Here is a 112,848-nt window from a genome sequence, read left to right as displayed (position 1 = left end):
CCTAACTCGGTGAAAACTGGGATTCAAAAAGTCGAGTTTAAGTCGAGTTTATGCACCCAGATTTCACCCAGTTGGTGACTGGAATTCAAAAGTGGAGTTAAAGTCGAGTTTAAGTGGAGTTTTGAAGTGGAGTTTAGAACAACTAGTTGACATCTAGTTGTAACATCCACTTCTGTTTTCTGGGTTACAATTCTAACTTCAGCAATTCTTCCGTGGATTTTGAAAAATTGGAATTTTATAAGACAATCTTTTTTATTTTGACATAATTTTAAAACTTTCTCTGCAAGAAAAAACTTTGTATTTCATTTTCAAAATGTTAAACTAAAATTATTTTTAAATACATTTATAACAGTGCAATGTCATTTTTAAATACATTTATAACAGTGCAATGTCATTTTTAAATACATTTATAACAGTGCAATGTCATTTATAACAGTGCAATGTCATTTTCTGTGTAACTAATAAAGCACTATTTATATGAGTGCTAGCTGTATTCCCTTGATTCAGATTCACGCTAAATAGATATAAACCACATAATAATATTACTATCCATTCAATCATATATACCCGGCCTACGTGCTTCTATATAATCCCTAATCCTACAACTGAATCAACTGTACTAACTGTGTGTCCAGAAAACATCAGATTAAAGTAAAAACTGCCATTTTCACACCTTAAACATTTACGGATATATTAAAAAAGTCCATGTAAATATTATTTTTAATTCTTAATCAAATATTTAAGCAATGTTCGTTTTATATATTTGTATTTAATATCTTCTGAAATTCACAAATCAAAATAAAGTAGACCACATTTTAAAATAAAGTAGACCACATTTTAAAATGCCCAGAAGACGTAAATTTTGTTTAATCATGCCTAATCATCAACTTCTGAAAATCAAAAGTGATTTTCCAGTTCTATATTTCTACACACCCTCCCATCCTTTCAATGAAAAGTGAAATAACCAAAACGTGAAACAGAAGCGGAGACACGTGACAATGATACTGGTCTGCCACTGGTGGGAGTTTTCCAAGGAGCACGGAATTTCACTGACACGGTTCGCCCTACTATATGATAAAACATACTTTGCAGACGGGCACTCCATTTGTATAAGAAATATTCAGAATATGTTATTGTATACGCAGTAATTATACATCAAAAAAAAATATTTCTTATTCAAATGAAGTACGGTCTGCAAAGCATGTATAATCATATGGTAGGGTGTCAGATTGGTTGCGTATTTGCTGAATATGATCTGTTTAAAACTTATGGTATGATTTCGTCAAAGTTTGTTAATAATTTCTTGAGGCAGGAACATCAGACAGAACATCAGCCTATATCCCCTTTAATTTTTCCTTTACAGTCCCTTTAAACGTTGTAACAAAAAGCAACTACAAGGAAAACTACATCAATTTGATGAAATTTTCATTTGAAACAAAACCTACGTATTTTGTTTTACTGAATAAAAGTTAAGATTATTATAGCTTTATGCATCATATCTATTGTTATGATAAATTGTTTAATCTGAGGGAAAAGTAAATATAAAAATATTGATTTGATAAACTGCCTTGAACACAAACACTGTGTCAGTGTAATACATCTATATAGAAAATCAACTTTATATAGAATAATAATGTACATCATATACATAAAAATAATAATATATATAATATACATTATACAGATAGATAATATTCCTACAGATTCTTTGAGACATTAGATTCAGGGTTCACTAAAACGATTCTTGATCTTTATTGACTTTGACAAAGGAATTGGGTCTTTGGAACAAAATCAAGTATTTAAACCTCAATATCTTTAAAACTCGATGTTGTGATCCTTTGATATTTCAAACTCAGATTATTTGATCTAACAGAATTCATAGTTTGAAATATCTAAGGTCTGCAACATTTGGTTCCAAAGATATAGTGATTAGAAAATCAGAGTTTGTGGCAAAGACTCAATTCCTTTAAAAATTAGTTCTAAGTCGTAGTTTCTCATTCTTTCTGGCTAACCCTGCACACGTTTGGAATTTTAAGTTAATTCTTTTTAACATTTAGATATTTATATTTTCTGTTCCTTTAGAGTTTTGCCTCAAAAAGTCTGTATTTGTACTGTACTGCATGCCCTGGCTAGGTGGAAATCGGTCCGGTACATGAAATCAAATCAAATCAAATCAAATATATATATTTGTCCCAAGCCAAAAACATAGAAAATATCATATTTTAAAACATATTTATAAACTTGAGACGGGGAGGCATTGATAGCCAGGGGCTGTTTAACACGCAGCCTCCCACTGGAGAGTCAGTTTTTGCAATGATGCTGACTTGAAGAAGAGGTGCTGCTGGATGTCATGCTGCTCATGGGATGGAGGGAGCTGGAGCCACTGGAGAGGATACAGTTCATAAACGTACAGGAATCCGTCAAGGAGAGGTTGGGTACCTTCATTCTCAGGGTGGAACACGTAATAATAAATGAGAGTTAAAGGGAGGAGCAAGAATCACAAAATAGTTTTTCACATTGAAAATCTTTAAGATTATCGAGAAGTTTGGCTTTTAACGATTGTTTAAAAATGGATTTTTGAGCTATTTCTTTAAATTCAGACATAGAAAATTCCATGCAGTGGGAAATGAGTAAAAAGGAAATCGTCTAAGAAATTCTGCTCTTACTCCCAGCACATAAAAGTCATTTAAATTTCTCATAAAATAAAGGTTTCCATAAAGTGTAGCATTTATTACGAATAATTCATCAAAAGAACTGGAATGTACCGTGACAGATAGCTTTGTCCATAGTTGGTTTTGCATCTTTATTATTTTTAGCTTTTGTTATAATAAAGGATTTAAAAATTAAAAATTTGATTTTTTTTATAAAATCAGCAAATTTTTTTTTATTGTTTACAATGTTTTCAAAGAGAAAATGTTAATAATTGAAATGTTAGATGGGCGCGAAGCACCCTGCATAAGTCTAGTTTTCAATACTTAAATATGTATGATTAACATGAAATAAAAGCAATTCAATTTATTTCATCAAACATGACATTTAAATAAACAAAAAAAATTAAGTTTTTTTGTTTTTGATAGGCGAAATTGTGGATCCCATCTGTTGATGTCAAATATATCATAAATCACCAAGTATAAGATTAAAAATATGATTCTTATTTTTTTCAAATCTCTTTAGATCTTTTCTAGAATTGCAAAGTAGGAATAAGGTCTGAAAAGTTTTGAAATTTGTATTTTTCTATGCATCGATAAAACAAAAGTTCTTACCAAAATGTGTATATATAACTAGCTTTAAAGTTCTAATGTCACACGGGCAGCCGTAGGATAACCGCCAAAAAAGTCCTTGGAAATAAAGATTCCGGAAAAAAGTCCTAAAATTTCACACTAAAAAGTCGCCTGTGGAAAAAAAGTCCTTTCATGAAAAAGTCTCCGGAAAAAAAGTCCTACCAATTCGAGACTTTATTTTATAGGACTTTTTTCTGGCTCCAGTATGATTTTATATAAAAAAGTCCTCGGAAAAAAGTCCTTTAACAAGTGAAAATGCATGATCGATTTACAATGGAAAAAAAGTCTTGGTTGTAAACATCCCATCAATAATCGTAGGTTTTTAGTTGTTCACTATTCGCTCTAACTTGATATATTAACTTGTTTTTCGTTGGACTGTAGTCTGTAATATCTCATCAGATCTGTAGTCCTTTCCCTTGAACTTCTGTGGGGGCACTGGGTTTGTTTACATTCCTCCCACAGAGTACAGTACACAATTTGCGTATGTCTGAGTTGGGCGTTCCTGTATATAGTTCTTTTGTTAGAACCAAGGTCAGAAGAAATGTTGTTGTTGTTTTTGGCTGGATCTTATGCTCTCTATTAATATAAGTAGGGAGTATTAATTCCAGAAGTAGGCTAAATACAAACAACATTGGGAGAAACAGGACAGGAGGGCTTGCAGGGGGGGAGTTATGTTTCATAGAATTTTTTTTTTCCATAGACATGTCATTTTTTAGAATTTTTACTTTTAAGGCACAATATTTGTTTTACAAGTGTAATCAGTGAAACAAATTATTTATCATCTTTGCAACCTGATGGTATAACCTTTGAAATTTCAAACTATGATTATTTATTATTTAATATAATAGGATTCATAGATTGAAATATATAAGGTCTTCAAAATTAATTTTGAAGACCTTATTTATATGCTATAGCCGGTAAAAACTCCACTTCTGGAAAGCAAAAGTCGAGTTTTACTCTTTTTGTTTGCTGGGTTGGGTTGTTCAGATATAGGGATTAGAAAATCTAAATTGTTCAGATATAGGGATTAGAAAATCTAATTTGTTCAGATATAGGGATTAGAAAATCTAAATTGTGGCAAACACTTCTTTTTTCACTGTCAAAAATTTCTTTGAGTTTTTATAGTTTCCTCTCTATGAAATATTGTATCTATGAAAGATCTTTTTTGTTATTTTTTTATCTACAGTGAAACCCTTAATAACGAATACATCGAAAGAATTCATCAAATGTCGTATTCTTCACTATCTGATAATAGGATGTTGCAGATATTTAGTTTTTTAATTAAATGATTATATAGAACTCTTTAAAACTGTTCCCGCATATTCATTGCTATTTATTTATTTTCGCAAATACTGAAATTTACGTAATATAGTATAAAACTCATTGAAAAATTGTCAAGACGACATTTGATAAATTCTTCCGATGTATTCGTTATTAAGGGTTTCACTGTATGAAATTGAAGCATGGAATGTCCGTCTTAAAAATTATCAAACGTCCCACACCATTTTTGTTTTACAATTTATGTATTTAAAAATACATATCTATTTATAGTTTGAACCCATTTAAGTATATTTTATATTGAATTCTACACAAAGGGCTGACATTCTCTTTGAACCTAGGCATATATTTGCATCAAGGAACTATACACATGAAAGCCCAAAGAATTATAGTCTACGTTTTTTTGGTACTGCAGTGTACTCTAGGCGGTAATGTAAACACAAGACGGATGTCACAGTCTGACATGGGATCCATTTTCACATTAAAAAATTAAAAAATATTACGGTCATAGGACAATAATATGTGAATTATCAAAATTATCAAAATTAAATGCTTTTATCCTCCTGGTATACTAGAAGAATATACTGATGCATCTGTTCTTGTTACAAACGCCGCCCAGAGAGAACTAGTTTCAATATGTTCGCAGAGAATACGCAACAACAATTAACTTTCCTTGCATTATTTAAAGCTCTGATAACATGTGATATCTCAGCCAAATCAAACACTAGTTAATATATCAAGTAAGTGCGAATACAAATTGATCATTTCCTTGTTTCCGAGGATAAACTTCCTTTCAAAATTTGAAACCTTTCCTTCTGTTGTTTGTATCCTTCCTCCCAAGGTTTAAAAACTTCCTCTCAACGTTTCAAAACCTTCCTCCCACTGTTTAAATCCCTCCTCACACCGTTTAAATCCTTTCTTTCACCGTTCAAATTATTCCTTTTATCGTTTAAATCTTCCTCTCGAAGTCAAGATCCTTCTTCTTAATATTTAAATCTTTTCTCCTTAGTTTTTAAGCTATCATGTTTAATGGACACTTTGAATATTTCTCAAATCCTTGAATTTGTGAAGAAATATAAGTTTACCTTTTTTGTACCTTTAAAATATCAAAATTTTTGTCCTGGTTTCAATTTATCAAATATCAGCAAAATTGCTTAAATTTCCAATATTTCCGTCACCTTAAAGATCTGCACAAAAGATGGACAATATTTTGCATATTATAATGTTATTCACAAAATTTAAATATCTATATCTCATGCAGCTTAGTTTCTGTAATGCAGCAAGATGTGACTTTCGAACACAATTTAACCAACTAAAAATGAATTTTTTAGTTTTTCTTTGTTTTTATTCTTTTTTTTGTCGGATGCGTTTTATATCATGAGTTTATAATTTAGAACAAAACGCGATTAAATTCAAATGTGAAAACCTGAATTAACGTAGATATATTATTAAAATAACAAATGTATTAGTGTAATAAAAAACATTATTTGGCATCACATCAATGTGCGTTTTACTTTATTTGATGATGTTTATGTTACTCCATGTAATTTTGTCAATAACTATGTTAAGAAAAATATAATTATGGTAAACTAACATCTATAGAACCCTTAATAATAAAGTAGGAAACTTAAACAAATATATATATACAGGGTTACCCACAATAGATGAAATTTTAAGAGACGACTGTAAAGAATTTGTTTAGATTTTTTTAAAGAAGTGTTTCTCTGCAACTGTTATCTGTTTCTTTTCTGTAAAATGATTAAGTTTGCCAAAAAATACATTGCAACACATTCCACGGGCAGCCGAAGTACATTTGAAGTTCCGAACCGGGTCAACCTTTCCGGTCCCAGTTTCTACTGTATCGCCCGGACATTGGTTTAATATAGCAGACACTCAATAGGACTAGGTTTGGACTTTAGGTTCAATTTACTTTTACTAAATGGTCAGAGGTGCGTGATTATATATAGGCATATGTTAACGTTTTCAATTTTTTGAAAAACAATTGCATCGTTATGAAATTGAGAACAAAAAAAGAGAACTGAAACGATTGTTTTCGAAACAATCATTTTGAAAAAGATCGTTCTTATAAAGCTCGCCGTTTCTATAACAATCGTCAACGACGTCCCTTCGTTAACTACTACCCTTCGTTAACGATCGTTAGCAAAGAGAGAAGGTGAGAGGAAAATGCTCTGAAGGGCAACGGTACTTATCATTGAGCAGTTTTAACGAAAATATCAAGAAATTTTAGCTCCCCCACAATTTTTTACCTTCATGTAAGACGACATTCGAGAAAGTTGCATGTAATTTTTTTTAACAATCGTTTTCAAAAACAATTAACAACCCTATCTATAGATCGTCATATCCCAAGGAGTTTAGGTTGTCATTGAAGTCCCTTCATACCGGATAATTCTATTAATTGGAAGAAAAAAATATTACATTGGATAAGATTGGGTGGTGGCTAATTGTTTAAATTTACCGTTTAAAAAATTTGTAGTTTTCCAGCGGTGAGAAAAAAACTAAGGCTGATGAGGGGTAAAAAAAACTACTGACGAAGAATGAGAAGCACTGGCAACCGCACAAGCTGTAGACCATGGCTGGCATAGGAAACATCCAAATCTGAAGTCTGATGGGGAGTGGAATGCTAGTAAATTTAAAATGTGTCTTAAGAAAATCTATTAATATGATAAGAATAGAATGTATCGCGATATTCTTATTTAGTTATCATTTATAATCGATTCAATATTAGGCTTTTAAAAGCTTGAATTTGATTAATTTTCACTTTAGATTTTAAACTGGGGAGGGGGTGTAGCTAATAAAAAGATTTTCCATGATTTTGAAAAACTTTCCACTTCCACTTTTATAAAAAGAAAATCTTTGTCCGGCGTTGGAAAAAAAACATTATGATACACAGTATAGTGTAAAAGATACCACAGATTTGTATGTTTTTTTATAAGTTTGCCCCCACCCTCATTAAGCTTTCTTGTATTTGTATTCACAAGCTTAATTCTAATTGTTTAAATTTCCAAAAGGTTGGAAGGAGTTTGTTCAGTTGGTATTGTTAGTACAGTTGAAATTGGAAAAGTTACTCACAGCTCTTCTTAATGATTTTTCAAACCGTTTGCTTTTTTCATGTAAAAGTAAAGAACAAAACGATTTGTTTCGTCTGAAAAAAAAATACTTTTTAAATCTGGTGTGTTATTACAACAATGTTATTAAAACTTTAATGAAGATCAAAATTAATGTTATTGTTAGGTTTTTGGTTTGTTTTTTAATATTCCAATATTGTGAGTATAATCAAGTGCAAAGGGTTAGGTAAAAGGCTGGTGGCTTCTGGAAGTGTATGNTATCAAAGGAGTAATAAAGGAGATGTGATTGAATAGATGGGAGCCCATTGCAGTATAATATTATTAGGGTGTAGATGTTTCTACAGCACAAATTGGAGCTAGGGAGAGATGTACTTTATACATACTTTGCTTGTCTGGGTGGGTGTTTGTCTGTTTGTATCCAAAAAACGTCAAAACAGCTAAACTGATTGGGCCAAAATTGTGTGTGGGACTTCACATGTCCCACGGGAAGGTATAGTTTAAAGATGATCGAAATTTCAAAAGTTTGCCAGAAAATGCTTTATAAAATCCTTTATTTATTTTTGTTTTACAATGAGAAAATGTTCACAATTCAAATAGAAGATGGGCGCAAAGCGTTCTAAAAACCTTCTATACTTATAGCTCACATAATTCAGATGGCTTGATTTAATAATTTTGTTATGTTTCATTAAATGTAGATTTCTTGTACTTTTTAAATGTTAACGGTTTAAAATGTGTTCTTCTCTGAAAATGTCTTATTTTGACAAAACTTTGAATACAATTCTCCTAAATATTTTGACCTGCAGGAAAAGAAAAATAAATTGGAAAAATATAACAATGAAGAACTTCCCTTGAATTCTAATACATACTTTTGAATGGAAAAAGTAGATTTTTTTAGTTTCTTTTTGAACATTAAACATTATTTTTTTTTGTAGATGAAATTAATTCTAAAACTCCGTTATCTGTAGATTTTCTTTGGTGTGTTGAGGAGGTCGAAACTTTTGCTTTAGAAAGTGTTAATCTACAACGCATAGCGCGAATTGGAAACTTTTAAATTAAACCTATACATAACTCAAAAAGTATTGGTCTGAGGCTGTTGAAATTTTCTGACTTTTCTTACATACCCAAAGCCCTCCCTTTAGGCCTAAAACCGGGCTTTAATACTAACTGTCTGAGTCCTCAGGTACACTGCCTGAATGACTGCTTTTGCCTGTAACAAACTAAATCTTTGTTTTGACCCACTTTCACTTGTCAGATTTTGATAAAATTTAGCTTTTTGGAAAGCCTATGACATAAGGAAACGGATTGCACAAGTTTTGCGAGAAAAAAAATTGCAAATTTTTTGCAAACAACCTGTCAAAGGAAATTTGCACATTTTTAGTTTTTCTTGATTAAAAATCAGGTTATTTAAAATTTTGCAAAAATTTTGGCATATTTAAAATGGCATGGTCAAGGGCTTTTCAAAAATGTATAATTTGTCATTTTTTGGACAAATTTTTTTTTGCAAACATTTTTACTATAAAACTGGATTTTGCGATAAAAAATTCAATTTTCGCAAATTTGCAAATTTTTTTGCAGATTCTAAAAGTAGAGCACAAGAGCTTTCTAATGATGTATCATTTGTCATATTTGGACATAAAACATGGGATTTAGAGGGGGGGGTCAAATTGACCCCCCCCCCAGCGTATCCTGGTTTTCAAGTACCCCAGCAGGGATAGGGTTAAAGTCTAATTCAAGCTTTTTAAGGATCTTGTTGAGGACATGAGGCAATTTTTCGAATTTTAAATTTGGTCGGTATCCTAATCATTGTTAGAAATAACCAAAAGAAATTAATCAACCACTTCATACTAGAAAAGAAACGGATTAGCAGATCAAATAATTCCGACCTAAGAATGTAAAGAAGAATATCAGGATTACGAAGCGGATTTACAGCACAAAAGTTCCAACATTAGAATATGAAAAAGAATATCAGGATTACGAAGCGGATTTACAGCACAAAAGTTCCAACATTAGAATATGAAGAAGAATATCAGGATTAAGAAACGGATTAACAGTGCAAAAGTTTCAACATCAGAATATGAAGAAGAATATCAGGATTAAGAAACGGATTAACAGTACAAAAGTTTCAACATCAAAATTTAAAGAAGAATATCAGGATTAAGAATATCGTCTAGAGAGATTGAACTTGTATCGATCTTTTTAACCAAATTCATGCTACATGAAACTAACCTGTATCAGACGAATCTTTTAAGTTATGGTAAACATTCTAGTTTTTATTTAACTATATAGGCTTTCAGGGCGCTTTGGGTCCATTTTTAAAGTATCAATTTTAGTATTTTTAGTCACAGAATTTTTTGGTTGAAAACAAACAAAAAACAAAAATTTAAGTTTCTATCAAAGTAAATGTAGATTGAAAACATAATTTTAATTTTTGTATTATTCTTAACAATTCTTACTGGAAAAAAGAAGATATTATTTCAACTTTACATTATGAATCTATTAATCTGTGAGCATCTTCTTTTTTAGCAACGTAATAGCAATATAAAACAATTAAAAAAAGGAGATATTATTTCAACTTTACATTATGAATCTATTAATCTGTGAACATCTTCTTTTTTAGCAACGTAATAGCAATATAAAATAATTAAAAAAAGTTTTACTGATTTAAAGATATTTTTCCGTGGATGTTCTCTTTCGAAAATCCGAAATTTGTTTAAACAATTTTTATTGATTCTGAGCAGCCATAAACCTTTTTTATGGATCATGTCAGGTCATACACACAATTTGGGCCCAATCAGTTCAGTCGTTTTATGTTTATTGGAGCAAAGTTATCAAAACTTTGAACTATGCTTTTCAAAGGTAATTCACATGAAACCGGGAGTCGGAGAAATATACAAATTTTATTTTAACAAAAGAATCAAGCATTTGCCACAAACCCCTATTTTCTAATAGCTATAACTTTTCAACCTTACATCGTAGACCTTTGATATTTCAAGCTATAAATTTTGTTAGATCAAATAATCTAAGTTTGTAATATTGAAGTTTAACACCACATCAGGTGGCATTGATGTAGGTAGGGAATAGAAAATTGGAGTTTGTGGCAAAGACTTAATTTCTTTAGAAAACCACATCGCAATGTGTATACTCATTTTTCTATCAAAAAGAATAATCTGTTCTAATAACATAAGTCAAAGTTTCTCAATTACACTCTAGGTTTATTTTGAGAACTATATTGAATTAATTTAACTCATTGAATAAAGATTCTGAAAATGTTAAAAATACATTTTATGAATTTGAAAATGCCAATCTGTAGAATGAATATTTTCAAATGAACTTAATCGTTTAATTTTCTTATGCAATCGTCTTTGCAATTGCATTGGTTTCAATTTGATCCTCTACAGAGTACAATGAATATTTTTAAGAAATCGAGACTCTTCCTTCGCTATTTTTTACTAAGCATTTGTAACGTTTAATCCCGATTATTTAACTAAATGTGGTTCTATGTATTGTTTTCTTTGGTTAAAACTATTGCATAGATTTAAAAGAAGTGCTTAACAGTGTCGGAGTCATAAATTATATTAAATAAACAGTATTTTTTGGTGCCTTTCAAAATTCCAAGCCTTCAAATCTTCTAAAACGAAAGGAAATTATTGTCTGTCACTATTTGATCATTTGACTATTTGACACTATTGTCCGTTCGTCAGTGGAATTATCATAAATCTTTAAAAAATAATAAACCCAAGCAAACTGAATATCAAAACCATCGTATTTATTTGTAGTGTTGTGAGTCCCCCCCCCCTTGTAACTTTCTATCTATATCAATAAAGATAAAAATATCTTATCCACGGGATTTGTACGAACGATTTATTTTATTTATATAAAAATAAAATTCTAAGAAGGCAAAAGAAAAGTAGACTCGAATTTTTTGTTATCCAAAGAATACTGACTGAAGAATGTTAATACAAAAAAATGAGTTTTCAATGTCGTCTTTTATATTTATTTACATTTTTTTAGCAAATATGTCGGAAGTAGATTCTATTTTATATAACGTAAGAGGTGCGAGCATTTTCCCGAGAAATGTTTAATATGTTTATCATATTATTGCTTGGCAGGAATTCTTTATACTCAGAAATATATTAAGATGTATCTTTGTATTCTGCAACTTTTCCTTTCCCACTATCGATCCTATTCCCTTCTATAAATACCCCCCTCCCCCCCCCCCCCCCTACCTTCTTCATCAATTTATATTGTACTCTACTCTTCCATAAACCAGATACCTTCCATACACTGTACTCCTAAATATTCAAAATTTCAGCAATGTTTTCATCAATTCCATTTTTATCCATTCCTATTCAATATTTTACGCCTATTGCGAAAAAACCTTTTAATGCACGATTTGCGTCAAAATATATCGCCTACTTGTAGTATTTGCGTTAAACTGCACAATTTGCGGCGATATGCTTAGTATGTTTCCACAAAACTTTAAGATTAACAGGAAAACAACATCTAAGCAATCATGCTTATTTATAATAGTGTTGTTGATTAAACAAATAGTTTAACAGCAGCTTCAAAAGTAAACTGTTTAGGTGAAGTGGGTCTGTATTAAACTGTTTTGTTTCATATTTATTGTACTATTCAAATCTATCAGTCGTCGTCATATCTCACAGATATATGGGTCTGCACTGTAAGGGTTCGTGCACAAGTGTTAAATTAGATTTCGTTCTAAAATCCCTTTCCCTGAGTCTAGAGTCCTAGAATCTCAAGTCCTCTTTAGACTCTCCTCGATTTATCATTTATTTCTGATAAAAGAAATATTTCTTATCTTCTATAGATCTGAACCTGTAATAATACCAATCTATTTAAACAAATAAAGAATATTGTTCAGACAAAAAAGGAAATTTTCTGTAAAAACAGGTTTGTTTAGGGATAACTAGGATGTAGGAATGTGGAAACTTGTATTGGAAGTAGCTTTTGTCATGAATTTTACTCTTTCTCTTTCCTTATAAAAGTCAACAACATTTTGTAATCAAAATAAGAACTTTGTCGTTATTCTTCAATTTTGAGGCAATCACAAGTTTCGTGAGTTATGATTAAGTGAGTATACCACAACACTTGGTTCAGTAAGGTTGGAGTCGATGCCACCAGGTTAACTAGACATACATCATATCACGACAATCTGATATCAAAAAGATCAAGATCAGATGTCAGCCAAAACTTTTTCTCAAATCGTGTTGTTCCTAAATGGAATAAACTTCCAGTAGAAGTTAAAGAGGCAAGAACTTTAAATATATTTCGGACCCTGCTTGACTCTATTGACATTGGGAGACGTTAAACTATGCAAGGAGTATTTGAGTATGTAGACCACTGTGGAGCCGAAGCAGGAAGACTGATCAATACTCTGTGATGATCCTAAAGACATGCTCGTCTATGTTTATACCGGAGCTCTGAGGATAAACTTCCAAGTAACCAAGTAAGTATACATACAAACAGATATTATATACTTTATAAAGATATATGCACACATTACACATCATACATATATTTACCAAATGCACATAGTACATATATCTCTACCTAAAAAAGTTCTTATTTTTTATACAGCGTTTTTATTTTCACTTTTTTACAATTGTTTTTTACAATTTGTTCAAAATGTTATATGAGAATTAGTTTGTAAAATCAAAAATGTACACGGTTAGGTTGCTAAAATAAAGGGATTAACAAATTTGAGATTTTGACACACAAAATGTACGATAAATGGGGGTTTCAGATTAACCCATTATGGGCGAAAATGTTGATATTGATATATTTTTAACTTTTACTTTATTATCAGAAAACTGTCAATTTTGTTCAAATGTACAAATTTTTGTTTTGAAAAAAAAGAAATTTACTGGTGTTATTGTACATCAGTTCCGAAAATGATATTTGCTGGTGTTATTGTACATCAGTTCCGAAAATGATATCTACTGGTGTTATTGTACATCAGTTCCGAAAATGATATTTGCTGGTGTTATTGTACATCAGTTCCGAAAATGATATTTGCTGGTGTTATTGTACATCAGTTCCGAAAATGATATTTGCTGGTGTTATTGTACATCAGTTCCGAAAATGATATTTACTGGTGTTATTGTACATCAGTTCCGAAAAATCTAGCATTTTCTGCAAGAAAAAATTTCTATTATCCTTATTAAATTTTTCAAAATGATTCATTCTTCTTAAATTTTATGATTTGTCCCACAAATCGTAATTTAGACCCATTGACGCGGTCTAATTTGATGTGGGACACCCTGTATATAGTAAAACAAGACATTCATCTATATATATATTTGGTGCCTATAGCCGGCCGAATGGGCTGTTTTTTTCAAAAATGTTTTTAACATTTTTTTCTTTTTTTTCACGGGCAACGCCGGGCCTTTCAGCTAATTTGTAAATAAAAATGAAGAAAAAAAGTGTCCCATATATACAGGGTCAAATGTTTATGATGTTCAAAATTTTAACTAATTCTGAGGAAAATTAATGCTGTCGTCCATAATTTGAAATTAAATTTGAAATGAAAACTTAATAAAAGAAACGGGACACGAAACTCAATGTCGGATTAATGTAAAATCTTAAATTGTGTTCATGTAATAAATCTAGGTCCCGGGATTACTCTACTCTTAGTCTAATTCTAGTCTCACTGACTCTATCTCTAGCCAAAACTCGAGGCTCTAAATCTCTAGCCAAAACTCAAGGCTCTATACACGTCCGTATAAATCAACGGTTCATATATTACTAATTTATTAATACAGGTGAATAGAACTGACCGGAATGGCCAGTCAGGGTTAACATGAACATAGATAAAATAGATAACGAAACATAGATAGTAAAGATTGTATTGCTCCTGGTAGCACATTATATTACATTCATATCCCATCAAACTAATGTAAATTGTATGTAAGATTTAAATCTTAAATTTGACAATCATTTCTTCTCTTATTGATGAGCTGTCAAAAGAAGCAAAACATGTTTTAAATTTCTAACACATTAATTCCGGGGTTTTCTGGTTATGACAACCAGAAAACCCCGGAATTAATTGACAGGTAACCAGACGACTTTACATTTTTATCTCTGATAATTATAACGCACAATGAAGGCAGACCACATTTTAGAATTGGCATGACTTAGGCTATTTGTTATAATCGTTTCATTAATCGTATTTGTAAAATTATTGTGTAAAGTCGTCTAATTAATTATAAATTAATGCCGGGTCAATTTAAACCGGTTTTTGGCAGATTTAAGCCGCGGCTCAAATTCATTGATTTCGGACAATGATAGATTTTTCTTGTAATCGGTATTAACAATATTTCTTATGTTGTTCATATAGATTATAGATTTATTAATCTAGTTTCTACAGCTGAATTCTCCTCTTTGCTTAGTATTCTAGAAGAAAATCCACTCAACATCTAAAGAAATCCAATTGTTTCGCTAAATTCGATGTATTCAATGTAAAGTAGGGCCTCCTGTCTTCAAACATTTGCAAACAAATTTATTTTAAATGTATCAAAGAAAGAAAGAACTGAAATTTAAATTAGCATAATGTTTACTGCAGAGATTCAAAGCTAATTTATAACAACAAAAACAACAACAAAATTTATGTACGTTTTTAGCCAATGAACTAAGAAGCTAATTTTTTTCTAATAAATGATATGATTTACCTCAAACTTAATGGAGACGACTAAAAATTGTTTTATCCGTGCCGGTACAACATGTACTGTATATGCATTCAGTCTTACAGTCCAGTCTGGACCACCCAGTGTAGAGTCAATCTAGCACGTGTTATGCAACACATTTTAAGATTTCAAAAAGGTTTTAACAAAACTTTTGCCCGTCACATTTTTAAACTAAACAATTAGGAATATTAACCCTCGCGATCATGCATCTAGGACACCCAAGGAGTATAAAATAGAAGGGTACAACTGAAGCGGCCTGCCCTACCATATGATTATACATGCTTTGCAGACGGTATTCCATTTGTATAAGAAATATTCAGAATAGGTTATTGTATACGCGGTAATTGTACATTAGACAAATATTTCTTATTAATGGAGTACCGTCTGCAAAGCATATATTATCCTATGGTAGGGCGGGCCGCGTCAACTGTATCTCTCTTCTATTTCATACTCCTTGAGAACACCATGTGCATGATTGTTCTGCAGATATACATATCCAGAGTCGGTGAACAAAACCTCAGTAAGTCTCATTGAAAATTTCGTTGCCAATACTTAAACTTCTAGAATGTCCGTTCTGGATTTTTTTCAAAAAAAATTTCCAATTTTTAAAAGATGTTTTTGCTTTTTACTTTTTTAAAACTATAGATAAAAACAAGCTCTATGCCGCTTTAGAACAAGGTTGCACTGGGATGGGACCAGATTTAATGAATAAAAAAAATATTAGAATGTGTGCTGTGGCCTGTAAAAAGTCCCTTTTGCAACACTGAGCATATTTGCAAACAGGTTTGCAAATTAAATAAACCACTTGCAAAATTATCCATCTTTTCTTTGACAAGGTTTGTGTTTGAAAGCAATTTGATCGGAAATAACATTTGTGCATTATAATGCAGTTATTTTGCAGAGGTTGCAGGTTTAAAAATATTTTTATGGTGCATTGACGTAAATCATGCTAATAGATGCTTAATGGTGCATAATGCTCATTTAAAAAAAAAAAGACAAATATATATTTTAGTTTTTACTCAGATTATAGAGGAATAATAACTACCCTTTACCGGGATTCAATGATAAACCTTTGGGGGTTTAAATTTCCATTGATTCTAATTTGTCTGAGAATAAATAATACATTTGCAAAATTCTTGAAAGTCCATGAATTTACTTCTTTTAAACGAGTATTGTTGAATTGTGCACATAAACCTGATTATTTAAGCAAATATAATTCCTACTTGAAGATTAACCAAAAACAGGTTTTCTATACTTTAATTGATATTCGCTGAAAATACTTGAGATACAATCTGAAAATGATAAAAAGGAGATGATGAACTAACTATAACAGTGGTGACCAAAATACTGTGGAATGATTGTCATCTTTATATTTTCTTTGAATTACGAAACGTTTTTAGGACTTTGAAATGTGTAACTAATTTATGATTTAAACATTGCACTAAGCATGTATTGACATATATATCAAATATAGCAATTTCAAATTAAAACCCTCGTTGACACTTCAGTTATTTAACAGCAAAAAATACAAAAAAAAATGTTAATCGAAATATGATAGATTATACGTTTTTGAAAAGCCATGGAAAAAGTTGAATGTGCAAAATCTATTTAAATTTTTACAACCTCAGTGTCTATTTAAAAAAAATATGCAAGTTCCTTTTAAACGCGTCTGTGCCAAAATCTATGGAAACACATACAAAGAACTATTTTACAAAGAACTGTAAAATCTATGCAAACACATACAAAGAACTATTTTACAAAGAACTGTAAAATCTATGCAAACACATACAAAGAACTATTTTACAAAGAACTGTAAAATACTGAAATCCAAATCAAATTATATCTTAGGTTTACGCCCAAAGGCATGGGGTATATTTCGAGTATTTTGAAATGGTAGGCGATTATATTAATACAATGAAGACGACTTGTTATTTCTATTTTGATTTAAATCGAGCTGATTAACAGCATGGTATACATACAAACATAGAAGTGAAGAGAATCTATCAATAAAAAAAGCTTCTCTTTGATTACTTGTAAACTTGTAATTCTTAATAATTAACAATTAAATAAAAAGTCGTCTTCATTGTATTGATATAATGACCTACCACCGTTGGATAACAATAAAGTTGGTATTTGTAGAATTCTGCGAACAGTACCTTTAAGATTGATTAAAAACCGCAAGTTTTTCCTATCAAACTATTTTTATAAATGATCTGATGGTTCATCGTACCATCTCATAAAAGAATAGAATCAGCAAAACCTGATTTTTAAAATCTGATTATGGAAACTTTGCGAATAGACAGAGAGATTAATATCCAGTCCTGAAATATGTACAATTAAAAACAGAATTAATGTCGTCTTTCATATATGGACATAAGTTTAAAGCTTTTAAATAACTCTCGAATTTCTATTAATAGATTGACTGATGGCATGTTGGATCCACAACGGTACCCTTTAAAGCTGTGTCTTATCAAGAATGAATAAAATATTTTTGCTTTTCTCTCTGGTCATTTTTAATTGTAAATTCTTTGCAGAACGGAATTTTCAGAAACAAACCCTGTTAATATTAGAAAAACAACGATGTCTTCCACATTATTGATCTGATAAATATTTAGGGTACTATGTGAAGACGACTTTCCCATCGCGGTATTCTAATGGATAAAGTGCGAATTAAATAATGTTAAATTAAGAAATATGTAAATCCATACAATCCTGTAGGGGGCCCCTGGCTATCATGGCCTCCCCGTCCCAAGTTTCATAAAAATGTTTTTAAAAAATTTTATTTTCTAATGTAATGTATGCTTGGGAGAAATATATATATACTTGATTTGGTTTGATTTGATATCATCATCTATATATACTTGATTTGGTTTGATTTGATATCATCATCAAATATATATATACTTGATTTGGTTTGATTTGATATCATCATCAAATATATATATTTGATTTGGTTTGATTTGATATCATCATCAAATATATATATACTTGATTTGGTTTGATTTGATATCATCATCAAATATATATATACTTGATTTGGTTTAATTTGATATCATCATCAAATATATATATACTTGATTTGGTTTAATTTGATATCATCATCAAATATATATATACTTGATTTGGTTTGATTTGATATCATCATCAAATATATATACTTGATTTGGTTTGATTTGATATCATCATCAAATATATATATACTTGGTTAAAGTATATATATAAATGAAAATTAAAGTATATATATAAATGAAGGTTAAAGTATATATATAAATGAAGGTTAAAGTATATATAAATGAAGGGAAGGGAAGGTATCCTGGTATAAAATGAATTGCTAAGGTTTAAGAACAAGGCTGATTGGCTGGATCTGTTTGCTAAGTAAAACCTCTGGGTTGGCAAGGAGAACTCTGTATAAACTAGGAGAATTGGAGAAGGATGTAAGAACCTGAACATATATTCAATCTAAGATGATCTCTTCTCAAACAGTTCTAAAGAAAATAGTTAATATTGGTAGAACATACATCATCTTTCATCATCGGATTGTAGGAATCTAAATGTTTGAAGTAGGGAGTAAACAGGGCCAAAAAAGAGTGTTCAGAAATATAAATAATTACTTTTTCAAGGATCGTTGTCGTTGTACTTGCTAATTCATCCTATATTTGATTAACTATAAGATATTAATAAGGTTTAACTGTATTTGGTATATTTCAATTTGAAATACCAAATATTTGAACCAAATATGAAATATTTTGGTTATATTATCTATATATAAAATTTGCTTGAATCAGTTAATTAAAAAACAAAATTTGTCGTTTAAATAAATATTTAATAAATATAACTTCTCTTTAAAGGGAGTGTTCGCGAAAAATGAAAGGGGGTATAGGCTTATGGCGAAAAATAAGCGCTTTTAATTGCTACTATTCTTCCTCCTATCTGTTGCGTCTAAAAGGAGAAAATTTTTAAAAACGACCTATACCAAAGAACGTAGTGTCCACACAAATTCAGAAAAGTGCAACATTCTACTCAGATCGTAAAAAAAATCAATTTAATTCCAAACAAATCATTCAGATATAACAAACAGTAGTCATCTATCATTTTTCGACGCATTCATATAAAGTTCATAATATTTTTTATTTTTCATAATCTGAGAGTTACTTTTGAAAACATTTATTCCTGTTTCGAGGATTTTTGATAATGAAGACGACATTTCCATATTTTTCGGGAATGTTCGAAAATCCAGCGCCAGCGAAATATTATTTTAAAAACAAAATCAAAAATATTTTAAAATATTAACTATATACGATAGCGTCGAAAAATAACCGATGACTTTTGTTTGTAATATCTGAGTGATTTGTTAGGAATTAAATTGATTTGTTTACGATCCGAGTTGAATTTTGCAACTTTCCGAATTCGCATGGACGCTGCGTTCTTCGGTGTGAGTCGTTTTTAACAATTTTTTCCTTATAGACGTAACAGATAGAAGTAAGATTAGTTGCGATCATAAACGCTTTTTTAACGCATTAAGCTTATACCCCCTTTCATTTTTCGCGAGCACTCCCTTTAAGGTATGGTTTAAACTCTTAAAAACACACACAGTATTCTTTGTCCAGTATTTTCTCATTTTTTAAAGTATAAGCCCCAGGACTTACCACATCAAATTCTAAACTCATTGATCAAGATTTTCTTTTTCTTCATTTTCCAGGAAAGAAAAGCTTCAGGGGTGTTTCCCCCTGAATCCAACCCAGGTTCTTATCTATTAACTGATGATATGTGAGTCCTGAGTATTCCAGGAAATGAATATAATTTAAAGAAGAAAAAACACTCTAGAAGACCGGAACTAATTTCTACAAAGGCTAAAATGAGGGAAAAAATCCCAATTTCTCTTTTACCAACTTTGAAATGAAGCTTTCTTTTTTATGAGTGAATAAAAATGAATATCTACCTTTGAAATTTTAGATGATTGTAAACTTTGAAAATATCCATACAATACAACTACAAGGGGGAGGGGATTTTCATAGTTAAAGTGACTTTGAACTTAATTTCAATTGATAACTTTTTTTTGTGTCTGATACCTAAATCTTTTACTTTTATTGAAAAAAATATTTTACTTCTTTTCATACAGGATGTCCCAAAAATACTGTATATTTCATACAGGATGTCCCAAAAATACTGTATATTTCATACAGGATGTCCCAAAAAAACATGGAATTAAAGTCGACCCACTTAAAACCTTAAAACCAGGCTAAGCCCATTTTCGTGGTTCTCCCGAGTCTCCCAATCAAAATTTGAGGCAAATCGGTACTGGGGTTTATGAGTTCTGATCGCAAATCCAAACAAACAAACAAACAAACAAAGATTATTACTGTAGCTTGGTTCTGTTTGTTTGTTTGTAACCAAACACGGCTGAACTGATCGGACCCAAGTTTTGTATTGGACCCCAGGGAAGGTTTATGAAACACCAAAATCCTGGAAAATAGTTGGACTTTTTTATTTGAAAATACGCCAATTCGAAAAGAAAAATCCGCCAAAATAATTTGAAAGTGATTTAAAATGGCCGACTTTCCAAGCAACAGTAAATCACTAAAAGTATTTACAAAAAAGGGGACACGAAGCTCCCTAAAAGCCAAATATAGATATAAAAATCTTGAAAAATTCCTTAACCGTATTCCTCCTGTAATTTAAATTATAGTATAACAAAAAAAGTATTTTTTGCGTAATACTTCCAGTTTTGCGCAACTTGCGGAAAAAAATTGCGCAAAACTCACTACGTTTCATGCGCAAAATTTGCATAAAAATTCGCAAAAAATATTTCCGGTTTTGCGCAAATTGGGCAAAACTCAATGCATTTCATCCGTAAAAATTGCACAAAATTTCGAAAAAAAAAGTTTTCCGTGAATATTGCGCAAATTTTGGGAAAACTGTAACTTAAAGTTTGAAGATTGGACCAATAATTGAGAACAGTAAATCTAGCATCTATTAAACCTCCGCATTCAAAAGTTTCTGTTTTCTTGTTTCTCATTAAAATTTTCTGACTCCAAACATATTGTCAAACCAAACCCAACCCAACCAAAACCTGGTTGCGATGTCAATTCATAATTTACATATCAATGGTAAAACGAGGGAAGGAAGGCAGTTCATATCAATTATGCGCCTGACTCCGAGCCTCTTTTTTAGAATTTTTTATGATAATTCGTCTAATTCTTAAATTTTCAGATCACCGTATGATTTTTTTTAAGGTGAAATAAGAACTATATATGCAATATACAAAAATAATATGGATGTACATTTGAAATCATAAAATTATAAGCTGCGGGTTTCGTTCAATGAAAACAATGTTTTAGGTTGATACCAGTCTCTCGGACAAGCATTGTTGAAGTGGCTCGGATGAGAAAATTGGGTAACTGCTGCTCGCTCTCTCTCCTCCTCACACAGGACCGTTACTGTTTGCTGGGCACTGGACAGGCATATAGAAAGACACCTATGTATGAAAATATGCATAATATACATAATGTGTATTTTCTGGCAGCACAACTATACATTTACTAGAATATCATTGGCTTGATATATTGTTCACTATAGTAATGGGAAATCCAGTCTATGTTCGAAATGTATTTAAAAATAAAAAAAATTTATTAAATTGGATTATGGATTCACTTATGATTACGTATGTATATCAATGTTGACAAAGTAATGGTGAGCGAGGTTTATGAACAATTGACGTTTCTACATAGTGTTATTTTAGATACAAATAGTAAACATGAACAAAAGGTAAACTGAATATAATTTTTAATCCCTTTACATATTTTCAGCTGGTATATAAACTTTTGATGTTTAAACTATGTTATCAGAAATAATTTATAATTCAAAATGTAATAAATAAAAGGATTCATGATCCTTTTTTTTCTAAAACAAAACCATTAAAAGTAGGCCTATTAGAGATTCTTGGTTATTATCAGTATTTTGTAGATTTCTACTGAATTATAGCTACGTAGCTAAACTATCATTACATAAAAACTCAAAAAAGCGAATAAAGGATTTTTAGTTGCATTTTAAATTATTTGTACTTGCATTTTGAACGATTTAAAACCTTTATCTGTGAAGTAAAAAAAAAACTTCATAACTTTTGTCACTTTTGCAGAGAAGCTACAATTTGAAATAGTGAGATTTAAAATGATAAACATTGATATCTAATTCATACTTGGTCAGATAAATAATTGAATGGTATAATTGTGAATAGAAGACCGAATTTAAAGAATTTGAGCCGCGGCTTAAATTTGAGACGCTGCTCAAATATGGTTAAAAATCTTGTCAAATTGTTTCAATTGAAACCAGTTTTTGGCGGATTTGAGACGCGGCTCAAATTCATTAAATTCAGACTCAGGCATTATAATATTTGCATAGAGGTTCACTTGAAATTGCGCTGACAATCCCTTTAAAAGTTATTTGTCGATGATTTTTGTTTTATTTGACAACTATTAATCTTATAAATTCTGTTGCAGCCATGGATAAATTTCTTGAAATTTTATCATGATTCTCAGCATTTCAGTTGAGTTCAATAAAACAACTTCAAACAAAGGATTTGATAAGCAAAGTTGGCGAATGATGAGTTTTCAGAACAAAATATGAATTTCAAAATTAGAGATTTGCTAAAAGAAAACCAATTTATATAAATGATTTTGTAAAAACAAGTGTGATCTCTTAATAGCATATTTTTGAAACTTCATCTCCTTCTTCTTCATAGTTCTCGTCTGAAACTATAATTTTCCGAAATTTTCATTTATATTTCGAAAACTTTTTCGCAAAATTTCGCGAAAATGAATTTTGGCGAAAAAAAAGCGAAACAATGCGCAATTTTGATATATCAAACTTTAAAAATTGATCCAGCAGAATTCTTTAGTTTAAAATATCAATGTTCTACGAAAAGAAAGTTTTAAAAATAGCGTGTAATCTCTTCTATTTATCAAAATTTTAAACAATGTCAAAACACTTTTTTATACTCACCCTGCAGTTTTTTCGGCATGCCAAGTTTAGTTGAATATATTGTCATATAAATCTTGGATTTTCACTTTTAATCAAATCCATGATTTGAATTATCACAATTTAAAACAGTTCCAGCAGACAACATTGATATAAAGTCTTAGTCATGAATATTCAGAAAAGAAAGGAAAACTTTTTTGTTTTACAAAAATAAAATCTGGTTGATTTATTATTGATTGTAACTTTGTCATTTTAATTCAAATTATTGCTCGTTAGTTAAAGAGTTTTTTATTAATGCATAATGACAATATCTGCAAGGAAACAATCTGCAGAAACATCCTTTATCATTGATTGACAACTATAGAATAATAACAATTTACCACAAAAATTCCCCCCAGGCCCCAGGTAAATGCGTGACAAACACTTTTTTTAAATTGGTTAAAAATTGATTGAAAAATTAAAGCTTTTTAAAAAAAATATTTTAGATAAAAAAGAAGACAAAAATAAGACCAAAAAAAAATTCCGTAAATTGATAACTAAAAAATGTTAATCTGGCTTTTTTGAATAAGATACCCCTGACTTATGTTAATATTTATGGTTTAATTTTAATTAACTCTAATTTTAAATACATTGCAGCCTTGTGTTGTAAGTATTAGATATTTTATACTATGAATTCTGTGATATCATATAATATAAGCTTGAATATCAAAGCTCAGGGGGGAAAAAAAGGATTTTTTGATCTTTTGGCACAGACTCATTTCCCTTGTTAGCTCTTCCTCTAGAGTTTGATTCCCTTTTGATTGTAAAATAGAAACTAGAGGAATGGTTGTAAAATTAAACTAGTAATTTCTCGGAAAATTAACTTATGTTTTTTGAAAGGATCTGGATGGTTTTATAATACATATTCTTGTGTGCTTGTATATTACTTACTAGAGTTCAATAAGTACATTACAGCACGTGATAATTTAACATGATTTCTTCAGAGCAATGAATTCGGTCCTTTTTTTACTGAACGATCGTTCAATGAGAAAACGATCGATTTTATTGAACGATCGTTAAATGAGAAAACGAACGATTTCACTGAACAATAGTTCAGTGAGAAAACGAACGATTTTACTGAACGATCGTTCAATAAGAAAACGGACGATTTTATTGCGATCATTCAATGAGAAAACGAACGGTTTTATTGAACGATCGTTAAATAAGAAGACGTTTTTTATTGAATGATTGTTCAATGAGAAAACGAACGATTTTAGTGAACGATCGCTCAATGATTAAACGAACGATTTTACTGAACGATCGTTCTGTAAGAAAACGAACGATTTTACTGAACGATCGTTCAGAAAGAAAACTAACGATTTTTACTGAAAGATCGTTCAATGAGAAGAAAAATGAGAAATCAAGCTAAACTGCCTTTTTAAATCAGGAGTCCTTACGATCGAGGCATCCCCTAACTTTCTTGTTAATTTTCTCAGTCTTCAAGCATACCATACCTAAATGGCATATTACTGAAAACTCGGGCAATTAAATGTTCCATGCTCCTTCAAGGAAGTTTTTAAACCCAGAGTTTAATATTTCTTTATTTTTTTCCAATCATTTGGCAAGCCCAGAGTACTGGAAAGCAGACTACTAAAATGTTGACAAAAAATTGCGTAAATTTTACATTTTCAATATTTTCATTCCAAATAATTTTGCACGTACGTGTAAATATCGATTTCGTGGCATTGTTAAGATTAAATGTATAATTGTCCTATTGTGTTAAGATTAAATGTATAATTGTCCTATTGTGTTTAGATTAAATATATAATTGTCCTATTGTGTTTATATTAAATGTATAATTGTCCTATTGTGTTAAAATTAAATGTATAATTGTCCTATTGTGTTAAAATTAAATGTATAATTGTCCTATTGTGTTAAAATTAAATGTATAATTGTCCTATTGTGTTTAGATTAAATGTATAATTGTCCTATTGTGTTTATATTAAATGTATAATTTTCCTATTGTGTTTAGATTAAATGTATAATTGTCCTATTGTGTTTATATTAAATGTATAATTGTCCTATTGTGTTAAAATTAAATGTATAATTGTCCTATTGTGTTTAGATTTGATCTTACACTTCACATGATTTCCTCAATAATGTTTTTCTTTATAGCTGAAGTTTGAGAAATATTATTTGGATTTTTCCATATTTACATTTTCTAGAGTAAAGAAATTGAGTATTTGGTACAAAAAAAAATTTGTTCATCCAAATATGTTTTTAAACCTGATGGTCCAAACCTCTGCGACATTTGGCTTCAAAGATACAGGGATTAAAAAATCAGAGTTTGTGCCAAAAACTCTATTCCTTCTAGTGGATTTAGAATTACCGTTTGATGATAATATTTTCAGATAGCTTAAAGCTAAAGCATTTCATGATTTACAATTTTTTAAATCTCTAAAGAAGTGTGTGGGGGGGGAGGTGCAAAACCTCCTTTCTACAATGCACATATCTGTAATATATAAATCTATGAAGCTATAATATCGTTTTCCTCTACATTCATCATCCGTGCAAAAGGAAACAGATAAAGAAAACTGTTTTAACAAAAAAAAATACAGAAAATTTTTTTTTTTAACTTTTAAATGGTTGAATTCAATGATCTCTGATTGTTTACGATTGTTATGTTAAAAAAACTTTTTTGCCCTCATCCCATTTATTACCGGGAAGTTTTCTAACATTACATCCCTCCCAAATGGAAACTAATGGATTTTTAAGTTGTATAAGATATTTTTACCTCAAATATATATTTTATCTTTTTACTTGCGGAATTTTGGTAAAAAAGGCCGGAAAGACGGGATTTGTTAGGGGTTACTAATACATCTTGAGGAAAGGTCGAGATAAGATTTTCAAACATCAATTTACTGTCCGTGACGTCACGGTATTTAAATGACAATGTTATTATGTAATATGTAATTTAGATTTTTATCATTGATCAGTAATGTGTAATATATCGTCGTTTTTCCAGCTTAATCCTTGTTTATTTATTTCGTCTCACTCCTGGATGCCAAGTCCATTAGCGCCGGATCCAATCAAGGTTCAGTCATGTGTTTGGTGTTTATTCTGAACCAATGGAAATAGTATGGCGGTAACATCATCTTTCTATTAATCTCATTATCCAATCAGAGTTATGAATCATTTAATCGGCGCTATCAGTAAATGTAAATAGTTACTTCTACTGCAACTATGGTGGTCTATTATGTAGTAGCATAAATCCAAAATCCAAAATAGTTAATTTTCAACGAGAAAAATATGAGAAAGATGAGCCTCTACATTTAATCCCACAAAGCTCATTATGATTTATATTGTGAATCAGACATGCCAAGAAAATGTAGGGTCTCTTGATATTCCGTCATGTACAGTCCCTTTAAATTGATAGTCTTGGCATGGTTTTACTTATTCAATAGAATTTGATTATGTTAAGTACGCATTTAGCATTTCTTAGATTTAAAAAGAGCAAATATTTTTTAATGTCTGAAAGGGCAACCACTTTATTTCTATTAGTGCATTTGTGTTTACAGTTATGTAGCTGTATTTTTTATTTATAAGAGCGCAGTTGCAATTTAAATTTCAAAATGCCATAGTCTATAAATTCGACGAAGGACCTAAAATACCGAAATTTTGTCAACTTTTCTATTAGAAATTGCCCCTGGTTTTTATCAATGTGATATTTTACGAAGAACCAAAACAAAATTCTGAGTTTTCAAAATATTTATTTCAGTAAGATCAAGATTTCAAACCTTTGTGAAGATATGATTTGTAGTTAGAAATTCCAAACTTTTTTTAAATATTTACAGAAACAAGTTTTTACAGGACTGTTCACTCGTTTGGATGAATCCGATCTTTGTACTTTGAATGTATAATAAATCTATAGATACTACTCACATGCCAAGACAACAGGGTCGAAAGAAAAAAATTGTTGATGAAAAAGAAATTTCTCTTATTTTTTAAAATCCAATATTTTTTACAGTAAAAAAAACTTTTCTGGTTTACTATTTTGAATAAAATTGAATGTTAAAATTGTTACTAGGACAGAGGTGCAAAATGGTCTGATAGAAGAATGATAAATTAAAATTTTTTTACTCGTCTTAATTTCTCAAATGCAGTAAAAATAGAGTAAACTTTTTTAGAAATGTGAGATGCCGTCTGTCCACTTAGGGAGGGAACCCTAGCCCCCATGAGCCTCTGCTATATGCAGCATAAGAGCCTCACTGATTTTCAGGGCAGTACGAGCCTCCGCAATACAGAAATGAAAATGTGCAATAAATCGAAATAAGCCTGTGTAAAATTCAAATAAAAGATTTCTTACAAATTTTTCAACATGGTGGTAAAAAAGTTTTTTTAAGAATCAGAAGTTATAAATTTATACCTTATTATGATTAAAGTGAAAAACTTTAAACACTTTTCATGTGATGAGAAAAATATTTAAAGAAGAAATTTGAATCTTATTGTTTCATCTTTTATAAACATTAATTTAAGCAATAATCTAGAAAATTTTAATCATTTATTTAAAGCAATACAACATGCGCAAGATTGTTTTTAACTTTTAGTATAAATCTTATAGACCACTTTATGAGTCCATACAAATTTTTAGTTATGAATAAATCACCCTAATCTTTAGAAAAATTATCATGCCACTATTTTAAGAAAATTGTAAAAAGTACTTCATTACACATAAAAACCAAGATTTTAAAAACTGCGCTGACTGGCGGAGGCTCGTTTCTGTATGTAAATTTTACTTTTGAAATCATGAAAATATTTGTTAACAAATAAAAACCTTCGGTAAATATCCATCTTTTATTCAATTACTTTATTCAAATACAAACAACCAATGCAATCGTTGGATTTCTCCTTGCCGTCCTTTGACGATCTACATCAGTTTGTGCAAATAATGTTACATATATTTCTTGCTTGTCTGTCTAGATGTTTGAATCCAAATAACGTCAAAGTGGATCTACTCATCCGGCCTTAAAAATCTGCAGGAAAGATTTATGCATATTCAGAGCTGAAAAATTTCGTGATTCAAAATATTCGGCTTGAGCCTTCATTCCTTAAACCAGACTTTAAAACCAAATCTTCGACCCAACTCTGACGACAGCTTGTGTCACGAGATTGACAGCTGCAAGATCTTCGGCTCGACTTAACACCGACCTTGGTTGGTTTTAGTGGAGAATAAGGGTTAATGTTGTGTCTTTTTCTCATATAAACCATGAAAATTCACCGAAAAGAATATTAAAATGGTTTTGTGAACTCAACTCTGTGGAAAATAAGATGCAGCTTGAACAGCTTAGACCCGAGCCGTATTTTCCTGAATTTTTTAAATCGCGGGCTCTGGGTAATTGTGTTTATTAACACAAACTATGGTTTTTTAACTCTATATCTTAGCAACCCAATGCTATATACCTTTTACATTTCAAACATTGAATTCAGTTAAATCAAATAATCTACGTTTGAAGTATCAAAAGTATACATCATCATCCGGCTTTAAAGATATAATCTGGTATTCATGGAATTACTCCCAAGAGGATTCCTCCCATGGGACTCCTCCCAACAGGATTCCTCCCAAACAGGATTCCTCCCACATGGGATTCCTCCCACACAGAATTCCTCCCACATGGGATTCCTCCCACACAGGATTCCTCCCACATGAAATTCCTCCCACACAGGATTCTTCCCACAGTTGTAAACTGAGGATCCACATCTGATAAGATCCCTGTATTTGATTATATTATTATAGTGATCATGTATGATTTAATACTTTGTCTGTCTGAACCAGCATGCACTACGAGGAGGTCAAGTATTTAGCACGCCGTTTTTATTTTTTTTAGGAAAGAATATTTTAGAAGTGGAAGTATTTTTAAAAGATAGGAAATATTTATTCAAAAGAAAATTAGTAAACTAATCTACAAAACTTTTTAATAAATATACTATATACTATATTTTTTCTCATTTTTTATATTTTTTTATTTATTTTTTATTTATTCATCTTTTATATGATAGGACTTTATACTTTCGCCTGGCAAGAGGATTGATTAAAGCTAGATTGTCAGCTGCTCCAATAAAGTATTAAAATATGCACACTTATCTACTCTGTATTCAGTGGGAGGAATTCTGTGTGGGAGGAATTCAATGGGAGGAATTCCGTGTGGGAGGAATCCTGTGGGAGGAATCCTATGTGGGAGGAATCCTGTGGGAGGAATCCCATGTTGGAGGAATCCTGTGGGGGAGGAATCCCGTTTGGGAGGAATCCAATTGGGGAGGAATCCCGTGGGAGGAATCCAGTGTGGGAGGAATCCTGGTGGGAGGAATCCCGTGGGAGGAATTCTGCATGGGAGGAATCCCGATGGAACCATATAATCTAGACAATAAAAGGAATTTTTAATAATTTCTAAAATATTTGATCTCGAGATTAGCAATTAAGAACTACAATTAATGCTATAAATCAATAAATATCATATATATATAACTTTTATATAAACTATGATGTGTATATATCTATTTATTGAGGAAAGGTAATATAAGAAGAGTTATGTATGAAAAAGAAGTTAATAAACTCCAAACTTTAGTCAGACAGAAAAATAAAAATTCCGCGAGGGCTTAATTTCAGACAAAATGACTAGAAAAAATATTATTTTTTACTGAAAGCGCGTTCTTCTGTTGTAGGGCGCTTGGTTTATTTTCATTCGTTCAGTTTATACACATCTTTTAGACCATAAACATTTAACAAACTTTAGGTAAGAATCTGAACTTAAAAAAAACACTTCTTTTTTAAATTTTCATAACAACTGTACCTGAACAAAAATATTGAGATAATCTTATTTTTTAACCTAAGAATTGGTGGTTTACTTAAATTGTTTAAAGGGTAACTTTGTGAATCTGATGTGCCACTCCACAAATTGCGGGTCACTTTTGAAAACGTGTAACTGTACTGCAGTTTGATCTCTTTTTCTATTAAAATCTTATAGTTTGTGGTTAATATTTTGCTGCAAACATGATAACTCCATTAGTTTATTATAGAAATATATCTTCACATTATTATCTCAAAATCAGGTTTATAACAGTTTGGTTTCCTTTTCAGTAATTCTGAAAAAAACTAATAATCTTTTACCACAACTTATATCAAAAATAACAATTAATCACTATATCTTCTAATCAATCACAACAACTTACAATCAATTAAAAGAATTCAAAATCAATCACAAAAACTCATAACCAACCATAACGTAACAACTAACATTGAATCAAAACAAACTATAATGAATCAAATCAAATTATATTTAATCACATAATAACTAATAATTAATATCAACAGCTTAACATCCATCACAACAACTTATAATCAATCACAAAAACTAATAATCAATCAATCAAAAACGTATAACCAATCATAATGTAAAAACTAGTAATGAAAATCAATCACAACAAATTAAAATCAATCACAAGAGCTTATAGTCGATCACAACAACTCATAATAAATCATAATAACCGAAATCAATCATAACAAAATTTTCCAAAATTTTAATAGTTTATATTAAAAATTCTGTTTTTATTTCTTTGAGTATTCCTGTATTCCTGTATTCCTGTATCCCTGTATCCCTGTATCCCTGTATCACTGTATCCCTGTATCCCTGTATCCCTGTATTCCTGTATCCCTGTATCCCTGTATTCATTTTCCCAAAAATAAATATTTAAATTTCAAAAACGATAATTTTCAAAAACGATCGTTTCTCAGATTTGCTCTTATTGTTAAAGAAACGAAACGAACGTTTTTCAAAAAAGTCAAAATCATGATTAATTATAACATCCCAAAATAAATATCAATCAAAAATACTTCTAATAAAGTACACGACAACTCATAAGCACTCAATTTATTGACTCCAGATATTGTACAACAAATATGTCTAAAAATTATTTTTTCGAACTTAAATTGTTTACTTTTTAAATTTTATTTGTTGAATTTTCTCAAGTTGTACAGATTTAACAATAACATATGAAAAGTATAAACAGCAATCTTATCTTGTATTAGGTGATAAAAACATAGCCAGTGTACCCGATATATTCCGAGTATCTGTATTCATATCTGACTATTTTTAATGACATATATATTGTACACTGTGAAGCCTATTTCATAAAAAGAGTGGGCATAGGTATCAAATTAAAGTCTATCCCTCTATCCAGTACTATCCCTGTATCCTGTACTATTCCTGTATCCAGTACTATCCCTGTATCATGTACTATACCTGTCTCCAATACTATCCCTGTATCCTGTACTATACCTGTATCCAATACTATTCCTTTATCCAGTACTATTCATCTGTATCCAATACTATCCCTGTATCCCTGTACCCCTGTATCCCTGTATCTAGTAATATCCTTGTATCCTTGTATCACTATTATCCCTGTATCCTTGTATCCCTGTATCCCTGTATCCCAGTATCCCTGTATTCCTGTATCACTGTATCCCTGTATCCCTGTATCCCCGTATCCCTGTATCCCTGTATCCCTGTATTCCTGTATTCTTGTATCCCTGTATCCCTGTATCCCTGTATCCCTGTATCTATGGTACCTGGTACCGAATGTTCTATAATTGTTCCGGGATTCCCTTTAACCGGTTAGATTAGAATTTTTTCTGGGGAATCCCCTTAATATTGCATACTTTTCCTTTAATTCTTATGTTTTCTAGGCATCTTATACACAAGCACAGCAACAACAACAACTTAACCCTCCCCCCCCACCCGGTTTATACAGTGGTGGTTGGGGCTTCCTTAGACTCTTTAAGGGGACCCCCCCCCCCTCCCCCTGAAAGAAATCCTAATTTACTTTCCTATTTTGAAGCTGAATAATACCGCAAAAGGTGTTTTTTTCATGTTTTTGTTAATCCCAAACATTTAACACATTTTGAGGGGGCGCAACGTCTTCTGGAAGAGGGACAATTATTACATCCCCCCCCCCTTTCTTCCATTTTAAGTCCTTTATACGCCCTCCTTTCTATTCAAAGTTTTCTCTGTTTAGAAATTTATAGATTAGATATTTAAATTTGATATAAAATCCCGCTAGTTTCTCAATAAGTTGATTTTGTATACGCACAGCAGTATATTCTGGTCACTTCTGGTTCAAAACATGCTTGGTAGATTCAAAACTACTTTCTTTAGATCAAATCATTTTATTGCATTAGTATGCTTTATCTTTAGTTTTCATTAAGCAATATCAATATATTTAAAGCAGTAATCTCTGTTTGGGTGTTTGGCTTACTTGTTTGAATATTTAAGTTTGTAGAGACTCAAATATTCTAAAAATTTATTTATTTAATTCAGAATGCCGTGGAAGAAACCGAAGAAGTCTAAACCAAGGGGTCTGGGCACCCGTGCAACAAATAGGTAATAGATATAAATTGCGTAAAGATAACCGCGGATTGCGTCTGAAAATGCGTATAGGTCAGATTCATTCAGGTTTATATTTGCAGTCCACTCTTGTAATTCACATTAAATACGATAAAACAGGTCCAAGAAGGAAGGGATTAAAGGGTTGAATGAATATTATTTCGTAAACTAAAGAAAAAAAGGTTGCACACAACTAGAGTAGGAATTGGACTTAAAGTAGATTGAGAAACAAACATGGATGACATGAGGAAAAATATGAAATGCGTTTAAAGGAAATGTTCGCGAAAAACAAATGCGTCGAAAAAAAATTGATGATTTTGGCTGCAATGCCTAAATGATCTAATTATATTTAAATTTTTTACGAGCCGAGTCGAATATTGCAATTTTCTGAATTTGTATGGACGCTAAGTTCTTCGGTATGAGTCGATTTAAACAATTTTCTCCTTAAACACGCAGTGGCGCAACATATAGAAGTAAGATAAGTAGCAATCACCATCGAATATTTTTCGACGAAAGCCTATACCCGGTTTCATTTTTCGCGAACACTCCCTTTAAAGACAAAAGAATTAAATATGTAAGGAGGATCAGAAAAGAAAACTAAAAAGAGAATCAGAATTGAAATTAAGAAAAAAGGTAAGATCTTAAAAAAGGAAGGAAGTAAGGTTAAGATTGTTGGAAAGAAGGATTTTCTGTTAAAATCGTCGGAAAAACAGAAAAAGATTGTTTTGTCGTCTATAAGAAAAATAACAGGATCGTTTAAAAGATCCTTGGAAAGGAAGTAAAGAGTGGAAAGATCGTTAGAATGAATGGAAAAAATGTTGTTTACTGATATATTCTTTGAGAAGAAAGATAAGATTGGTATGATTCTTAGAAAGATAGGAAAATGTAGGATCTTTGGATAGACGGGAAAGAATGGTAGGATCATTAGAAAAGAAAAGATTGGTAGGATCGTTTGAAAGAAAGGGAAGAAGTGTAGGATCGTTGGAAAGAAAGGAAAGAAGTGTAGGGTCGTTGGAAAGAAAGGAAAGAGTGGGAGGATCGTTGGAAAGAAAGGAAAGAGTGGGAGGATTGTTGGAAAGAAAGGAAAGAGTGGGAGGATCGTTGGTATCCCTTCATTTATTATTGAATCACAGTGATTCAAAAGTTGCAAGCTAGAGCTCTCAAGCTAAAATAGTTTAGAATTTTGCCAAAACCCTCTTTAAAAGTAAAGCTAAAAACAAGTGTTTTACATTCTTAAAATGTACTTATCTAAGGCTACAAAAAAAGTTTAATTTAGTTAAAGACGTAAAAGCGAGGTGAAGGCGGTGCGACACTTTAAAGTAAACCCAGTTCTAAAAATGAATGCAACATTTCATAGCAGTCTGAATCTACGTAAAATGTTTGTCCCTGAAACTCCAGGGGTTGAAGATAAAAGATTGTCCAGACTGATAGGAAAGGGCAAAGAGTATACACAAAACCCTATTGCTATAGTACTCCTAGCACACCCTCGGAGGATTTTGGCAGGTCACAGCACTCAATATTTTTGTATCGTCATTTTATTTTTATTGTCGGATGACAGTGTGAAATATGTTGAACGAACTAATCATATATTCACGTTATTCAAGCGTATTTTGTCCGGGTCACTAAAAAATACCATGCATGTAAAAAAATTTCCCCCAAAAAAGAAAAATTGTTTACAGACATAACTATTCTTTTTAAATAATTATTAAGAAGGACAAAAGTATTTTGAATTTCTTATTAGTAAACAAATTCTCAAATTATGTCAAATCAAAGCTATATGAGCTAGGAGATCTCAATTTCCTACCAGTAATGTGAAATGTGTTTGCTCTGTGGATTTTGTCAGAATAATATTTTGGGGATTTTAATTCGTCTTAAACTGATAAAAAAAAATTTAAACCATCGGGCGAAAAAATAAAGAAAACCAATAATTTTGTTTAGTGCCTTAGACCAATTCTGGAACAGTGACGTCACCCCTCCTTGTTCTAAAAATAAAAGGTATTGACAAAATGATGTAAACCTTTTCAGTTCAAAACGGACAAAAAAGTTCTAAAAAAATACTGACCAATTGATATTTAATGCCTTTTTTTAAATTACGCGCGCTAAAGGATCATTTAAGACGATCATTTTTTCATCAAAGACGATGATCAATTTCTTTTTTTTTAAATTGTCGACTTAAAAAACTTTTTCGCCCATTTTAGATATTTTAGATAGTGTAAGAAACTTGTCAAAAGCTCTAATTTTCAAAGGTAAAGAATGGGCGCAGCTTAAAACTTACACAAAACCTGACAACTTATTTAGTAATAGCCACAAAGAGATATTCAGGCGCATTGCTTTCTGGTTCGTTTTTTATACGTTTAAGGGTTTTCTCAAGATCATCAACTTTTTTACTCTTTCAAATAGTGAACAAGTAACTAAATCGTGTTTTAATTGTTTCAATAAATCCTGTTGGTGAAAAGTAAAAGAAGATTACAGGGAATACAATTTGAAAGTACGAAAAACGAAAAACATTGAAATTAAAAAAAAAAGGTAATCCAGAGCTGGGAACATTGGCAACCCCTAACTTGTATATCGAATGTGGACACTTAAAATTTTCTGCTAATACCACTCTTTTTTTAAATATACCTGCCAGATTCCGACCATTAAAAGTTCATTAAATGGCGCGGACAATTTTCGATTTCCCGGCTTCTGATTGGCTATTCGGGATTCTGCAGACGCCACTTTATTGGTTGAATTTTATACAGATTTATGAATACACACTGAAGATCAAATTAATCTTAAGATAAATAAATAGAGAAGATCGAGCATTGATCCCAATATCCAAAATTTTGAGGTGTTTAGCTTTACAAATGCATCGGTATCCATCCAGGCTGTATTAATGGCTGTCCCTGTAAAACCATCTATTACATTGAATAGAATAAGAACTAGATACAAACTACAGATTAAGATCAATGATAAGATGAAATACCAGACAGAATCAGAACTGCGTACTTCAAAATAACAAAACCCCAAGATCAGATTACGCTGTTAGATTTAGAAGTAGGGGATAGGCGTCTTGTAAGTAATACCAAACTTGCCGAAACTACATACATTTTGTTTTAAAATCTAGAACAGAAGAAAATTTGAATAATTTTTTACCTTTTCTCGTTTCTAATAATCTCAGGTTCAAAATATTTAGATCTTATGCAAACAAAATTTGTATAGAAATGTATTAAACTAAGAAAGGAAATTACGAATTAAGTCATTCATCTATACGAAGTTCGTAAATGAAACTAATCAAATTAATGACTTCCAAAATGGTGAATTTGACTCTGATTCATATTTTACTTTGTACCTCATTAAACAATTAAATAAAAATGTAAGATTTTTTATATTTTTTTAAATCGATTTTGATGGTTATCATATCGTTAGAACTGACGAGGGTCAACCCAGACCGAAATATATTTCCAATAAATGTGGAACTAACATCTACTTTTTTACTTTACAAAGGTTTGGTTCATCACCCTAACCGAATTTTAAATTTAAGATGAACAGATTTTCGTCTTTTAACATTATATTCTTTTTTAAGGGCAACATTTTTTAATCTAGACCTCCATAAACCTCTCCTAAGGCCATGTTCCCCCCCCTAAAAAAAAAACGGGGCCCGATTTGTAATGCAAAAAATACAAGAAAAACTTAGATTAATAAGCATCTGCGTCATAAGATAACTTATTTATTTAAATTTGTTTGCGACCCAGCTAGTGAAAGTTACATTTTATCGTCTTTATTTACTTAACATGCGAGTCATGGAGCGTAGTATACATTTATACAAAATCTCTCCTTCAATGATTCAACAATTTTCTATTCACATATTTAACCTGGTTCAATGATGTTTTCGGGAGTATGTCAGGTTTATGAAATTGTAAACTAGGTGAGGACTTTTTTCTATTATCAGTTCTATGAATGATGAATTCAATATGTAAACAGACCCGTAAAAGTATAACGAAATTCTTTATTGTGATAAATGAGAAAGTTTTAATTTGAAGAAAACAAGAAATTCGGAAAAAACATATTTTCTCTCTCAAAACACGTATGAGTTTATTAGTGTATATCTGGTTAGACTTTAACACTAACAGAAATGTAAATGAAACATAAATATTACATTTTCCCCTCTGGAGAACATAGGATTTGTAACAAACCCACAAACTCTAATATTTTAAATTACTACATATTCGCATTCCAATGTTGGAGACCTTAGATATTTCAAACTATGAATTCTGTTAAATTAAATAATCTAAGTTTAAAATATCAAAGGTTTAACCTGTCATGTTGTAAAATATATGGGGATTAGAAAAATTTCATGTGTGACAAAAACTCAATTTCTTTGAGCTTGTGACAAAGGCCCAACTTCATTGTTTCAAAATTAAAATTAAAACAATATAATAACTGTCGCAAAATTTATATTGAAACAAGAACTGTTGCAAAATTAATATTAAAGCAATAATTGTTGCAAAATTAATATCGAAACAAATAATTGTTAAAAACTTAATTTTGAACCAATTAGTTGGTGCAACTTGCAAAGTGATATTGCAAAAATGATATTGCAACATTTAATATATTTTAAAAATTTGCAACATAAATATATTTTGTTTAGTGACAGTTTTGGATTAGAAGAGAATGATGAGACGTATAATAACGAGGGATACAATGTGGACGAGACACCAACTCTAACCATCGACCAGACAACGGTAAAATATAAATAAATTAAAGGGAGTGTCTGGCTAGAATGTCGGGCTGGTAGTGGTGCAGCACGCCTTCCGGGCTGGTAGTGTCGCAGCACGCCTTCCGGGCTGGTAGTGTTGCAGCTAGGGTTTCCATTCGCAAAACTTTTGCGCAATTTTTGCGGAAAGAAACGCAAAATTTTTCTTTCTTTGCGCATCAGTTTTGCGCGAAAAAACAACAATTTGCGCAATCATTCGCAAAAGTCATTTCGCGCAAAATTGCCCTATTCCGCTTTTGCGAAACTCAAGTTTTGCTGCAGCACGCCTTCCGGGCTGGTAGTGTTGTAGCACGCCTTCCGGGCTGGTAGTGGTGCAGCAAGCCTTCCGGGCTGGTAGTGGTGCAGCACGCCTTCCGGGCTGGTAGTGGTGCAGCAAGCCTTCCGGGCTGGTAGTGCTGTTATTCTACTTTCTGGGATGCTTCTAGGTCTCAAATGATTTCTTAAATATTTGTCTGCAATAATGCATTCTTATCTCAACCAACATGTATTGGCAGACACTCCCTTTAAAACATTTTTGAAACAAAATCTAATGCCACGATTTTGGAAGTAATTGTTCACAGTGATCCACTCAAAGATCAAAGAGAGTTTTGCCAATTAACTCCTATAAGCTTAAGCTGAAAACATGTGTTTTATATTTCTAAAACATAAGTGCTATATTGTCAACCTGTTACCTGATAACATAAAACTTCTTTATTTCTAAATTGGATTATGTGATCCATCAGAATTCATGTAGTTTGAAATATCAAAGGTCAACGACATTGGGTTGGAAAGATAAAGGGTTTAGAGTTTAGACAAATCAAAGTTTGTGGCAAATCTCAATTCCTTTCCATTTTATTTTGAAAGGGAGTATTGAACAGCTATATTTATTTCATCATAATTCTTTACTTCTCATATTTGGTTGGTATATTTGTTTTCAAATAGTTTAAAAATTCCTTTGACGAGATTTTGATATTAATACATTTTAAATTAAAGAACTGATTATTCGCCACAAACTCTTTTTGTCTGTGAAACCTGATTGTATAAACCTTTGATATTCTAAATGTATTTTAAACTATTTGTTCGAGCAGATTTCAAAGTTTAAAATATTAAAGGAGTTGTTAAGGAAAATTGAAAGGGGTATAGGATGAAACCTGAGAATCTCAGGTTTTCAACGATACATATAAGACATCTATCTTATGTTCCTGTCTCAAGAAACTGATATAAAACTGTGTCAAAATTATACCAAAGAGGACTCATGTCAGATTTTGTAAAAAAGTAAAAGGTCTAAACAGATCATATTCAGCAAATAAACCAATCTGAAAACGATTATATCTCACAGTCGCCTGAGAATCTCAGGTTTGCTCATATTATAATTTTCTTATTTTGCAATTCTCAGGTTTTGTCCTTTATCCCCTTTCATTTTTCTTTTACAGTCCCTTTAAGCATTGCAAGAAATTAGATTTGTGGCACGTGTTCAGTAAAGTTTAAAGATTGAACTGTTTTTAAATGTGACTCAATTTGTTATTATCTTCTGTCTAAACTCAAAAACTGTATTATTGTTCTTTAGCATGTTTGAATGTCGACAATGGAAGTGTATTTGTAAACAAAGGAATTGAGTTTTTGCCACAAATCCCAATTTTATAATACCTAAATCTCAACAACCAGATGATGCATACCTTTCATATTTCAAACTTACATTGTTTGATCCACCAGATTTCATAGTTTGAAATATCTACGGTCTGCGGCATTTGGTTTTAAAGAAATTAGGATATAAAAATCCGAAATGTAAATAAAATTATTTAAATTTTTCTTATGTTCTATTGTTGTTTTTCTTCGTTATTCATTTCTGTTTATTCACGCTCGGACCAAAACCAGAATAATATTAAACAAAAATCATAAAAAAAACTTGACTAAAATATTATATTTATAAATTGCGTCCTTATTATTTTCAACTTGTATCAAGTAGTCATAAGTCCCCCCACCCCCTAGCTTTCTCAAGCCCCTCCTCTTTATTTGCAAAGTCATACTGTCAAACCCGAATGAAATCAACTTGATAAACTGTTCCAAACACAAAACCATTTTTTTAATATTCAATTTGAAGGGAATTTACTCAAAAAAATCAATTCAATACCCAAAAACGAAATTCCACGTTAGAATTTCGAGCAAATGCGGGATTTCCTTGCATTCTTCCATCTCCGCTATAAAGGAATAATGTTTTTCACAATTTTCTTTTAACTCGAACAAGTTACCAGCAGATGAAAACAGATGAAACCATTTTTTAAAATTGTTGTTATTTTACCCTGTAAAATAGTTGTTTTTAGAGAGGGATTTGCCAATTGTTCACGTCATGGCTTTGCTTTAACAAATTTTAAAAAGGAAGCAATTACCATACTTAACAATACATTAAATTAAACACAAACAACGCCCTTTTGTAATCTACATTTTTAAATCGTCAACTTTTCATAAAAATTCAGAAAAAAATTTATTTTGCATTCTGAGGCAGACATCTTGAAAATCTAGTGACGACACTAATGGTCTTTGATCGTATCTAATAAGACTCCNCAATTGTTCTCGAATTCTCTGGTACTATTAGTCTCTTGTTTTCTAATTCTCTGGTACTATTAGCCTCTTGTTCTCTAATTCTCTGGTAATATTAGTCTCGTGTTCTCTAATTCTCTGGTACTATTCGTATCTTGTTTTCTAATCTTCTGGTACTATTAGCCTCTTGTTCTCTTATTATCTGGTTCTGTAGCTTTCTTATTTGGAGGATTTTCTAGATACTTGGTTTACTTTTCTAATTCTCCATTTTTCTAGTTTTAAAGTTCTCTAGTTCTATAGTTCTCTGGTTATCTAGTTCTCTAGTTCTCTAGTTCTATAGTTCTCTAGTTCTTTAGTTAGCTAGTCCTCTAGTTTTCTAGTTCTCTATTTCTCTATTTCTCTAGTTCACTATATAATTCTCTAGTTCTCTGGTTATTTTGTTCTCTAGTTCTCTAGTTCTCTAGTTCTCTAGCTCACTAGTTCTCTAGTTCACTAGTTCTCTAGTTCATTATATATTTCTCCAGTTATCTAGTTCTCTAGTTCTATAGTTCTCTGGTTATCTAGTTCACTAGTTCTCTAGTTCACTGTATAGTTCTCCAGTTCTCTAATTAACTAGTTCTCTAGTTCTCTGGTTCTCTAGTTCGCTATATAGTTCTCCAGTTCTCTAGTTCTATAGTTCTATAGTTCTCTGGTTATCTAGTTCACTAGTTCTCCAGTTTTCTAGTTCACTATTTGGTTCTCTAGTTCACTAGTTCTCTAGTTTACTATATAGTTCTGTAGTCAATAGTTATCTATAGTACTCTAGTTCTCTAGTTCTCTAGTCACTATTTCACTATATAGTTCTCTAGCTCTCTAGTCACTAGTTATCTATAGTACTCTAGTTCTCTAGTTCTCTAGTCACTATTTCACTATATAGTTCTCTAGTTCTCTAGTTTCTAGTTCACTATATAGTTCTCTACTTCTCTAGTTATCTTGACTTTTATGTTTATGTGTGTTTCTACTGTTTAACCGGTTGATATAAATCAAAAATAAAATTGAATCTTGTCATTATTGTATTACGTTCTCCTTGTTCCTATTCTAAATAGTTAGTTAGTTAGTTAGTTAAATTTTTTAAAAGTCATTCAAATTTCCCTTTTTAAATCCATGAAAAAATGGAAATTCTGGAAAATTTGTTTGGTCATTTATTGATACTTTAAGAAGAGAAAATGCCAAAGATAGACCAAAAATAAAGAGTTAAGGGTGACGATAGATGCAAAGCATCCTGAGCTGGGAACTTTTGAATGGTGGAAATCGGGATTAATGTTTGTATAATTCTTTTTCTTAATCTCGAGATTAGATTAAGCTTGTTCACCTCTTAATATTAATTTCCAGTGTCTGAATGTAATAAACTTAAGTCGCGTCTCAAAACCCCCAAAAACCAGTTTCAATTGAGCTTAGATACAATTTTAAGTGGAACCAACCATATTTGAGCCGCGGCTCAAATTCTTAAAATTCGGCCTCAGATTAATAAACCGATCGGGATTAAGGATATCCCATTCTAAAGTTTTCAGCTCTGGAAACCTAGTTTCTCTAAAGTTCTCTAGTTCTCTAGTTCTCTAATTCTCTAGTTCTCAAGTTCTCTAGTTCTCTAGTTCTCTAAAGTTCTCTAGTTCTCTAGTTCTCTAGTTCTCTAGTTCTCTAGTTCTCTAGTTCTCTAGTTCTCTAGTTCTCTAGTTCTCAATTTATCTATCTGTCTATCTCTGTATCCAATATAACCCAGTTTGAGAAATAAAATTGATTTGGAAAACAAATATAATTCTGCTGATTTGATCTCAACCTTCAAACCTTTAACAATTTTAACTCCTTTAGGCTCAAGATATGATTCGTTTAACTATCTGAACCTCCATGCTTGTCCTTCAAGTTTTTTTTCTAATATTTTATTTATTTATTTATTTATTTATTCATAAAAAAATACCATTCAAAGGAAAAAACCAAATTGTTTGATAAACAATATTTTTAGTTTGTTGTCAATAACTTATTCGCTCCAAAACGTTCTTTACACCCTAGTATGTCGAGTCGATCCATTAGCATCTGATCCATCAAGGTTCAGCCATGTGTTTGTTGTCTATTCTGAACCAATAGCAATTGTATGGCGGTAACATTTATCTTTCTATCTATCGAATTATCCAATTAGAGATAAATCCTTATATCGGCGTTAGAACAGCAAAGGGAAATATTTATTTCTACTGAAATTATAGGTTTACTTCATGGGTCCTTTTAATCTATAAATCACACCACTATCAACTTAGAAACAAAGATTTATAGCTATTCTTCATTATCTCAATAATCTTAAAAATAAAGTTTATAAAGTACAGTTTTTTTTCTTTTTCAGTTTGCAATATAATCTGTCATTTAATATTTCTGGTTTTTATAAGTTTGTCTCTTGTTTGTATGTTCAATCATAACTTAGAAACCAATGGACCGATTTGCCGCAAATTTGATTAGGGAACTCGGTTAAACCACAGCTGAATATTCTTAGCTTAGGAACCTGACTTTATTTTGAGTTAATACAGAAATAGAAATTTGTGTCTTACTTGATAGAAATTTCATTTCTGAATTATGGGGGCTCAGATTCAAACCGCCGCCCTTTTTTCCAGATTTTTATTAAACTGCAATGCATAAGATAATACAAATTTAAGCATACATACAAATACAAAGGAAATATAGTTTTTGCCACAAACCCTAATTTTCAAATCATTACAGTCCTTTGATAATTCAAACTATAATTTCTGTTAGATCAAATTATCTAAGCTTGAAATAACAAAGCTTTTTATATTCAGGTTTCAAAGATATAAAGGAATAAGAAAATTTAGGTTTGTGGCAAAACTAAGTTCCTTTATATAGTATATATTTATATTGTCTGTACTGTATCAAAGCAACCCTGGTTATATAATATATATTATATATATAAATATTGTCTGTATCAAAGCAACCCTGGTTATATAATATATTATATATATAAATATTGTCTGTATCAAAGCAACCCTGGTTATATTATATATTATATATATAAATATTGTCTGTATCAAACCACCCCTGGGTATATAATATATATTATATATATAAATATTGTCTGTATCAAAGCAACCCTGGTTATATAATGCTCATCTATTAATTTTACAACAAGGATTAAGAACTTGGCCAAAACAATGAAAAGTTAATGTTAAATATATTTCAGCTTCTTCCCCTCTTACATTCTCACAACATTATTTCCTTACATATAGAATATTCTCACAACATTATTTCCTAACATATAGAATATTCTCATAACATTATTTCCTTACAGATAGAAAATTCTCACAACATTATTTCCTTACAGATAGAATATTCTCACAACATTATTTCCTTACATATAGAATATTCTCACAACATTATTTCCTAACATATAGAATATTCTCACAACATTATTTCCTTACATATAGAATATTCTCACAACATTATTTCCTAACATATAGAATATTCTCACAACATTATTTCCTTACATATAGAATATTCTCACAACATTATTTCCTAACATATAGAATATTCTCACAACATTATTTCCTTACATATAGAATATTCTCACNATTGGTCAATTATGAAACCAGCCTATTTCATAATTTGGTTTTCTTTTAACATTAATTTTAGATTTTCTATAAAATGATATTCCAGGGCCTAAAAGGTTATATAGCATGATTATGTGAAGTACACCTGCAGTATGGAAACAGTACAACAAAATGGCCGTTTTACACTTTTTTCTAGTAAATTCCCCTCTAATATATATTCTATTCTCTATGGTTTTGAACGTCGTATTTGCGCTCAAACACAGGATTTACAGATCTTTAAAAAGTTTTATATGTGTCAAATGAATCCGAAAGAAATTCCACAACACTGCATACTCAGTTCAACTACCTTACATAGCGGTCACTCCTTTTAACACAAATTTAAAAAAAGAGGTAGAAGATTAAATATAATTGGTTCCTCCAACTCAGTTACATGCCTTATTTATAAGGGAACCCTTGAATCCATTATCAGAGTATGAATGATGTAGAAAGTGAAAATAAGACAATAAATTAGATATTCATGATTCACGGGCAGTCGTAGTACATTTGAATTTCCGAGCCGGGTCAACCTTTCCGTTCCAAGTTTGTACTGTATCGCCTGGACAGTGGGTAACTAATGCAGAAACTCAATAGGACTAGCCGTTGCAACAAGGTTGACGCGGTCAGACTTTAGGTCGAATTTACTTTTATTAAAGAGTCAGAGGTGCGTGGATTTTGTTTAGTTAAATTGTTATTTTTTTCATTTGTGATTCCTCTTCAAACGTGTCTTGCACATTACTTGCTCATACAAAATATAGGAGAAATTTACAGAATTAATTACTTTAAGACTAGAAGTCAGAAATGCATCGTTATATTCCAAAATTTTTGATCAGATTAAGGTGTCAAGGGTATCGTTGTAAATCGGGCATTGCTTGGAATGGAGGGAAAATTAAGATAATAAGGTTTGTTTAATATTAATTATATTTTCCCTGTGAATACTGCATCACTTAGTTTAGAGAACTATTATGGTTTAATATATTGTTTAGAAACAGGTGTTAGTAATAGTAAACCTTAAACAAATAGAATATCTACAGGGGGACCCTCAAAAAGGGTTCTATTATACAGTAAAACTGTAACAAATAATATATCTACAGAGGGAAACCACAAAAAATCAATCATAACGCATTAAGGATTACTTCTTTGGTCTAAAAAGATATGTTAAGTGTTTTGTTACATTCAAATACATTTTTATTGTTTCACCCTGTTCAATGTTTTCTGGGATAATAAGATTTAAGCCAGCTTAGCCGCGGTTATGGTTTAGTTACAACTGTGTTTATAAACTGTTTAAACAGGAGTTTGGGCAGTTAGAATAATCTTTTAAAATTTGCATAAAAGCAAAATGACAAGCCGAGACAAGCCATGCGATAAGCCGAGACAAGCCATGAGACAAGCCATGAGACAAGCCATGAGACAAGCCATGAGACAAGCCATGAGACAAGCCATGAGACAAGCCATGAGACAAGCCGAGGCAAGTTACTGTAGGTGTCCATTCACAATTCCACAATAATGGCGGAAAATTTGATCTGTAGCTAGCTAACTAATCTGGCGCGGATTAAAAATCGATATTGTTGCATGTCACAACAAAAATTCGTTTTAATAGTAAAAAAAAATATTTTCCGATGTTTCTGATGTTTTGGATATTAGAAGAATATTCCTTTGCACATCATTACGCTAAAACTTACTGGTTGTACAGCTATAATTGTACATGATCACTCTTGTATGCATATCCATTAGCGCCTGTTCCAATCAGGGTTCAGTCATGTGTTTGTTGTCTATTCTGAACCAATAGAAATAGTATGGCGGTAACATCTATCTTTCTATCTATCTCATTATCCATTATATTGTATATTGTACATTGTATATTGTATATTTTATATTGTACATTGTATATTGTATATTTTATATTGTACACTGTATATTGTATATTGTATATTGTATATTGTATATTGTATATTGTATATTGTATATTGTATATTGTACATTGTATATTGTATATTGTATATTGTATATTGTAAATTGTACATTGTATATTGTATAAGCTATAATTGTACATTGATGTCTCAAAGGTTACTTTTTAAAATTAATATATAATAATACTAATTATTATTCAAGGCAATTTTGAACAAAAATTGTGTAATTTTTTTTTGAATTGAGAATAGACCTGTTTTGACCATTTTTTGGAAGTTTGATAATAACTAAAAATATAAGGTTTTATTGATCAAATAGATTGATATTACTTCATAAGATTTCTAAATTGAAATATTCTGTTTTTGAATTTTCTACTACATTGATAATATACTTTGACCTTGTTCTTTTTTTTGAAAAGATATCTTCATCACTTCCCAAAGTATTAAACTAATTTTTTTCCTTTTTTGAGTTTTGGAAAAGTTTTTAGAACATTATCAGGCCAGGTAATCTCCTCAGCGTTTTTATGTCTAAAATTTGGAAAAAAGTTGGATAAAATATTAGCTATATGAAACGAATTTGACAGCCTGCCGAAGCACCAGAATAAACCACCCCCCCCCCCTTCCCTTTAAATTCAAACAATACAAACGCTGAAGAAATATTCAGAAAATATTACATTTAAAACCTTCGTGCAGAAATGTGTGTACAAAAGAAAAAAACTCGAAGATATTTTGCCTTCCTTTCCCTACGGAAGCACATCAAAAACTGATTTGTAATAACAAAGATGAACAAATTTTGTAGGCTGAAATGTATCTATAGAATTTCAAACTAAGAACATTATTATTATTTATTTTTAATATTGTGCTGTAAAAATTAGGAGCACATTTTATTTTTAAAATAAAACTTTCATAATAAAGTTGTAAAGTATAAAAGCCCATTTCATTTTATTAAAATAGACCCTAAGATTATGTTCTGAATATCAGAATGTATATTTTCCAAATTATCCCGTTTTATCCAATACTGAATATTTAAAAAGATCTATTTTAGGGGGGTTTTCATAGAATCTTAAAACCTTTAGAGTTACCGTGGTACGACCTGGCACCATTATTCAAAGATACCGGTTTTATAATTTATTAAGCTCTCAGGATTTCCAGTTTTTAAACAGGGTTACTCAGAAAAAATTATTTCCTTGCTGCATGAAGAATGAGATTCAATTTTTAATATAGTTTGTTTTACTAAAGGTAGTCAAAACTGGTGAGTAATTGAAAAAAATTTGAAAATTCCAAATGATATATTTTTACTAAAATCTCATGGTTTTTTTCTATGGTGAGGCCTTTTTGTAAATTTTTCTAAATACAAAGTAACTCATTTTTTCTGTGTGAAAAAACATCCTATTATAAAATACAATTACACCTTTAACAGTACAATGAACACAGTCTCATGGGGTGTGACAGATACACGTTTCAATTGAAATTTGTATTTTGTAACATTTTTGTAAAAAACACTTTCCACAAGAAATTTGTACTTTGTATAGATATATTGTTAACTGTTGTTATTAGTACTTTAAATCTTTTTTTATTTATGTCTTGAAAAATATGTATTCTCTTTAAAGATAAAGATCTCATCGAAAATGAACTAAGGAGGGTAAATTTAAAAAACATTATTTCATAACAACATTACTATAGTTTCAGTGGACGTAAATATTTCATAACAACATTACTATAGTTTCAGTGGACGTAAATATTTCCATTTACTGGTAGCGCCGATCTAAGGATTTATCTCTAATTGGATGATGAGATAGATAGAAAGATAAATGTTACCGCCACACTATTTTTATTGGTTAAGAATAGACACCAATCACATGGCTGAACCCTGATTGGATAATGAGATAGATAGAAAGATAGTTGTTACCGCCATACTATTTCTATTGGTTCAGAATAGACAGCAAACACATGACTGAACCCTGATTGGATCAGGCGCTAATGGACTCGGTATAAAAAAGTGACATTAAATACTTGCTAGTCTTCTTATTCCACATTTTTATGATTTTCCCTGTATTTCCATTTTCTTGTTGTGCGTCGTTTTTTCATTGATTTTCTATGAGACGGTATAGTTTGCTAAAGTTTCTAATTGAATTTTCTGCCCGTCCTGTCTTTGAAAGCATACTCAGGAAAGTTGGCTCAATAACTGAGTTATGAGTTGAAAACAGGTTTATTAGATCTTAAACAAAGATCAGACTTTTTTGGAAGTTCATAATGCTCAGCATGGTTACAATATTGGGATTGGAAAAATACAGGCTTTGAAAATAAGCTTAGAAGTTAAAACGGGTATATTGAAATATATGATCTTAAAGGGGGGAGGGGGGGGGGTATTAATCAATTACGCTACGGCACGTTAAGCCTCTCCAAAAATATATAAACGCATATATGTTTAGAGAAACATCTATAATAGGAAAATTCCATAAAAAAATATCTATAACATAAATTGTAGAGATCTAAAGTTGTTACACTCTTTAAGATTGTGTTTTAAGATTGTGTCTTATTCAAATATTTCTTAAAACAAAAAGCCTAGAGCATAACAAAACTTTATTTGTGTTCAAAAATTTGTAAAATATTTTTCTGACTTAGGATAACAAATTTGCGAACTTCCATAACAGAATATAATTGTAAATCGTTGGACCCATCTCATCTGTCGTAAAACCATAGTAAAGTCTAAAAATATCAAAAGTTTCTGTAGAGCGAATCTAGCTTTTGCCCATCGCTAACAATAATATGACATTGTGTCTATAGTGTGTTGTGAGCATGTCTAGATTTTTAAGATTTGACAAAATAAATTGATCCTCTCATAGGAATATTTTAAAGTATACGTACTTTACAGTCTAGTCAAGAAACACTAGATAGTGAAGTCTAAGTACTTTTAAATATGATTTTATCAAATGTTAGGTGTTAACACCAGTAAAGTATCATATTTTTACACTTTTTTATCGCATTCAAAGGAAAATTTTCAGATTGAAAATGATTCATCGGAAGAAAAATCACCAAAAGACTCTAGGCCAATGATGGTTTTGGTTTTTAAGATAAATACAGTGAAACCCTTTATAACGAGTACATCGGAAGACTTTATCAAATGTCGTCTTGACAATTTTTCAATGAGTTTTATACTTTATTACGTAAATTTTAGTATTTGCGAAAATAAATAAATAGCCATGAATATGCAGGAACAGTTTTAAAGAGTTCCATATAATCATTTAATTAAAAAACTAAATATCTGCAACATTCCATTATCAGAAAGTGAAGAATACGACATTTGATGAATTCTTTCGATGTATTCGTAATTAAGGGTTTCACTGTATGTAATTTCCATTTGGCTCCTACACGGCGCACCCTCCAGAAGGTCAAATTTATACTGCTGATTGTGACCTCTTAGCTCTTTTGTTTTTTTCTTTCTCAAGTTTAAGTTAGGAAATGTATTTTGGTTACATCAAAAAAAAATAAAACTTTGTTGCTCCTCTGAACAATTCTTCAAAAAATTTAATTCAAATAAATTATTAAAGTTAAAAATATAAAATTTCAAAATACTTAAATTTGAAGAGACTGTAATATTGTATAGATCCTGAGATACTTAAAATATGAATGTTTTTCTTCTAAATTATAATTATAATAAACCTGTAACCAAGTTTATGATACATGCAGTGCATTAATTATTAAGTAAAATTGGCTGGTTTACACCGCAAAATTGTTCTGCCGAAGCTCAATTGATCTAGTAATCTTACGCTTTGGTCTAAAGTCGTCTTCCTTTTCCGGAGTTTTCTGGTTATCACCGTGTATAGGGTAAAATTATGCTTTTTTGAAAGAGAAATAAATCTTGAATATATTCGTAAATTGCAAGTAAGATTAAATTATTTTTAAAGAACTATAGACAGCTACTAAAATGTTAAAAAAATTATAAAATTATCTCAAGTAGAGTTTTTTTTACAGTTTACATCTTTTAAACTGGAGTGTACTTTTTTTAATTTGAGCGTACTTTCTTTCATACTCTTTTAGCTGTTCATAATACGCGATATCATAGATTAATAACAATTACAGATAAAACACTAGATGTCGTCTTTTCAAGACATAGAGGGGTTTTTCGTTCACAATAAACCTGAAGCAGAGTTACGCGGATATTAAAACTCTGTCTTCTTATTCAACGGAGCATGCGCTTAACTCCTTTGGGCTTTTACCTCAGGGTTATTGTGAACGAAAAACCCCTAAATCTTGAAAAGACGATTTCGTGTGTTCTATCTGTATTGTTATTAGTCTATGTTTACTTTGAACTAAATGTTATTACTGCAGAAATGTTTTGACACGTGCAAAATTTTATTTAGGAATAACAACAGAAATACTTCACAAACCTTGAATATTTGAGAAAAAAAGGATGAATAAAGGAAACCGGATCTTGGGAATGTGCCAGTTTATTTCCACTGAATTTCTTTTATATAATGAGTATATTTTTTCTGGACATGCGAACTAATTGGTGTTAATTAAATTGAGTCTTCGTCACAAACTCTGAATTTGAAATCCATATACTGTACAACACGGAGTCGTATAGACCTTCGATATTTATATAAACTATGAATTCTGTTGAACTAAATAATATGATTCTGTAATACAGTCATAATCAGAAAGACTCGGAATTAATCTTTAATCGACTTTACAATCTAATTTTACAAATATGATTAATGAAACGATATAAACCTATTGTCCTGCTAATTCCAAACTGTGGTCTGCCTTTATTGTGCATTCAAAATTACGAGATATATATATGCAAAATCGTCTGATTAACTGTCAATTCTGGGATTTTTTTGGTTATGACAGTATGAAAGGTTTACAATATATCGGGTGAAAAAAATATATAAGGTTTCAACAATTTGAGTTTACGACAAACCTCAATTCCTTTAATCAGTTTGTTAACATTTTTAATATTAGAAATGTATAATCTTTTGAAATCTACATATCCTGGGCAACAGAAAAGAGAAATACATGGATCAACGCCTGCAGTTCAAAGAATGCTAGGACGCGATAATTGATAATTTCATAGCATGTATATAGATCAGAGATAAGATATAAGAGAGCAAAGAGATCTATTAAAGACTATTTATAGAATATGAGATATTTTTCGCTCAGGTTCCATTGTGTACAACTAGAGTACGTCCGTATTTATGAATATTTAACAATCCTTTGAATGCAAAATACTAAATCTTCAAATTTTAGCTTTAATGTTAAAAGTTAGAGCACATCTTTAAAATTTTTGAAACCTAACCCCTTGAATGGGTATTATATGCAACAAGCGACCGTTAGATGGCAGTCAAAGAAATTTCGTGGACATGTAGCAAGTCGTGCCGGTACAATTACAGCCTTGATTAACGTAGCCCGTGAGAGTTTATGAGCAGTCTGTGTATATCTAGTCTGTGGTTAGATATTTGAGCTTGATTAATGTAATCATCGTCGTATACGAAAGTCGTCTTTTCTGTGCGAAAAATTAAGGATTTAACTTGCGCTGATTGACAGCTTAGATAAATAAAAGTTCTATCCATTACAGCACATTTGGGAAGAAGTAAAAATATTAGATTGAAAGATAATTTAATCAAAAACTGAATTTTAATTTAAGTTGAAAAGATTAAGGACAACAAATATGTTGTTTTCAATTTCAGAGGTACATATTATTTGGAAGATATTTTTTCCATATTTTGAATGTTTTTTTAGTTTTTTAAGTTAACGATATCAAGCTTACTTCGGGGATATTGCAGTTAAAAGAGGAACGGAATTGGGGAAACATCTATTTTACTTTTGCTTTTAAAACTTTTAAGAATTTAAAAAGTATTTTCAGACATTTTTTATAGTATTAGATGGGGTAATAGCTGAATTATTCTTTAAAAATAATAAAATCTTGACTTCAATCAATCTTACTTTCTTCCTAACAAATATTTTTGAAAGTCTAATTTTTAATGATATATCCCCCCCCCGTCCGCAACAAAAACTAAATTTTATTCTTAAATTCTTTTTTTTTTCACATTTTAACCACAGTTCTTCTTTATACGTTGACAACTTAGTATATTATAAAACAAGAGTCATTTTAAACCTGAATGCGAATATAAACTTTAACAAAAAGTTTGTTTGAGCTGAAGGAAATGTTTGCGAAAAATGAACCGGGTTGTCTACTAAACCAAAAAAAAAACAAGTATTAATTGATTTTTTTTCCATAATTTTTTACTTACTTTACTTTCCATCCTCAATGTGTTTTTTTTGCTTTATAGCTTCAAAAGGCTAATTGATTGGCATTCAGGCTAATTTCAAGCAGTTTCACCAGATGGATAGGAAAGATTTATCTTCGCAGAAACATTAGATAGAAATAAAAATAAAGTCAATCTGTTCATTTTTCGTAAACACATTCTTTATGGTTTCTTTTAAACTTGACTTAAGAAAATAAGAAAATCTATGAGGAGCTATAGGGTTACCCACAAAGGATGAGACGATTTCGGATTAAATTCTTACACTTCCTTATTTCTTGTCAAATCAATAAAAACCCCTCAAGAAACCCGTTTTAAAGGCATAGACAATCAACTTCAGCCATGAACCCATCGTACCAAATGTTTTAATGGCCTTGAAATCTCATCCATTTTGGCTAACCATGTAAAATAATGCTTTTTAAGGTCTAAATAAGTTAAACTTTTTTCCAAATTAATTTTTCAGTTTTACGTTTTTTTTTTTTTTTTTTTTAGATATGTCATATATGATATTTTCTTTGACAGTTTATTATAGAGAAGTTTTAATATAATCTGCGCAGACGTATTAACCGACTGTTATATTCTCTCTCTATTCTCTTCCAAAAGGCTTTCTAATTTTCTGCTCACTATAACGAGAAATATTCTTTTAGTTCTTCATACCAAGAATTTACACTGTCTGTTTGTTCATATTTACAATTACATGAAACTTTTTCTTTTCCAGATCATAAACTACGCCATTAAAAGTCTATTTTTAAGGCAGAAAACTTATTTTATTTTATCTGAATATCGTCATTTTTCCGGGTCGTTTTTGCTGTCTCATTTTTTTTTGAGTAACCCTGTATCATTATAGATTTCCTTGGTTTCCTCAAACCTAAAATTTTGTAAATTTTCAGAATACAAGCAACTAAAATAAATACCAACAGTTAATTGAGAACATCTGATTTTCCTGGAATGACAAAACAAGAGAAAGGTTGTTGATTCAAAGCTGTTTATTCACTTAAAAAAGATAAGACATTATATGTTCAACGTAGCTGATTTAATAATTTTAATTGTTATCAAATGAATATTAAAAACCGATATATTTGACAAATCAAATTAACGATAAATTTTCAACTTTTTCCTTTCTTCCCTTTCTGAAGATAAACAATTGTTAATTAATGAACTTGAATCTGAATTTGACACCTATCCTCGCCACCTAACACCTATTGCATCAATAACAACGTGAAAAATACAAGTTAACAATAGTGTTTAAACCATTTAGTCACATTTTAACGTTCAATATATAAATCGTTAGTTTTTAATTGTTTTACAATGGGACTTTAAAAAGAATTACATGTCTCTAGCAAGAAATAATTTAAGTAAAGTTTTTTTTTCAAAAATGAATTTTGCCCATCAGAAATAGTTTGTTTTGAAAGCATTATGTAAAATAAAAGTTGCAATCTTCAGCAGTGAATGAAAGAAGTGCACTTTTGAAACAAAAAATGGGAAGAAATGCTCAGAAATCTGGTAAAATACATTTTTTGTTAAATTTTTGCTTTTATTAAAATTTTCAATTTATTTATCCTTTAAAGAAAATGGAAACACCAACCAAAAACGCTTGTTTTATTTTTAAATGTGTAATTTTCCAACATATAAAAGTATTACAAATTGAAAATATAAATATTCCAGAAAAATTTGTTGTGTTTGTTTTGTAAAATAATTAAAACACACAAAAATTTGCACTTTACACGTTCTAATATTTGGCGAAGATAAAAAGCGTTGTAAGACAAATTGTCCTATCAGTTATTTGACATTTAAGTCTCAGATGAGTTTAAGAAATACCTGCGAAGGTCTTTATATTAGAATTGTTATCTGCATGAAAATATATAAAACAAAGTATATCAAGAATTATCTCTCAGTCTCAACCTTTTAATATGACAACTCATATGAAGAATAATACAACTTTAGGTAAACCTTATAACCTAGAGAATTTAGTAAAAAGTAAAAAAACGAATGATTTATCTTTTGTATAAAATGTGAAACATGTATAGCTTTGATATTTTGTTTAAAGTGATATGAATGATTTGATTTTGTTGAGAGATCGTGTCCGAATTTAAAGAATTTGAGCGGCGGTTTAAATTTAAGCCTCGGCTTAAATATGGTTGGTTCCACTTAAAATTGTATCAAATGTTTCTAGATTTAAGCCTGCGCTTAATTTAAACCGGGTTTTGCCAGATTAAATTTCATTTCGGAAAATTTTAAAAGCAAATTTATGAACTGTTCTGTACTACGAAATGCATAACTTTTGATTAAATCAATGTTTTGTTTATATTTATTTTAAAGATATTAGTTTACCGTCTGAATAAACAAGGTTTTTTCTGAATAACATGACGCAACTTATAATTTATCAATTTTTAGATATTTTCCATGCAGGAAAATTCCAAAGTTTAAAATAAGCGTAATTTCACGGGACTCTCAAGTGCAGCCGTAGTACATTTGAATTTCCGAGCCGGGTCAACCTTTCCGGTCCCAGTTTGTACTGTATCGCCCGGACATTGGGTAACTAAAGCAGAAACTCAATAGGACTAGCCGGTGCAACAATGTTGACACGGTCAGACTTTAGGTTGAATTCACTTTTACTGAAGGTGCGTCCTCAACAAGAAAACAAGAAAATATGTCAACGCCTGATTGACAGCACTACCTATATACCTTTATCTGATCACTTATGTGGAAGATATCATCGTTTTTTTCTGATAATTTAATCTCAATACGTTTTCCAGCAGTAGAAATGCGCAAGTCACTTTTGTAGAGAAATCCCAATTTTCAAAATACACGCAGAAAATAGAAATTGTCATGCTCAACAGAAAAAATGGCTTAACCCTAGCCCGATTAGACTATTTTTGTATATAATTGAATAGGAGGTGGGGGAAGGGATGTTAACACCCCCCCCCTCAGGGGGATTGTACCCCGTCCCCCCCCCTCTATCGTGTCAGGTTTAAGTTAAAAAGAGAAGCGTATATGGTAATGATAACTCAAAAAATAATATGTATTAACAGCAAAATCTGTTTGCAAACGAAAAATAAAAGATTTCATTTAATCATTAGTCTAGAACCATTCCTTAGCCTCGATGTAAACCGGGCTACATATTCTTTTACATTAAATCTAAATTTAAAAATTTATTTTTTTAAACAAAGCAAAATATCATTACACAAAATATTTTTACTAGATAATATCCATCCCTGTTCATGCAGAGAGAATAATAACACAAATCAGCTGATAGAAGTATATATACACAGTTTCCCCGGTGCCTCGAATACGTATACACATTGTAAATTGTACATATTTAGTGAAATTTACTTTACTGCTGTACAATTATAAATGTACAGTATATAAATAACTTATGATTTAACAATTATTTTTAATTTAAGAGCAAAACAGCTAAAAAGCTAGTAGCGCCCGATCGATAGTAGAGAAAGGTAGTATAGAAAAGAGGATATATATATACATATTGTAAATACAACATGATAGTAGAGAGAAGAAGATAGAGGTAGAGAGAGAGAGAGAAACACTATTTTATGGGAGTTTTCACTAAAATCCACTTTTTCAGTAATACTCTACGGAAGCATCCATACGTCCATACTCCATGGTTTTATCGCATATGGAGCCATACCTTTTGAAAAAACGTATTTCATCATTAACAAATGTTAAACATGTTTAAGGGCAAACGTATACGTGTATAAACGCTTCAAATGCTGCTCTTAATTTTTAAGTTTTTTTGTATGTTTCAAACTGTGACTTAAAACTTTTATCCCTTGCATATGGAATTGAGTCTCTCACAAACTACAATATTCTAATTTCTAATTTTCTAATATCAAAGGTTCACACTGAATCGTGTTGCAAAGGTATCTTTAAGTACGCAAAATTTACGAACCTGCAATGTACAAATGTTTGCAAAAAATTGAAATTTGATTTTTACAGATGAGAAGAGAGGAGGAGAGGAGGGGTCCTTCGCCCCTAGAAAGGACTCATTCGAAGACGGTCAAAATAAAGGTAATTTAACCCTTGACGATATATAGTATTTTTATTTTTTAAATGAAATTAAAAATAAAAGTAACTACACTTTTCGATAAGAAAGGTCGATTAAAAAAAATATTTAAATCTTGCAATTGCAGAATATTCTATTTTTGAAAATATGACAAATTATATTTTGAAAATTTCTTTAATGCTTGATTTTAAAAAATAAAAAGACTTTATATTAAGAATTTATTCATTGCATATTGTGTAAAAAGTGCCAGATTTCTTTGCGAAGTTTTTGATTATTTTATCAAAAAACGTGGCTTTTGTAAAAGCAATTAATGTTATAAAAAATACAATATAAGAAAATGGGTCTAAAATCCAATATTAGAAAATGGGTCTAAAAAGAAAATAAAAATGAGCCTTTTCAACCCAATGTTGTACACCATAGATATTTCCGATTATGAACCCTGTTAGATCAAATAACATTATTTAGAAATATGAAAGTTTTACACCATCAGATTGCAAAGATATAAGTATAAAAAATTAGAGTTTGTGGCAAATACTCAATTATTTCAATGAAGGTATCTGAGGTTTAGTTTGTGAAATAAGGAGCAGAAGTTTTTTCATGAAATATAGCTATTGCTATTGGATTTTATTTAACATATGTATTGTAAAACTATTTCAGTATCCATTTCATCAAAGAATATAACTTGATTAAAGTTTACAATAAATATAGTCGTTATTCAAGCTTAATTACATGGTTCTGCAATTTCCTTGACTGTAATCATGTTGTGTGTCAGTACCAAAACAGTGTGTGTAAAGATTACCGTACTGGTCTGCAAAGCAGTGCGACTGGCTTTCTCATGCCAGACCAGCGCCATGTCCTTTCCTTTTGTTCCTATTCCCTGATCTCGCATTCCCGTAAAGATAAACAAGTTCAAGAACTGTGCGTATTTGATCTCACATTTCAAAAGAATGTGACGCAATTAAAAAGCATATTTTCATATGATGTAAAAGCTTAAAATTTCTCTTTACTTTTGACGTAAAATAGAAAATGCTTCATGGCGTAACTTTTTGTCCCCTTTCAAGTTTTAGGTGCGCATGTGCATTTTACACATTTATAGAATTTTTAAAATTAACAAATTCTGGCTTTATTGAACTAAGCAGAGATGGTTTTGAAATGTACTTAAAGAAACAATTTTGAAAGGAAAAAACATATTTTCAGGAAGATTTGGCTCCTGCAGTATGGATACTTGTGGAAACAAGACTCTGAAATATCTTAAGAAGAGATTACCTTTCCTGTCCTGGATCACTCAATATAAGGCCCTCGATGTGAGTAGATAGATAGATAGATAGATAGATAGATAGATAGATAGATAGATAGATAGATATATAGATAGATAGATAGATAGATAGATAGATATATAGATAAATAGATAAATAGAAAGAAAGATAGATAAGTTGGTTGACAGAAAGATAGATATATAGATATATAAATAGATAAATCTGATAGATAGGTAAATAGTTAAGGAGAGAAAATATGGTGTAAAAACTTTTAAAAATGTACATAACGCATCGAAACAGGTTTAGAACTAGTTGTCTTATGTGCAAACAACATTTAGTAAACAATTAATGATAAAACTCGGCCCTCCTGTATGCTTAGAATTGCAAAATCTAGGTTAAAATCTTTGTTGCTGTTTACAATTAAGCTAGTTTTGATCTAGCTAACGGGCAGCCGTAGAACATTTGAATTTCCAAGCCGGGTCAACCTTTCTAGTCCCAGTTTGTACTGTATCGCCCGGACATTGGGTAAATAAAGCAGACACTCAATAGGACTAACCGGTGCAGACGTGGTCAGACATTATGTTGAATTTACTTTAATAAAGGGTCAGGGGTGCGTGAGCTGTCAAAATAGATAGATAGTTAGAATAATTTTTTTTAAATTTTAAATTTCTAATACAATGCATTTTTTTAGTTAATTTCTGATTGCATTGCTGGGATTACAGTTGGATTAACAGTTATACCACAGGTCAATAATATAATGATAATAATAATAATAATAATGATACTAATAATTATGATGATAATAATTCTAATAATAACACTACTACTACTAATAATAATAATCAAATGACCCATCAGTACCAACAAAGGTGTTTTTAATTGGTATAGCATAGGGGCTCAATTACCAAGTTGTCATTATTGTGTTTTGATCATTATATTTTCAGGGTATAGCCTATGCTGCAGTGGCTGGGTTGGAAGCCCAGTATGGATTATACTCGGCCTTCATGGGATGTTTTGTTTATTGTATCTTTGGAACATCCAAGGACATTACCATCGGACCTACCGCCATTATGGCACTTATGACTGCGGTACGAAATATCTATTATATCGTTGGGTATTATTAAGTGCGAACATTTTTTTGCCGGGATTTTTATTTTTTCTAGTTTGTTTAAGATAAAAATGAAAGTATTGTCACACCGAACGTAGTGAGGTGTAAAGATACTTTTATTTTGATCGAAAACAAACTAGAATAATTAAAAATCACAGTAAAAACTTTTTTGCACGCATGATACCCATTGCAATAACATATATAGTTTTATTCAGTTTTACACAAATTATTTATAATTATGTCGATAAAGTTACTTAATCACCCTGTTGTAGGGTGACGAAGTAACTTTATCACCCTACAATGAGACAAATTAAGCATAAAATTTGAAATTTTAATAGCAGGGTGAAAATTAAATTAAGTATTTTAACTTCAAAACACGTATTATAAAGGTTTTTGAGCCATTTAAAAATAATAATCAACAGTGCATGGAACGCGCATAAAACTTTGCAATGTGAAGCCGACTGTTAGACTCAAGTTATTATGTTTAATGACTATGAAACCAATTGTGCAGTGTAAACAGACCAATTTCAAATAATATGCGCTTATTTTCAAGCTACGGGCTAAAGCAATTTTAAAACAACGTGAAATGACAGAAAGTTTGACAAATAATGAGCGCATAAGCTCAAATACAATTTTTTCATGAAACCTTTTCTTATTCAGACGCATGCGCAGTACGGACCCGATTATGCTGTTCTACTCGCTTTTCTTTCTGGAATAATTATTCTTGCTTGTGGGCTTCTGCAGTTAGGTAACCGGAGGCAGAATTTAAAGATTTTGAGCCGCCGCTTAAATTTAAGTTGCGGCATAAATATGATTGGTTCCACTTAAAATCGTATTCAATGTTTCAATATTTCAGCCGGCGCTCAATTGAAACCGGTTTTTACAGGAGGATTTAAGACGCGGATCAAATTTATTAAATTCGAACTCTGATACTTCTATGGTAGTTAAGCACTGTTTAACGAGTGTTTTCATAATTAGACAAACCGTTTGATGGAGTACTTGCGGACCCACTTATTCGTTATATAGTTTGATTGAGTACTTGCGGACCCGCTTATTCGTTATATTATAGTTTGGTGCGGACCCACTTATTCGTTATATAGATTGGTAAAAACAATCTTTTTACAACAAACTAACCTGAGCTGAATTTTTAGAATGGTGGATATCGAGATTAATGCTTGATCTCTTCTTTTTCTTAATCTCCGGATTAAATAATGCTTGTTCTCCTCTTTTTATTAATCTCCAGATTAATTAACCGATCGGGATTAAGGATATCCCATTCTAAAGTTTTCAGCTCTGATAGGGTAGGTCAAATTGGCCCATGATAGGCCGAGTACTGTAAAAAGTCTGGCCGCGTCATCAAAGTTGAAACCTAGCTGGTGTACAAGGGGTCGGTCCTGTTCTAATTCAAATGTACCCTGGTCCTCCGCGTTTTGCTAAAGGAATTGAGTCTTTGCCACAAACTCTGATTTTCAAATCCCAATATCTTTTTGACCCAATGTAGATCCTAGATATTTCAAACTATAAATTCTCTTACATTAAATTATCAAAGTTTGAAATACCAAAGGCTTATGCCAATATTTTGCAAAGATATGGGATTAGAAAATTCGAGTTTGTGGTAAAGACTCAATTCCTTTTATTCTGAAGTCGAGCCTCTAGAAAGCCAAAACCCTGCAATGACTGAAATCATTAAAACTGTATCACCATAGTTTCAGTAGAAGTAACTATTAATCCATTTACTGATAACGCCGATATTAAAGGATTCATATATCTAATTGGATAATGAGATACTTCTAATGGTTCAGAATAGACAACAAACACCTGACTGAACCCTGATTGGATCAGGCGCTAATGGACTCGGCATATATTGCCCTCTCCACTAAACCCCACTATATTTCTTCGGTCAGAGTAATGCAAATCACTGCAGTCTACAACGACAGCTTAGTTAAGCGTGATATAGTTGTAAACTCCGTTTTATGTTTTTGTATGTCCGATTATAACTCATGGGAACTATTTGACCGATTTGCCACCACTTTTAAAGGGAAAAAATGGGAAAAATTACAACCAAGAGCGGGTACATGGCGGGAGTACCTTGAATACCCTGGGCAACACTGGGTTCACAACCTAGTCTTTAATAAGTTTTTAAAAAAATGTTTAGGTTTTTTGATTGATTTTATCTCTGTACCTGTGATAGCTGGGTTCACCAGCGCAGCTGCTATAACTATCGCTACCGGGCAGGTCAAAGCCTTGCTCGGAATTAAAATAGGTAATTGTTTATTAAGGGGCTGTCAGCGATGTTTGAAATGATTCTTTAATCAAAAGCGTCATCAAGACTCCCAATCGGGCTTAGAGGGGAGCTAGGGAGCATTTCTTCAGAAACCCTGATCCGCAGATTGTCCACTGTGAAAATAAATAGCAAATTGTCATTTAAACTGCAAGTTAGCCATAAAATCTTAAATCTTGAAAATAATATTGAAGAGCTAGTGAGAAGAAGAAAAATGTTTTGATTTTCTAAAAATGTTTTGATTTTCTAAAAATGTAACCGAATAAAGGAATTAAGTCTTTGTCACAGACTCGAATTTTTTGTTACACCTATATCTTTGCAGCTTGATGGTAAAACCATTGATATTTCAAACTTTTATACTATTGTTGTAACTGTACTACATGTTGTAACTGTACTACATGTTGTAACTGTACTGCATGTTGTAACTGTACTACATGTTGTAACTGTACTGCATGTTGTAACTGTACTACATGTTGTAACTGTACTACATGTTGTAACTGTACTGCATGTTTACATTTTTTTACTTTTTAGATAGTCACCACAAATCCCACACTCACCTGGGTATAGTGGATCCTTGGATCGATGTGTTTACGAATATAGAAACAACCAGGAAACTTTGAAATTGAAAATATAAAACTATTAAAACTTAGAGAGACCCATTGAACCCTTTCTTTCTATAGTTGTTTAACAATATGCAAGGTGTCCCTCGAAACATGACAGTTTGTGAATAGTTTAAAATGTCTTCTTCCATAATATTTCAAGTTGTTTATGGCATCCATATTATAGTAAAATTGATATCTAAGTAAAATATATTAGAGTAAAGTTTTTTTTTAAACTAAATAAACTGCAAAAAGTCTTCAATATCTAATACAGTATGGAAGAAGACATTCAAAACTATTCACCAACTGTCATGTTTCGTGGGACACACTGTACATCCAAAACTAACCATGGTAAGATGCAAACGGTTTCTTCAATGTGAATTCAATTAAGTTTTGGTCTATATTCTACAATTTCTGAATTTACGGAGTTTTTTCAAATAATTATGTTTAGTAGGTCCAATTGTTGTCAATTCACAGCCTAATTGGAAAAGGGCCGAACTGTTAAATTCGCGTTATATTATTCGAATTTATTTGAATTTTGAAATTTTATTTGGAAAAATTATAAATTTTGTGGTTTCTCAGATACCAGGACGCGATTCTTGGAATAGTGTGCGCCATTGTTCTTCTCTCTCTCAGGGTAAGTTGAGCAATTCTTTGAATCTTAAAGTCGTTGTCGTATATATCAATACAAAGAAAACGGACATCTTGGATCAGAACCTCTGATATTAAATATTAGTATTTAGTCTTTGAACCGGACATCATGGTTTAAAACCTCTGATATTAAATATTATTATTTAGTCTTTGAACCGGACATCTTGGTTTAAAACCTCTGATATTAAATATTAGTATTTAGTCTTTGAACCGGATATCATGGTTTAAAACCTCTGATATTAAATATTATTATTTAGTCTTTGAACCGGATATCTTGGTTTAAAACCTCTGATTTTAAATATTATTATTTAGTCTTTGAACCGGACATCTTGGTTTAAAACCTCTGATATTAAATATTATTATTTATTCTTTGAACCGGACATCATGGTTTAAAACCTCTGATATTAAATATTATTATTTAGTCTTTGAACCGGACATCTTGGTTTAAAACCTCTGATATTAAATATTATTATTTAGTATTTGAACCGGACATCTTGGTTTAAAACCTCTGATAATCCCAACCCAGGCCTGCAAACTCTCTTCAACAAATTACCAATAAATGTTCAGGTAAACACACCGTTCCATCCTGGAAAAGAGACTGTTCCTGGGTTTACAGATTGCACAATTAGAACTTTAACGGTTCTAGCTGTAGGCCCGACTCATTAACCCTTTCAGTTTTTCCTTCAAAACTTACATCAGTTAAAAAAGAAATGCTTTTGGGTTTAGGTTCAATAAGCAATATCTTTCCTTTCCCCTGATTAATTTTCAAACCACTTGGAAAAATGATAAAGCGCTATCTTAATCTTAATCTCTTTGTTTATTTCTAGCATATTGTCAGCAAGGGGGTCTGGTTCCTCTGTACTGCCAGGTAAAATTGGATTTATTATTATTATTATTATTATTACTTTTATTATTATTATTATTATTATTATTTTTATTATTATTATTATTATTATTATTATTATTATTATTATTATTATTATTATTATTATTATTATTATTATTATTATTATTATTATTATTATTATTATTATTATTATTATTATTATTATTATTATTATTATTATTATTATTATTATTATTATTATTATTATTATTATTATTATTATTATTATTATTATTATTATTATTATTATTATTATTATTATTATTATTATTATTATTATTATTATTATTATTATTATTATTATTATTATTATTATTATTATTATTATTATTATTATTATTATTATTATTATTATTATTATTATTATTATTATTATTATTATTATTATTATTATTATTATTATTATTATTATTNAATGAAACCTGTATCTGGACAATTACCGGAAATATATTCCTTATATTCAGGAAGTAGAAGTAAATAAAATTTGTATCTTGACAATTACCGGAAATATATTCCATATATTCAGGAAGTAGAAGTAAATGAAACCTGTATCTGGACTATTACCGGAAATATACAGAGCGGACTTCCCCCCTTTACTCCTCCTCCATTCAGCACTGTAGAAAGTAAGTTGTATCCTCTCACTGAGAAGGGACTATATGTTTGTTTTTTGTGACTCCCCATTAAAAATGTAAAAAGACGAAAGATTTAAAACCTTTGACTGATGTCGTAAATATCCAAAACATAGGAATTTTTACTTTTGATTGTTTTTTAAAACCGACCTTATAATATTTATAAAATTATCTCTTTTATTATATTAAATCAGATGAAGATGTTAAAATATTTAATGAAACTCTTGATATTACGTAAAATGTCGATTTTAAGCTTTGTTAAAACAAACAAATGTTACACAATTTAGTATTTAAAAAACTTAAATTTTCTCTATTTTCAGATAATTCTACAATCCCTTTTATGGAAATGACAAAAACTCTTGGCTCTGCAATCATTGTAATTCCTCTTATTGCAATCCTGGAGAGTGTGGCAATTGCCAAAGCTTTTGGTAAACATTTTATATCAACTATTTATAATTCCTTTTCATATTCATTTCTCTTATATGTCTGTGTCTGTCTGTTTGTTTGCAACCGATAAACGTCAAAACGGCTCAACCAGCCAGGTCCCAGTTTTTTAGTGGAAATATTCATGGCTCAATGGAAGGTCAATGGATGCTCAGAGTTGCAAAATTTTGCCTGAAAAAATAACTTTTTTCCATCAATGGAAAGAAAAAAAAATCAGCGAAATTTGTGTTCTTTCAAGAGTACGATGAAAAATGGCGACTGAGAAGCAACAGTTAAAGGCTAAAACTATATATTTACATTATAAAATACATATAAATATTTGATAGGACAATATGAAGTTCTTAATCTTAATATTTGTCAAAACATGGAAACTAAATATTTGCTTAACCTTTTAAAACAATATTCATCTGGTCGTAAAATAAAAAAATTTATTTTTGTGAAATATTAAAAATAAACCCCCCCCCCCCCCAGCAGAAAAACCTTGTATCTCTGTTACTTTTGATGCACTTTATTGTAAACAAATTGACTTTTGATGTTTTGAATTATAAAAATGGAAATTGTTTCATAGATAACGTTACAACTTTTTATCTTATTTGTGTCAAAGTAATTCATTCGTAATTAATAATTCATCGAAATTTTGTATTCAACTTTTTTTCACTAAAATTTATTATGCAATTTTCGTACAACCGAATGTTTACAATTATAGAACAGAACGTTTTTTAATGGCAAAGCATTTCATTTCAACTTTCAATTCTTAAAATGGGGTTTTATTTCTCACTCATTTTCCACTTAAGAGATTTTTCAGGTTTCTATTATATAATTATATTCTAGCTGGTGGTAAACCTGTAGATGCTAGCCAGGAGATGGTCTACGTTTCTATAATATAATTGTATTCTAGCTGGTGGTAAACCTGTAGATGCTAGCCAGGAGATGGTCTAGGTTTCTATAATATAATTGTATTCAAGCTGGTGGTAAACCTGTAGATGCTAGCCAGGAGAAGGTCTAGGTTTCTATAATATAATTATATTCTAGCTGGCGGTAAACCTGTAGATGCTAGCCAGGAGATGGTTGCCCTTGGATTTTGTAATATCTTTGGATCTTTTGTCCGATCTATGCCCACCACAGGATCTTTCAGGTAAACATTTAGGGCGCTTCTTAACCATGGTTTACTAGTGTTTGCTGTTATGGGTTTGTAACAGCACTAAGTTGGGATTTTATTGAAGGAGGAAGAAGAAGTGCTGGTGCAACTAGTTGATCCTAGATTAAATATTTCTCTTTTTTTCTATTAATATTCCAATTGGCTTGCAATGGGGGGGGGGGGAGAGCTGCAACTAGGATGGGCTAGGAGGCCGAGCGCTGCAGCTATGGGGTCGATCATTGCGGCTACCGACAGACTTGGGAAATTGCACCTTTGGGAAAGTGCCTAAAATCTTCCTATTATTATTATTATATAATTTTTTACATTTACTTAACTTTTATGTTAATCTGTTAATAAATAGCATGTTTTATATCTGATCCTTGTTTAGTCGAACTGCTGTAAACGCTGCTAGCGGAGTGAAAAGTCCCTTATCTGGGTTGTTTACTGGAGGCCTTGTCATCCTTTGCCTTGGAGTTCTCATCCCATACTGTGCTTTCATCCCGAAGGTACATTTTCATCCTTAAGATACTGTTTTATTCCTTTATTACTTTTTCATCCTCATAAGGTACTTTTTCATCCTCGTGAAACGTTTTCATCCTCAAGATACTTTTTCATCCTCATGATACTTTTTTCACTTAAAAGATACTTTATCATTTATAAGATACTTTATCATTTATAAGATACTTTATCATTTATAAGATACTTTATCATCATTAAGAAACATTTTCATACTGTCCTTTCATCCCTTTATGTAATTTTTCATTTCTAAAGTACTTTTTCATCCCTAAGGTACTTTTTTCATCCGATATTGTTCTTTTATCCAATTTAAAGATACGTGTTCATCCACATGGAACTTTTTTATCCTTTTCTGTGCTTTCTTCCTAAGGTTTAATTTTATTCCATATGCTAAAACTTTATTCCATATACTGCAATTTCATTTTTAATTCTAATGATTTTTTCCTGTGATTTTTTTTTCAGTTTTTAGTTTTTAAACGGATGCATTGACTCATCATAGAAGTAGATATTCCATGTTTTTTATTCTAAAATTTAGGCCACCCTTGCTGCTGTTATCATTACTGCTGTCATTTTCAGTGTGGAATATCATCTTGTAATGCCGATGTGGAGAAGTAAAAGTAAGTATTTTTCAACCCAATACGGTGTACAGTGTACAGATTTTGCAACTCAATACGGTGTACAGTGTACAGATTTTGCAACCCAATACGGTGTACAGTGTACAGATTTTGCAACCCTATACGGTGTACAGTGTACAGATTGCTACAATATAACTTGTATAACTTGGAGTTAATGTATATAGAGTTAAGATTAAACATGTTCAGATAGATTCGATTACAATAACATAACTTGTATATGGCCGGAGTTACATTTGAGCATGTACAGAGAGTTATCTATGAGTAAACATGAATAGAGAGTTATGATTAAACATGTACAGAGAGTTGCGATTAAATATGTACAAAGATTTACAATTGAACATGTACAGATCGAGTTATGATTAAATATGTACAAAGATTTACGATTGAACATGTACAGAGAGTTGCGATTAAATATGTACAAAGATTTACGATTGAACATGTACAGATCGAGTTACGATTAAACATGTACAAAAGTTGCGATTAAATATGTACAAAGATTTACGATTGAACATGTACAGGTCGAGTTACGATTAAACACGTACAGAGATTTAAGATTAATCTAACTTAGCGAGGAGTTTGCAAATAAACATGTCATAGTAAAGTTACAGGAAACATGTACAGGTGTTGCAAAAGATGTAAAAGATAGTCACAATGTAACTTAAATATTTAGATAAAGAGAGGTAAAATAAAACAATGTGGATTGTGCATTATCCAAAAAGAAAATACCAGTTTGTTTTAAAATTGATAAACTTTGTCTACTCAAGACAATATAATTTTTTATCTTTTTTTAGAAATTGATCTTCTACCTGCTTTCGTCTGCTTCTTTGTGTGTGTACTCTATGAACTTGAGTTTGGAATCCTTGCTGGCGTAGTTGTACAGGTACAAGTCAGGCATGCCGCGTCCAAGGATGTATGCAAGGAAAGTTATTTCAGAAGTGGACACATCTTTTGTACTGCAGTGTACTGTCTCTGGGCGCTAATGTAAACAAAAGACGGATGTCGAAGCCTGACATGGAATCCATCTTTCACGTAAAAAATCAATGAAATATTCTGGTCTTCTGGTATTATGTGAATTATCAAAATTATCAAAATTTAATGCTTTAACCTCCTCAGATACTAAACGAACACTGATGCATCTATTCTTGTTTACAAATTCCGCCCAAAGAGAACTGGTTTCAATATGTACGCAGACGCGTATACGCGACAGCAATTAACTTTACATGCATTACAATCTTGGCCGCGCCAATCTAAATTTTATTGTTCTGACCCGGCAGTATCTCCATTCTGTACTCCAGTTTTCAAGCTTTATGATCGCAAACCGCAATATCAGAAAAATTTCAAATTAATTAATAGATGCTTTACCTTTGATTGTTTAGATACTTTTCCTTTAATTATTTAGATGCTTTACCTTTAATTGTTTAGTTACTTGATCTTTAATTTATAGATGCTATTACCTTTAATTGTTTAGATGCTATTACCTTTAATGGTTTAGTTGCTATAACCTTTAATGGTTTAGTTGCTATAACCTTTAATGGTTTAGTTGCTATAACCTTTAATTGTTTTAGTTGCTATAACCTATAATGGTTTATTTGATATTACCTTTAATAGTTTAGTTGCTATAACCTTTAATCGCTTAGATGCTTTTACCTTAATGGTTTAGTTTCTATTACCTTTAATTATTTAGATGTTTTTAACCTTTAATGGTTTAGTTGCTATTACCTATAATTGTTTAGATGCTTTGACGTTTAATGGCTTAGTTGCTATTACCTTTAATCGCTTAGATGCTTTTACCTTAATGGTTTAGTTGCTTTAACCTTTAATTGTTTAGATGATATTACCTTTAATGGTTAGTTGCTATTACCTTTAATGGTTTAGTTGCTATTACCTTTAATGGTTTAATTGCTATTACCTTTAATGGTTTAGTTGCTATTACCTTTAATGGTTTAGTTGCTTTAACCTTTCATTGTTTAGATGCTATTACCTTTAATGGTTAGTTGCTATTACCTTTAATGGTTTAGTTGCTATTACCTTTAATGGTTTAGTTTTATTGTTTAGATGCTGTTACCTTTTATTGTTTAGATGCTATTACCTTTCATGGTTTAGATGCTATTACCTTTAATGGTTTAGATGCTATTACATTTAATGGTTTAGTTGCTATTACCTTTTATTGTTTAGTTGCTATAACCTTTAATTGTTTAGATGCTCTTCCTAATTTACGCTGCTGCAAGACCAAAGATTGCTGTCAACATGAGAAAGGTAAAAAACGACTTAAGAAAAACTTAAACTAAAATAATTTAAACTGTCTAAATCAATATCATAAAGAATGTTAAAATATTTTCCTGATCAGGGGGTTATATATTTAGATCAAGGGGTTATATATTTAGATCAACGGATTATATATTTAGATCAATGGATTACATTTAGATCAAGGGATTATATATTTATATCAAGGAATTATATTTAGATCAAGGGATTTTATATTTAGATCAAGGAATTATATATTTAGATCAAGGGATTATATTTAAATCAATGGATTGTATATTCATAGATCAAGGGATTATATTTAGATCAAGGGATTATATATTGATATCAAGGGATCATATTTAGAACAAGGGATTTTATATTTAGATCAAGGAATTATATATTTAGATCAAGGGATTACATTTAGAGCAAGGGATTGTATATTTAGATCGAGGGAATATATATTTAGATCAAGAGATAATATATTTAAAGATCACGGGAACATGTATTTAGAGCAAGGAATTAGGACTATATGTTTAGATCAAGGGATAGTATTTAGATGAAGGGATTGTAAATTCATAGATCAAGGGAATATGTATTTAGATCAAGGGATTATACAAATAGACAAGGGATTATATAATGGATTATTTATAAGTGAAGGGATTGTATATTTAGATTGGGGGAGTGGATCAGGAATATTTGTATATATGTCTTGATCAAGTGATTATATAAATAAAGGGATTGTATATTTAGACCAAGGGTTTATATGTTTAGATTGAGGGAGTGGATCAGGAATATCCGTATATCTGTCCTGATTAGGGGATTATATAAAGGGATTATATATTTAGATTGAGGGAGTGGATCAAGAATATCTGTATATATGTCCTGATCAGGGGATTATATTCCCATCTGTGACCTATGTCAGGAACCTGATAAACAAGGCAGCTCTGAAACAGGTATTAAAATGCCCAAGATAGGAATTATATAGGACATCCCACAAACAACTTTGTTGTAACAGTATACTCCTACTGCAAAATTTGTTTGGGACACCCTGTATAATTATGATTTATGTAAACAAATCACAGAGTTGACATGTGTCAGAAAATATGTGATTAAAATATTCTCGCAAATACCGTCATTTAAGTTTTATTTTCGCACATTGCAAAACTGTGCATTCCGTTGAAGGGACTTTCAAGAGACCCTCTATTCCAAGGTTATAATGCAAGGAAATTAATTCAGAGGTGTACGTATCTTTTGTACTGCAGTGTATTGTCTCTGATCGGTAATTTAAACACAAGACGGATGTCGAAGCCTGGCATGGGATCCATCTTTCAGATAAAAAATCAATGAAATATTCTGGTCATAGGAAACTATTATATGAATTATCAAAATTATCAAAATTTAATGCTTTTAACCTCCTCGGATACTTGACGAACACTGATGCATCTATTGTTTACAAATTCCGCCCAGAGAGAACTGGTTTCAAACTGTACGCAGAGTATACGTAACTTTCCTTGCGTTATAACTTTGCTCTATTCTATATTAAGAAGCATGCCAAATTCACATTGTCTGATCAAGAATAAATGAGAAATTCACCTAGCTCTATACGTAAACAGGTTTCTTTTTAATTTTGGTTTTTAAACTGTATCTTCCACAGTACATACTATCTTATTGATATCTTTTAATGGAGATCATTTAGAATTATGCCTACAGTCCCTTTAATAGAAATATGTTATTGTCAGGCTGGTCCCGAAATACCTGTTGTTATTGACTGCAGCAAAATAAATAACGTTGATTTCACGGCAGCAGAAGGATTTCATGCAATGATAGCGGATATGGGCAAGAGGTAAAATATATCTACCTGGCTCAAGTGCCTGGCCTTGCCCGTGGAATTTTAAGAACACTTGAAATAAAAATTTGAAGTTTAAAAGAAAAGAAAATTTTGAATTTTGAAAAAAACCATGAGTTCCCTAAAAAAATGTTTAGCAAAGAGCTTTATTATTGGGGAGGAAAATGAAAAAACGGCTCTCAGCTTGCAAACCCCCCCCCCTCATCTTTTTTATTCATTTAAACGAAATTTTTTATCAGTTTGCTTACTTTTTTTAGTTTAAAAAATTATGAAAAATACTATTTTTTTGTTTGCTTAGAAATACTGAAATCTATTGGCTCAATCCATCTCCTAGTGCTGCCCATACCCTACGAGTTATCGCCAAGGATCATTTCAGGTAATTACATATTTTTAATCGACTATAACTGTCTAAGATTTTGTGGGAAAAAAACTGATTTTTGTTTTCATTATTAATGCAGACATTAATAATTGTTGTGGAGTTTTTAATAAGCAACAAATGCTCTTTTAAACCGGATTTTAACAATTTTATATATTTAAATAATCTTGAGGCTCTCAGCATACTTTTAGTGTTTGATTACAAACTACAAAGTTTGTGACATTTATACTGAAATATGCTGAAAAGGTCAAGAACAAGTTGAAATAGTTTAAACTTTTATCTTTTAAACATTTCTTTTTCGGTCTCTTAAACAAACAACAAATACTATAATCAGTCATTTTATTGGAATTATTATATTTAACATTCTAATGGTATTGTTTCAAGTAAATAGATTATCAAGTACATTAGGGGGCATCAGAGAAATGAACCAATTATACACGACGTCATAAGTGTCAAATATAACAAGAAAAACGAAATTTTCTCCCATTAGTTGACAAGATTTCCAAGATTAAATAAAAAAGTGTACACACAGAAAACAAACAAGACACTTAATCCCAATTATTTTACTGTAAGATAAGCACTTTATTATAAAACTATCACTATTATTAATAATTTTGTCGGACACAAAAACTGAATTGACACTTGTGACGTCAGCATACAGCTTTACTAAGAGTGTACAAATTTTACGTTGCAATCTATTGTACTAGAATCTATTTGGTTTTAAGGAATGAATCATTAAATATGTACTTTAGGGTGATCTATAAAGAGAGTGAATTGATCGATGAGACTCGATCCCAAACCATTACTCCAGGTCTACCTTCCTTCTCACCTTTAGTAGATGAAGAGATGGGTCCAGATACTAATGGACTTTAAAAGATCTCATAACAATAACCTGAAAACACGCTGACATCACGCTAACTTTGGCAGATTTTCTGGAGACCTCCTATAGCAAGGAGAACTCCTTCAGATATATAACAAACCTCATGCAAAACTACTTCGCAAATTTTGAAAAGCTCCTTAGGAGGGAGCAAGAAGATTCAAGTCAGACCTCCTGAAGACCTCCTGAAGACCCCCTGAGGACCTCCTGAAGACCTCCTGAGGGCCTCCTTCAGAGTTCAGGCATATCTGTCAGGATTCATAATAAGTACTCATTATTACATCCAGATATTATTTGTTACGTACATAAATGTTGTATTACAGATGTATTTTTAAATATCTAGGAAACCATTTTAAGTTTTACTTTTTTTTCAATCCACGACTTTACACCTAAAAAAAGTGTCAAAATGCCCAATTAAATGATTTTCGACGAGATCGTGGCAAACAAATGCATTTTGAAAGCATTTTTGAGTGAACAAAATGGCGCTTTAATAATTATAAAATATTTACTTGTTTTAGTGTATTGACAGAAATAATAATGATTAGATATAAGCATAATACGTAATTTAGAGCGATTATTATTTTTTTCGAAAAAATATTAACGATCACAGAAATATTCTAAACACGAATTAAGTGTTGAAAATTTTCAAATTGTTAAATTTTACCTTATTAAGTTTACCTAACCCTGGTAGTTAGATCAAGTTTTAGTTACTTTATTTATATACATATTATATATGCATATATTATAATATAAATATATTTTTATTTTATTTTTTTGTTTTTTTATCATTTTTACCTCATTTTGATATATAACTAATGTAGGCATATTGCGCAGGGTTTCTACACAAATTTTGTCCTGTGATTCCTGTAATTCAAAATAAAATTTTTATTTTTTTTAAATACATTAAAAAGTACATAGATATATTTTTATGTAATTGAAGACATTAATCATTGGATAGATTTAACAAATTCAAAATATTGATTTTGATTGGCTTTCTTGAAACGTTCACTGCACAATTAAAAATTTATAGCAAAGATTTTGTTTCTTGATTCTAATCTAAAAATATTTCTTTAAATTAATAAAGATATTTCAGAAAAATGAGATGCAGTAAAAAAATCAAAAAATTAGCTATTTGTATACGACACTAGTTAAAACTATTAAATAAATAATGTTTAATACAATCAGACGGTCATTCTTTGTGGAATTGCTGTCAGACTTTGCTTCCTTCATAACTCTTTTAATTGTCATCTTACGCACAAGGATATCAAGTCTTTTTACCCCCTAGAACCTTTACATAAGAAATCCTGTAAAATTTCTAAAATAAATTATTTAAAATGCAATTCAGTTATTTTTTTTTAATATGCTTTTAATTTGCATGTCCACATACATCTGTGGTAATGTTACATCGTCCAAACGCAACATCCCCCCTACTAAACTTCTGACCTACTAACTTTCAGATCTACTACAATATCGGACCTTCGCCAGATGTTAATCTTGTATTATTTGAGGGTTAGATTAAGTCAATTTCTGGGCCGAGCAAGGCAGCTAGGACTGGCTAGGGGGCCAAGCGCCGCGGCAAGGACAGGCTAGGAGGCCGGGAATTGCGGCCACAAGTCTTTATAGCAGCTGTAAAACCACCTGCTAGTAGGTCGGATGTGTAGTATAGAGGATTTGGCATAGGTCAAAAGTGGAGTAGGGCGGATTTTCGTAGGTCGAAAAGTACACCATCCACATCTATATATATTTATCTATATCTAACTTTTCTTTCAGAAATTAGCATAAAATGGTGTCCGACACTTGACAACTATGAATTTAAAAAGGAAGAAGTATCCATGTTGTTGTAGTGTTTAGGTAAACAAATATATTTTATACAATATTTGAAAATTTCTCTATGGTTGTGTTTTCATGTTTTAATGAGTTTGTAACTTGTCGTATTTCTAAGTGACCATCCACGGAAAGATGGCTATGTATGATGCTTGCATGACCTTTGACTGATCATCGAGCCCAGAGAATCCTGTGTCTTTATCTCTCTAATAGTGTTTGAATTGAAGGGAAAACGCAAGAATGTAAGGCAAGGAAAGTCAATTGCGGTTGTGTATACTCTGTGTACATATTGAAACCATTTCTCTCTGGGCGGAATTTGTAAACAATAATAGATGCATCAGTGTTCGTTTAGTATCCGAGGAGGTTAAAAGCATTAAATTTTGAAAATTTTGATAATTCACATAATAGTTTCCTATGACCAGAATATTTCATTGATTTTTATGTGAATGATGGATCCCATGTCAGGCTTCGACATTCTTCTTATGTTTACATTAGCGCCCAGAGACAGTACACTGCAGTACTAAAGATGTGTACACTTCTGAATCAGCATTTGCTCTAATCTCAGCAAATTTGCCCTCTGTACCTTCAAAACCCTAGAATAATGCGCGCATGACGGATTCTGCATGATTGAACATATGTTCTAAATAATCTACCTAGTTATTAGAAGATCTTGGATAGGTGTAGACTGTAAACCAAATAATATAGTTCTTGTAAAGGTGTAGACCAAACAATATAGTTCTTGTATAGGTGTAGACCAAACAATATAGTTCTAGTATAGGTGTAGACCAAACAATATAGTTCTTGTATAGGTGTAGACCAAACAATATAGTTCTTGTATAAGTGTAGACCAAACAATACAGTTCTTGTATAGGTGTAGACCAAACAATATAGTTCTTGTATAGGTGCTTCCTATTGTCATGTTTCGTCGGACACCCTGTATCTCCGACATTCTTGATCAATCAAAGGGTTAAAGAGTACACGCAGTAAATAAAAAACTCCCCTCTATAAAGAATTGGGTTATTTGACCCTGGACTAACCAGAGCGCGATACATTTCTTCTATTTGGATTCAATAACGTGTTGGTCTATAATTCAAAAATCTTGAAACTGACGGAGATGTCTTTAAATACTTTTTCGTTTAAAACGCATACCAAATCAAACAAAAAGTATAAAATAAAAAAGGAGAAAAAATTATGTTTCGTCGGTCTAATAATGATGGAAAGTCAAAATTCTGCGAAGGACCGAACCGCAGGGGCGGATACAGGGGGGGGGCGGGGGAAAATTCGCCCCCCCCCTGAATTTGGAATTTTTTGTTCTTATTTTCAGAATAGCTTCTTAATACCATGCTTAAGGGAAAGAACCCCTAGTGCAAAACAGGAAAAATATCTGTCTTAATAAACTATAATGTGTGAAAAGTTAAAAATCTAGTTTTTTAGTCTTTAGTCATTAATTTTGACTCTTTTTGAGCCTTTTTTGTTCCTAATTATGAATTTGTTTGTTCCTAAAAAATCTTGCCCCCCCCCCTCACTTAAATCCTGTATCCACCCCTGCCGAACCGTTAAATCCGAGTGACTAGATATTACGGCTACGGTCACTTCAGCAGTCATAAATATACTTCATTCAGGCCTAAAATGATAAAATTTTGATAATTTCTTTCATTGTTTCTAATACACTGTAACTGAATAAACCCATGCAAGTTACTTCTACAGAAAACCCCAAAATTGAAAAGTATCGTAATTATGATTAAAAAAAACAACAAGAAAATCTGTATCATTTTTTCTCTATGAATTTAAAGGTCATAGTTGTGAACCCTTAAAATGGAGGATTACTTTTAAATCATTCTTTAACTAAATAAAAATATATTTTTAAATATTGACTGGCAAGAACAGATGTTAAATATTATGCATGATTATTTTTACTATATTTGTACTTTGAGGTTGAGCCAAGAGGAAGGGATGATTTAAAATTAAAATTTTTGGGAAAAAAAGATCATATATTAAGTTTATTTTCTTTATATAGATCCGAAGCTTGGTACACAGTACAACTATATGTTCTTTAACTTATTATACGGTAGACTGCACAAACGTTTTTATTATGTTGGCTTCAGTTAGTGTAATTAATGGGAAACTTATATCCAGATTTAACCAGTTAGCAATTGAACCTTATTTGAAGTGAAAACGTGAATTCAAGGTACAAGAATTTATGAATAGTAAAATTACGGGAGAAAGGGTTTGTGGGCATTTTACGGTTACATGTTTAGAACTTTGTTTAGAATATTTAATATCTAAATTCCTAAAAGGTCACATTCAANACAATATAGTTCTTGTATAGGTGTAGACCAAACAATATAGTTCTTGTATAGGTGTAGACCAAACAATATAGTTCTTGTATAGGTGTAGACCAAACAATATAGTTCTTGTATAGGTGTAGACCAAACAATATAGTTCTTGTATAGGTGTAGACCAAACAATATAGTTCTTGTATAGGTGTAGACCAAACAATATAGTTCTTGTATAGGTGTAGACCAAACAATATAGTTCTTGTATAGGTGTAGACCAAACAATATAGTTCTTGTATAGGTGTAGACCAAACAATATAGTTCTTGTATAGGTGTAGACCAAACAATATAGTTCTTGTATAGGTGTAGACCAAACAATATAGTTCTTGTATAGGTGTAGACCAAACAATATAGTTCTTGTATAGGTGTAGACCAAACAATACAGATGAAAACAAGCCTAGGATCATATTCATGCATAGCAGGTAAATAATTGCTAATTTTGATTATTTAGTCATAAAAAAAACCGATCCCAAAAAAAACTATCGTTATGGGGTTCTTTTTTAACTTAAATTTCGTATAGGGTATTAAATTTGCATGTTTGAAAATAGCAAACTTCTATAGAATAAAATTTTTAAATGTTGGAAGCTTCTCATATTGTCGTAAACCCTTTTAAAATCTAATAGCATTAAAAGTTTGTTTAAAACGAATCTGGCTATTGCCCATCTCTGATTGCATCACATATTTGAAACTATCATTTTCTTTTTTCTATTCGAGGCTATAATACACCAATTTTTCTATTTTTCAAAATAATTTTAAGTAAAATTTGATTGATTTTGTGTAAGTTTTAAATTTTGTAATTGTATTTAAAGGAATTGAGTTTTTGCCACAAACTCAAATTGGTTATTCCTATTTCTTTGAAACCTGATGGTGTAAACCTTTGATATTTCAAACTTAGGCTATTTGGTCTAACAGAATTCATAGTTTGAAATATCAAAGATCTACAACATCGGGTTAAACAGATATAGGGATTATAATGTTTAGTTTGTTGCAAAAATTCATTTCCTTTTTGTTATCTGTAAAAGAGGAGAAGGACAAAGTGGAAGTGGTGTTTAATGGATCAATTGATAAGGGAAAATATGGGAAAGAAAAGGAGGAAGAAAATGAGAAAGAGAAAAGTCTACCAAGATTGAACCCAGGTTATATTTTTTACAATGTTTATGAAAACCGTTTTTGAATGCAGCCGCAAAATCTAACACCTAGAATGTCAGCATAAATGTCAGATCTCTAATTTGCTATTCAGTCAATTGGATTCTTGTTCTTATCAAATATTTTACTATACATTAGGACTCATAAACTGTGGAATAGGAAGACGACAGCCTTGTATGAAGTTGATGCTGTTCTAAGTATAAAGTAAAAACTGCACAAAAAAGCTGTGTTTCACGTAAATTGGACATTTAAATTCTGAAGTCCAACCAGGGGGGGGGGGTGCAGAAGTCCTAAATTGGTAATCACCACCAATCAATCATGTTTTGCGGTATGTGCGCTCCTCTTAATTGGTAATATCCACCACCTCAATGGTAATCAGACAAAAATATGGTAACATTAAATCGTTTATTTCTTAGAAATAATACCATATTGACTTCTGTTAACAGTCCTATGGTGTACATGATTCTTAAAGCTTTCTAATTATTGCTCCTCAGTCTCGAAAACAAATCTATAAACATGCCACATGTGCACGCACGCTCCTCAATTAGCAATAAAGCACTAGAAACAATTAGTGAACTTAATACTTCATTTTCACTAGTGGGCGCGATGAGACTGATTTTTCTAAATTCTTTGTTCTTTCTATGGATGTAATAAGTTTTGTTGTAGATGTTGAACTCAAGTAGCGGAATACAAAAATCTAAACACTGTAAAGCTTTTTTGAAAATATCTTTTAAATGGAGATAGATATTACTTTGGGCAGGGTGAGGAAATTTTTAGTAAACAGGCAGCCCGACCTTTTAGTACCTTACTTCCAATTATGAAATGCAGTCATTAGATAAGAGAATTGTATCTAAAATTTAGCTAAAATAAACTATACCTTTTTTTCTCAGTTTTTGTTTACCAAACCAATCTGAAAACAAATTAAAAATGAAACCCCGATAGATGTCGAAAATTGTGTTAAAAATGCATTAAATTAAAATTTCAGAAAGCAAGATTTTACAGTGATTACAAATTAAGGTGGTGGAAATTAAAAATTGAGGAGTGTGCATGCCACAAAAAACGTTTGGGTGGCGGTGATTACTGATTAAGGACTTCTATACTCCCCCCCTCGTCCAACATTTACTCCCATTTTTAGACAAATAACAGAATAGCTGTCAATATATCATGTTATATATCATATACCTAATCTGACCTAACCTGGCCTAAACTGACCTATAAGGAGTCTTGTAATTTTATGACCAGTCAGGTAATCCAACCTAACCTGACCAATTCTGACCAATTCCAACCTTAGTGGCCAGGTCAGATTAAGACCAGTATGAGACCAGTTTATAGATAACCCGACCTAACCCAACCTCACACAACCTAACCAAACCTAAGGGTATTGGTCATGTTCTGACCAGTACGGTATTCCAACATGACCTGACCAATCCAGACCAAATCCGACCTGATTGGACCGGTCAGGTTAAGACCAGTATGAAATAAGTTAGGTAACCTGACCTAACCCAACCTAACCTGACCCAACCGGACCTTGGGGGACTGGTCTGTTCTAACCAGTAAGGTATTCTGACTACTCTGACCAATCTTGTTCAAATCCAACCTTAAAGGACTGGTCAGTTTAAGACCAATATGAAACCAGTTAGGTAACCCAACCAAACCCGACTTAAACTTACACAACCCGACCTAGGGGCAATGACTGGTCATGTTCCGATTAGTTTGTTATCCTGATGTAATTCTCAACCAATCTCAACCAAATCCGACCTCAGTGGATTGGTCAGGTTAAGACCAGTATATGAGAACAGTTAAAGGTAACCCGATCTAACCCATGATAAAACCTGACCAAGAGGGTCTGGTCATGTTCAGACCAGTTTGGTAATCTGACGTAATACTTAACCTAACCCGACCTATCTCGACCTAACAGAACTTGTCGTTCGACGTCGCACTGATTGCTATAAGGGGGTAATTTCCTAGTATACGATTTTTGGACCCCCCCCCCTCCTATCAATTTTGTACATGGGTCTGACAGGAAGTGCCTTAACTTAACCTAACCCGTGGCCGCAGCGCTCGGCCCCCTAGCCCATCCTAGCCGCAGCGCTCGGCCTTTCCTTAACCTAACCTAACCCTAAATAACAAAAAAATAAATAATAATAAATTTGCTGAAAAATTCCGAAAGCTGTGCCTAGGACGGGCTAGGGGCCGAGCGCTGCAGCTAGGACAGGCTAGAGGACCGAGCGCCGCGGCTAGGACAGTTTACTGGGGGGGTGGGGCTGGCGCTGCGGCTATGACCAATAATAACCATGGTATACATGAAATTGATAGGAGGGGGGTCCCGGGGGCCGGGGTTTCCAAAAATTGTGTATAAATTACTAATAACCCATCACTAGTCACGTCCAGCCCTATAATTCTAAATGCATAAGTATTTCAAAGACAGCACACGCGTTGTGTATTGCGCAAAAGTGCTAAGATGATTTGAATTGAAAACATTGTTTTGTACTCTGCAGTTCATTGAAAACATTCTGAACACATGTACGTACGTCGTACAATTTAAACCATTAATAAGAATTTAGAAAATTAAAATGGAATATCGATTCTAACCTTTAGGCTTTAAAACTAAGTGTTGAATTTGAATCTTCTAAACTCACCTGTTGATTAAACCGTATTTTATTGTCTGTATTTCAGTGTTTTGTTTTTACTCTGAAAAGTGAAAAAGTGTAAGGTCGCAATAAATATAAAGTTCGGTAATTTTTCTTAAATACGACATTTTTGGACCCCCTCCCCTCGGGCCGGAGCGCCCAGCCGCCTAGGCGGTCCAAGCCGCGGCGCTCGGCCCAGAAATTGTCTTAAATTGTCTAAACCCCAAAATAATGAAAAATAAATAATATAAATGTTGCTTAAAATTTGAGTAATTTCCTGGATAACGATTTTCGGACCCCCCCCCCTCCTAGCAATTTATGTACATGGATCTCATATGTAACACGTATGTCGATATAATTGGTCATGTGGCTCCATAGCCTGTCGTAGCCGCAGCGCTCGGCCCCCTAGCCTTTCCTAGCCACAGTGCTTGGCCCAGAAAGTGTCTTAACATAACCTGACCCGAAAATAAAAAAAAGAAATATAATAATATTGCTGATAAATTTAAACGGTGATGTACAAAATTGATAGGAGGAAGGAAGGGATCGGGGGGGGGGGGGGGGTTCCAAACATCTTTTCTAGGACAGACCCGGAAATTTGTGTTGATGCACCTTCAAGTTGGACGGAGATTTGAAGAAATCCGTCCGGATTCTAATTTTTAATATAACAACGAAACTTTTCAAATGTTTGATAAATCTCACTTTTTTACACATTTTCAAAAGCTCAGAAGACGTTATTATTTATTTTGAAACACTCGTTGTCATTTTTCAGCTACTAGAAATCAAAAACGATTTTGAAGTTATACTCTTAACTCCAATAATTAATTTGGGTCATCCTGTAGAATATTTTGATTTTTAAAAACCTTATTCTATTTTCAGTTGATTCTGGCGAAATGGAACATATTTTTCCTCGGTTTCTCAAATCCGTAAAGAAACGTATTCCTATTCTGACCTGGTTGAAAACATACACACTCGGCGATGTAAGTAAATGAAACCATTTCATGCAATTTCTTTTTTTCTCAAATACTTACCAATTATACTAAAAAAACGTCTAATCCATTGAAATCTTGGACTTGCTTATTAGAGTGACATTTTTTAGACTTGCGGAAGTCTAGGACAAATAAACAAGTTAATCATTTAGACTATGTAAGAGCGTTGAATGAAAAATGAAAGGGGGTATAGTCTTACGGTGAAAAATAATCGCTTTTGATCGTTACTAATCTTACTTCTATCTGTAGCGTCTAAAAGGAGAAAATTGTTAAATACGTCTTATACTGAAGAACGTAGCGTCCATACAAATTCAGAAAGTTGTAGTACATATATTTCGGATTCTAATTAAAAATTAATTTCAAGCAAATCATTCGATCAGATATTACAACCTATTGTCTTCGATTATTTTTTGACGCATTCGTATATAGTTAAAAGTTCATAATATTTTTTATTCGTTTTGTATACAATGCACTTAAAACGCCGAAATAGTTGGCCTCCGGATGTTTCTGCTCTCGATGCTTTGATGATGCCTATTTGATGACTATTAACTGAACAGAAACGCCCCCCCCCCCTCTCTAGTATTTTGTCCTAGGGCACTGTGAAGATTTGACACCTTATTAATTAATAGAAATTTAGAGGGTCTTTTTTTGTAAAAAAACCTTTTTTCTAATGCATAGGAAAGGGTACAAGGCGGTAAAACGTTTGGTCTAGAGAAAAAAACTAAAATAGCCCAGAACTTTTTTGAGACTGAAGGCCTGAAACTATATTTTTGAAAAACCCTTGAAACATGTTTCACACTTGATACTTGTTTTTAACAAAATATATTATTTACATTTTTTTCTCCATATTTTGGTATTTTTTGTTAACCCTTCCCTAGCACCCAAATTTTTAAAGTTATCGGTCTATTTTTTTTTCAATGAGCTGACCTTGAAAAATTGGGCCATTAACATGCATTTCAATCCTATGCATAAAATAAGGGCTTTTTCTAGGGGGAGGTGTGTGTCGTCCCCCCCCCCCAGCTTAACATAGATTCAGACCCCAGGCCTTCAGCCTTTATAGGGTTAAAAGTATTTTTGATTGTTCAATTTTCAGTGCATATCTGATGCTATAGCAGGGGTCACAGTGGGACTAACAGTAATACCACAGGTAACTACCAGTTTATTCCACAAGCAGTGTTCAGGATTCTAATCCGTATTAGTATGCGGATCCACGGATCTAGATCCAAAGGGCAAAATTTTAACCAAAAGCTGTAAAAACAGGTTTTGCTTTCAACCCCCAAATGAAAATTAGTTATGAAGATGCAAGTTTTTATTTATTCATTTTCATACTTTCTATCCAAACATTTATTCATTTTCACCAAAAACTTGTTTATTTTTTGCAAATAAGCGAATAAAAACAGATTTTCAAAGAGAGGGGGACAGGTAATGATAAGTGAAATTAATCCTAAGCTCTGACTACAAGCATTTGAAAATAATGCCTCATAGGATCAGACAATTAGCCCCAAACAGCGATTAACGTCCCATCCCGCTCTCTAGTCGTTTATCGTCCCATCCCGCTCTCTAGTCGTTTATCGTCCCATCCCGCTCTCTAGTTATCGTCCCATCCCGCTCTCTAGCCGTTTAACGTCCCATCCCGCTCTCTAGCCGTTTATCGTCCCATCCCGCTCTCTAGTCGTTTATCGTCCCATCCCGCTCTCTAGTCGTTTATCGTCCCATCCCGCTCTCTAGTTGTTTATCGTCCCATCCCACTCTCTAGTCGTTTATCGTCCCATCCCGCTCTCTAGTCGTTTATCGTCCCATCTAGCACTAGCACTCTCATTTTTGAAACTATAGCACCTTAAAATTTTTTACTTAAAAGGAATAGTAATTTTAAGGAAGTTTTTTAATGCATAGGTACGGGTACAGGGCAGTCAAAAAGTCCGGTCCGTGTTAAAAAAAAATATAAAATAGACCATAAATCTACATGATCTTAAAGCTACATTTTTGAAAAGCCATATTTTGGCATTTTCTAAAAATCTTCCTAGCGCCCAAACTTTTGAAGTTAGAGGTCAAATTTTTTTTCTCAATGAGCTGGCCTTGAAAATTTGGGCTATGCACAATACACATGCATTGCAACCCTTTACCTTTAATCTAAAGCTTTCTTCTATGGTGGTGGGGGGGGGGGGCGCGGGACGTCCCCCGGCCCCCATCCCAGGCTTTACATAGACCCACTAGATTTTAAAGGGTTAACATTAATATCTCAGTCATCTCTGAAAGTTTAAGTTATTATTTTCAGGGTATAGCCTATGCTGCAGTGGCAGGACTGGATGCACAGTATGGATTATACTCAGCATTCATGGGATGTTTTGTTTATTGTATTTTTGGAACATCCAAAGTGATCACTATCGGACCTACTTCAATAATGGCGCTAATGACTCAGGTAAAGTGATCACCATCGAACCTACTTCAATAATGGCGCTAATGACTCGGGTAAAGTGATCACCATCGGACCTACTTCAATAATGGCGCTAATGACTCAGGTAAAACGATCACCATCGGACCTACTTCAATAATGGCGCTAATGACTCAGGTAAAGTGATCACCATCGGCCTACTTGAAAAATGACGCTAATGACTCAGGTAAATTGATTACCATCGAACCTACTTCAATAATGGCGCTAATGACTTGGGTAGAACGATCACCATCGGACCTACTTTAAAAATGGCGCTAATTAATGACTCAGGTAAAGTGATCACCATCGGACCTACTTCAATAATGGCGCTAATGACTCAGGTAAAACGATCACCATCGGACCTACTTCAATAATGGCGCTAATGACTCAGGTAAAGAATGCAAATTAAGAGTAAACATTATTTTTTAAAAAATTTAAACTTTTTCAAGAGGGGGCGGAGAAGCATGTAACCTCCCTTAGCCACCATAGCCGCTAGTTTCAGGAAGGGGCTCAACCCCAAAGCCTCTTTTCACTCCCCTGCTGAAACTATTTGTTTATGTTAAGGCCAATGCGAAGCTTGGACCTGATTATGCTGTACTGCTCTCCTTCTTCTCAGGGATCATCACTCTTAGTTTCGGTATTCTACAGTTAGGTAAGCAAACATTTATTAGAAGGGGCAGGCCGCGGGGTATATTCCGGATCATATTAAGGACTTAATAAGCATGTTCATGTGACCCTTGTAAATGAAAGGTTATTTAAAATTACGTCTACAATCCCATTCAAGGAAAAATCTGAAAATCTTTTGTGTATAGGGCATTTCTTGATTAAATTATTTCAGGATTAATTTAAAATTTTATATGTTTCAGGAATTTGATTTTTCTGAGTTTACAAAGTAACAAAACCGGTTTTACTTTTTGTAAAATGCGCCAATACAGGGTATTTCCTTAAAGTTGTGTTTTCTCCCCGCTAGGTGGTGTAAGAATCAATTTGTTATATTCTAGTAAACCACTTTGAATTGTTAGATTATCGCTAGCATAATAAAGTATAATGTACTTTTTAGTTTTTTGTAGAAATATTAGATGATTATTTATTTTGAATTTATCTGAACTGTTGACCAGGTAAATTACACCTATTATACTTTTAATTATCATGACCATGACTCTACAGTATTAGCATAAAATCAGGCTTGGAAACTCTCTCTAATATCTATGATTTTTAAGGGTCTATATGATCTGATTAAATATTGTCTAGAACAGCTCGAAGTTACCAAAACTATGATTTGACCCCACGCGCGCGCCTTGAATACCGCCATCTTTGTTGTTAATCATTTCCAAATTTTGCCTTTTTTCTTGACAATAGATTTGATTATTTAGGTTTCTTGGTTGATTTCATCTCTGCCCCGGTCATCTCTGGATTTACGAGTGCAGCGAGTGTGAAGGTCATCACAGGCCAAACCAAAGCTCTTCTAGGCCTTACTATCGGTAAATACCGTGCAGCTAGGGGTTTCTAAAATTTATTCTTTCTGATTAGGGGGGGGGGGGATCACACACAAAATAGATACCAAGAAAAATTCCGGGGGTGGAAACCAATTTCAATCGTAATGTGTATTTGTCAATGTTTCAATACATTGAAAGATAGACCCTCATTTCTCTGAAATATTTTTATATTTAAATCCCCATCCCCTAGCATTTGTTGATCATTAGTCGAGTCAATTTCATGTCTCATTAACCGTAAACATCTGCAAATTGGAAATATCAATTTTAAGTTTAAAATGTTTGTTATTCATTTTGCATAATGCATGATTCATTTATCATTCAAAAAAAATTAGGCAACAGCATAATTTGAATTTACAATGACTTGTATGTATGTGAGACATTTAGTGAACCTGGTGAAGCCTTTATCTTTAGTTAGCTTTTCAGATTTTTACAATTTTTAATTTTATTAAAGTTGCAATTTAAAATCCCAACCACTGACCGGTTCATACCATGGATCCCTCAAAATATTTGAATGTTTTTTTGAGAGAATTTCTAACATTTGTGAATATCATACCAACAAAGATTTTAACATGAATATAATAGAATAAGATCATGTTTTCTCAGTTTCCTTATGTTTCCTCAGGTAAACTCTAAACCTTCTGAGCAAAGATATGATTCTTTTTCTATCTAAACAGTGATAACTTTTAGTTGTGGTTTCTCTATTAAATTGACTTTCAGATTTAGACGTCAGAGAAGGAATGGAAATTGAATACATACAATAGATTCAATACAATACAATACATACAATAGATTCAATACAATACATACAATAGATACAATACAATACAATACATACAATAGATACAATACAATACAATAGATACAATACAACTAAGTCTTCTTAATCCGAGCTCAGATTAAGATTCAAAGTGTTTCGATTGTAGTTTGGTATTGCTGAACTCTTAATTTCCAAAAATGAATAAATACAAGTATATACATTTGTTTATAGATATTGTGAATTATATATGTTTTAGGTGAGAAGTCCCAGATAAATCTTGGAATAGTGGACGAATGGATTGATATATTTACTTATATAAAAACAATAAGGAAGGTTTTTACGTTAATTGACAGTAGGCTTCTGCCATTATTTACAGGACAGTTTGTAAAAAAGTCATTTTTAATGATTAGAATTAAACTTTTATAACATCCTCAGTCGTTTTTGGTTTATTGTACTTAAAAATGTAACTACAGTGAAAAAAACTACAATTATCAAATTACTTCAGGAACTTTTTTTTTGAACGAGATTGTAAATTGTCCAAACTGGCAAAAAAAGGTTTTACGCTCACAGGTAGAAAAACTCGGGTTTGGAAATTAATTTCGATATATTTTATATCCTCTTCTGTCCTACAGAAAATGACCAAAGTTATTACAAATTAAAAATAAAGATAATGTAACAAATAACTTTCTAGAAATTTATTAAAAAAGTAAGCAAATGGGGGGGGGGGTTTAAGTGGAATGAAAAAATGAAAAGTGTAAAAATTGAACGAGATTGTTCATATAATGTTCGCATAGTTACAAGTGTGGGTGTTCATATAATTACAAGTGTGTGTGTTCATATAATTACAAGTGTGTGTGTTCATATAATTACAAGTGTGTGTGTTCATATAATTACAAGTGTGTGTGTTCGCATAATTACAAGTGTGAGTGTTCGCATAATTACAAGTGTGAGTGTTCGCATAATTACAAGTGTGTGTGTTCGCATAATTACAAGTGTGTGTGTTCGCATAATTACAAGTGTGTTTGTTCGCATAATTACAAGTGTGTGTGTTCGCATGATTACAAGTGTGTGTGTTCGCACAATTACAAGTGTGTGTGTTCGCATAATTACAAGTGTGTGTGTTCGCATAGTTACAAGTGTGGGTGTTCATATAATTACAAGTGTGTGTGTTCGCATAATTACAAGTGTGTGTGTTTATATAATTACAAGTGTGTGTAAATGCCTGATTGACAAATAACCCTAGGTCCTTATCCATACAACAAAAAGGCAAATACAATTGTGTTTCTAATTGGACAAGTTATAAATTTTAAATTTCCTTTTTTGTTTCTGCTCCGCTAATCCGCAAGTCATTTTGGATAATTATAGGTACGATAAGTAATGGCAATCATTTTAATTTGTATTGCAAGATTCATTTAAAAATCCCCTAAATTTTTTTCTAAAGTAAGTTTACCAATCCTTTACAGTTTTTCCACTTCGACCCAATAAACCAAAAAAAAATTGCAGTGTTTAAAAAATTGTTTTTTACATTTTTTATAAAATTCGTGACGTAATTGTACCCAATAGGTACACTGATGCAATACTGGGTATAGGTAGTCTTGTACTTCTCCTCTCTCTCAGAGTAAGCATAATTTAAAAATTAGGATTTTTAAATTTGCGAATTTAAGAAACTGTTAAATAAATGTTTTTCAGAGTCTTCTCGTAGCAAAAAATCTTTCTAATACTTTAACTTTATTATTATTTTAATTGAAGATAAAACACCAGTGATGTACTTTAACCCCTGAAGAAATATATGTTACTAGCTATAAAGTGGCCGGCTTTGCCCCGTGGAATTTTTTAAAAACTTGAAAAATATTTTCGAATTAAAAATTTTTTTTAGCCTATTACCCCCGAGTTACTCAAGGGTTCCCTCAAAAAAGTTCATCCAATTTGGTCCAGCCGTTTGTCCAGCTATAACTAACATATATATATATATGAGCGGAGAGCTTTATTATAGATTTCTGTTCAGGCCTTGAACCGTGTTGCTTGGTTTAAATCCTCTCAGCTTCCTAGTCCTGGTATTCAAACTTGGTTCAACAACCTTCCATCTAGTATTCAGGGATTCCTTCAATCATTACAAAGAGACCTGCACTTACTGTTAAAGTTTCCTTAAAGAGACTGTTAACGCAATTTTTAAGTGGCCCTCCATGCAATCGTGGTAATACCCAATTCACAACCCTTTATCTGATTAATAATGTGCAAGGGCGATTACGGGGGGGACTGCAGGACTTTTGCACCCCCCTGAGATTTCAGAATAGCTTCTCAATAGCACTTAAGTGAAAGAAAACCTAGTGCAAAACAGAAAAGTAAAAAATATATCGCCTTCGGTGTGTCTTTTGGTTCCTAAATCTGGATTTTTTGTTCCGAAATAAATCTAGCACCCCCCTCACTTTAATCCTGCATCCGCCCCTGCAACTGAAGCAGAATAATGTAGGAAAAGGAACTCCTGCGTATAAGGCTGATCAAATCCCCAAGAGATAATGAGCCTTTTTTCAGAGCAGAGTTGACGTTTGCAAAACAGAAAAGTAAAAAATATATCGCCTTCGGTGTGTCTTTTGGTTCCTAAATCTGGATTTTTTGTTCCGAAATAAATCTAGCACCCCCCTGAGATTTCAGAATAGCTTCTCAATAGCACTTAAGTGAAAGAAAACCTAGTGCAAAACAGAAAAGTAAAAAAAATCTTCCTGGTTCAAAATAAATCTAGCACCCCCCCCCCTCACTTAAATCCTGTATCCGCACCTGATAATGTGGAAGAGATTGTTTTTATTCCAGGTTTAAAAGTATTTAATTCTGATGATTCTTATGCGTTTTCCTGCAGTAGAAATGTCCAAATCTACAAATAAAAATAACTAGTTCTCAAAATTATAAATATTTTTGCATAGAGGGTCTCATGAAATTACTCCTTACAGACCCTTCAGATATTAGAAACCCAACAACAGCCCTTGAGACCCGTGTCAGGACTCAGGATCCATCAACAATATCGTCATAAAAACAAGTTCAATGATAACTTGATATTAGATGTTTTTCATTTTAATTCAAAACTCGAAACATCCTAGATTTTGTTCAACTGATTTTTGAAATTTTGATTTCACTTATACAAGGTCTCCCGAGAAATAAGGCTCGTTATAAATCGTCTTAAATTTCCAATATGTGTAGGTCGCATTGGTCGCATTGGTTTTCCAGAATATGGTCGAAATTTTTGTATCTTTTAAACTGAAGGAAATATCAAATATTGAACCTCTTGTAGGAAATTGAAATCTCTTGATTTTTATTTCTTGATTTCTTGATTTGCAAAATTCAAAAATGGCAGACTATTTTTTTTAATTGGCTGATTGTAATAGAAATCAAAAACATTTTGTAAATTTTTCCTTTAATTCAAATTTATAATGAATTTTAAGTATGATGAATAAATGAATGTTTGAATGTATAGAATGTAATGAGTAAATGTATCTGGTTCTGCAGTACATCAAGGTACAACTTTTAGAATGTAAACAGTATTCAAATTTTATTGTTTTATATTAAAAATTAAATTTTAATTTTATTTTTGCATGTAAGTTAGAATGGACTAAGAATATTTTTATAAAAAAATAGTTCTTTGTTTATAACAATGTCCTGCAATTACTGGGAGGAATATAAACAAACATGATCAAACATAATGATGTTTCGGCACAGTAATGTTAAACATCTTTTATAAACTTAATGAATTGAAGAGGTCGTTGAAGTACTTACCGCTGGATTAAATCCTGATTCACTGATTCAAATCATCATGAAAGTTCTAGTTTGAATCGGTGGTTCAGGATATGAATCGGTGATTCAAGATTTGAACCAGGCAGTAGGTAGTTCAGCGACCTAGCTCAAATTTGTTAATAATTGTTCATGAGACCGAATTTAATGAATTTGAACTTACAACTGCTGGTTCAAATTTGAACCAGCAGTAGTAAGTTCAAATCAAAATCGCTGATTCAAATCTTGAACCATCGCTGGGCGGTTCATATTAATCAAATTCAGTCCCAGGGCGTAACTTTTGTTATATGGTTTAATCTCAAAACATTCCTAATCTCTTCTTTAACTTCTTGATTGTTCAGGAATTCATTAGTTGTGATATCTTGTGCTGTTATGGCTGGATACATTGATCAGGACTGTATTGACATCATGAAGGATAAAAACCAGGTTAGGAACATTAAAGGGACTGTATTGACATCATGAAGAATAAAAACCAGGTTAGGAACATTACAGGGACTGTATTGACATCATGAAGGATAAAAACCAGGTTAGGAACATTACAGGGACTGTATTGACATCATGAAGGATAAAAAACAGGTTAGGAACATTAAAGGGACTGTATTGATATCATGAAGGATAAAAACCAGGTTAGGAACATTAAAGAGACTGTAAACGATCTATTTAAAGTGGAATGTCTGATTCACAAAGGTTACCTAACCTTTGAGGAATGGTTACTGAAAATTATATCTGAAGCCCATTAATTGAAAAAAATTTATTAAAGTTTTCGTTTTTCAGATTTTGTGGCAAAATGTTTCCTGCTTTATTGTTTATTTTATATTAACAACAATTAGATGTATCTTAATCTGTGACTGTTTAGTTTCCTGGAAACAAATTTTGAATTGCTAATGTTTAGTCAACAGCATGGGTTGCCATACATGTTGCTTTTAAATCAAAGGTTTTTGGAGTGTTTCTTCTTCAATCTTATTTTTAGGGACTTCCCGTAAATGGTTCTTGTGTTTGGAGATTAACTGGAAGTATACAAGAGGGTCTTCCACCCTTTCATCCTCCTCCATTTTCAACACTTAGTTCAAGTAGGTCTATCCCTCCATCATAATATCCTACTCCATTTTCAACATTAGTTCAAGTAGGTCTATCCCTCCATCATTATATCCTACTCCATTTTCAACACTTAGTTCAAGTAGGTCTATCCTTCCATCCTTATATCCTACTCCATTTTCATTATATCCTACTCCATTTTTATCAATTAGTTCAAGTAGGTCTATCCTTCCATCCGTATATCCTACTCCATTTTTAGCAATTAGTTCAAGTAGGTCTACCCTTCCATCCTTTCATCGTACTCCATTTTCAACAATTTGTTCAAGTAGGTCTTTCCTTCCATCCTTATATCCTACTCCATTTTCAACACTTAGTTCAAGTAGGTATAACCTTCCATCCTTATATCGTACTCCATTTTCAGCACTTAGTTCAAGTAGGTCTATCCTTCCATTCTTATATCCTACTCCATTTTCAACAGTTAGTTCAAGTAGGTCTATCCTTCCATCCTTATATCCACCTACATTTTCAACAGTTAGTTCAAGTAGGTCTATCCTTCCATTCTTATATCCACCTACATTTTCAACAGTTAGTTCAAGTAGGTCTATCCATCCATTCTTATATCCACCTACATTTTCAACAGTTAGTTCAAGTAGATCTATCCTTCCATTCTTATATCCACCTATATTTTCAACAATTAGTTCAAGTAGGTCTATCCCATTCTTATATCCACCTACATTTTCAACAGTTAGTTCAAGTAGATCTATCCTTCCATTCTTATATCCACCTATATTTTCAACAATTAGTTCAAGTAGGTCTATCCTTCCATTCTTATATCCACCTACATTTTCAACAGTTAGTTCAAGTAGATCTATCCTTCTATCCTTATATCCTACTACATTTTCAACAGTTAGTTCAAGTAGATCTATCCTTCCATCATTATATCCTACTACATTTTCAACACTTAGTTCAAGTAGGTCTATCCTTCTATCATTATATCCTACTACATTTTCAACACTTAGTTCAAGTAGGTCTATCCTTCCATCATTATATCCTACTCCATTTTCAACACTTAGTTCAAGTAGGTCTATCCTTCCATCCTTATATCCTACTCCATTTTCAACACTTAGTTCAATCCCTCCATCATTATATCCTACTCCATTTTCAACACTTAGTTCAAGTAGGTCTATCCTTCCATCCTTATATCCTACTCCATTTTCAACACTTAGTTCAAGTAGGTCTATCCTTCCATCATTATATCCTACTACATTTTCAACACTTAGTTCAAGTAGATCTATCCTTCTATCCTTATATCCTACTCCATTTTCAACAGTTAGTTCAAGTAGGTCTATCCTTCTATCATTATATCCTACTACATTTTCAACACTTAGTTCAAGTAGGTTTATCCTTCCATTCTTATATCCTACTCTATTTTCAACAATTAGGTCAAGTAGGTTTGTCCTTCCATCCTTATATCCTACTCCATTTTCAACAGTTAGTTCAAGTAGGTCTATTCTTTCATCCTTATATCCTACTCCATTTTCAACATATAGTTCAAGTAGGTCTATCCTTCCATCCTTATATCCTACTCCATTTTTATCAATTAGTTCAAGTAGGTCTATCCTTCCATCCTTATATCCTACTCCATTTTCAACAATTAGTTCAAGTAGGTCTATCCTTCCATTCTTATATCCTACTCCATTTTCAACAATTAGTTCATGCAGGTCTATCCTTCCATTCTTATATCCACCTACATTTTCAACAGTTAGTTCAAGTAGATCTATCCTTCCATTCATATATCCACCTACATTTTCAACAGTTAGTTCAAGTAGGTCTATCCATCCATTCTTATATCCACCTACATTTTCAAAAATTATTTCAAGTAGATCTATCCTTCCATCCTTATATCCTACTCCATTTTCAACAGTTAGTTTAAGTAGGTCTATCCTTCCATCCTTATATCCTACTCCATAGTTCAAGTAGGTCTATCCTTTTCGACAATTACCTCAAAAAGTTGCATCCTTCCATCAAAACATTAACAATTTTAAAGTTTGCTCACGATTGGTAACGATTTAGATTTAACATTTATATTGTTTTTGTTTTAAGACAATGAAACAGTAAGTTTTGGAGAAATGGCGACAGAAATGGGTTCTGCTATCATTCTTGTGCCTCTCATTGCGATTCTCCAACATATTGCAATTGTAAAGGCGTTTGGTAAGCTTAAATTAATTCTTTAATAGCTTTTGGACAATTTATAATAATTCAATCTAATTAAGGATATAACGGATAGCACTCAACAATTCATAAGTCTGTTATAATTGATACTAGCTGAAGGGCCCGGCGTTGCACGTGAAAAAAGAGGAGAAAAAAATTTGAAAAAAAAAGAAATATTGGACTTCGAGACTTCGAGGCATGTTTTAAAATGAACAAGTTATGCTGGAGCTTTTATCAGAATCAGTTTTACCTAACCTTCTATCTATCTAACTATCTCAGTCTATCTTTATCTAACTAGTCTTTTATCTATCTAACTATCTCAGTCTAACTTTATCTACCTAGTATTCTATCTATCTAACTATCGCGCTGTCTATCTTTATCTATCTACCTAACCTTCTATCTATCCTACTATCTCAGTCTATCTTTATCTAACTAGTCTTTTATCTATCTAACTATCTCAGTCTATCTTTATCTAACTAGTCTTCTATCTATCTAACTATCGCTGTCTATCTTTATCTATCTATCTAACCTTCTATCTATCTAACTATCTCAGTCTATCTTTATCTAACTAGTCTTTTATCTATCTAGCTATCTCAGTCTATCGTTATCTATCTAACCATTTATCTATCTAACTGTCGCTGTCTATCTTTATCTATCTAGTCTTCTATCTATCTAACTATCGCTGTCTATCTTTATCTATCTAACCTTTCATCTATCAACTATCTCAGTCTATCTTTATCTATCTAGTCTTCTATCTATCTAACTATCTCTATCTATCTTTATCTATCTAGTCTTCTATCTATCTAACGATCTCTACTCTAGAAGTATGACTCAGACCATGTAAGATAAACAGTCTGAGTAACTATGCGTTTATCATTGTCACCAAACAAGATACATAGTATATGTCATATATGATGGATACCAGGAAATCCAACATGCTGGATCTTAAACCAAACAAGATACATAGTGTATGTCATATATGATAGATACCAGGAAATCCAACATGTTGGATCTTAAACCAAACAAGATACATAGTATATGTCATATATGATAGATACCAGGAAATGTAACATGTTGGATCTTAAACCAAACAAGATACATCATCATATCGGTCTCATAAAATTGCGGAAAATAACATGAACAATAAAATATGGAAGAAAAGAGATAAAATAAAAACTCTACAAGAATAAAAAAGGATTGTGACTTGTGAGGAAAAGATCGAACACGTTTTATGATCTAGCTGAATATGTTAGATAGTAGGTTTATCCTGCAACTTGGGCAATTACGGGGCTTCGTGCAAATATCCATCTATTATCTATCTATGTATCTATGTATCTATGTATCTATGTATTTATCAATTTACTAAAAACTTCAAACGTAATTTTTAAAAAATAAAAAATTTTATCTAAAAAAAAATCGCTAAGAAAAAGGCATTCGAGGTTGTGTAACACCCCTTTTTTCAAATCTTAGGACAATATTGATTTGCTAGTTAAATCTAAGTATTGTTTATTAAGCTGGAGGTAAACCTGTTGAAGCAAGCCAGGAGCTGATTGCACTGGGCTGCAGCAATATGTTGGGTTCATTCGTTAGATCTATGCCAACCACAGGATCCTTCAGGTAAATACTGTTGAACAACAGGATTATCTGCCAAACTGTGCTTAGAATCCGAATCCGTTGGATCTGCAAGATTTTACCTTCCTGGGTCGGATCCTCATAAATATACAGATCCACGGATCCGGATCCAAGCTAAAAAAAAATCAACCAAAAACTGCAAAAAAAAATCCGAATTTTTGAAATAAGAGATATTATAAAAAAATATTTTAGCATAAAAAAGCGAAAAAAAGGTAGAAAAATAATTTGACACTTTTGCTTTGTTAAAAATATTTAGTAAATCCTAAAGAAATATTCATGACCTGCAATCCGGATACATTTTTTTCCAGTGCGGATCCAGGATAATTTTTTGATTGATAAACATATTTTATATTATTTTCTTAAATTTAGTCGTAGTGCCGTGAACTCTAACAGTGGAGTTAGAACTCCTCTAGGCGGAGTGTTTACTGGATTAATCATAGTTCTTTGTCTTGCTGTTCTTATCCCATACTGTGCTTTCATTCCTAAGGTAAATAATAAATATACTTATACAGGGTTACCCTCCAAGGATGGGACTAAAGATACGACTGTAGGGCATTTATATTGTCTGTTTCCTTATATTCTTTGTTCCCTTTAACTATAAAGTTGTTTCGTTCCTCGGCAAATCATTAAATAAGCCAATAAAGCAGGGGCGGATACAGGTGGGGGGAGGGAGGGGGTGGCAGGACTTTTGCACAGCCCTGAGATTTCAGATCTAGCTTCTCAATGACACTTAAGGGAATGAAAACCTTGTGAAAAACAGAAAAAAAATATCTATATTAAAACAATTTTCGGTTGCGGCGTGTCTTTTGGTTCCTAAATCTGGATTATTTTGTATCCGCCTTGCATTAAAGGCAGTAGATTTAATCCAACCTTTGAATCACCATGTTAAAAAAAATAGAGATTAAGGTCGTCTTTACAGTTTGCTCCATGTATTTACTCCTTACTTATACCCAGTAAAGAGAGTATCGAAAGTTGTCTTTATCCAATTTTCAAATTAAATCATATATTTTTCTTCAGTAATAATTTTAGCAGATATTAACTAAATGTAAGAACAATAAATATATATTAAACTACTTCAGCAGAGGAGCTTAGATACAGAGCGTCCCATATCATATTATATTATTTCCAATCTTTAACACCAAAATAAACCCTTAATACTCGAAAAACTTATCATTTTCCGCAAGAAAATTCTTATATAAGCCTTATGTTATTTTTCAAAGTGATTCATTCTAATGAAGTTTTCTAATTAGTCACGAAAATCGTAATTTAGACCCGTTATCGGTCTAATATGATGTGGGACACCTTGTAGCTAAAGCTATTTTCCCAAAGCCCCCCCCCCCCTCACCCCCCGAAATCTTGAAAATCCTTGGATTCTGTTGATTACCAAAATTTATGAAGATTTATTACTTATTTGATATCCGTCATGATGAAAGAGAATCTCTACCTAACCCAAACTTGACTCCATACAGCAAATAGAAAAAGAGAAAGAACTAAAACTCAAGCAATCCCTGTACAATATGATTTGATTTGATGAAGAGATATTACTTTCTTGGAATCTGTCATAAATCTCTTGCACCTTGTCAAGATCATCTTGTAAAGTAATACAAATATATTTAAATGCTTCACAAGAATTTACACAAAAATAAGGATTGTCTCTAAATATTGGAATTTACAATTTAAATTAATAACTAATTTTATTTGTTCTTAACATTTGTTTGAAAACCTAGGCAACCCTGGCTGCTTTCATTATATCTGCTCTCATCTTTAATCTTGAGTACCATGTTCTTATACCAATCTAGGCAACCCTGGCAGCTGTCATTATATCTGCTCTCATCTTTAATCTTGAGTACCATGTTCTTATACCAATGTGGAAAAGTAAAAGTAAGTTGCCTTTTTTAAACCAAAGTTTTTAAACAATTTGCAGGGTGAAAAATATTAGATTTTTTATTTTACAATTAAAAACTAAATTTCCCTTCAGATTTAAAGAATTGCCTTTTGAAGCTTCATTTTTTTGTTTCATTTTTTTCATGTCATTGCCAACACATATATACGTCAAAATGTTAAATATTCGTTAATTGTAAAACAAGAGTTCGAACTTTAACCTGGAGAAAGTTGAACTATCTACGTGAAATTAAACAAAATCAACTTGAACCAGGACAGGAGAAATAGTTCAACTAGCCAAACCTGGTTAAACTTTTCTCGCAAACAAAAAAATACTCACAATATGAACTGAAAAATTGTTCCTAAAATTTCAAGAATAAATGTCGTTTTTTTCTTCCTTGAAGACAATTTTAATGACACGAGTAATATTGATTTAGTTTATTTTAAAAATATTTATTTTGAAGAAAATTGCAACAAAAAAAGAGAAAAATAATTTTTGTTTGTTTTTTAAATGAAAGAATTTTATTATTGGTAAAAAAAAAAAAATTCAATTAATATGCGTATTTTTGAGTGATATCTTTAATTATAGGTAATTGTTTTTTAGAGATAGATTTGATGCCTGCCCTGACTTGTTTCTTCGTTTGTGTGCTCTATGATATAGAGATGGGTATACTTGCTGGAGTTGTTATTCAGGTTGTGCAGGGGTAGATGTTTTCTTCAAAATCATTTTTGGCCCTAATTTGGTGTTTTATTTTCTGATTTGGGGAAAATTGATAACTTTTCTTTTATAAAAGGTAAATAAAACTTTCCATACGGTGTCCAATTTTTTTCCTTTTTCAGAGCACTGAAAATCATTCTTGAAAATATACACCCCTGAGATAGTATTTATCGTTCAATCAACAGACTTTAAAAATTGAATCTTGCAACAAAAAAAGTTTTAACAAACAATAAAAATGTTAACTTTTTAAAGTTAATTAAAAGTTATTTCAATGAAGAAATGTGACAAGATTGGCAATAAAAATAAAACTTATTTTGAATTTTCTAAATCTATATTTTCTGAATGTTTAGTTGATCCTCCTTCTCTACCATACTGCTCGTCCTCGAATCCTTGTTCAGCTAAGAAAGGTAAAAAAGTTTTTTTTCTAGAATTCCTTCAGGAAATAATTTTTTATGTTTTAAGCAAAACTGGAAAAAAAAAATTTTATTTATTAGTTTACGATTGTTTTCTATTATTTTTATATTCCCACCTCGCTTAATTAAAATTCAGAAAGTATTGTTACTTTCAAATAGTCCATTTGCAATTGAAAAATCAATAAAGATAAAGACTTAAAATTCATCTATAATTTATCATAAACAATTTTTTACTTTTCTTTTAAATTTTACCTAGATTTGTTTTATGATTTTTTGCATTTACGTAAAATTAAATATATTCTTCTAAAAAAACTCAACCGCTCTTTTCCTCAATATGAAATGCCATCAATTTCCGTGAACAATTCCTTTCTGCTAAAATCTAATTATGCCCATCCCTAGGTTCCTGGTTCCGAGCTTGAGTATTTATATATTGCTCCCGAGCAAAGTATAATGTTCCCTGCTGTTACCTATGTTTGGAACCTGATCAATAAAGCATCGTTCCATAAGGTAAAGTATTATGTTCCCTGCTGTGACCTATGTTTGGAACCTGATCAATTAAGCATCGTTCCATAAGGTATAATGTTCCCTGCTGTGACCTGTGTTTGGAACCTGATCAATTAAGTTTGTTCTATAAGGTAAAGTTTAATGTTCCATTCTGTTTCCTATATTTGGAACCTCATCAATTAAACATTGTTTTTAGACCTTTCTAAAACCTTTTGATAAAACATTGTTCCAAAAAAATTCATAAGATGATTTGGTATGAATTACTTTTAGTTATTTATAAAAAAAAACTGAATTTATGAACAGAAAATTCTCAAAATAGTTCTTGGGGGGAAGGGGGAGGAAGGAGTACCGGAGTTTACTAGCTATGAACCAATGTATGTTTAAATAATTTTGAATATATGATTGTTTTTAGGCAAGCTCTGCTGTACCAGTAGTAATTGATTGCACTAAACTCAACCAGATTGATTATACAACAGCTGATGTATTCAAATCTATTCTCGAGGATTTTAGCTCTAGGAACCATTTCTCAAATGTTTAAGCAATCGAAAAAATTAGCTGTTTATTAAATTATAATAAATTATATGTTTTCATGAACATCTAAACAAAGAAATGAAGAAAAATATATATTTTTTTCTTAATTTTACTCCAATGTAGAAGAAGTAATTGTAAGTAATCCTCCATTTATGTAGTGGTCTTTCCGAATAACAACGGTACTTATTTAACTTGTATCAGAGTATCAATGAGGAAGATATAGTTGGGGTTTTCTAGTCTAAAGTGCTTTATTCTGACATTTTCCTTCATTGTTTCTGCAGCATAAATCCACAAGTTACACTTGTATTCGGTGGAAGGCAATTATATCATTACAATAAAGACTACTTTCGATTTAAATTTGTATTTATATCATGCTTTGTAACAGCATGGATCATAAACATAGAAGTCAAGAGAAGCTGTTAATTAAACAAGCCTCTCTTTCATAACTTTTTAACTTCAAAAAACTTGTTAACAATTTAAACTTAAATAAAAAAGTGGTCTTAATTGTATTGATATTATCGCCGACCACTGTAGAGAATCCACAAAATGAAAATAACTATTATTCAGGTAGAAGAACATTGATTTCTCATTCATCAACAGATTTGGTATCTTTGTGAATGGGGTGTGCCACTTCTACATTTTACAGTTATTTAATTAAAAAATCTTTATTTGATAAATGATGGATTCTGATTTTAAAGATTATATTAAAATCTCTTATTCCATTAGTTTGAATTTGTTTGTTTATTTATTTGAGTATATGTACTGCAGGCGTACAGATGTGTACTGGTTGAACCCCGTCCCTCATGTCGCCCACACTATTACTGTGCTAGCTAAAGACAGATTCAGGTTAATACAGGGTTACCCACAAAGAATGAGATTTTTGAGACGATTTTATTTTTTTTTGCATTTAGGGTTCCCCCTGTAGGCCAAAACTGGCCTATTTCTGTGCATAACCATTTAGTAAACCATCAAAATACTCATTTGAAGGCTCTGAACCAAAAATTAAGCTTCAAATAGTCAAATCTTTTTAGTTCTGGGTCGTCTTTACAGTATCATTCTTTGTGGGTAGTCCTGTAGTAAAGTGTTCACTCTCATATAAAGTCTTAATTGTTAATTATTGTCATTTATTGATTTAGCCTTTAAGGTGAATTCTTATGACTTTTATGTTTTAAGATTGTGTGAAAGGTTTTCATTTATAAGGAGATCCTTCTGGTTAAATAAAACTTTTCTTAAATATTCCTTGAAATCCGGTTTATTATTAAATTGGCCAATATTGTGAAACATATGTTTTTGTATATTTAGTTAATTTAACGTATTTTATTTTCAGACCGATATATGGAGACCTTAGCCTAACTCAATTAGTCCTCAAAGGAAATACGACAGCGTTTGAAGACGACAGTAACACATGTTTATTGAACACTACTCCGCAGCTGCTTAATGGAAATCCGCATTTTATCAATGGAAATCCGCAATTTATCAACGGAAATCCGCAAATTCTAATCCACTCTCCTATTCTTTTACAAAGTACTTGCAATAACCTGAATGAAGCCCTGGTTTTGGTTAATGATATTCCGCACTTATTTAATGTTGCAAATAATCAAAATGAAACCTTACTTGAGGTCAAAGAAACCAAGGATACCAAGGATACCATTGATACCAAGGATACCAAAGTTACCAAGGATACCAAAGTTATCAAGGATACCAAAGATACCAAGGATACAAAAGAAACCAAGGATACCAAAGTTACCAAGGATACCAAAGATATCATCACCATTGAAGCAACTGACCCAGTAGGTGCTTCTGGAGCTTCTGCTCATCTTGCTAATACCTCTAAGCAAACTTCTTTTAATTCTACCCAGAAGAAAGAAGATATAAACTCGAATATTGAAGATAGACATCAAGATTGAAAATGTTGCCCGCTGGCGAAAAATGCAGATTGTTCCGCAATATTTTGTTTTCTTTTAGGATGTCAGCAATGATTTCAAATGTAATCTGCAATTTGTAACATGGATTTTTTAGTTTGCATTAAGGTCATACAATTATAGACAAGGTCACATTCTTGAAAATTTTATAATTTTATATTAAATGCATATCATATAAATGAATACTTATTGAAAATTAAAATTGCTCAAAAAGCAGAAAAGAGGCTAGAAATTCGTTACTGAAAAAGGACAGCCAGACAACTGAAAATTGTGTACTTCCTTTAAAAACCTCTCAGCAGTCTACCTTTTCCTAAAAAAAGATGGCTTTCTAAATTTGTTGATGGTTTTTTTTCTGGGAGGGGGGCGGGGGGGGGGATTAAGGGAAAGTGACATTTATTTTCCCAAAGAAACTTATTTCTTTCAAATAGCTTTCGAGTGAAATCACATTTACAACTCTGTCTCTCTCACATTATGTAATGGGTTTTATGAGTTTTGATAGAGTAAGCTTAAATATATCTCTTAGAATAAGAAAATTTTGTGAATCTCGGGTCTTTTTTTGTTTGTTTTGTTTTTCTTTAAAATTATCAAGTAATATGTTACTAGAATTTTAACTTATGGTCAGAAACAGTGTTATTGTTCATAAAATAACAGGGTGAGTCAAAAAAAGGGTGTGATTTGCAGCTTCTGGTGCAAAATTGTACCTTATTTTGTGCAACTCTCCTGTATGGTTTTTTCAATATTTTAAATTTTTTTGGTACTCCAATGGCCAAAAATAAAATCCGCACACCTCTTTCTGTTAAAATCAAAAGTTCAGAAAAGCAAAAACGTGTACAAAAATTATTTCTATCGAAATCTAAAACGGTTTAAAGATTGAATAAAAGAATCACAGAAAATTCGCAAAATTTTAATAAGAAAAATCGCAATTTTTAGTTCTGGTCTGATTTTTAAGGAAAAGTTATTTAAAAAACATGAGAGTTTCACATAAAAAGGTAAATTTTTGCACTAGGTGCCGCAAATCGCACTTTTATTTGACACTACCTGTATTAGTTGTTGTAAACAATTAGATAAATTATATACAAATCCTGTGATTACCAAGAAAAAACACGCAATGTAAAATTCTTTTGATGTGAAAATATATGTGGGGCTTGTGAAAATTATCCTGGCTTGATACAGTATTAAAATCTTTTATTTATCCTGTAAACTTGGTAAACTTGTTCAGTTTTAGCTACTAGGTATTCGTGTATGCACAGTTGATCTCGAAACTATTCGCTTATGCAAATTTATCCACGGAACTATTCTTTATTGAAGATTTATTCACAAAACTTTTCGTTTTTATGCTGTGTTAAGTACTTTCCTAAGGGCAACTTTCCAAGTGACAATTTCCCAAGTGACAACGTCCCAAATGTGCAATTTCCCAAACGGCAACTTCCCAGATGACAATCTCCCAAGTGGCAACTTCCCCACCCTACACCCTTTCTTCAAAGGGTAAAATTGTATTAAACGATCCTTATTATTTTTTACGGCTAGGTTAAGCCTTCTGAGGCTAGGAAAGGCTAGGGGGCCGAGCGCTGCAGCTATTGCTTGTTTTAAAGAAAATATAGTACATTATTTAAGGTGTGGTTTGGCGTCTGAAGCGCCACTGGATACAATGGGGGGTCGAGCGCTGCGTCTAGGTTGGGCTAAGGGGCGAGCGCTGCGGTTATTACTTGCTTTAAAGAAAACATAGTAAATTAGTTAGGGACATTGTTTATACTTGGAAAAATATACATTTGGGAAGTTGCCGCTTTTCCTTCATGGGGAAGTTGCCACTTGGGAAATTGTCATTTGGGATCAGTTGCCGGTTGGGAAATTGCACATTTGGGAAGTTGCCACTTGGGAAAATACCTGTTACGCGAGCCATGCTCCGTGTATAAAGTCTAGTTGATGCCCCTGTGAGTTTCTGAGTTCTCCCTGCGGATCTGTACAGAACGTATTGTGAAAAACTAGTTTGGAAGCTGTTTACAGACGGACTACGCAGGCGCAAGATTTCTCGCGTGGGAGTGACTAGTTTTATATCAGTATATGTTTATTTGTGTTGCAAGTATTAACCGTGTACAGAATTCTAGGATCACTGTGGTAATTATTTCTTATATATATACGTATGATTATCGGTTGATTATAGTATGATTGATATTTATATATGTTTGTTGGTTCCTCGCCACAGTTTTTTAATGCCTGAGTGGATTATTTGTTGTATTCGTATGATTTATCACTCAAAGCTTTTTCTGTGGGTTTATTAAACTTATTTAGATTGAAGACTCAGAGAAATAAACGTTCGGAACCTTATTATCATCCTTTTGTTATGAAGAGCGTTGAGAGAAGGAAGTCTTGCGATCCGGTCTTGAAAAATACCACACGATATATATATTAGGTCTTTAGGGAAATCGCTAAGTAGCGAAACAATACCCTTGGGAAGTTGCCGCTAGGAAAAAGGCCTTTGGAAAATTTATCCACGGAACTATTTGTTTTTGAAGATTTTTTCACAAAACTATTCGTTTTTTTCTCAAAACGATTAGCTTTTGAAGGTTTATCATCACTAACTTTTCTTTGCGTCAGATTTATTCACAGAACTATTCGTTTTTGCACATTTGTATATAATGTTGATTTTTATAAAGAAACTGAGTTTTTCTTACAAACTCTACTTTTCTAATCTCAATATCTTTGCTACCCAATGTCGTAGACATAGATAAATAAATAAACATAGATAGCTTATGTAAGCAAAATCACCAAGAATTGTACAGTCCGCGAACTTAGGGGTCAAAGTGTACTTCAATGATAAGCAGGGTGGTTTGGTGTTTTAATGGATTTCATAATTATTAAACCACTCAGGAGTGAATTTTATTTTGAGAATATCAAATTATTTCACTGAGCAATATTTTATATTGACAAGAACTGGAGAAGGACTAAACTAATTTAAATTTCTTTTTACAGAACTCATGTACACCACAAGTACTAAATGACATAAGAACAGCCAATGTTCACAACCGACCTATAGTTAATTTATATAATAGGAATATCTTTGAAATATCTCTCTACATTTATATCTTTCAAGATGAAAAATGTCGTCTTATGCGCAATCTATCTTTATCTATGGTCGTAGACCTTAGATATTTCAAAATATGAATTCTGTTGGTCAAAATAATCTTAAGTTTTAAATATTTATATAATTTATTTATATAAAGGTTTACATCATCAGATTGTAAAGATATAGGGATTAGACAATTTGAGTTTGTGACAAAAACTCATTTCCTTTGTTTAAAAGTTGAAAAAAAATATATATTTCTTCATTCACGTGAGGAAACAGTTGGATGTAATAAATATAGGAGGGAATATTACATTGCCTTGGTTTCCCTCGATCTGGTTGGGTACCGTAGCATCCCTCGCTATGCTCGTGATGCTTTAGGACCCAATAAGGTCTTGTTAAAGTGCTATGCATGTAGTTAAACTGAGTATGCAGTATTGTAGACAAATTCTTCAAGATTCATTTGAGACATATTAAACGTTTCTACGAAGAAACTGATTTTAATCGCAAAGCTGACTTTCAAAATCATCTTTTTGCGTGGATATGTTTTAAGAATTGTTTTATTTTTTAATTATTAAATAACTGCGACGAAAAATAAAGTAACATTTATACAGTAAACAAATTAGATGTTTTCTCAAAAGAAATTTGTCAATAAATCAATGTTAGAATGAATTGTTTTTATTTTCATCATTATATTAAATTTCTTATTTTCTATTAATTTGTTCTACAAATTTTTTATATGTCGTCTTCTTAATAAAATTCCAGAAAATCTGCAGTCGTCGTTAATCAATAATTAAAAAAAACGATTTTCAAAACGTGTCCACCAAAAAAGATTATTTTGAAAATCGACTTTGCGATCAAACTTAGAAAATATACATTTTAGAATAGTTTTATTTGTCTCAAATGAATCCTAAAGAATTTGTCCACAATACTGCATACTCAGTTAACTACCATTACATAGCCGGTCACTCCCTTTAAGTCTTGGCAATGTAATATCCCCGCCCATATTATTTGCATCCCTACTGCCTCCCTGTAAGGAAGAGATCAATTCTTTAAGTTCTTAATTTTAAGGAATTCTTTTCTAGAATTTTTTTTTTTAAATTCGGTGTATTTCCAATGAAAACTAAATACTCCAGAGCTGGGAACTTTAGAATGGGATACCTTTAATCCCGATTGCTTAATCCGAATTTCCAATGTGGACACTTTTAATTTCTTGCTTAAAATCCACTCATTTTTGGATGTTGGAAAAAAATCAAAATCCGGTTTTTCAAAATTAGAGAGTTTTCTGTATAGCCAAAAGAAGCACAACATTTTAAATTTCCCGGTTTCTGATACATGACTCTGATTGGTTGAATTTTATACACTTTTTAGGATATAAATACAAGATTAGGTTAGTCTCGATATCAAGGAAAAGACAGGATCAAGCATGGATCTCGATATCCACCATTGTATAGTTCCCAGCTCTGATTGTTTTTTACATTTCTGGACATGTCTGGTTAACATTGTCCAATGCACTTTAAAGCCAAATGTCAATGTTGCAATAATAATATTTATCAATATTTATAATAACAGGAAACAATACAACTGATATTAATTTGAATGAACCCCGATATATCCGTGTAATGTTCAAATTTCAATCTAACCTGTAAAAGGGTATTCAATCTGCTAAAGGAATAACAAAGGAAATAGTTTATAGAATTAAAATGTTTTTAAATGTTTGATGCTCCGATTGTTAAAGATATATTTACTTTTTAAGCAGGCTGTCGACAAATTTTAAGTGACATTTTAAAAGCGTGACATGATTACCAACGGCCCACCCTTATCCCCTTTAATCTGAAATCCATATAGAAGATACATGGTGTCCCGATAAACATAGTAATTAAAGGACGACTTCTATATCGTCTTTGTTCCACGCGAGATTATTTAGCACCGAAAAAATAACAGTCTCGGGATTTCTAAAATGTGGTCTACCAATGGTTTAACTTTAAAATTGACAGAAATATTAGGAAATTTGTCCAGATTCCAATTGATTAAAAATCAACAAATCTTTAATATCTCCGTCATTAGAAGACCACATTTTGGAAAGTGAATTAGACTTTAAAATCTCTTTACAGGGGAATATTATTTCCAAAACCAACACTTGACCCATTTCTAACACTGAGTGTTAGAAATTGGCCAAATTTGAAAAGTTATCTTTTTCAAGAGTATATATCTTTAAATCTAGAAATAATTAAGTAGTTAATTTAGTCTTCATAAGATAATTTTTATTTTCAGTGATTTATTTTTGTAAGTTATGAAAGTGAGTTTTGTTTTGAATTGTGGATTATACTCAAAAATGTGAAAGTGGGTTTTGTCTCGAAAACGCGACAATGTTTCAAATGCAGGATATGTTCGAAAAATTGAAAACGGTCAAGAGAGACAATATAAAAAGAACTGTTATGAATTTGATTTAAATAGAAAGTTTAAAATTGGGAATTGTTGTCCTCGGGATGTTTACTAAAATGTTGGTTATAGTTTTTACTATCGACTTTTACTCTGGATATGGCACGGGATCCTAAAAACCCAGTTTTTCAATTTGTGCCCATTTCTAACTCTCAGTGTTAGAAATGGGTCAAGTGTTAGTGTTGGAACTAATGTCCCCTGACTAAATGTCATTTATCAATCATAGGAAATCAAAGATAATATTCATGTTGTCTCTCAATTCCCATGTATCGTAGCTTTTATGTCTTAAAAATATTTAAGAAAAGTGTCTGAATATTCTCTCTTTAATTGTTACCATTTTTAATCGGACGGCTATCTTACTGAAAGATCAATTAAAATTCCAATTACTGGAAAGAAAAAAATTAGGATTTGGGAAATAAAATGTTTCCCAATGTCTACAAGGTTTCTGTCTTGAAGGGAGTGTTCGCGAAAAATGAAAGGGGGTATAGGCTAACGGCTACTAATCTTAGTTCTATCTGTTGCGTCTATAAGGAGAAAAATGTCAAAAACGACTCATACTGGAGAATGTAGCGTCCATACAAATTCAAAAAGTTGCAACATTCAACTCGGATCGTTAAAATTCAATTTAATTCCAAACAATTCATTCAGATAAATTACATCCAATAATCATCGATAAATTTTCGACGCAATCGTATATAGCTGATATTTCATAAGATTTTCTATTTTTATGATCAGATATACTTTTAAAATCATTTATTCCTGTTTCTAGGATTTCATAAGCCTGCACCCTCTTTCATTTTTGGCGAACTGTCCCTTTAAAATGATAAATAATTTGTGAATATAAAAACAAGGTTACAGTTTCCGTGCATGGGAAACCATGAATCATGAATGCAAGAATAAAATTATTAAATTCGGTTCAGTCGTTTCTGAAGTATTATTGTTTCTGGCATAATAATGGTTCATATTATTTCATTGTAAATTTTTTATTTTAGCAATATATATATTGCTAAAATTGCAATATATACAATTTTTTTTAAATGATTCATTCTTTTTAGATTTTCTGAGTAGTCCCGGAAATCTCAATTTAATGCTAATACACGATCCAAATCCAGTATGATGTGGGACACCCTGTATACACGATCCAAATCCTGTATGATGTGGGACACCCTGTATACACGATCCAAATCCAGTATGATGTGGGACACCCTGTATACACGATCCAAATCCAGTATGATGTGGGACACCCTGTATACACGATCCAAATCCAGTATGATGTGGGACACCCTGTATATTCTGATATACCTTAATAAACCTAACATTTTGTACAGCGGAATCTTCAAGATTATTTTGTCATGTTCTCCTTCATAAACTCTGTATATTCCGTTAGCATCGAGAAATAATACCAGAACAGAATGATTGGGAACTTTTTTACTGCAGTGTTATGTTGACATTTTCCTGTTATAGGCCGGAGCACACGTAGAGACAATGATATTTGTTTTATATATCAGAGAAGTCGGGATATATCAATATATCAGTTCAACAGCACTATTCGACAGGGATGGATAGATGGGTAGGTTGGGATACTTTTTATTTTATAGATATCGATGAAAAATGTACAGTCGTCGGCCATTTATATCAACACGATGAAGTCAATTTTTCTATTTAAGTTTTGATTTCTATCAACCTTTTTTTCAAATTACATAGTTTACAAGTTACCAAAGTGAAGGGTGTTATTTCATAGGTTCTCTTTTTTTCCATGTTCTTTGAAAGCGTGGTGGAAATAAAAAATTGAAAATGAAAGTTATATTCATTGTTTTGACTGTATACGGGGTAACCCACTAAAGATAAGACTTTATAGTGACGAACTAAAACTCTGTGATTAGACCGCTCTGGGGGTTGAATTTAGTCCATAAACGATATATACTTAATGTTTTGGCAAAAAAAGGGAGCAGGTGAACATAAACTGAAGAGAAGACTGACTAAAAAAGTTCGCTGTCGGTCTTTTCTTTCCGACGTTTCTGTCGACGTGCAGTTTCCGACGTTTTTGTAAACTTAAGCCAATTTGATACCGTTCAGATGATTTCTCACAGTGATCCAAAGATTGCAAGCTCTTCTGCACAATTTTTTTTGAGAATTTTGCTAATTACTTCTCATGAACGAAAAGTGTAGATGTCTAAGCTACAAAAACGTATATAAATGGAGGTAAAATCAATGGCCTATCACGTGGATTTAACAGTTCTGTCAATATTTCAGAAAACTATGACTTTCGACCACAATTTGACCCCTTATACATAATTTTATAGCCTTTTCTCTTAGCTATTTTTTGTTGGCATATACGTTTTGAATAAAAAGGTATAAAATAAACAAATCCGTAAGTTTAAATACTGTTAAGTTAATTATGAAAACACGTTTGATTTTAAATAAAAGAAACCGAATGCTTCTCTCTCTGATTAGATGTGAACCTTTAAAAAGTCGACCTGCAGTTCAACTGCAGATTGTTCAAAAATATCTTGTCTATTTTTTAGTAAATTCATAGTTAAGTTACTTAAAGGAACTGTAAAGGAAAAATGAAAGGGGGTATAGGGTGAAACCTGAGAATCACAGGCGTTGAACGATACATATAATGACATCTTTCTGATGTTTCTGTCTCGATAAATTGATATAAAACTGTGTCACATTTATACGATAGTTCATATTTGTGCAATTTTCTATGAAAGTTGAAGTATAAAACGGATCATATTCCACAAATACGAAACCAATCTGAAAACGACGATATCCCACAGAAACTTGATAAACTCAGGCTTGCTCCTGTTATAATATCTCTAATTTTTATTTCGCATTTTTAATTGATATTATTGATAATATTATTACATATAGTCCGTATTACGTCAACATAACTTTAGTCAATGGCAGTGTAGTATAATGGTCATGTAATTTCTGTCAGTATCGCGTGACCAGTAAACTTAACTCTTATTGGTGGAAGTTCTTGTGACGTAATACGGACTTATCAATAATATTATCGGTTATATCTATTAAAAATGCAAAATAAAAATCAGAAAATTATAATGGGAGCAAACATGAGATTCTCAGGTTTCTGTGGGATATAATCGTTTTCAGATTTTATGCGTATTTGCTGTTTAGATTTTCGTATAATTTTGACACAGTTTTATGTCAATTTTTCGAGACAGGAACATCAGTATCGTTCAAAACCTGAGATTCTCAGGTTTTATCCTAACCCCTTTTCATTTCTCCTTTAAAGTCCCTTTAACGATATAAACTTGTTACGTTTCAATCAAATTTTTTTATCTAATTATTAAATTTAATATTTAATATATATTTTATACATTTAAAATATTTAATTTAAACAATAAAAGCAGGATATAAAGAAAAATGTCGTTATTAAAACATCTGATGATTGCCATTAGTTGAAGAAATATTAGCAAAACCAATGTTTGCATTCATACCAGAAACTGCAGTACAATTTTTTTTGCAAACACACATAATGGCCCAAGGGTTCATGATGTATTTTTCTTGAGATTCAAATCAACGAACATACTTTTCAGCAAGGAGATATTGAATAGAAGGAGGGGGTGATAGGGTTTCCTACACTTTGCTGTGACGTTTTTGGATTCCTGAAGAACTAGTTTTTGCACGTAACAAACATACTTTTCAGCAAGGAGATATTGAATAGAAGGAGGGGGTGATAGGGTTTCCTACACTTTGCTGTGACGTTTTTGGATTCCTGAAGAACTAGTTTTTGCACGTAACAACAATAACAAAGGCAGCCAATCCAATGATAAACAAACATGAGTTAGTAAACTGTGAAAGTAGTATTAAATCTTTTAAAAAAGATTGAAAAAGTTAAGGATTTTAGTTTTATACGAAAAGAAACTTATCACAGCGACATTTTCAATCAAATTCAAGGATATCCTGCCCCCCCCCCCCCACTTTATAAATACGCCAGAGATGCCAGGTGTCTGTTTATTATTTGTGTTATTGTTTACAATCTTTATTATTGTTGTTACGTGCGAAAACTAGTTCTCCAGCAGTCCAAAAACGTCACAGCAAAGTGTACGGAAACCCTATCGCCCCCTTCTTCTATTCAATATCTCCTTGGTTTTCAGAAACTCTTAATGTTTTTAAACATTTTCATCATTCGTAGAAAATATAACCCAGAGGGCATATTTTAATCTTAACCTTCCATAAAGAATAAGAATTTGATACAGTGTGTATTACGAAACATGGCCGCAAAATTCTCATCATAGTTCTAGCTAGACGACTTGACGGTCATCTTTGATATTTGAATTTATTTGTGACAAATTAAGGACCTATTTTAACATTTATGATTATCATCATAGTTCTAGCTAGACGACTTGACGGTCATCTTTGAAATTTGAATTTATTTGTGACAAATTAAGGACCTATTTTAACATTTATGATTCTTGAAACAATGAACGCAAAATCACCATAATCCTGGCATTTTGTGGTTTGCTTTTTTGTGCTTTTAATATTACCAATTTCATTCATGTTTTATTTTTATTAAATAAAACCAAAATTGTCGAAATCTTAAGGAAATTCGTCATATCTCAGGTGACATTAAAAGCCAAAAAAGGCAGACCACATTTTGGAAATGCCAAGACTAGGATTATTATTATTATTATTAATCCTAAAATTCTACTTCAAAAAATATGTGAATGCAAATATTGCAATTTATTTTAAAGATGAAAGACGACCTTCATAGTGACATAGTGTCATGTATCGTGGGATACCCTGTATATATAAATATAAAATGACTTTAATAATTTAGTAAACTGTTTTAGGGGATTCTGGTTTTCTTTTTCTTGATCCCAATAATCTTGGGAGACGGAGATCATGCTCATTCTCATGATCATCAATCCCAATCCCAACCCTCAACTCACCAATCATCATACGATTCTCCTTCCCCACATGCAGTTGTGACATCCTACGACGCCCCAACCTCCTATGCCACCCCTTCCTACGAGGCCCCATCCTACCACGCCCCCTCCTACCAAGCCCCCTCCTATAAGCCTGTGCCCAAGTGTCATACAAAATACGAGACTCATTATGAGGGAAGATTTTTGAAGAAAAATGTCAAATTTTGAGAAAAATTAATTACTATTAATTAGGTTTAGGTTTAACTAGGATGGACCCTGGTTTTTAAATACATCAAGGACCACATTTAGTGAAAAGCGAGACATGCTTGAACTGCGTAAACATAGTTCAACCACTTCTCTTCAAATTAAATCACTTAACCACTACTCTTCAGCTCGAAAAACATAGACCTAGTTCAACCCCTTCTTTTTAGCTTGAATTGCTTAGATGTCGCTCAGGCACTTCTTTTCATCTTGAACCGCTAAAACTTAGTTCAATTACTTCTCTTTTGCTGACGCGGTTCAACCACTTCTCTTTCCCTTAAAACGCTTAGACATAGTTCAACCATTTTTCTGCAGGTTGAACTGCTTATACTTGTTCAACCACTTTTCTTACGTTTAATTTAATTAAAATCTAATCTAGACCCAGTATGACACGAGATACAAGAAAAAATGTAAAACACACTACGAAAGGTAAAACAGGCTTTAAATTTTTCGAAAATATATTCGAACAGTGAGACTCATAAAACTGTATTATATGAAGACGATTGTCAGTGTCAAATTATGAATTTTAATAGTCCAGTGAACATGAGGCTGTTTGCTTTCAAGCAACTCAAAAAACACGTAAGATTCATTAAATGTCGTCTTTATATTCGGCAGTTGTATGGGTTGCATTGGAAGTTTACAACATTTTGAAGAAAATCAAAGAATTTTTTGTCATGATTGCTTAGAAATTATAAACCTTGAATTTAGGGCGTGTACAGGAACTTATTGAGTTTGAGGGAAGGGGGGGGGGGTTATAGTTGAATCCCCCATTCCCCTCTCACTACCCATCATAAGAGAAAAGGGTGGTCTAAGTCCATCTCGTCCCCACCACCCCCCTCCCCCGGCCGTATAGTCCAGTTATCTTATATTAGAACGTAATATTGATGTATATGGTAGCACTGAAAATGAGTACGTAGAACGAGGATGCTTGAAACGTAAAATTTTCAAAGTGAATGCATATTACACTTTTGTGCGTCCTCAATTGTGTCTTTTCGATAATGCGTCCACAAATGTGCATTCTCAATTACACTCTAAGTAATGTCACATTTTCAACTAACAAAGTTTGCTGAATCACCGAAGCGAAATTCATCTACGTCGCATCATTCGTCAAATTTTGTTAGATCAAATTTATCATTCATCAACATTTGACAAATGATGCTACTAAGTTAAATTATGCTCCGTTGCTCCTTCAAATTTTGTTAGATGAAAATGTGACATTACGTAGAGTGTAATTGAGAATGCACATTTCTGGACGCAAAAAACACAATTGAGGACGCACAAAAGTGTAATATGCATTCACAGAGCAGAGCGTCTCATATCATTCCGAATTATCTCCGATTTTTAATCTTAAAATAAACACAATGCTCTCTTTCTGGTTTGCAAATTTTTATACTTTTTCTCAAATACAATTCTGATCCTTAAAAAACCCTAACTTAGGGCTACGCACGTACAGAGAAATCCAATATTTTTTATTGCATATATAAATATTGAAGCTTTAAACATATGGATTCTTATTTGCAATATACACTGCTTATTATTTTGATTAAATCAATTTGCAAAATCTATCTTTTTCAACCTTTTAGGTTTTGCAGGTTATAATTGTGCACAAATCATAAAATACAGTTCCGGTTATGCTTACCGGAGATAAATTAACTTCCGCGTAAATTTAGAAACGAAGTCATGTTTGGCAATGTTGTTGCTTTTTTCCAAACAAATATAACGTGAGAAAGTGCAAATAATAATTTATGGTTTCCATAATTAAATTCGACTGTTTTGTACAGAAATTTAATAATTTGAAAAGTATATAACCTAACCCTAAAATAGTACAAAATAGATAATAATAATATTGGTGTAAAATAGGTTAGTTACTATATTGATAGGAGGGGGATGATGTATTAATTTGTTTACTTATACTGTATGCCATGTACTCTACTGTACCATATGTACTCAGAACTTTTATTTTGTTGGATACTTAACTGTCCTGAACTCTATTGATGTACTTTTCTGTACTGTACTGTACTGTACTGTACTGTACTGTACCATGTACTGAACTGTGTACTGAACTGTACTGTACTGTACTGTACTGTTCTGTTTCTAGGTATTGTGAGACAGCGTACCAAAATAAACAGGAGACAAGCTACTCTCAAGAATGCAAAACATCTTACAAGACTCACTGCACTAAATCTTACAGGTTTCATTTTTTATGGAATTTTTCATGTTTTTATATAAGATTGTGTCAAATTAGGAAAACATACACTCCCTTTTTTCATGTTATGTTATTATATTTATATTTCTGTAAAGGCGTTTTAGCACCAAAATATAGTAAATTGAAGGTTAAGACAAATATAAACTTTAAAATAAGGCGAATTATTTTAAGATTGTCAATTCAATAAAGACATTTTTCACTTAAGGACATAAGAGGATGGAGGGGGATAAACCCTATCCCTGCTAAGGTAGATGTCGAAATATGAGTAATGATACATCATTGATAAAGGTTTAAAAAAGTCAAGAAATCGATAAAATATACTATTACATATGAAAGAAAAATAGATCAAGGCAACTACTCATATTATTAATATTCAACGAGTCGGTTTTTCTTACAGTTTATTATTTACAAAGATACAAAACCTAAAAGGATGATACTA

At 31.8% G+C, this 112,848-nt stretch overlaps 3 protein-coding genes across 13 annotated transcripts; all 3 read left to right on the top strand.

The window, feature by feature from the left end:
- The first annotated feature begins 52,692 nt into the window (after positions 1-52,692).
- LOC111713600 (sodium-independent sulfate anion transporter) lies at positions 52,693-71,377 on the top strand. The gene is made up of 23 exons (XM_023488493.1): positions 52,693-52,771; positions 53,248-53,307; positions 55,759-55,830; positions 57,023-57,129; positions 57,773-57,826; positions 58,026-58,169; positions 58,850-58,937; positions 60,345-60,452; positions 61,002-61,080; positions 61,652-61,706; positions 62,198-62,287; positions 62,548-62,589; positions 63,094-63,229; positions 63,556-63,663; positions 64,712-64,814; positions 65,206-65,323; positions 65,869-65,950; positions 66,760-66,848; positions 68,168-68,224; positions 69,058-69,165; positions 69,952-70,055; positions 70,357-70,434; positions 71,187-71,377. Exons 1-23 carry the CDS (start codon positions 52,753-52,755, stop codon positions 71,305-71,307), a joined length of 2,022 nt encoding a protein of 673 aa, XP_023344261.1. The 5' UTR covers positions 52,693-52,752; the 3' UTR covers positions 71,308-71,377.
- On the top strand, positions 65,582-100,719 carry LOC111713598 (sodium-independent sulfate anion transporter). 11 transcript variants are annotated; one of them, XM_023488483.1, is made up of 26 exons: positions 71,481-73,162; positions 75,837-75,893; positions 76,494-76,607; positions 80,124-80,224; positions 81,327-81,380; positions 82,509-82,652; positions 83,229-83,316; positions 84,038-84,145; positions 85,174-85,246; positions 86,481-86,535; positions 86,923-87,012; positions 88,384-88,424; positions 89,039-89,123; positions 89,668-89,767; positions 91,836-91,943; positions 93,458-93,560; positions 93,945-94,062; positions 95,375-95,456; positions 96,061-96,149; positions 96,525-96,581; positions 96,987-97,094; positions 97,504-97,607; positions 98,391-98,468; positions 98,950-99,672; positions 100,148-100,196; positions 100,592-100,719. In XM_023488483.1, exons 2-24 carry the CDS (start codon positions 75,857-75,859, stop codon positions 99,527-99,529), a joined length of 2,517 nt encoding a protein of 838 aa, XP_023344251.1. In that variant the 5' UTR covers positions 71,481-73,162; positions 75,837-75,856; the 3' UTR covers positions 99,530-99,672; positions 100,148-100,196; positions 100,592-100,719. The 11 variants fall into 11 exon arrangements, with proteins under 11 accessions (XP_023344255.1, XP_023344251.1, XP_023344250.1 ...); XM_023488482.1 differs by having other exon boundaries at positions 100,551-100,719; XM_023488481.1 differs by having other exon boundaries at positions 98,950-100,196; positions 100,592-100,701.
- A 5,552-nt stretch (positions 100,720-106,271) lies between these two features.
- On the top strand, positions 106,272-112,394 carry LOC111713599 (uncharacterized; the record flags this gene model as incomplete). The annotated part of the gene is made up of 4 exons (XM_023488492.1): positions 106,272-106,617; positions 109,868-110,137; positions 110,583-110,632; positions 112,302-112,394. Coding segments are annotated over exons 1-4 (425 nt in total), but the record flags the coding sequence as incomplete, so codon positions are not given.
- Between the last annotated feature and the right edge of the window lie 454 nt (positions 112,395-112,848).

The sequence above is a fragment of the Eurytemora carolleeae genome, unplaced genomic scaffold (assembly GCF_000591075.1).
Source record: "Eurytemora carolleeae unplaced genomic scaffold, Eaff_2.0 scaffold1161, whole genome shotgun sequence".
NCBI classification, from domain to species: Eukaryota; Metazoa; Arthropoda; class Copepoda; order Calanoida; family Temoridae; genus Eurytemora; species Eurytemora carolleeae.
This window is presented reverse-complemented; position numbering and strand designations above follow the sequence as displayed.

Bases quoted from the DNA above. Each gene is read 5' to 3' on its own strand.
- LOC111713600 (XM_023488493.1), top strand. The intron at 65,324-65,868 runs GTACATTTTCAT...TCTAAAATTTAG, and splicing joins ACTGTGCTTTCATCCCGAAG to GCCACCCTTGCTGCTGTTAT. The intron at 68,225-69,057 runs GTAAAAAACGAC...TTATATATTTAG, and splicing joins TTGCTGTCAACATGAGAAAG to ATTGAGGGAGTGGATCAAGA.
- LOC111713598 (XM_023488483.1), top strand. From the start codon at position 75,857: ATGAAAACAAGCCTAGGATCATATTCATGCATAGCAG. The intron at 80,225-81,326 runs GTAAGTAAATGA...TTCAATTTTCAG, and splicing joins AAACATACACACTCGGCGAT to TGCATATCTGATGCTATAGC. The intron at 96,150-96,524 runs GTTGTGCAGGGG...CTGAATGTTTAG, and splicing joins TTGCTGGAGTTGTTATTCAG to TTGATCCTCCTTCTCTACCA.